This window comes from Eptesicus fuscus, chromosome 7 (assembly GCF_027574615.1).
Source record: "Eptesicus fuscus isolate TK198812 chromosome 7, DD_ASM_mEF_20220401, whole genome shotgun sequence".
Classification (NCBI taxonomy): Eukaryota; Metazoa; Chordata; class Mammalia; order Chiroptera; family Vespertilionidae; genus Eptesicus; species Eptesicus fuscus.
The window spans coordinates 25,568,160-25,712,338 of NC_072479.1; the positions used below are offsets into that span (position 1 = coordinate 25,568,160).

The 144,179-nt window shown below is 41.1% G+C and overlaps 1 protein-coding gene and 1 pseudogene across 2 annotated transcripts; one reads left to right on the forward strand and one right to left on the reverse strand.

Annotated features, from left to right (window-relative positions):
- Positions 1–6,914: 6,914 nt before the first annotated feature.
- On the reverse strand, positions 6,915–17,367 carry LOC129149630 (40S ribosomal protein SA-like; annotated as a pseudogene).
- Positions 17,368–23,425: 6,058 nt separating this feature from the next.
- On the forward strand, positions 23,426–112,895 carry KITLG (KIT ligand). Of its 2 annotated transcripts, none has more exons than XM_008143785.3 (10): positions 23,426–23,610; positions 61,302–61,415; positions 72,769–72,831; positions 86,326–86,496; positions 89,449–89,608; positions 90,328–90,411; positions 97,407–97,516; positions 98,220–98,287; positions 99,313–99,389; positions 108,359–112,895. In XM_008143785.3, exons 1-9 carry the CDS (start codon positions 23,596–23,598, stop codon positions 99,350–99,352), a joined length of 825 nt encoding a protein of 274 aa, XP_008142007.1. In that variant the 5' UTR covers positions 23,426–23,595; the 3' UTR covers positions 99,353–99,389; positions 108,359–112,895. The 2 variants fall into 2 exon arrangements, with proteins under 2 accessions (XP_008142007.1, XP_054574783.1); XM_054718808.1 differs by lacking the exon at positions 23,426–23,610 and adding an exon at positions 34,786–34,904.
- The last annotated feature ends 31,284 nt before the right edge of the window (positions 112,896–144,179 follow it).

A 144,179-nucleotide genomic window follows, 5' to 3' on the forward strand; every position in this document is an offset into this window, starting at 1 on the left:
ACAAGAGATAAGGAAGGGCACTTCATAATACTAAAGGGAGTAATTCGACAGGAAGATATAACTCTGGAAAACATATACACAGACAATACAGGAGGACTCAAATACATAAAAAAACTTCTGGAGGATATCAAGGGAGAGATTGACAGCAATATAGTCATAGTAGGGGACTTTAATATCCCACTAACACCACTGGACAAATCCTCTAAACAAAAAAATCAGCAAAGAAACATCAATCCTAAGTGACACACTAGATCAGATGGAATTAATTGACATCTTCAGAACATTTCACCCCAAAGCCACAGAATATACATTCTTCTCAAGTGCACATGGGCCATTTTCAAAGATAGACTATATATTGGGACACAGGCAAAGTCTTTTCAAATTCAAGAAGATAGAAATCATATCAAGCATCTTCTCAGATCACAATGGTATAAAACTAGAAATCAACTACAATAAAAACAATTTAAAAAAATCAAACACCTGGAGGCTAAAAAGCATGCTATTAAACAATGACTGGGTTAACAAAGAGATCAAAGAAGAAATAAAAGCATCATGGCAACAAACGACAATGAAAACACAACAATCCAAATTCGATGGGACCCAGTGAAAGCAGTCTTGAGAGGGAAGTTCATAGCTCTACAGGCCTACTTCAAAAAATAAGAAACAATGGTAATAAATTATCTAACCCTACAACTTAAAGAGTTAGAAGGAGAGCAACAAGAAAAGCCCAGCATAAGCAGAAGGAAGGAAATAATAAAGATTAGAGTGGAGATAAAGGACATTGAGACCAAAAAAAAAAAAAAAATACAAAAGATCAACAAAACCAAGAGCTGGTTCTTTGAAAGCATAAACAAGATTGATGAACCTCTAGCCAGGCTCACCAAGAAGCAAAAAGAGAGGACCCAAATAAACAAAATCAGAAATGAAAGAGGTAAAGTAACAACAGACCCCATAGAAATACAAATGATTATGAAAAAATACTATGAACAATTCTATTCCAACAAAATGGACAACCTAGATGAAATGGACATATTCTTAGAAAAATACAAGCTCTCAAAACTCAACCAAGAATAAAAAAAACCTGAATAGGCTGATAACTATGGAAGAAATTGAAACAGCGATCAAAAATCTTCCAGCAAACAAAAGCCCTGGTCCAGACAGCTTTACAGGGGAGTTCTAGCAAGCATTCAAAGAAGAACTAAAACCTATCCTCCTCAGACTATTTCAAAAATATCAAGAGAAAGGCACACTTCCAAGCTTTTTCTATGAAGCCAGCATTACCCTAATCCCAAAACCAGATAAAGACACCACAGAAAAAGAGAACCACAGGCCAATATCCTTGATGAACATAGATGCTAAAATCCTCAACAAAATTCTAGCAAATCAGATCCAGCAATACATTAGAAAGATCATACACCATAACCAAGTGGGATTTATTCCTGGGATACAAGGATGGTACAATATCCACAAATCAATAAATGTGATACATCGCATAAACAAACTGAGAGACAAAAATCACATAATCATATCAATAGATGCAGAAAAAGCATTTGACAAAATCCAGCACCCTTTCTTGATAAAAATTCTCAGCAAAGTGGGAATAGAGGGATCATACCTCAACATAAAAAAAGCCCTATATGACAAACCTACAGCCAATATCATACTCAATGGGCAAAAATTAAACCCATTTCCCCTAAGAACAGGAACAAGAAAAGGATGCCCACTTTCACCACTCCTGTTTGACATAGTACTAGAAGTACTAGCCATAGTGATCAGACAAGAAAAAGAAATAAAAGGCATCCAAATTGGAAAAGAAGAGGTAAAACTGTCCTTATTTGCAGATGACATGATACTATACATAGAAAACCCCAAAGACTCCATCAAAAAACTACTAGACCTAATAAATGAATTTGGCAATATAGTAGGATACAAAATTAACACCCAGAAATCTATGGCCTTTTTATACACTAATAATGAACTCACAGAAAGAGAAATGAAAAAAAGAATCCCACTTACCATTGCACCAAAAAAACTAAGATACCTAGGAATAAACTTAACTAAGTACATAAAAGACCTGTACTTGGAAAACTTCAGGACATTGAAAAAAGAAAAAGAGGAAGACGTAAACAAATGGGAAAACATACCATGTTCATGGATTGGTAGAATCAACATCATTAAAATGTCCATACTACCTAAAGTAATCTATAGATTCTATGCAATACCTATTAAAATACCAATGGCATATTTCAAAAGATCTAGAACAAACTCTCTAAAAATTCATCTGGAATAAAAAATAGACCCCGAATAGCCAGAGCTATCATAAGAAAGAAGAACAAAATTGGAGGGATCGTAATATGAGACATCAAGCAATATTACCAAGCCACAGTTCTCAAAACTGCCTGGTACTGGCACAAGAACAGACATATAGACCAATAGAACAGAATAGAGAACCCAGAAATTAATGCAAGCCATTATACTCAATTAATATTTGACAAAGAAGGCAAGAGCATACAATGGAGTTAAAACAGTCTCTTTAATAAATGGTGCTGTGAAATTTGGTCAGATACATGCAAAATAATAAAACTAGTTCACCAACTTACACCATACACAAAAACAAACTCAAAATGGCTAAAGGACTTCAATGTAAGACGGGAAACCATAAAAATTCTACAAGACTCCATAGGCAGCAAAATTGCAGACATATACCATAACAATATCTTTACAGTCACAGATCCTAGGGCAAGAGAGACTAAGGAGAAAATAAACAAATGGGACTACATCAAAATAAAAAGCTTCTGCACAGCAAAAGAAACCATCAACAAAACAACAAGAAAGCCCACTGCATGAGAGAACATATTTGCCAATGTTATCTCCAATAAGGGTTTAATCTCCAACATTTACAGAGAACTCATACAAACTTAACAAAAGGAAGATAAACAACCCAATAAAAAAATGGGCAAAGGTCCTAAATAGACACTTTTCGAAAGAGGACATTCATAAAGCCAAGAGACCTATGAAAACATGCTCAAAGTCACTGATCATCCTAGATGCAAATCAAAACAACAATGAGGTACCACCTCACACCTGTCAGAATGGCTATCATCAACAAATGACAAGTGCTGGAGAGGATGTGGAGAAAAAGGAACCCTCCTGCACTGCTGGTGGGAATGCAGACTGGTGCAGCCACTGTGGAAAACAGTATGGAGTTTCCTCAAAAATTTTAAAATGAAACTGCCATTTGACCCAGTAATACCACTCCTAGGACTATATCCCAAGAAAATGGAAACACCAATCAGAAAAGATATATGCACCCCTATGTTCATCGCAGCACAATTTTCAATAGCTAAGATTTGGAAACAGCCTAAATGCCCATCAGCAGATGAGAGGATTAGAAAACTATGGTACATCTACACCAGGGGTCCTCAAACTTTTTAAACAGGAGGCCAGTTCACTGTCCCTCAGACCATTGGAGGGCTGGACTATAATTTAAAAAAAAACTATGAACAAATTCCTATGCACACTGCACATATCTTATTTTGAAGTAAAAAAACAAAACGGCAAAAACACCCACATGTGGCCCACGGGCCGTAGTTTGAGGATGCCTGATCTACACAATGGAATACTACGCTGCTATGAAAAAGAATTAATTCTTACCATTTGCAGCATCATGGATGGAACTGGAGAGCATTATGCTAAGTGAAACAAGCCAGTCAGTGAAAGAAAAATACTACATGATCTCACTAATTTATGGATAATAAAGAACATTATAGCCTGATGAACAAAAAGGTAGATACAGAGGCAGAGAAACATCGAACAGACTGTCAAATTACAGCAGGAAGGCTGGGGAGGGTTGCGGGGTGAGGTAAGAGATCAACTGAAAGACTTGTATGCATGCACATAAGCATAACCAATGGATGCAAGACACTGGGGGGGGGGGGGTGTTGGGTGAGGGCATGTGCTGGGGTGTAGGGGAGACTGGGGGAAGGTCAATGGGGGAAAAAATGATACATATGTACTACTATTTGTAATACTTTAAACAATAAAAAAAAAGGAAAAGGAAACTATATTTCTTGAAAAGGTAGCCACCCTTCTAGGTAATTATCCTACAGTCTAGGCGAATCAAGCCTCCCTTCTTTTCCGTATCTATATTCTATCTCTTTCTGTTATCTATATTCTATCTCCCTCCTCCCTCCTGGTCTCAGGTCCTATCACTCTCCACACCCCACTAATTGCCCAAGCCCCTTTATGCTTTACAAGGTCACAGGGCAATATAACAATAGGCCATCTCTCATCATCAGCTTGAAACACCACAGTTAACCTAGAACTACCAAACGGCCATTGGTCCCAATGGGTTGACTACCAGGTCTCCCCAGAAGCCAATGGTTATTTCCTATAGTCAGCCCATTTTAGTTCTTTTCCAACCATCCAGGCCCCAGGCTTCAACTGCTCCTTTCCTTCCCTTTCGCTTTTCCCTTGGATAATTGCCCATTCTAGTGTTCCTGCCCACTTGCACTGCAATAGACTCTCAACCACTCACCCCTTATTGGTATCGCCATGGCGACTACCCCCTCATCTTGGAGCATGGAACTGGGTAAAGGAACCTTATACCCTATAGTCCACCTCTTCTCTCTATACCTTCCAGCTTGTCTCCATGATCAGGGATTTTTCTTCCTCTATGGGGAAAGCACATACATCTACCTCCCAACCAACTGGACAGGACCCTGTATTCTCATCTATCTATCACCCAATGTAGATGTAGCGCAAATAATCAGTTTTTACCTGTCCCTGTATCCCATCATATATGACACAAAAGGGCAATTCAGATCATCTGTCTCCTCATAACCCTCGGCATCACAGCCGGTGCTGGGGCTGGCATAGGGGAGCTTAACCACTGCTCTATCCTATTTTGAAATCTTATCTCAGAACCTACAAGAAAGCTCTGGATGTCTAGCAAGGGCCAAAACTGGGAAAACAGGAACCCCAGCCCCAGGGTAACCTATCCTCCCCTTTCATATCACTAGCCAGGCAACTTAGATCTCTGATCTTTTCCTCCCTAAAGATGACATCTAGGCCTCAGTTGTATTTTAGCTCCAGGCCCAGAAAAGCAGCTAAACCAGACAAGTGATGCTGTGGCAGCTTCAGGACCAGCTTTTACCTCCTGAGTCACTCAACAGGACTGCTTCTGAGTCTTCATCAGGCAGTCTCTCAGGAAATCATGCTGCTGCAACCCCTTGTTCCAACCATGAGAAATCTATACAGTGTTCCAGCCAACTATTATCAAAGTTCATCATCCCCCTATGATCTCAACATCCCATCTCAGCAAGAAGTAACTATGGAAGATATGGCCTTCGTCTCTATTCCATAAAACAAAAAGGCTGGAATGTTAGATCTGATCAAATAATTGAATCGATACCCCCTCCCCTGGGAACTGAACGTTAAGTCACTTCACAATGGACATTCCACTTGATTAGACCACATTTTCTCTCTCCTCTGATCTTTCCCAGAATTCAGAACTGCTCAGGGAATTCTCTGCCCAGAAAAAGCCCGCCTAGAGTACTTTAAAAACCTGTGACACCCTGTCTTTGGGGGCTGGTGCCATTTTGGGGTTCAGCCCATCTGGTATCCAGATGACCTAATAAATTTATAATCCCTTACCACTTTGGCCTCATGCGTTCCTCCTTCAGCGACCCTAACACTTTTTATGACCTATTATCAGAAGTCCCATAAGGTCCCTTCTGCTGTGTTCTATTTGTTGTGGCAGTCATAAAGGCCCACCAGGTTAGAGAAGGGGGAGGGAAGACATGGACTCCACCTCTTGACTGGGAAGTTTCAAGGGTCTGTGGGATTGAAAATGTTGTTGTAGCCATGTTTTGGAAAATACAACCCACAACAACAGAGCTGTTTTTTGAAAATATAATTTTATTGATTTTAGAGAGGAAGGGAGAGGGAGAGAGACAGAAGCATCAATGATGAGAGAGAATCGGCTGCCCCCTGCATGCCCCCTACTTGGGATCAAGGCCGCAACTCGGACATGTGCCCTTGACCGGAATCAAACCAGGACCCTTCAGTCTGCAGGCTGACATTCTATACACTGAGCCAAAATGGCTAGGGCCAACAGGGCTCTTTTTGAATGTACTTGGAATGACTTTTAACTCATAGTACACCTGCAGATATTTTAGTCTATATAAATGTATTTAAAAACCAGGTTGAATGCATTATGAAATTGTAGGTTCATCTAAAAGAGAAACTTAATTAAATGCATTTTAAAAATGATTTTAGCATGGTGAAAATGTGTGATTTTGGTTATTCATTTGGTCACATTTAATTGGTAAATAAATAAATACATACTTTTGGTTGTAAATGTGTGAGTGAATAAAAGGTAGATATAACCACAGCTGTCACTCTATCTATTACCCAAAAGCATCTATACTAATAAAAGAGAAAGATGAAAATTGACCGTACCTTCGAGACACCCACCAGCCAATCAGGAGTGAGTATGCAAATTAATCCAACAAAGATGGCAGGTTAATTTGCATATGCAGGCACCGAGTGGCTGGGGGGGGGGCGGGACACCTACGTCATTGCCATGGTGACGGCGCAGGCATTCTGCACCACCCCAGGCTCTCTGGGCCTCTGGGCAGTGTGGGAAGGTAGAAAGGTGGCTCCAGGCTGGAGCAAAGGCAGAAAGGCGGCTCCAGTAGGGAGCAAAGGCAGTGCCGGCAGCCAGGGGAAGGAAGGCCCATTCTTGCACGAATCTTCATGCATCGGGCCTCTAGTATAAATATATGTGTGCGTGTTTACAAACGTGCTCATGCGCGCACACACATACACACACACACACACACAATGTACTAATTCAGGAAGCTAATTCAGGAATGTCAATTTTTAAAGAAACTGTTTATTTTCCAGCAACTTTATTTCCCTTTTCTGTTCAAGACATTCAGTGTTGCTCCTACCCTTTCAGTGCTCTGAGCAGTGAAGGCTTCAGTCAAGTCTTTCACGGAGGGCTGAGTGCTCTTCTTCAGAAGGGAACTGCTGAATAGGCACCAGGGCACCCGCAGAGGAGTTTGACGCCTCGGTTAAGTGGCAGTGAACTCGGGAGCTGCAGCAGTCCATTCACCCTGAAATTCCTCCTTGGTTGCAGCCTTTTCGGCAGTGCTCTGCTCTTCCTTTTCAATCTCTGCAGAAGCAGAGGTCAGGCATGACCTCCCATGGGTGTCCACACATGCACAGAGCTTCCCAGCCCCGCGTGGATGGCATCAGGCCCACTGGGGAGCTCCCTATTGTTGCACAGGAGGGCAATGTGCACACAGTGCAGAGGGGTCTGAGTTACACAGAGTGATGGCTGGCAGGTTAATGTAAGGCATCTTGAGAGGCTGGTGCTCAGAGTCTCAGCTCCCAGGAGCTGCCTGGAACTGGTTTGTGAAGGTTCCAGGAGTGAGGCGTCAGCAGTGGGAGTGGCTCCAGTGGCAGCAGCAAACCTCAGCACAGCCCGCTGGCCCGTGTTCCTGGACGACATGGCACTGACATCAGTGTGGTTTTCAGGGGCAGCAATGGCAGGAGCTGGCGCAGAAGCTCCTCCCAGGTTTCTTCAGATTGATGATGTAGACGCCATCCCTCTTCCTGTTGCAGCTGTACTGCTCCATTTCCAAGTCAAGGTCGGTGCCACCTAAGAGTGCTCCTGCTGCAAGGAATTTGAGGACCGCCTCCTCCTTTATAGGACATCAAGGGCTCTGGGCATTGCGAAAGTGTCTCTATTAGTGACAAGGGAACCAGAACAAAATTCTATGATCCTTTCTTTTGGTACTACAGAAAAGCAGGAATGTCATTTGTAATAAATAAAGAAACGCATATCAGTAACCTAGATTGTGGCCAATTTATATACAGTGAAAAATTTGAAGAAGATGCACAAAATTCTAGATATGGAAGAACTCTCAGCTCCTTGCAGCTAAAGGTCACTGCTATAGGCTGAATTGTGTCCCCTCAAAATTCATGCTGAAGCTCTAGTCCCCAGCACCTGCCATCTGACTGCATTTGGAGAGAGGGCCTTTAAAGACATCATTTAGTTAAAATGAGGCTAATAGGATGAGCCCTAATTCAATCTCACTGCTGTCCTAGTAAGAAATTCGAACACACAAAAAGACACCCAGGGCACACGTGCACAGAGGGACAACCATGTCAGGACACAGCAAGAAGGGGCCCATCCGCAAGCCAGGGAGAGAGATCTCAGAGGAAACCAACCCAGCTGACACTGTGATCTTAGACTTCCAGCCTCCAGAACTGTGAGAAAAGAAAGTTCTGTTGTTTGAGCCACCTAGTCAGTGGCAGTTTTGTTCGGCAACTTAGAAAACTAATACAGTCAGTCAATCTACTATTAAAATGCATGAATTATCTCTAATATTTTTCTAATTCCATCAAGAGTTTTCTACCTAAAACTTCAATTAGAATTGGCAAAGAAAGTCTAGTCTTCTTAAAGCCTCATGTTTCCCCTGAAATTCCCTCCTATACTTGTGCTCCTCTTACAGGACCTCATACATAAGGTCCTAGTGTGCTTGGGATCCTTTTATTTATTTGTTTGTTTGTTTTTTATTTATTTATTTATTTATTTATTTTTTAAAATCTATTTAATTGATTATTCTACAGAGAGGAAGGGAGAGGGATAGAGAGTCAGAAACATCGATGGGAGAGAAACATCGATCAGCTGCTTCCTGCACACCCCCTACTGGGGATGTGCCCACAACCAAGGAACATGCCCTTGGCCATAATCGAACCTGGGACCCCTCAGTCTGCAGGCCAATGCTCTATCCACTGAGCCAAACCAGTTAGGGTGGGATCCTTTTATAATAAACAGTTCTGAATATCTTCAAAGCATGTTTTAACACGATTTCCTAGAAAGAACACAAATATGGTTGAAAATCAGGCATTTTATTATGAAGACAACCTAAAGTTTAAATATCACTTAGGCAATAATTTATCTTTAAAAAAAAAATGAACAAACTGTAGTGTTAGGGGCAGAGCACTTGAGAATTAATTTAATAGCTAGGAAAGACTTTTGCCCTCCTTTGTGATTGTGAATGCTTTGCCCTTTCTGCACAATGATGATACTACTATCACTAATCCTTATTTAAGCATAAGCTGGCAGGAGAAACAACAATAGCAACAAACACCTTTCTCTCAATTATAGAAGAAAAAATATATTCATATTTTAAAAAATAAAAGTTGCAAGTATGCCCTGGCCGGTTTGGCTCAGTGGATAGAGCGTCGGCCTGCGGACTGAAGGGTCCCAGGTTCGATTCCAGGTCAAGGGCATGTACCTTGGTTGCAGGCACATCCCCAGTAGGGGGCGTGCAGGAGGCAGCTGATCGATGTTTCTCTCTCATGGATGTTTCTAACTCTATCCCTCTCCCTTCCTCTCTGTGAAAAATCAATAAAATATATATTTTTTAAAAAGTTGCAAGTATTTGTGTTTACTTATGTAAGTAGTTTTGTTTCGGTATGTATATCCATGTTAGCATATCAAGTGGATTATTAATTAAACCACTTCTGAGCCATGTGTCTGTGGATAAATTTCTTAATCTAAGGTACTGTTCCCTCATCTAAAAAATGGGGCTAATAAAATGCTATGTCCCAAGGATTTAGGTGGAGGTATTAAATAAAACATATTGCAAAACTCTTGGCAATGTGGCTGATACACAGCAAAATATCAGTAAAAGTTAGCAACTATAAGCTTTTATTTCCATAAAGCTCATACAGTGAATTCCTCAAAGGCAGACACCTTAGTTATCTTAGGGCCAGCGCCATGCCCTGGAGAGCAGTCTCTCTATGAGCATCATAGGCTGACTTAAATTATCGTAGGTTAGACTGAACTGGAATAGATAGTAAGTACATACACTTACACAATGCTTTATGTTTCTGTTACTTTTAAAAAGTATTTTAATATTGCAAAGGAAAAGGTGTTAAATCATAAAATATTTAGCTGGGTAAAATAAGCTATATTAAGGAATCTAAGTCAGTTAGGGCTTGACTCTTATAAGTGAAATGCTTCTAAATAATATCATCTACACTAATAAAAGAGAAACATGCAAATTAATGTCACTCCGCTACACCCAACAGCCAATCAGAGTGAGTATGCAAATTAACCTGAAAAGATGGGGGCAACCCCGCCCCCCAGCCACTCCGGGCCTGTGGGAGTGGGAGAAGTTGGACGCCAGCACCTGAGGCTGGCTGCAGCCAGGGAGACCAAGAAGCCACCTGCCCCATGACCCCAGGCCTCAGAAAGCAGCAGAAGCCTCACATCCGCCTGCCCCACATCCTGGGGGAGACAGAGAAACTGGGCCCCAGTGCCTGAGACTGGGTGCAGCCCAGGAGAAGTAGAAGCTGCCTACCCAGTGATCCCAGGCTGCAGCCAGCTGGAGAAGCCGCCTGCCCCATGTCCACATGCCCCATGTCCTGGGGGAGACAGAGAAACCAGGCCCCAGCACTTAAGGCTGGCTGCAGCCCAGGAGACGAAGAAGCATCCTGCCCCGTGATCCCAGGCTGCAGCCAGCAGCAGAAGCCTCACGTCTGCCTGCCCCACATCCTGGGGGAAACGGAGAAACTGGGCCCCAGCACCTGAGGCTGGGTGAGGCCCGGGAGACGAAGAAGCTGCCTGCCCCATGATCTCAGGCTGCAGCCAGCGGGAGAAGTCACCCACACTGCATCCCAGGGAAGATGGAGAAGCTACCTGCCTGCAGTCCAGGCACCAGCACCTGCGGCTGGCTACAGCCTGGTAGACAGAGAAGCCACCCACCCCACAGTCCCGGGCACCAGCACCTGTGGCTGGCTGTGGCCCAGGAGACAGAGAAGCTGCCCACCCTGCAGTCCTGGGTGCCAGCACTTGCAGCTGCAGCCCAGGCAAGCCACCTGCCCACCATCCCCTGTGGCTGCAGCTGGCCTGGGCGCCTATGGCTGACCAGAGGGAGGGAAGCCCAGATCCCAGGTGCCTGTGGTCGGCTGGAGGAGGGAATCCTGGGTCCCAGATGCGGGGCCGAGGCAGAGGTGGTTAGGGGCAATCAGGCAGGCAGGCAGAAGCAGTTAGGGGCAATCAGGCAGGCATGCAAGCGGTTAGGAGCCAGCAGTTCTGGATTGTGAGAGGGATGTCCGACTGCTGGTTATCCCCTAAGGGGTCCCAGATTGGAGAGGGTGCAGGCTGGGCTGAGGGACACCCTTCCCCCTCCCCCCGTGCATGAATTTCATGCACCGGGCCACTAGTCCTATCTAATAAAAGAGTAATATGCAAATTGACCATCATTCCAACACACAAGATGGTTGCCCCCATGTGGTCAAAGATCCTGCCCCCATGTGGACACAAGATGGCCACCACAAGATGGCCTGCAGGGGAGGGCAGTTAGGGGTGATCAGGCAAGCAGGGGGGGAAGTTAGGGGTGACAGGGCTGGCAGAGGAGGGCAGTTGGGGGAGACCAGACCTGAAGGGGAGGGAAGTTAGGGGTGACCAGGCCTGCAGAGGAGGACAGTTGGGGGTGACCAGGCCTTCAGGGAGGGAAGTTGGGGGGGAGCAGGCCTGTAAGGGAGGGAAGTTGGGGTGACCACGCCAGCAGGGGAGGGAAGTTAGGGGTGACCAGGCCTGCAGAAGAGGACAGTTGGGGGGGGGGGACCAGGCCTGTAGGGGAGTGCAGTTAGGGGTGACCAGGCCTGCAGGGGAGGACAGTTAGGGGTGACCAGGCTGGCAGAGGAGGGCAGTTAAGGGCAATCGGGCCAGCAGGGGAGCAGTTAGGTGTCAATCAGGCTGGCAGGGGAATGGTAAGAGGGTGATCAGGCTGGCAGGCAGAAGCAGTTAAGGGCAATCAGGCAGGCAAGCAGGCAAGCGGTTGGGAGCCAGCAGTCCTGGATTGTGAGAGGGATGTCCCAGATTGGAGAGGGTACAGGCTGGGCTGAGGGACCCTCCCCCACCCAACATGCATGAATTTTGTGCACCAGGCCTCTAGTATACTATAAGTAGACATGTTTCAAAGAAAATTTAATAATTTTGTTGATATTTCAATTTTCATTATTTTAATCAAACTATTTTTCTTTAGCTATTTAGAGTTGATAAATTTGATTTGTGCTATTAAAAACTTCAATTTTTCTTTCCGAAAAATGACAAAACATTTTGCTAATTTTCAACTTTCAAGAACTTAAAATTTGTTCAAAGCTCAAAACTGATAGAGGCCTAGCAGGTGTGGGTCAGTCGTTGAGCATGGACCCGTGAACCAGGAGATCACAGTTTGATTCTGGTCAGGCTCCTCCCCAGTAGGAGGCATGCAGGGGGCAGCTGATGGATGATTGTCTTTCATCATGGATGTTTCTATTTCTCTCTCCTTCTCCCTTCCTCCCTGAAATCAACAAAAACGTATTTTTAAAACACCTGATAGCTGCAATAGGTCACTCAATTTAGCAAAAGTGTGTACTCTCTGTTTCTAAGTGTAACAGAGAACTCATTATCTTTTTTTACATATAAAGAATGACACAATAAGCCAAGGATATCAACATATCATGAACTCTTATTTTGAGGATTTATTTCTTGCTCTTACAGTTTACCCTAAGAGAGGATTTCTAGAAAGGTATGCCAGGCCAATTGGACAGTGTCAGTGTGGTATAATGGAGAGATCATGAGAACAGAGTTCAGGAATCCAGATTCCAGGCCTGACTCCCCTATGTAAAAACATATCATTTCTAGTCAATATCACTAACTTTCTCTGGATCTCAGCCTTATTTTCTGGAACATAGGAAGTATGCTGTATGTGTGTCTTTCTCTGTGAGGATATGATTATGCTTTAGGAAATGGAGAACAATTTAAAGATGAAACATTTTTGCCTCACATATTGTCTTCTCTGGCGTATAGTTTTCTCTACAAAAGCAAGTCCTAAGTAAGCCAATGTCACCATCAGATCTTGAGTGAATTTCATATGTAGTTCTAATATTTACTGCATGCTTTTTGTGCCATTTATTGCCTGGCTACTATGAGATAGGACTTGAAATACATTACTGCCTAATCTTTAGATTAGGTAGTCACTACAGAACAAAAAACACCAAAAGTGTCAGTCCTTTATGTTTTGTGCACACATGCAGGGAAAAGTTCTAGATTTGAGCCATGGAGGTCTTCTTCTGGTGCCCAGAGAGGTTGAGTTGCCCAAAGTTAAATGCAAGGTTCATGACAGATATAGGCTGCAACACTACTGGGAACTCCACTTAACCCTATGGGAACTGAGGCTCAGAGAGGTTAAATAATCTGTCTTAAATTTCCCAGGCAGAAAGTGATAGAGCCAGGATGTAAACCCAGGTCTGTTGACTGACTGCAAAGGTAATGTTCTTTACATTACGACACAGCATAAAAGGAAAGCATGTTAGATAAGCGCAATGCACCTCCTTCTTTCATTTAATTAACAGTTGTAAAATAAATCATCTAGGGTTTTACAACTTCCTTGTTCTCTCCTCCCTCCTTGGCTGTGCAGCCTCTCTGCTCTTGTACTTGAGTTAGCTGGTCTCCCAAAATCAAACTTGTTCTCTTCCCTTTGAGGTAGGAAGGTTATGGAGCAATATGCTCTCTTTTCTTTTCTCTCTTGTTTTCTTTCTTTCTCTTCTTTTCTTTTCCTTTCTTCTCTCTCTTTCTTTCTTTTTTTTTTTTTTTTGCGAGCTTTCCTTTATATAATGCTAAAAGTTCAAGGATTATCTTCCTTAACAATGCCAGATCTTTGATACGATTGATTTAGGAGAACAGTTTCAGCATAAGGATGAATTGACAAAAACTCTTATTGAAGCAGGGAAACTTTGTTCCACTGCAAATAATCAAGATTATAGAAAACCCTCTTTGTTCGCAGTGTCCTATGGTGTCGCTATTCTTTGGTGAACCTTCTCCCTAGGAAGGCTTCCTTCTTCAAATGCCTTCTTTAGGTTCACTATCAGTGCTTTAATACCTTGACTACTTTATTTCTGCTCAATGAAAACTTTTTAGCTTCCTTTTTTTTTTTTTTCTAGTTAGCACCATTGGAAACCAGATGAAAGGCGGCTTCTCACTTTGCACTGATAGTTGATCAAGATAAACCTACAAACACAAAGGTTACAGAGATGATATTGTACAAGCTATCCTAAGGTCGAGTAACGAGAAACCCAATAACGGGATTAGGGGGAAATCAGCACAGATAATCTTCAGCATCCAATGTTCATGCTGAAAAGACTCAGTGCTAGCCTAACGATTTCCTTTGGTCTTCATAAAAGAACCTTGTTCAGCTTTCTGAGCCTTTCATTGTCATGAAATCAGTCATTTGAATCAAAGTCCTTAAGGACATTTTCCACGCTGAGAGTACTGCTTTGAAAGGTGTCTAATTATCCTGTAGCTACCCAGCATGCCCTATGACTTGACAGGTTATTTTCTACCTTTCAAGCACATAAGAAAACTCAGCAACATAAATACTCTTTATAAGGAATATTTAACTCACTTCTTAGCCATAAATTCCTCTATTTAACAAGAATCATTAAGGGATGCAGTAAAGCATCGTGGTTAGAAGGAAGGGCTTTCAGAGTCATGCAGGCACTTTCTAGTTCTGTGACCTTGAGTAGTCACTTAACTACCCTGTGGCTTAGTTTCTTCATCTATAATACAAGGTGACTGTACCCACCACATAGGTGGATGTGATGATCTTATTTCTCTTTCTCTAAATAATGATAATGATTAGCACCACCCTATGCGTGGATGGTTTACTAAAAACCATAACAAACAATAACAGTTGTGTAAAGAGCATTGTGAGGATTGTTGTATAGGTTATCATAAAGATTAAATAATATATGCAAAGTACTTAGCACTTTGTAAGTGCTCCATAAACAATTATGAACTGACCTTAAGCCAATTTAACATGTCAACTTGGGTTCTTTATGATAGACCAGGGGCCTGGTGCACGAAATTTGTGCACAGGGAGGGGTTCCCTCAGCCCAGCCTGCACACTCTCCAATCGGGAACCCCTTGGGGGATGTCTGACCGCAGGTTTAGGCCTGATCCCTCTTGCAATCTGGGACTGCTGCCTTCTAACTGCTCACCTGCCTGCTTGATTGCCCCTAACTGCCCTCATCTGCCAGTCTGATCTCACCCCCAAGTGCCCTCCCCTGCCTGCCTGGTTGCCCCCAACTGCCCTCCCCTGCTGGCCTGATCTCTCCCCCAACGGCCCTCCCCTGCTGGCCTGATGTCGCCCCTAACTGCCCACCCCTGCAAGCCTGATTGCCCCTAACTGCCCTCCCCTGCCGGCCTGATCTTGCCCCAAACTGCCCTCCCCTGCCAGCCTGACCTCACCCCCGACTGCCCTCCCCTGCTGGCCTGATTGCCCCTAACCCCCTGCCGGCCTGATTTTGCCCCCAACTTCCTTCTCTTGCCAGCCTGATCGCCCCTAAGTGCCTCTTCCTCGGCACCCACCACCATGGCTTTGTCTGAAAGGAAGTCAGATGTCCAGAAGATGGCCAGTAGACCCGGTCTAATTAGCATATTACCCTTTTAATAGCATAGATAGATTATATAGGATAGGATTGCTTAAATTGGGGAGGGGGATGCCTTTTTCCTTTTTCAGCAGGAGGAGATGCTATTGGCAGACAAAACACATAATCCCTATATCTGGACTGATAGCTAGCTATATGCACTATACTGCCAAACCAGTTATTAAAAAATTGAACCACTCTCTCACATCTTACACCAAACAGCTGTTGCCTTTAAAACCCCTCTTTAGCCCCCACCTTAGGTTCTGCCTTCGAAGTTCACCCAGATTAGGTTCTGATTGGTCAGTTTCTATGCCAGTCAGCATCAAAAGCTCTGCCATTGGCTCCTGGCACTTCACCCAGACTTGGTTCTGATTGGTCGGTTTCTATGCCAGTCAGCGTCTCTGGGCCTATCTCTGGGCCTGATCAAAGAGGCAGGGCTGATCAGCAGTCCCGAGGAGGCCCAGAGAGAAACAGAGGTGGGGCTGCTGGCAAAGCCGGGAGAGAAAGAGAGAAGCAAGTGCTGATCAACAGCTGCCATGGAGGCTGGGGATCAGACCCTGCCTCTCTCTTTGCAGGCCTCTCTCTGGGCCTGATCCATAGCCCCCTCAGCAGTCAGTGCTGGGTTGCTACACTGGCACCGGCTGCAGTCAGTGCTGGGTCGCCACAGCAACCCAGCACTGACTTCCAGTGTTCAGTTGAGCCTTGGTCATTACAGACCCTGGCTCTTTATATATATAAATTATTTAGCTTCAGATCATAATGAAAGCCAATCATAAACCAAATTCTGCAACACATATAGAACAATATACTGACACATTTCAGTTCATACAAACTATTCCTTAAAGTTTGATAAATTTCTAGCTCTTGGTACAGTTACCAATAAATGCTCCCATTAACATCTTGCATGAAATATTTACTCAAAACAAACTCATAATAAGAAATCTTCCCACACCAATGGCTGAAATCAATCTGTTTAGGGCTCAAGTTCAAGCATCATTCCTACTGCTAAAGGCTTCAGGTCTCCTTGAATTCTTACGCTATGTTCATGTCTATGTCTCTAAAACAATTTTAGCCAATGCACATATTCTGAAAAACTTCAGTTTTACCAAGGAGAGCTTTCTTACATTAAGGATGTTGCTCAGTAAGTCACTTTTTTTCTCCTCTAAAAAAAGTATTTTGCCATAGAGCAGTGATGGGCAACCTTTTGAGCTTGGTATATCAAACTTCGCCAAAAAACTGAGCATAACTCGGGTAGTGTGTCACTTTGAGGAAAAAACATTATTTCGCAAATGTTTCATCCTCAGGAGCAGCAAATGTTTCATCCTCAGCACGCGGCCGCTTTAGCGGCCGCGTGTCATCAGAAATGGCTACGCGTGTCAGTGCTGACACGCGTGTCATAGGTTCGCCATCACTGCCATAGAGTATGCTATTAATGGGTAATACCTAACACTCTTATTTCTAACCTATTTCCAACGTCTATGAATGAGCTAGATTTGGACGGCATAGAGATGAATGATAGAAGTGCTTGCATTAGTACCCTCTCGAGCATGGAACCTCTACTGAGGAAGCTAGCTGGCAGCCCTGGCCTAAAATTCTTGAGCAGAATTCTAACAGCAGCTGGATGCACCCTCAATCAAATATCACACACCGAATGCCATGCTGCATATTTTAAGGCCAATGAAGAATATCATAGCAATAATCCCATTTAAATATGTATCATTTACAAATGACAAAGAAAACACATATTTAAAAACCAATGGTTATGACAATGATTGTTTTATTTTCATATCGCACCTTGGGTGTGTCTTCAGGATGAGAAAGCTGGTCTCTGGGATTTGCCAGGGGAGCCTCCACAGCATGGAAAGGCATCTTTGAGTGAAATTGGAATAAAACAAAGGAAAGTGGGTAAGAGTGGCTGATGTATGTGGCTGATGATAGCAATGTCTAGGATTTACTAGCCATTCTAAGTTTGGATCTCTAAATTTTGAAAACCAACTCTTCCCTCAAGGCCATCCCTCAAGAGTAGGTTAAAAACTGGTCAAGATCCTCATAACCTCCGAAGATGGCGTCACAGCAAACAGTTCCTAGCTGAGGGAAAACATTGACAATGAGGTACATTGTGAACAAATGTCTTTTATCTAAACTTGATAAGTGGTCTGATGACACTGAAGGGAGACACGCAAGCACAAAAAAATCTGCTCCTTGTCTAAACTAGTTGCACATGCAGTAGAAAAAAAAAAGTAGCTTATTTTAGACTGTGGAACACACAATATGAAGTTATTTGGTCCCTAGCTACCTTAATGTCAAATCTATTCTTTATCACCCACTACTCCCGAGGAAAGAAGAAAGAAAGAAAGAAAGAAAGAAAGAAAGAAAGAAAGAAAGAAAGAAAGAAAGAAAGAAAGAAAGAAAAAAGTCCCAAATATGTGACAACTGCTGTGCTGTCCTGTTTATAATTGCTGTAGAAGAGATTGTCAGGGGAGTCGCATTACCTCTGTGACAGAGCTTTACAAAATAGCATATTTGTCTGTTTCTGCACTCTTTATTAACTGTGCCATCCAAGAGTTGTACAGAACAAACATGTCAATTAGGAAATAAGCCATGCTGTAGAAATTTCTCATTTAAATGATTCATTAGAGAGCATGCATTTCAAAAGTAGAATATAAAAAAGAACATTGCCACAGTTGAGGCCACAAATCTCTTTTAAAATCAGATAACTAAAGAGAATAACATCACTGCTGAAAACATCAACCTGAATTAATCTATTTAATACACATAAAGGTTATGAGCTATATATGAAAGCTATAATCAGGAAAAATACGCAAAATGTACAATTAGGTAACATATTTTTTAAATGTCATGGAGAAGAGGGAACGTTGGTCAAATATATAAAAGTTGTGTTATTTCATGTTATTTGAGCATCTAAGCTATAAATCAATAAGCCAATACCTTCTTGATTATTTGATAAACATGGAATTTAATTATCTATTTGCATTATAATTATATCCACAGAACACTAATTCTTTTTCTTGCAATCAAATTCTATATGATGTGTGATCAATATTTATTTATTACACTAAATAGAACCTTCTGAATTAATATTATGAACATTTTTAGAATTTCACAAAAAAGTAAAAAAGTATCTCTGATTAGGTATTATGCAGGTTCAACTTTCTTCATGAATGGAATTATTTATTGTCGATTTTTAAATTGGACCTGTGATTAATTTTTAGGCACAGTATAAATGCAAAGGAAGGCTGACTACCAATAATTTAAGTATTCACTATTGTTGGCAATATTTGCTTATCTTTATTCTGTAATTTAAAAACAAGTGAGCTAAACAAATGGGCTTGATAGAAAATTTGAATACTAGAAAATTTGGGTTATTCAAAAAAAATTCTGTGAACTGATGTCTTTCATTATTTTTAGGGATGATAAAGCCACACACCTATAGGATAAAGGAAGCTTCACATTTTTGTAGCTTGGCACACCATAGGGAAGAGGTTAACTTTCCAATTAACTTCAGCAGATGAGTCCCACAGTGGATTCTGACTGGCACACATCAGGTGATGTATCCACACATCACCAATCAGACAACTGGCTGGACCCAGATCCAGTTGTGAGGGGAACAGAACCTTGTGAATGACAAACCCTCCTGAAAGGCATGGAATCCAGTGTGAATTCTACAAAAGAAAGTGGGGTCCTGGTAGCAGAAGAAGAAGAGGAAATTGTACTGGGCAGATAAAGAGTCCTAACCATAGCCCATATGCCTGCATTAGATCATGATTTTTCCACTTAATGATGGAAGAATCTTAAATAAAAAACCTTACCTTGTTGGTCCTCAGTTTTCTTATTTATCAAATAGAATAATTATCTCACTGACATAATTGTTGAGAGAAGTTAGTGACATAATATAGGCTAAGGGCCTAACCCAATTCCTGACTCATGTCTGGTATCAGTAACGTAATTAGAACAATATTTAAGAGATTCACTATGTTCTGTTCACTATACAAGACACCGAAGGTAAAATTATAAGTGATAAACGTCATAGTCAATGACTTTAATCAAATTATCACACAAAGAAATGTCAAATTAGCAAATACTACAAATGAGAGGGAATTCCTACTTGTCCTATATAATAAAAGCCTAATATGCTAAGTGTCTGACTGTTCATTCAACCGGTCGACCAGTTGCTATGACACGCGCTGACCACCAGGGGGCAGATGCTCCAACCATTAGGTTAGCTTGCTGCTGGGGTCCGGTTGATTAGGACTAGGTCAGACAGGTCGGACACACCCTGGAGCCCTCCCGCGGTTCCTCCTCAGCCCCGACTGTGCACTGGTAGGGTCCCTCAACCTGGCCTGCACCCTTTTGCAATCCGGTACCCCTCGGGGGATGTTAGTGAACTGGTTTAGGCCCCATTCCCACAGGCCAGGCCAAGGGACCCCACGGGTGCATGAATCCATGCACTGGGCCTCTAGTGTTTATAATAAGGAGTTGACAAAATCAGAGTGTTAGAGAAAGCCTGCCTGAGGAACGGAGGGAATATTGAGTTGAGATCTAAAGAATGAGAAAGTATTTACTAGGCAAAGAGCAGAGGGTTGAACAAAGTGGTCTAAGCAGAGGCAGAAGGAAGGGTATATGCAAAGGTTCTGAAATGAGAGGGAATTGTGAGGAACAGAAAGAAGGCCCTTGTCTCTTGAGCAGGGAGGCACAGCATGAGTTGACTTTGAAGAGGCAGCGAGGGGCCAGACCCTGGAACTCTTGAAGCCTTTGCTAAGGTATTTACTTCTTTATCCCAAGAGCAATGGCAAGTTACCAGTTTTCGGCAGAGGAGTTAATACTCAACGTGTGATTTTTCTCCTTCTCTTTTTTCACCTTCCCCAAAGGTGAGAATGGATGGCCTCCCTCTGGTCTGGTCTGGCCTTGGCAGAAATACGGGCTTTAGTTTGGGGTGCCACTTTTTTAAAGAAGGGTACTGAAAACAACCTGTGTTTCTAACAGGGGCAGCCACAAAGTGGTGAAGAAAAAAGATGTCTCATGTGCACAAAACAAGACTGGGAAGATTTAGTTACTAAACGAAACCTGTTTTTTAACAAGAACAAACGTTAAAGCTTTTTTTAAAAAGCTATTCAACAATTAGATTGGTTAAAAAAACACCCCACTAGCATGGTAGACCAACTAGCATTGAAAGTATGCAAGGAAAGACTAGATAATCATGGAGAGACTTTCTTTCTAATGTATCAAATGTTGAACTCTCTGTACCCATTGTGAGTGTCTACTATTTCTAAAGGAAAAAATTCCCCATGCCTCTTATCCACTTGGGCCATAGCTATGCCACTTGTTCACTTTTAAGTACCTCCTGCTTTTGTTTCTGCTAGGGAACTGGATTCTGGCCCGTGTCTCCTCTCCAAGGCACACTTTAAAGAGAAATCTCAGTCTTCCTGACCCACTTCTGACCTTGCCTACTATGGTTGATTTGCATACTAACTCTTTTTAATCCCTTTGATATGTTTTCTTTATTCTCTTGACTAGATTTCAAGTAACATGATCATATAGCAACTGTAGCACAGCACTATGAAAGAAACAAAAGATACAGAGTTATGGCTGGGCTGGTGTGGCTCAGTGGTTGAGCATCAACCTATGAACCAGGAGGTCATAGGTTTGATTCTTGGTCAGGGCACATGCCCGGGGTTATAGGCTTGATCCCCAGTGGGGGGCATGCAGGAGGCAGCCAATCAATGATTCTCTCTTATCATTGATGTTTCTATCTCTCCCTCTCTCTTACCTCTGAAATAATATATATACATAGAAACATCAATGATAAGAGAGAATCATTGATTGGCTGCCTCCTGCATGCCCCCCACTGGGGATCAAGCCTATAACCCCGGGCATGTGCCCTGACCAAGAATCAAACCTATGACCTCCTGGTTCATAGGTTTGAGTGTGTGTGTGTGTGAGAGAGAGAGAGAGAGAGAGCAATTACTTTAAACTTTTCTTGTGGTCCTTTTTTCAAACACTGATTTTCCTAACCTTGGAGGTAGTCTTCTAGCTGGGAGCTGCAGAGCCACTTGGAGTGAAGTCCTGGAAGGGTGCACAGTGACATAACTAGACCGCATTTCCACTCCGTGTTCTCCCCAAACTTATGCTGTTAAGTGTGGTAGACTGAGTAGGGGCCCTCCGAAGATGTCAACATCCTAATCCCTGGAACGTGTGAATATGTTATGTTGTTATGTTATGTTATGTTATGTTATGTTATGTTATGTTATGTGGCAAAGACGGAATTAATATTGCTAGTTAGTCAGCTGACTAAAATAGGGAGGTCATCCTGGATTACCCAGGTGGGCCCAATGTACTCACAAGGTGCTTAGAAAAGTAGGAGAGAGAGGCAGAAGGGAGGGTCAAAATGGTTTGAAGTGAGGAGGATTGAACTCACCATTACTGACTTTGACAATGAAGGAGGTTATGAGCCAAAGAAGCAGACAGCTTCTGGAAGCCAGGAAAGGCAAGAAAAGGGATTTTCTCCAATATTTAGCCCAGTGAGATTTATGGCTCCAAACGGTAAGATGATAAGTTTGTGCTGTGTTAAGCCATTATGTTTATGGTTATTTGGCACAGCAGCAATAGAAAACTAACACAGTGAGCTTCAAATTTTGCCTAGTTTCTTGTTCTCTCATGTTTATACTAGTTCGTTCATTTTTAACAAAGGCACACTCAACTGATGAAGGCAAACTTGGAATCCTACTCTCCTATTAAAATACCTAATTCCTACATTTATCCATTATTCTTGTTCTAACCCATTATTGATTTTAATGTCTAGTTAACATTTTCTTTTAAAAAAATTAAAATGCCTTTTTAATGGTCTCCAGTTATAACAAACATACAAAAGGGTTTTGGAGAATCAATAAAACATTTATTTTATGTAATTTTTAAAGGTTGTATAGCCAGAGCACTGGATTCAAATGAAGGTCTGCTATTTACTAGCTGTGCTTTGGGAAAACTGACCTCTGTGAGCCTCCCTTTCACCATCTATAAAATGGGAATAAAAATGAGAGGATCTATACAATAGCTTGAGGAAAAGATTTAATTATATAATCTATGTAAAGTCCTTGGCATGACGCCTAGTATGTAATTAAGTGCGTCACATAATGGTGTTTGCTAATATTATCCTTACATTATCTTTCCGATTTCAAAAACTTCTCTAACAAAAAGCTGTTTCCAGAACACTTGCTGTGTCTGCAACCTGCATAGTGAATAATCTACACTTCCTTTCGATCTTAATTTCTAAAGAAGCAGCAGTGAACCCTTGTGAATTTAGCACCTCCCTTAGCAATACTTAACCCTGAATGAACAATTCGTTTGATTATTAAATATTTTTTTCACTAAAGTAATTGTCAAAAAAAAAAAAATTAGAGGGGTAAGACAATGGTCTAAATCCTAATTGAGCCCCTGAGGGGGACAGGGTGAATTATTTGCTAGGCTCCTGAGTCCTCTCCCCAAACACCCCGGACCTTCGCCAACCGGCGAAGTATTTCGCTTGTCCCGGCGGTGCCAGGTGAGCCCCCAGCCGCTGAGAGGCCGCGCTGGAACTGGCCGCGTCTGGCGCGCAGCGGCAGCCGCGGCTGCAGGTTGTTAAGCTTCGCCCTTGGAGCCCGTGCGCCCTCGTGGCCTCCTGCCGATGCGCGTCCGGGGCCCGCAGGCAACGGGACGCGCTTAACCCGATCTGCCCAACTTCTGGGCCATTCCCGCGGCTCTGAAGCCCTCCCGATCTCCCCACCCTCCACTCCCCCCCTACACCGCGCCAGGGCCCGGACTCGCTTCTCCGGGGCTCCGGAAGGGAAGGAGGCGTGTCCGGAGCAGGCGGGCGGGAGCAATATAAAAGTGCTGGCGGCGCGCCGGCCGGGGTTTCATTCGCCGCCTTGCGCCGGGACCGGGAGCGCCGCGGGAAGCACGGGCCGTGGAGAGGGCGCTGCGCTCGGGCTACCCAATGCGTGGACTATCTGCAGCCGCTGCTCGTGCAATATGCTGGAGCTCCAGAACAGCTAAACGGAGTCGCCACACCGCTGCCTGGGCTGGATCACAGCGCTGCCTTTCCTTATGAAGAAGACACAAGTGAGTAGGGCGCACCCGGGAGCTCGCCGGCTCTCCAAGATAATCGCGCCCGGAGGCCGGCGCGTCCCGGCACTAGCTGCCTGGGCGTACCGGGCTGTGCCCGCTGGACCCGCCGAGGAGGTGCGGGGGAGGCGGGCGTGGCGTGCGAGCCCGAGCCGCCCGGGCCGGGTGAGCCCGGGAGAGGAGGAGTGGGAGTGATGAGAGGGAGCCGGTGCCAAGTTCGCAGCCTCAGCCGCTAAGTTTGGAGCTGTCAGTACGGACCGCAGTTCCTGTAAGGAGGAAGGATCTGCTCTTTGGTCGGAGAGTTTTAAGTTATCACGGAAAGGCATGTCTTTGCACGGGAGACATTTTCCCTCGGATTCCGGGAGATTACAAAACAGCTCCCCGTATGCCACACTCGCTCGCTCGCCCTCGCACCCAGATTTCTGTGCAGCCCCCAAGTGGGCTCGGGGCTCGGGGGGATGCGGGTGCCACCGCGGGAGCGAAGCCGACCTCGAGTTCCTTAGCAGCGCTCCGCGGGGCAAAGAACCTGCCTGGCCCACCGCGGAAACTTGGTTCCCCGCAGCATTGGCGGGGTGTGCAGCTATGGGGGAGCTCTCCAGAGAGCTCTAGATGAGGCGATACCTCCACATTGCGCCCACCTTCTTTCATTGCAGAATAGAAAGTTTCTTTTTCTTTTTCTTGTTTTTTAAATGGGCACCTCTAATTATAGTTGTTGAGGGAATTCTCGGTGCTGCTAAATTGTGATTATACACTTAAACACTGGGTACAACACCGCCCAGGGGTACAATTAGATCCCGCCCCCCCCCCCCGGCCCCCCAACCCCGTTGAAGCAGATATGTGGCTTGTCTTTTAGAAAGGACCCCCACGGTGCTCCTATCCACAGTTCTTTTCACCCCTGCAGATCTTCCTTACCCCTTCTCACTTCTCCCCTTTGGAATTGTGTGTGTCTGTCCCGGGTTGGGTAAGGCTGCCCTTTCACCCCCCAGAGGTTCTGTCTGAGATTGCAATTCCTGAAATGTGTCGAAGGGGTAGACGTGTTGGGGGATAAGGGAAACCGTCCGTTAAGAATGAAGGCATCAGTGTGGGGGAAATGCTGTATTAAAGGATGCGCTTCGTATCATAGTTTAAATAGATGTCTAGGCTTGGGGGATGTACACATTCGAAAGGAATCGGGAAGAATCAAGGTCGTTGCGCCCGTGTGGAAAAGAGCAGGGGGAAGGGGCATCGCCTGGCAGAAAGGTTCCTAAGGTTTCTGGGGCAGAGGCCTAGGAGGAGTGGAAGGGATGGAGTCCCTTCTTGCAAGCAGGCTGGTCTGTAGGCAGAGCATTGAAGGCCACACCTGGGGTCTCCGCGGTGTGCTGCTGTCATGTGCTGCTGTCATGCAGGTGGTAAAGGCTGGCGAGGAAAGAGAGGTTACAATGTAATTACTTGATTTGTACAAGTTTTCTGCTTTGCAGGAATAATATGCACGAGAGCATAGAACCCACTCCCTGTTATAGTCGCATCTGCTCACAGGAATGGTAGTGGTGAGATCTGGGTGGAGAAATCTCTATCTACCAGTTCAGAAAAAGAGCCTAAACCTTCCTATTTAAACAAGAGCACTGGAGACAGATCAGGTTAATGACCAACACTCCAAAGGAGGGCGACATACTATCATGTCACTCTGAGTGTCAGTAGGATGGATGATCCTTGCACCCTTGCTTTGCGAAACACATGTGAGCTCTGTACGCTTCTTTCTCACTCTGATTAAATGGCTGTGTAAATCTGATTACATGGAATAATTCCATTGAAAACTAGAAAGAGGTCAATCTGGCCCGAAACGCCATGGTGCTGCCGACCAGTGCTGCCGACCAGGGTCCTCTGAGATAGCTAAATATTTTAGAAATGTGACCTGCTCAGACCAAGTTAAAGTGCAAGCCCTTTGGGGGAACTTGCTGATGTTAAAGGACTCGCAGGCATAGGAAGGCAGCGCCCTTGTTGAATGAAGGCATTCATTGCCTGGGATCTGATGACCTTCAAGGTTTCCTTTAAGGATACTTCTAGCAATTCCACATTCTTGCCACTGAAAAGGGGGACACTAGAAAGTAGTATGAAATCAATAACATAATCTGTGAAAATGAGGGGGAGAGGGATTAGATCCTCGTCAATATCACTAAATTGTCTAATCCAAAAGGTACAAGAAATTTCCTGTGCAACTCCCTATGGATGGAGAGTAGCATGAGCAAATCAAATATTAAGAATTTAGATGAACTGCCAGCAAGGGATATCTATTAAATCAGTAGTTTCAATGGGCATTTATAAAGATAGCCTCAGTAAGAGAGTTCTATTTTAAGGCAAACAGTTTTTTTTCTCTCTTAGTATATATTACCCAAGATATAAAATTAGAACTTAATAAAAGTAATAATAATAGTCAACTTTAATTGCAATTATGTAGCTCTCCAAGAATCACAGGTCCACCAGATGTTCTGGCCTTTCAGTTAAGCTAAACAAGTGTGAAAATACCATCAAGAAACAATTGGGGTTCAATAAATGATTCTTTCATTTATTTAACATTTGAATGGACTTTAGCATTAAGAAAATAATTACATGGACAATAGCTATGAGGAGCAATTATAATAAATTTAACCACAAGTCTACAGAAATGAATGCATTTTTCAGATTTCTGATTGCATTTTATTTATATTGTACGGTTTTGCAGTTTGAAGGAAATTGTGGCTTAGGTTCAGAAAGAACATCTATTTCGATCAATAATCATTTATTTTAATGTAACACTGTATATTAAATAACAATTGGACAATATATTTTGCAAGACCATTTTAAAAAGTGCTATCAACTTAATGGGCCTGATGCCCGATTTATTGATATACTCACATTTTAGTTTTGAGATGGTTTGTGAGAGTTTTTGCTACTGCTGTCAGTTTTAAAAATATTAAGAAAAAAATTCCATCTTGCTAACAGTGTAAAAAAGGCCATTTTAGGCATACATTAGTTCTCAGAGAAGCAAATAGACTGCTTTTTAGCTTTTGTCGTTCCAAGAAAACATCCCTCTTTTGTCTGTATGAGGATGTCATTTGGGTGATAATGCAAGTTTGTAGGAAAAAAAAATTATGAAAAGAGCATTTTCTCGTCTTATCCTTAAAGTCACTCCATTTGGAATGTGTGCTTTGAATAATTCTATTTTGTGTAGCCTTTAATTGATACATTCTGCCAAGATTTTAAAACTCAAGTGCTAAGTCAATTACATTTAACATAAAAACAAGGAAATAACCATATGGAAATCTGAAGGCCTGAGCCAAACCAATTAAAATTGCTAAATTTTATTTATGTCTAACTGCTGATTTGAACATAGCAAATTGTGAATCACATTTGTTCTTTAATGGTAGGTGATTGACATCTTCCCATCACCAGGGGGGAAAAAATCCCTGCCCAAATGGCTAGTCTGAATATTGGAGGTTTTATGCACGGTCTGCACGCCACGTGCCCTTCCCACCCATGTCCAGGGAGCGCCTCAGATGTAGTGGACACACAATGTGTGCCATGTAGCTCTAGCTTTTGAAGACTTAGATTCTAATTCCTGGTTCACCACCGGTGAGACAAACGACCTTAGGCAAATGGTTCAACTCCTTGGGAATCCCATTTTGTTAACTGTAGGATGGTTATAAAATAGCCATAAAGAGTTTTCTCACCTGGTGGTTGTAAGGATTAAAGGAGATTTTATATATATATCTTTATCCCAGCACAGTGGCTTACTGTAGTTACAGTCTGAATGTATTGTTCCTGAGAATAGGATTGCCTGCTGGTTAACTTAACAACCAGAGAAAAACGGACTATTGCAGGTAAATGGTGCTTCACCAGCAAAACAGACAGACAAATCTGAATCTGTGGATTCAGTGCTGCCCGTTCCAGGCGGATGTCTGTTTATAGACTGTAACGAACACTGAGCAAACTAGGAATGTATGAAAACAAAGGTTATATGTGGCATCAAGGATGTTAAATCCTTTAAAAGTAAAAATGAATGAGAGAATTAGAATTGAAAATGGAAATAGAAAATGGAAATATCACCGCCATCTCTGATTCACTTCCATATTTCCACACTCTTGCTTTCTGAGTTCCCCTGGTAGGATGCTGAGGGTTTATTTTGTTTGAGACTGGAGACTTAGCTTCCTATCCCTGGTGTTCCCGCACTTGCTCTTCTGAGTGAGGCCATGCATTCATTTCTGCATGGTGTCCTTTTTGTCTTTCCCAGGCAACATGCAGTGACATTTTTATCCATTATGCAAGTTTGGGAGATTTTTGTTTTCCTTTTCTTGATTACCTTAATGTTCCCTTTTGTAAATTAGGGTAAGGCATTTGGATGTAAATCAATCTTAGGAGTGATCTTTTATCTCTTTTTCTAGTCCATGAATCCAACAGCTGCAGGGGACTGCTGTTGGGTGTAAGTCACCTGTGTAGTCAGAACATTTATGAAACAAATTGAGGCAACACCAGGATGCTTTTGTAATGTATGCTGTTTTCAAGGTTAGTTTGTATAGACTTTGTCTCATAGAAACCATTGACTGTATCCTTACTGATTTTTAGATGCAGCAGAATGTGTTCTTCCTTTTTACTTGACTATGGGCACAGGAAGAACTGTTTACAGGGGCTGGGAGTTTGAGGGAATTGTTATTATCACATCTCTATCTATTTCCTCTGTCCAGAAAAAAAAAAAAAAAGGAGGTAGTGGGGTGTGTTTTTCTTATAATTAGGCCTCATGGTTGTTTTTTTTGAGATCTCAATGTGTGCCATCTAAAGAAAGACTGTTCTTTTTTTATTTTTTATTTTTTATTGATTTCTTACAGAGAGGAAGAGAAAGGGATAGAGAGTTAGAAACATCGATGAGAGAGAAACATCGATCAGCTGCCTCTTGCGCACCCCCTACTGGCGATGTACCTGCAACCAAGGTACATGCCCTTGACCAGAATCGAACCTGGGACCCTTGAGTCCACAGGCCGATGCTCTATCCACTGAGCCAAACCGGTTTCGGCGGAAGACTGTTCTTTATGTTGCTTACATTTTACTGTTTTCCTAGGCAGCCACATTGCTTTGGATATTAGGGGATGGAGTTCTTTTATTAGGCTGGATACTAAGTTGTGTGACTCTGGAAAGAGATTTGAATCTCTTCCAACCTCAATTTCCTCAACTGTAAAACGAGAAAGTAGGACTAGGTGATTTCCAAGTGCCTTGCAGTTCTAAAATTTTGAAGGTACTAGTGAAATAGAGGCTGGAACCAGATGGCATTTAAGCATCCCTTGGTTCTGAGATTTATGTAGCCATTGCTTTGGTGTGAATACAAATGATAACCATTGTTTTATGATTATGACCCAGCCAATGGGGAGAAAGAGATTTAAATTTAGACTGTTCTGCTTTTAGCCATTCCACCTGCTCCTTGGCATTTCTCTCTAACAAGAATGGTATTTACACTTTGCTATATTAGCAGTATCCATTGTTGAAGAAGATCGTTACCTTCTCCCCTATGATCTTTAAATCCTCTAAGTAAGGAAGGATCCTAAGGCAAAGTCAGGCGACCAGAGGACATAGGCTAACAAAGGTAATGAGTGCCTCCCTGGGCCTGCTTGTCTCTTCTGCTCCTGCGGGCTCCAGTGTCTGGGTGCATGCAGTAGGCATGGAGAGAATCTGATCATGTAGCAGAAAGGCATTGGTGGGGAGCATCAGGGGAATGGGTCCTATGCTTGGCTCTTGCTCCAGCGCCAGCAGTCACTGAGGCTTAGGCAAGTCTTGGACAAGTCCTGGGCGAGTCACTGATCTTAGTAGTATCTCTGGCCCACTCCCTAGCAGGAACCCTCAGAAGCCAGGGAACACGGGCTGGAGAAGGAGGGAGCAGGCCTGCTGCCTCAGGGAAAGATTTTCCTTGTGGAAGGCACTTGGCTGAGGATTTTCACAGGTTCAGTACCTTCTCGGGGACACCTCTCACCTACCTCCTCTCCTGAGCTTCTCTCTAGAACTGACAGCTGAGAGTTGGGGCAAGCCCAGTAACCAGCAGCTGGTTTTCCTTAGCAGTCAGGAGCCATGACAGTCCTTTCCTCATTATGGACAGGAGGCTGTTTGAATGTCAGCTGGACCCCTCCGCCAGCCAAGAGAGCAGGGATTCTTCAGAAAACTGAGCAGTGGCAGTGACAGAAATGCTGTTCTCCTCTAAGCACAGGCAGCGTCTAGAGAGCTGCCCACTGAAACCACGTTCAGCATCGAGGCAGTGATCCAGACCCTTACAAAGGCAGCGGCAGCTCTCCTCCGGGTATCCGGGCGCAGGAATTCAGCACTTGACTCTGCAGGTGCAGCTGTTGCCTTGGTGCTCTGAGTGCTGTAGGTTAGACTGTGGGCATGAGGGGGCATCCAGGGTGCCTTTTCTGTGTTCTGGGTGCACAGAGAGTCACTCAAAACGGGCAGTTGCCCTTCAAAGAATGCCTTTGCTCTCTAGGGTGACAATGCAAAAGGGCACAAAAGAGCAGGAGTAAACCCATCCTCAGCTCCTCAGCGTTCACTTGAAAAAGCAAGACTCAGCCTCCTTCACCTTTGCAGAACCCGCCCCCCCCCCAAAAAAAAAAACACAAAACGCATAGTGTGGCAGGCTGCAGACCCGGGAGGACCCAGCACAGTATGGTGGGGGCCTTGTTTACACATACTCTGTTGCCCTTTCAGGAGCAGGATTTCATCTTCTGAACAAAAGCACTGTGGGTGCTTAGAACTTTTGCCTCTTTTTCAACTTGACATAAAATCTCTGAAGCCAACAGTCTTTCCATTTTTCTCACAACTGGCGTAGAATGTGGTCCTAAAGGTTAGTTGAGTGTGTTGAGTAAGCCGGGTCACCTCTGAGAATTACAATGTAATAGGGGCTGTCTTTTGTGAGGGACCCCTAATGCCGAGTTTTCTGCTGTTTCCTGGGAGTCCCTTTCTCAAGGCCTTTCGAGACAGCTGCCTTGTGAAAGCACTCGGATTCCTCGATTCCCCAGCAGAGTGCTGCAGAGAAATGGGTTGTGTTGTAAATTTCTGGCTCCTCTCCTGGCATGTGTTGTCCGTATGGATGGCTGTTCAGATTTACATTAACTGCTGAACTTGAGATGAAGAGGAGGGAGGGAGGGTAAAAGTGTTTCGTATAAAGTGATTTCTAATGTCATCTAGAGAACCCAAGGATTGCAAAACAAACCTCAGCAGTCACACATCATTATTTACGGTTCTATGTAAACCTACAATTTAATGCTTCTGATATAGTCAACACGTTAGGGATTTCCATTTATGATGACCAAGTAAAACCTCTGTGATTGCTTTAGTTTGGATCTCCGGCGATTTAGAAAGCTGCTCTGTTCAGCCAGGCCTACCCAGAGGTCTCTGATGCGTTCTGTGAAGCTGAGGACTGACTCTACCATGTAATTCTACTTGTTAGAGAGGGCGCATGGCTTGTGCTTTCTACCTCCAGGTGGTCCAAAACGGGCATTGAAATGCAGAGATAATAAAGGCATTCGTTAGAAAACATTCTCGAAAAATGAAAGAGAGGTTATTAGCATGTTTTTAATATTGTATGACATTAATTTTATGAACAAAAGCACTACAAAATAGGGTTTATGTTATTCCTTCATTATTTTGCAACAAATTATAACATCAAAACAATATTCTTAACCCCTGCCCAGTAAAGTATTTTTAAAACTTTAGTACATGTATTTTTTTTTTTTATAATGTGCCATGGCTATTGTACTCTATACTTTAATAATACTTAGAAAATAGTGGATTGCCTTTTTCTCCCCTTTTGAAACTTGAATCTTTTTTATTCTTAAACAACTTTAATAGGCTTTTAAATTCAAAACCGATTTGACCATTTATTGTTCCACTTCTGTACAAATGTCGCACATAAATGATTCGGCATGAAGGAAAGGATTTACTGTAGTGTGTGTCAAAATTTTGACATTTAAATGTGTAGCCATTTTAAAGAGTTTCCATCATTGTTTTATAAAATCAAATCTCCCTGCTAATAAGATCAACCAGAGTGGCACTCAGTAGAAAACAGTTCCAAGATTAATTAATTGGGAGAACTTTTCTTCTGGGAGGTAGGTCTGATTTTTTTTTAAAATCCCATTTCACAGATGAGGAAACTCAGATAAGGTCCTTCCCCTGCCAACTCCACGTGTTTATTGCCAAGAATAACACCCAACAAGATTTAGCTGGCACAGCACAGTGCGTTAGTGTGGCTTGTTCAGTGCCTCAGAGATACAGATTCTGTTTACAGGAACATGGAATCAAAAGCAAATGCAAGTCAGATATTAGAAACAGCTGCCAGTGATAGAATTTGGACCAAAAATTTTTTCGTAATTCCAATTGCCTAGCAGAGTGGCTCATATCAGGTACTCCTCGTGTTGTGGAAGGAGTAAATGCCTGATTCAGGTTGTTAGGTGCTGATATACTTTTTTGAGGCTTTTTCCCTTTCTTTTCTTTTTTTAAACAAGGCAAATTTTTAAAATGTTTAAGTTGATTTTAGAGAGAGGAAGAGAGGGGGGAGAGAGAAAGAGAAACATTGATGTGAGAAACATCATCAATTGGCTACCACCAGTAGGTGCCCTGACTGGAGTTCCAACCCACAACCTAGGTATGTGCCCTGACTGGTAATCGAACCCTCCACTTTTTGATGTATGGGCTGACAATCCAACCAACTGAGCCACACCAGCCAGGGCAAAACAAGGTACATTTTTAACTACTGTGCTGGCTCTACTATATACACAAATATGTGTTTGGTTGATGATTATAAAGGCTACTTTGTTCACCACATATAGCATTATTTTCCATGAATATGCAATATCATTTACTAAGCAAACACTGGGTTGAATTATAGATCAAATATAGTATTGGTTCTGCCATGGACTAGCTATGTGACCTTCAGTAGGTATTTTTCTCTGACCTTTACTTGCCCAATCTTTAAAATGGGTGCAGAAATAACCACCTATTAGTAGTATTGATTGAGATAGACTATCTAAGGGTACAGTGACTTGCAGTTAGTACATAATCGTTTCCTTTTCTGCTAAAATAGTGAATCATGAAATATTATAGCAAATCCAAATGCTGTAAGAAATGCATTCATTGTTAGCCATCTCTGCTTTTGCATGAATAAATAAAATAATCCTTAGAGATTAATAGCATAACTTCCTTATGTTATCTGCCTTCTTGAATACTCATAAGTACTCTTAGCAAATTAAACAAAATTTTCCTTCAATTTTATCTCCTTTACCTTTCCCCCCTTCCTGTGAAAGGAAAGTTATACAAACCAATCCAAAAGACAAGCAGATTAAAAAGAGAAAGCGGTTCATTGAATAAGGAAATAATAAGAGTAGTTGATAAGTTAATATATACTTGTTGATTACGCACCATGATGAGGTACAAACTGCACAGGTACATCTCATTTGATTCTAGCCCCCAGAAAGTTATGAAGTAAATACTGTTGTTGATATCACTTTTTTAAATAAATAAGGAACCTAAAGTTCAGAGAGTTTAAGAAAACATGCCCTTACAAAGAAAAAAAAAAAGAAAGAAAACATGCCCAAAATTAAAAGAAGAATAAAATGCAAGTAAGCGTAAAAGCTTGGATGTGAAGCGAAGGCTGTTGAGTTGTAAAGACTCAATTCCACTTAGCCATGTTTAGGTATACATGCATATACGTGCAGTCTGTACAGTGTGAGCTTTTTTTGTTTTAATTTGTTTGGAGATGATAGCTTTTAGTTGTACCTGGTATAGGGAGAAGACTGAGGCAGGAAAGCTGAGCTTCTGGGTGAGGGACAGGTAGCTTCTGACCCAGCTCCTCAGTCCCACCAGGAGATAAATGGTTGTGGGAGCAACGACACTCACACAGTCGGGGCATCTGCCTCTCCCTCCTCAGTCTCCTCAGCTGTCAAATGGGTGCGTCATCTGACTGCTGTGAGGGGGGCCCTTATAAACTGTAAAAGGGCCATTTCACTTTATGGAATTGAGAATTACTGTCTAAACCTTGGTGTCTTTAAAATAAAATTGTACTTTTGTCTGCAGGTCTTAAAATATTTTAAAATGGTGTTTCAAAATACACTTTTAGTAAAAAAGATGCTCAGGAATCACTTTATTCAATCGGTCCTGATGCTATTTTCACGCGGTTTTCAAAAGCAACTCTCTAAGTGTCTGTGAGCATATTAGAAAACTCTTTGATAATGATATCTTTATGCTTCTGCCTGTTTTTCAAAACTACCAGCCACTTAAGTTAGGACCTTTGCTCTGTCATTCATTTTCTGCTTTGACACTACGATTTTTTAAACAAATCACTAGGGCAGTGATGGGCAACCTTTTGAGCTTGGTGTGTCAAACTTCGCCAAAAGACTGAGCATAACTCGGGTAGTGTGTCACTTTGAGGAAAAAACATTATTTCGCAAATGTTTCATCCTCAGGAGCAGCAAATGTTTCATCCTCGGCATGCGGCCGCCTCAGCGGCCATGTGTCATCAGAAATGGCTACGCGTGTCAGTGCTGACACGCGTGTCATAGGTTCGCCATCACTGGACTAGGGGAACACCCTGGTCAGCAGCATCGTTATGGGACTTACTCATCCGCTTAGTGGAAACAAAAACGTTAGCTGAAAGGTCCCGGCACCATCCGAACACAGATGGTGGAGACAGCACGGCAGAGGTATGATGGACTGAGCAGCGCGCAGCTGGACAGCCTGCTGTGGTCGGCTCAGCACGAGATCTCTGAGCCTCAGTTTCCACAGCTACAAAACATGGACAGCAAGAGTACACTTCTCAAAGATGGTCATGAAGATTCAATGAAATAATCCACCGAAAGCCTTCCGCCCAGCACTTGCACGTAGGAAATACTAAATAAACGCTTACTGTTGTCCTTAGCCTTCAGCAAGTGGTAAGCTTACCAGGGTGGTGACTCCTTTCCTAAGGAAAGTGCCTTTCCAAGTCTCCTCGGTCTGAATGGAAGGGAAAGCTGGAGCCATTTATCCAAATAACACGGGCTTTAAATTCACTGTAGTCCTGAATAATTTGATTGTTTTCATTCCCTACTATAACAAAACCAGAAAAAGAGCTAAATGTGTATAATTATATCTCAAGATAGTTTACCTAGAGCGAAGTTACTTCTTTCTATCATGCGCCAAGGTCACCGAGCGAATCCACACAGAGGAGCTGGCTTCCGAGCCAGGCGGCCAGCAACCAGAGCCTGCATTCCCGAACTCTGTGCTGTCCCTAGAATTGGGGGGGCCCGAACATGAGTCCTTCCCATGAATTGGTGAGTGATCTCCTACTTTTCCCTATCCAGGAGGAGAAGTCATTTTTCGCATTAACGGAAATATAGCCTCTTGTCAAGGGATAATAGAAGGAGCATGGCTTTTGGGTCAAAAGCACCTAAGTTTTACCTCTGGCTCTTGACCCCAGCTTGCCAAGAGATCGTTTGCAAATTACTTAACTCTGCTTCACTTTTTCTTAACTGAATTTCCTCTTCTGTAGGATGTCCTAATAATACTTTGCACCTCTCCTCTGTCCTTTCCTCCCTATTCCTATCATCCCTCCCTCTTATTCTGGTCCCCTTCCTTCTTTACCCTTTTAACCTAGAAATAGAATGTTATATACCTGCCTGTGACTGTCCCTCACAGATTTTTACTATAATAAAAAAGGATTTCCCAGACCTAATCCATGTTTCCCAACGATACCGTGAATTGTGTTTGCGCAAAGTGTTTGGCCCATTGATCGCACAGACACTTGAAGGAGCATGGACTTTGGAGTCAGACCGAAGGCGGCCTACGTCCCAGCTCTGTTATTCACCGAGACCGTGCGCCTGCTATTTACTTTCTTTCTCTAGGCCCCAGTGCCCTCATATGTCTAATGGGGCAATAGTACATAGAAGAATACAAAGATTAAATGAGATAATATATGGACATTGACCCAGAACTGATGTTCAGTAAGTGGCGTCTCTAATCTTTAGGGACTGGATTATGCCAGCAGACACATCAGACTGTCTACTCTGTCTGTTTGCTGCTTTTGTGTGATGGCTGTAGTAATGAAAAACCCGCGGCCAATGAAAAGCCCAGAGAGATTAGGGCTGATCATGGGAAATGAGATTGTGTAACTGTGAACTGAGATTAGTGAAGGGTCTGGATCTTGGTCTGCGTGGATCTTTGGAACTAAGGATGCTCACACACGCCTTGGCTGCCTCACAAGTTGTAAGAGGCAAAGAGGTGATTGATAGAGCAGTTCTCTACAGACCAGGAGGTTCCATTCATAGGCCTAGGGTCATATTATCCTTCTAAGCCTTGAGTGACGAAAAAATCTAAACTTTCTAAATTCACGAAAGCTTTGTGTTTATTAATGTCTTCCAAAAGGAGCCTCAAAGTATTTTATGTATAGTATGTATTAATAACTTTGCAGACTCAGATCTGGAGTCACCTCTTTTGGATGACTCTAAGTCACTTAATTCTGCTAACATTCTGATTTTCTCATTTGTAAAATGAGGTTTATAATGGTGTCTAACTCCTTAGGTGTTTGTGAGGATGAAATGAGCCAATACGTGAGAAGGGCTAGTATTGTGCCAGATACCCCGAAAGCCTCGGTAAATGTTAGCTGCTGTCAAGCAAAATTCACTTTTACATTTACAGTCCCTTTCTTGGGGGGAGGGAGGGGTGGGGTGGTATGTGTTGAATTTAGTAAGTGTGTATGATCAACAGTTTGGGATTGTTTTCATTACGAATTCAGGGTTTATTTTCTTATGGGTGATTGTGTTTAGAGTTTAAGGGATTGATTGTCCAGGTTAATCTTTGAGTAAGTTTTGTATCCATCAAGACAGACTCGAGTTCCTTTTATCAGGCCATTACTTCAGGTAAACACACATTCCATTCTCTGACAGAACATTAAACTGTTATATTCCTTTTGATGGAGTGCTGACTTGTCCAAGCATTTGTGACAGAAAACAGCTTCTGTTTTCTGACATTGTACAACTTAAGGCTTTTTCTAGAGGTTTCTTGACTGAATCTTTGACTGTCGCTACCTCAGCAATCAAGCTACCAACCCAGAAATGTGGAAATGTGTGAGTTCAGAGTAGGATCTCAGACAAAAACTTGAATCAAGACTGTAAAATCAAGAATTGAAAAATCTCTTTAAATCAGAAAAAGGAAAAAAAAAGTTAAAAGTCCATTCTTTTAAGGACTAAAGTAGAATGAGACAGAGTCATTGGCCTGAATTATTTTTAAAAATTGCTTAGAAGAGCTGGATTACAAAGGGGCCTAATTTTGCATCTTTCCCTGAAAATGCATGTCCTGGCATTTGAGAGGTAATACAGGAAAGACAAGAATGTGCTGACAACACAGATCCAGCCGTGTGGTGTCGGTATATAGCTTAGTCCCTCCCAGGGTATTCATTTCATTATCCAACAAAATGAGTGGTGAATTCTGTCATTTTAAAGATTCTCTCACACATACAATCTAGAGATATGATCAAAGTCTGACCATGCATCTACCTTGGTTCAAATCCTCCAATGACGCTGCATTACCTGAAGGGTGAAGTCCAAACCCTCAACAATTATACAGGTTCTCTGGGACTTGGCTGGTGCTTATCTCTGCCACTCCCCAGATGGTAAATTTCATTCCTGTGTCACCTACCTGTGAACAGTGGTACAGCTGCGTACTCGCCACTTAGTCTCAGAGGCCCTGACAGCCTCTCCCGTTGTCTAGCTGAGATGGTTCCTCCTCACACAAACCCTTCCTAATGTCTGTTTGCCCTTCTTCCCTGCCCCCATCCCCACTGTGTTTAGTGATCTTACCCTGTGCCCCTGTAGCATTAAGAAAAAGTGTGTGCTTAAAGCATACACGAGTCATCGTTTTACTTACCTGTCTACCTGCCTAAATTGCCCCATGTGGGTACCCCTAGCTGGTGGCACAGCACCAAAATCTTGGTAAAGATTTTCTGAACCAAACTATGAGTTAGTGAATCCTGCCAGGTGTATGTGTGACTGAACCATTTACTGTCAGCATTCCGAATGTGTCTCAGCATTCTACGGATGGACTTGGGTATTTAGCAACTTGGCGCTTACTGACCTCGTTGACACGCGGTTGATAGTGAGGCGGTGACTTGTAAAGTGGGAGGAACATTAGAACCGCTGGTAGGCACTGATGACAATAGGAGGCAAACCCAACTGTGCATGCAACACTGCTCTGCACAAACACACATTCTTCAAATACAATTCTGCTCCGAGGAAGAAGTAATAAATGGGCCAGTTGGGTTGTAGAAGAGAGTGGAGACCAGGATTTAAAAAAAGATGAAGCTGAGGCAAGTTGCTTGGCATCTTTGAGGAAATAACACAGTAGTTGAATGGCAAGTACCAGCCGGTGCTTGCTAATTTCAGATGTTTAAAGGGTTGATGAGCCAGAAAAGATTTTAAGACATAGTGCTGTTGATGATGAAGAAGGAGAGGTTGATTTTGATGCTCATTCGGTGTGTGAGGTTCCGAGCTAAGTGTGTGGGTTACACGTTTTAACTCCCCTAATTCTCTCCACCTGTGAGGGTGGTAGTGTGATTATTCCATTTTATAGAAGGGGAAGGTGGGCTTAGAGAGGTTGAGCAAGTTGCATAGTGTCTCACAACCAGACATCATTAAATCTGATCTCTGTGCTCCTCCTAATCCCTTGCTTGGTGCTGCTGCATCTTCCCTTTTTTGCCTAGATAAGATATTTTTGATAGATAATAATAAGACTGATACCTACAGTAAATGGATTCTTCTTCCCAAACTACCACCCCCCCTTCAAAATGCTTCCTTTCATATATTTTTCCACAGTTTGTGCTGGTTAATAGTTAGCCAGTGCAATAGACAAGAATGGTATGTTGTGTAGTTTTGCATACTGTTGTGTATTATCTCTGTCTAGAAAGTCATGAAAGACAGAAAAAGTGACAATATGAGAATTTTTAGATGGTTCCATCTGAATGGTATTTATGGATATAAAACAGATGTGGTTAAGCAATTCCAACAAAATAATGTTTTAGTACTTAAGATCAAAGATATATTTAAATGTGGAGGAAGGAAGTTGGAGGATTAACAAGAAATGATGTTTTCAAATTTCACTTGTGGTTAGAAGACACCCATTTAATCTGTGATCAGAAGTTACCAAGGCAATCACAGTACTGCCTTAAAACACAGTGCTCTATACAGTGATTTTATGTCCTTAATAGATTAATTTGCAGGATACTCTTTGGATGCCAAGTTTTCAAAGTTCTGACATTTTAAAAAAGTTACACAAACCTGTACCATGGCCTATTTTCATTTGTATGTGTGTGTTTTTAAACTTAACTCCAATGAGGTTTGTTTTGTTTTAAATATACGTTTTTATTGATTTCACAGAGAAAGGAAGAGAGAGAGAGAGAGAGAGAGAGAGAGAGAGAGAGAGAGAGAGAGAGAGAGAGAGATCAATGATGAGAGTGAATCATTGATCGACTGCCTCCTGTATGTCCCCCACTGGGGATTGAGCCCACAACCCTGGCATGTGCCCTTGACTGGAATCGAACCCAGGAACCTTTAGTCCGCAGGCCTACGCTCTATCCAATGAGCCAAACTGACTAGGACTATTTGTATGTTTTTGTTAATCAGGTAATCTTGGTTTGGGGTGTAGAACTGAAAAGTTAATATTCCTGGCACCCATACAGCTTTTAAAGTCTTAAATAATATCCTATCCCAGAGAGCAAAGTCTCCCTCCTGCCTCAGTTTACAAATAGAAGCTCCAAAGAGTACCATAAATGAGAAGAGGAGCTAACATACCAGAATTAAGCAATGAAGTAGATGTGCAAAATGGTTTGTGCAGATTTGGCTCCTAAATCTTCCAGCAGCTGCAATATATCTTTGAAATTTCATTGAGCTGGATCCACAGCTCACAGGGTCCTCTCTCCATTTCCTGGGAAGTAAGTCCCCATTCTCTCCCATGTGGTGGGAGACTCTGCTTTCCAAGCAGTGCTCCTGTTTACTGTTTACATTTATGCTTCCATCTCCGTTTGATTCCTCAGCAAAGCAGCTGCTTTGAGGAGCCCACAGGATTGTGATGGTTATTTCCTACTCAACCCTCTTTTCTGCCCAAAGAGCAAAGTTCCTTTTCTTTTTCTTTTTTTCCAACATGATTGAAAGGACTTGAGGGTTTAAAGTATATTCTTCATTTGATTTTTACACTAGGGAGCTCAGTTGATAATATTCCTGACTCTTCTTCAAGAAAGAATTTCAGAACATAAAATTGTTTACATTTACTTTGAAGGCTGTTAATTTGGAACTTTTTAAAAATAATAAAAGGTGTGATGCCAGTACTCACATCCTGATAGATTATAAAAAGCCTTCTTTTGTTTCTGTTATATATCTTCTTTTCTCTACTGAATTTGGAGTCTCCTCCTAAATACTGGAATCGTGGAGAATGGTAAGCATAACTGCCTGGATATCATGGTGGAAAAGCAGAATAAAAGAAAACAAGTCATGTGAGAGGAGAGCAGAAATCCTATGCCCATATTACTCTGAAGAAAAGGTAGCTGATTTTATTCTTTAGTCAAACTAGGAATGGGTCTGGATGACATAAAGGATTCAGTTCTCTGGGGTTTTTTTGGGGGGGGTTGTTTTGTGTTTTGTTTTAGTTTTTTGTTTGTTTTTTTGCCTGCTGTAGTAAGGATGACAGATAGAAGACAGTTAGCCAATGCTTTGGGAAGAGATAAGATTAGCATTTAAAAGCTCAACCAGTGTTATCACTTATGAACATGTTAGCTTTCAAATGAAATCATATTCCTTGTGTATTTCCAGTGCCAAATCACCATGATTAATTTTTTTATGAATGGTTGTTTAAGAAATTTTGAGGGATTACAGCTCATTAGGGAAACAGGGAGAAATTTATAGTTGCATTTTGTACTGAACTAGAGGCCCAGTGCACGAAATTTGTGCACTGGGGTGGGGGGAGGCCCTCAGCCTGGCCTGTGCCCTCTCGCAGTCTGGGAGCCCTCGGGGGATGTCCAACAGACGGTGCTGCCACAGAGGTGGGAGAGGCTCCCGCCACCGCCACTGTGCTCACCAGCCATTAGCCTGGCTTCTGGCTGAGCGGCACCCCCCCTGTTGGAGCGCACTGACCACCAAGGGGCAGCTCCTATGTTGAGTGGGACTGGGCCTAAACAGGCTCTTTGACATACCCCAAGGGACCCCAGATTGTGAAAGGGCACAGGTCAGGCCGAGGGACCCCACCAGTGCATGATCGCCGGGCTGGGATAGGGACGCAGGAGGTTGACCAGCCAGGGAGGGATCATGGGAGGACTCCAAGGTGTGTCCGGCTCATCTCGCTCAGTCCCGATCAGCCAGACCCCAGCAGCAAACTAACCTACAGGTCGGAGTGTCTGCCCCCTGGTGGTCAGTGCACTCATAGTGATTAGTTGACCAGTCAACTGTCTGCCCCCTGGTGGTCAGTGCATGTCATAGCAAGTGGTTGAGTGGCCTTAGCATGTCATTAGCATATTATGCTTTGATTGGTTGAATGGACGACTGGACACTTAGCATATTAGGCTTTTATTATATAGGATTCTAAGTAAACTACAGAATTGTAGACTTTTCACAGACTTTCACTGAACTTACTATAGGAAAGTACCTACATTTAAAAATAATATGTCCCTGCTGCCTTGGCCAGCGTGGCTCAGTTGCTTGGTTGGGCATCATCCTGCGCATGGAAAGGTTGCCAGTTTGATTCCAGGTTGGGGCATGCCTGGGTTGTAGGCTCAATCACCAGCAAGGTGTGTGCAGGAGGCAGCCGATGTCTGCTCTCCCATCAGTGTTTCTCTCTCTTCCTCTCCTTATCTCTCTAAAAAAAATGCAGTTAAATAAATAAATAAATAAATAAATAAATAAATAAATAAAACTATGCCCCTGTTGGGTCAACTAAGGAACGCAACTTCATATTATACTTACCTTTAGAAAGGGAGCTCTGGGGATTTTAAAGGCAGTTCAGCATTTTGGCTTATTGTCACAGTTTCTTGCCACATCTACAAGGAAAGGCATTTTCCACTGGTTGTTTACTTACTAAAAATTGTTTATTGATCTGTTTACTACCAGAAAAGCACTGCCTAGAGGCTAGAGATACAATAGTGAGCAAAACAGTTACATTGTTCCTGCTCCTCAAGGAGTTTACAGTCTATCCCTGGTTTTATATCCTAATTTTTCATTTCTCATGGAGCTAGAGAAGTATTTAAAGGTACAAAGACACACACACACAAAATAAAGGTACAAAGAAAATGGTTAAAAAGTTCAAACTGAGACCCATTTAGCCAATGTCATGTTTTGGATAATTAAAAGAATATTGTGACGTTACACTTGTCATCATTAGAATTTTGCAGTACTTTTAAAATTAAATCTTTATTGTTGAAAGTATTACAGCAATACTTTCTCCTCCCCTCCCTCCCCAGGCACCCATTGACCCCCCAATGTCTCCTTTTTCTCCCCATTGACCCTTTCTAGCCCACCCCCTGCCCCTTCCCCAGGACAAAACTCTTATGTTTATCCTTCGCTCACTCATTTAAAAAATATATTTGAGAGGCTTCTCTGTGCCCAGCACTGTTGTATGAACGAAACAGAAACTGAAAGAATCTGCCTTATGGTGCTCAAACTCAAGTGCAGGAGACGGATAATAAGCAAAACTGGTGGGTGATGTTGCAATGCTGTTGTGTGAATATGGACACCATCTGCTGAGGATTGAATCCTGCATTATCCAGACTTGTCTGTGCCCCATTTCACATACTGAGTATATTCGCTTTTTAAACAGTTTGGATCTTGCTACCACCGGGGTCTGCACTACATAAAAGAGATTTTGATCAGAGGAGCACTTTTGCGGCTATTTTAGAAGCAGTTTGCAATGCATGCAATCCACAGAAGTGAAGGATCATTGTATATGAATAGGGGTCAGTCTAAGGCGCTAGAGCTAAGGAGGAAGAACAAGACTAATAGAATCCTCACCCTCACGCCATTTACGTTCTTGTCAGAGGGACAAGCCATAAATGAATAAACTCATTGGGGTATGAAGATAATTTCTGATGAAAATTTTATTGCAGTTGAAATAAAACAGTGATATGAAAGTTGAAGCTGCCAGTACTTAGGTTACCTGGAAAGGCTTATCTGAGAAGGTGGTATTTGAACTGAATCCTGAATGAAAAGGACTTGCCCCTTGCAGAGCCCAAGAGGGGAAAAGCTTACAGCACCAAGTGCAAAGGGCGTAAAGCAGTAATACATTTCAAGTGTTTGAGGAATGGAAAGGAGGCCAGTGTGGCTGGAATATGGTGCGGGGAGAGGGCCTGGTAAGGTATGGGCATGGAGGCGGGCAAGTCTGCGTTACTTACCACCCTGTAGGCCTGGTCAGGAGTTCACACTTGATTGTAAATGTAATGGGAAGGCATTCAGAGATTTTAAGCAGACAGCGGTGTTTTATATTCCCAGCAGACCACACTATTGGAAGTAAAAGTATACAAGCAAAGAAGGCTATTTAGAGGGTGCTGTCAGTCTTCCAGGCAGGAGTTGATAGAGAGGAGGGAATGTTTCAGGATACATTTTACTGCTAGAACTGAGAGGACTTGACAGACTGCATGTAGAAACAGAGTAATGGAGAAAGTCGAGGCTGGCACCCTGATTTTTGGCTTGAACCACCATCCACAAATGACATTGCTGGGGATGATGGTTCTAGATATGGTTGAAAAGACACCAGTGATGATAACTGTAGTGGACATCTATGAAGGTGTGCTATTTTCAGGTACTATACTAAGTGCTTTAACACACGTAGCTCCATTTAATCCTCGACAAGGCTGTGAGGTGGGTTCTGTATTATGCACGTGTTACAGGTGGTGGGCCAACTAAAGCACAGGACAAGGAAATAATTTTGCAAAGGCCACAAGGCTAGTCAGTGGCAGGAGATTAAAAAATTGGCAGCCTAATTCTAGAATCACTGCCGCCCAGCCCCTTACTCTCTACTGTTCTTTTTTTCCCCATGCATGGGTTAAACACACTGTTTTCTAAAACTGTCTTGGATTCCTGCTGAAGCTAAAGTTGACTTTTGAAACTCTGCAGTTTAGGTTAACATTCACCCATTGCCCAAACAACTGGGCCTCCCTTTTGTACCAGGTGGAGAGGAGCCTGCCTGCTTTGGGGGAGTTGATCCAATCCAAGCGCAGGGGGCAGTTTCACAACCTCTTTTTATCACTTTCCTGTGCTGATCTTTACTCTATGGGGAGGCAGAGCATAAGTGGGATTGGGACATTCACTGTTAGTATAGCTTTAATTCTGAAGTCAACACTGAAAGCATTAGTAAGAAAGATAAAATAATAACTATAGCATTAACAAGTCATGTCATGATCTGCATTGTGCTGTTCCTGTTGTGAGTGCTTTACATAACTGTCTTATTTAATCTTTCAAAAAGTCAAAGAAGTGTGATCATCCCAAAAAAAAAAAAAATGAGCTTAGGAGAGTTTCCATAATCTCTTTAGGTAACAGCATGCAAGTTATGGAACCCTGATTTGCATCTAGGTTCCATAACTTTGCTGATGTTGCTCTATTCTGAACATCACCTCTTTCGTAAGCAGTGAACTTGCAATTTACTGTGCTTCAGGTGGCAGATAGATATCCAGAGGAACATGTCCTGGGCGTATCAGAGGTAAATTGCTTTGTGGTGCTTCTAGTGGTAGAATTGCATTAACATTCTCATGGATTGCCAATCAAAAAGGGCTCTTCATAAAAAATTTTTTTATATGACTCTTATTTTACAATTTGAATTTTGAAATGCGAATGGAAAATTCCCAAGGAACATCTAGACTAGCCTTTATGAGACATAAATGCTTAATAACTTGGGTTCTTTACTCCTCGTATTGCTTAAGGTTTAGTTGCAGACAGTGTAATCCACTCTAATTAGTCAAAAAGAGATGCATTGAAATGTATTTGGTGGCTTATAAAACCACCAGCAGGCCTAGCAGAGCAGGCCTAGGAGAGTATGCTTCCAGAATACTGCAGCACCGAGAACCCAGTTAAGTCCACTGCTCTGTGTAGCTGCTACAGCCAGTGCCGGAAGCTGTTACTGCTTCAGATTGCATGGTCTAGTTGCCCCAACACCACACAAGTCAGCAAAATGCATGTCTAGCCCCCAACTTCTCATGTCAAGGATTTTCTTCCTATATCAAACCCTGCAGTGTGGTGCCTGATGGGCAAAATCTAACCTCATCTGCAGCTAGAGCTAAATGCAAAGGAGTCCAAGAAATACAGATTTCAGTTTTGCAACCACTACAGTGTAGAAGGATATGCTAGGAGAGAGCTGGAATGGGAATTGAAAGAACCATCCACAGTATCCACCATACTCGCTACATTTAACTTTTCTTTTTGAGATTACTCTAAATCGGGAGCATCTGCTATGTAGCCCTTGAACCCTAGTGCCACCTTATATATATACTTTTGAGACTTTTTGTTTGTTTTTCTTAATAATATAGCATCCAGAACAAGTACAGCCTAAATAGCCTGACTCAGACCTGAGAGAGTACCCAAGAATTGCATGAAGGGCTAGTTAAAAGTGCACATTCCTGAGATACACCTTCAGAAAATTGGATACCTCACTACGCCCAGGATTCTGCATCCTAAGTAAATACCCTAATAATAGCACTTGGATCTAAACCTAAGGTGGTCATCTTCCCTTGTTCCATGAAAGGGGGGACATGTCAACATTTTATTCCGTTCAACCAAAGGCAATTGGTGCATCCAGCATACATTGCGTAATTGGGAAAACTCATGCCGGGACCTTTGCAGATTGGACTTGTTTGATGTGATAAAGAAAATGATCAAGATTGTGGGTGTTTTTGAACTCATGGCCTTTAGCCCCATTGGTTTTCATGCTGTTTAGAGGTAGTTAAAGCAGGGTACAAAGATTTGATTCATTTTAATGTAGTCAGAAACCCAGGTGGGGAACAACACCTTATTGGCAGTTTCCTGAGCTGCTTCCTGACAGTGTTTTCTTCTAATTTAAAGGCCCTATGCGACCAGACTTGTCAGACTACCAGTAGCTGATCTGACGAGACATCTGAACACGTTTAATTTCAACTGTAGGGTAAATACATGAGACGTTCGAGAGAGTTCAGGCATTCAGTCCAAATTCAACACATAGGATCAGATAGCAACTGGAGCTCTGCACTTATTTTTTAGCTCTCAGTTGTTTGGAGATCAAAAGATTCTACAGATTTTGAAGAATTGCAGGGTTTTTTATTTTCCTGAGATTACAATTTCAGAAGTGAGTCACAGACTTGGAAGAGTGTGAATTATGGTTTATGTTTTTGTAGCTGTTTTTGGAAAGCTTATCATGGTGGTTCAATGTTAAGAGCAACTATTTGACATGACAGTGAGCAATGCCATCCAACAAGAACAGGTGCCCATGGAGTGCTGAAAGTCAGTATGCGGATTTAAGAACTGTCGTGAATGTTTTTATTTATTATTTTTTTGTTGTGTTCCTATACCTTGGCCAATGTTGGGGGTCTGTCTCTCTTATTTCTTTGAATAGAGAATCTGAGTGGCCAGATTATTATGATCTCTGAACACATAATAATCTGGCCACTCAGTGTATATCCTATATAATAAAAGGCTAATATACAAATTGTCCCCTCGACCACGAGTTCGACCAGCAGGCAGGCTGGCCAACCGCCCATGTCCCCTCCCTCTGGCCAGGCTGGCCAGACCCCACCCATGCACAAATTCATGCACCGGGCCTCTGATATATATATATATAGTTGCCAGATTATTATGCATTCAGAGATCATAATAATCTGGCCACTCAGTGAATATTCATATAGCAAAAATATTTTCAATGGATATGTTCATCTAGGTTCAACATTGAGCTAGCATCCACCAGTTTTCTAGACTTGTTTGGTTTGTTGCATATCATCATCCTCATAAAATTGATTAGAATTAGTCCTTGTCTAGCATCTCCCTAAAATCCAGTGGGTTTATACTGTTTAAGGGGATTTTTCCCCTCTGCTTTTATTTAACTGCTAAGGACCTATATATTACTGTTGTTTCTAATGGAATCTCCACTGGTGGCACAAATCCTTATTCTATCACATGTATCTCTATCAAAAATAATAGCAAAACTTGAACACCTAGGCCCTAGATGCTAGTCTGAGCTAGAAGTCATTCGCAGTGATTGTCATGCAATGGCAAAGCCTCTGAGCTCACCTGGCTGTCATTAACCACAGAAGAGTTGTTCCTCCTGAAAGACCATGTAAGAAAGAGGAAGGCTTAGTTGATCTTTTTAGCCCCACTCTTTTAGAGCTATCTTCCCTTCTACAGACTGAAGTTAACTTTCTAGCCCTTCCAGATATTACCCACTGTCTTCCTCACTCTCTAGGCAAGCTGGTGTAGTATATCCTTGAAATTCCCCACACTCATTTATCACTGTGGTCCTGACTACAGCCTGACTCACTATGGAAACTGTCTTCATCAAGGTCAACTCCACTAGGTACCCCTCAGCAACCATCAGGTTGACATCTTGAAGTGCTTGCTTTATTGATCGTTCCCTCTGTTTTGTACGTTCTTTTCCATCGGCCCCAGTGCCCCACAATCAACCGATCGGTCTCTCATGTATTTGCTTCTCACCCTCTCATCTCCCACAAAGATAGTTCTTTCTCCTTATACCAGTACAGTGCTATTCTTCAGGGGTTTTGGTGATAACTTGCAGTTGCCAGCTGCCACCTCTCCTCCTAAATATCCTGGCTCAGTGAAAAGCACCACTTTTTCCTGTCACCCAAACTGGTACCTGGAAGTCATTTGAGACTCCTCTCCTTTTAACCCCCCTCTCTTTCTGTAAGCCACCAAGTCCCTTCCATTCCACTTTCATATCCTATTGAACTTGTCTCTCTCCATTCCCACGGCCACTCACATAGGTGGGGCTCCCCTGACTTCAACTCTGGATGACTCCAGCGACCTCCTAACTGGCCTCCTATCCCCCAGGCTTGTTGCCTCCCCCAGGCTATCCTTTATTCTGATGTCTGATAAGCCTTTCAAAAATAAATTCGATTTTTAAAAAAATATATTTTCATTGACTTCAGAGAGGAATGGAGAGATAGAAACATCAGTGATGAGAAAGAATCAGCTGCTTCCTGCACACCCCACACTGGGGATCGAGCCCGAAACCCAGCATGTGCCCTGACTGGGAATCGAACCATGACCTCCTGGTCTATCGGTTGATGCCCAACCACTGAGACACGCGGGCCAGGCAATAAATCAGATTTTGATATTCCCCTGCTTAAAGTCCTTCAAGAGCTCCCAAGCAGTGCCTTTAAGATAGAAAAACAACTCGATTAGCAAAATTGGGAGGGCCTCTGCACATTTCCCTAGCCTCTTCTATTGATGCTTATACCTTGAAACTTATTTTTCAATAGTATCATAAACCTGAAGTTCTGTGAAAATGTACCTTCACTTCTCTGGGCACCTGCCACTTCTCTATCAGGGGTCTTCACCCAGTTGCCTTTGCTCTATCTGGCTCCTTCCTACTTCCCTTTGAACAGTGTGTCACCTCCTCCCAGGAGCTATCACTGAGCCCCTCCCTCAATTTCCACCCCCAGCCCCAAAGTCAGGTTTATCTGTCCCTCCTGGGCCCTTCCCCCTCACAGTCTATGGCACTGCTGTGGTCCCTACCAGTTTGAACTTTCAGAGGCCAAAATCCATATCTTGTATGTCTTTATCTTATGTACTTATCAGGTACTTAGACAAGTTTGTTGAATGAATAAGTAGCTCTTCTTAAACATCTGAAAGCACTTGATTTTGTATTTATCAGCAGGAACAACTTAACACTGTATTTCTTGGGTTTCTCCCCTCCCTCTAGCTATGTGATTTTCTTTAAGCTACAGCAAAGTGTAACTTGATTTACTTGTTTACCCAGCCTAATAGTAACTTGGGACTGCGGTTTCAATTAGAAACTGATTTAGATTAAGGGGCCTATGTGCCTTCCAAGGCATAGGCATTTTAAATAAAACTAAATAGTTCATTAAATGTAGATGAAATCAGCTTTATGTCTGACTGGCCCGGCAGTTTTATTTCCAGTGCTGTGTAGGTCTTCCTTTAAACTCAGTTTGGGGATTTACTAGCAGAGTGGCATGAGAAAGTTACTCAGTCTCATTGAATCCTATTTTACTCACCAGCAAAATAGGATAATAACATCCACATGGTCAATGGGAGGTTATCCTAATATATAAAAACCTAGGGTTTGTAACGACCGACCGAAGGCTTGACCAAACACTGGAAGTCAGTCCTGCAATCAGTGCTGGGTTGCCGTGGAGACCCAGCACTGACTGCCACCAATGTGAGTGCAGCGACCTAGCACTGACTGCCGAGGGGGCTGCGGATCAGGCCCAGAGAGAGGCCTGAAGAGAGAGGCAGGGTCTGATCCGCAGCCTCTATGGCAGCTGTTGATCAGCCATTGCCTCTCTCTTTCTCTCCGGGCTTCACCGGCAGCCATGCCTCTGTTTCTCTCCAGGCCTCCTCGGGGGCTGCTGATCAGTCCTGCCTCTCTGATAAGGCCTGGAGATAGACCTGAAGACACTAACTGGCATAGAAACTGACCAATCAGAACCAAATCTGGGTGAACTGTGAGGAGCCAATGGCTGCCTAGGAGGCGGAGCTTTTGATGCTGACTGGCATTGAAACTGACCAATCAGAACCAAATTGGCTGGCAAGGGAGGGTAGTTGGGGGTGAGATCAGGCTGGCAGGGGAGGGCAGTTGGGGGCAAGATTAGGCCAGCAGGGGAGGGCAGTTGGGGGTAACCAGGCTGGCAGGGGAGGGTAGTTGGGGACAACCAGGCCAGCAGGGGAGGGCAGTTGGGGGCAAGATCAGGCCAGCAGGGGAGGGCAGTTGGGGGCAAGATCAGGCCAGCAGGGGAGGGCAGTTGGGGGTAAGATCAGGCCAGCAGGGGAGGGCAGTTAGGGGTGATCAGGCAGGCAGAGGCAGTTGAGGGCTTGATGAGGCCAGCAGGGGAGAGCAGTTTGGGGGAGATCAGGCCAGCAGGGGAGGGCAGTTGGGGGAAAGATCAGGCCAGAAGGGGAGGGCAGTTGGGGGCGAGATCAGGCCGGCAGGGGAGAGCAGTTAGGGGTGATCAGGCAGGCAGAGGCAGCTGAGGGCTTGATCAGGCCAGCAGGGGAGAGCAGTTTGGGGGAGATCAGGCCAGCAGGGGAGGGCAGTTAGGGGCGATCAGGCAGGCAGGCAGAGGCAGTTAGGGGCAGGCAGGCAGGTGAGTGGTAAGGAGCCAGCAGTCCCAGATTGTGAGAGGGATGTCCGATTGGAAAGGGTGCAGGCTGTGCTAAGGGAACCCCCGCTCCGTGCACAAGTTTCGTGCACTGGGCCACTAGTATGAAATAATATCAGCAAACTGCTCATCCTATGTGTGGCCCTTAGTTGGAATCAATATATGCAAGTGATTTACACTTCAATACCATTTACATTTAGAGTGAGTACTGACTATCATAGAGTGATTTTCCTGTAGATGGAATATCTTGAAATCCTTAAATTCTTCTTTCACATTAAAGCCACTTCCTGTCTGCCTTTTTATGTTAAGCGATTCCTTTCTAGGATGTTTTGTTCTTGTTATAGGGCCTACGCACCACATATTTTATTGATCACCGATATTTTAAAATATTTTTATTTAACTTCCTCACACAATGACCTACATGGAAAGAGGGTGAAGAGTATGTTCACAAGATTTCTGTGTTCCAATTTGGATTTCCAGCTGGTTTGGATTTTCACTCAGCTCTACTGTCAGCATCAGCTTCCCTGATAGCAATAATGTTTAAAAAAGACACAAAGCTACTAAGTGTTCCTTTGCCCCTTTGGGATTACTGGACAGTCACGAGAGAAGAATCTGTGTGGGATGATTAGGTATTTTCTCTTGGTGTTTAATGGTAAGTTTACAAAAAAAATAAGAAAACTTGAAGGACAAGGTCACATGGAATTGAATGGTTATTCACTGAACAGGAATCTGCCGTGAGTTTCCCTCAAGATCATTTCTGAAGGGTATGGTTCTATGAACTCAGAAGACCTGAACTCGGGACTGATTACTCTACCTGTGTCTTGGTAACTTGCTTTCCTGGCTCTGGGTAGCCGAGCCAGTTGGCTCTCCTCCAAAGCACATTTGGGCCGCAAGGCAACTGCCTGCTTCACTAGCTGGCATTTGAGATTAAAGAGAAGATGGATGTTGTTTTTGGCAGCAGCTGCTGTTTTGTTCAGGGCCGTCTTAATACCATTTTGTGAGTCTGTGCCTACAGAAAACGGGCTACACGGACTCCTCACTACCTTTTTGACTCGGAGGAGTCTGTAATGTGGACGCTAGCAGTGCATATTGGAAAACCGCTTCTCGCACTTATAGAAAAGTCTGGGTTTTTTTCCAAGTTTAGGAGATTGGAATCTTCTGGTTTCTTGAACAGCATATGTTCCCCCAATGTTCTTGGGCTGCACACATGTTCATTTCTACCAGAGGAAAGAAGTCTGCAAAGTCACCTCTGTGTTCTAACACATGTTCAGATCAAGTAAATAGTCGGCTTTAGGGACACTGCAGCTCCTTTTCCTGGCAGGCGGCGTTTTACTGTAAGGAAGGCTCTTAGGTTCAGGAAGAAGCGATAATTGAGTGAATATTCCACTGGGGTCTGATTCTCAACAAAAATGAGATTTAGGCAAGACCTTTGCCTTCAGGGTCTCCGGCCTCATCTTCCTGTAACTTTTCCCCCAGGCCCCTTTGAAGTACCTTTCCAGTACGATCTGCCAGTGTTGAAACCTGCTCCCCCCCCGGCAGACCTGCTATCTCTGTCATTCACAATTGAGTATGAATTTTAGTCACTATTGCTTCCCTTCCCCAGGACTGTTTCTGTTGCAGTCCTAACAATGCATACAGATTTCTCATTAGTTTTTTTTTTTCATCAAGTAAATAACTTGAAGGCAAATTTTAGCAATGAAAAGGTTATTGGAATTTTTGTGTGCCATGGGGAGTATATGGGAGGACACTTAACAGATGTCTCTAAATAAAAAATAAAATCTAGAACGGTCGACAATAAGATTAGTTTACTATGTCTGTGTAACGAAAGGTTATCGTGAAATGAAAGGTTATCACACAATGAGCGTGACCTACAGAAAAAAAGTTGTACGATGCTAAACAAAGTAGCCAAAGAAAAATTAATGCGCAGAAGCAGAGACTGTTAGAGAGAAAAAACAACAGTGCGATGATTACGCAAACTGAAAAGATACATTTGAGAGAAGTCACAAACCCAGGGACATTTAGTTTCATCCTCCTATCTCCAAGGGTGTGTGTGCGCACACGCCCACATGTTTAGACAACCTGTATGCCTTGTTGGAGTTTCCAGAACTTAGAGAAAGTGGAAGAGAAAGAAAACAGACATAATTACTTTTTCTGATATATTGGAACACCTCACTTAATTGGGAATCGGTAGTCTATTAACCGAAGCTACTCTACCCACAGAACCAATAAATAAGTTGAGAAAAAAAAAATGCATCTGAACCCAAAATGAGTGTCAAAACACCCTGCAGTAAAGGTCACACTCTTTGTTCATGGATTGACTTACCAAGTCCTTTCTCTGACTGTTTCATTCCAATGGTTTTGAAGCACTTGTTTCCCTGGTTTCCTAGCACTCCCAAACCCAGAAACCACACAACAAATAATTGCACAGCACCTGTAGTTCGAAAAGTTTTGATTTGATTCCTATCAGCACTCCATGAGGTGGGTGAGGGGAGAGTTACCCTTATTCTCATTGGAGAGGCTGATAAACAGCTACTCAGAGGGATTAACTGGCTTGTTTGAGGTCCCACGATAAGCGACTGGGAGGCTTTCCTGGATACATGTTCTGTACTCTCCCATCACACCAGCGGTTTTCAAAAGCCTGTGTTTTTGTGTGTTTTTTCTTCCCTTTCTTGCCCTTGGAAACCTTTGTTCAAACAAAATCTTACCCAGAAGCATGAACAAATAAAACAGAAAAAAGGCTGAGCTGCTTTGCTTGAAGCAGGGGCGGGGGGCCCGGAACACAGACGTGGGCAGTTTATTTTTCTTACGAGGAACAGCTTGGACATTGGGCAACTACTCCGCTCATTCATTAATTCATTCAGAAAATAAGTTTATTGACCTCTGACTTATTTTTCTGTTGCTGCTGTAAAAAAACCATCACAAATTTAGTGACTTAAAATAATACAAATTTATTATATTACAGTTTTGGAGATTCGGAAATCCAAAGTGGGGTTTACTGAGCTAAAATTGAGGTGTCGGTGGGACTGTGTTCCTTTGCTGAAGGCTCTTAGGGAGACCGGCCGGTTCCTTGCCCCTTTTCAGCTTCTAGAAGCCGCTTGCATTCCTGGGCTCCTGGCCCCGCCTTTCTGCTCAGTGCCAGCAACGTCAAGTCCTTATGCCACAGCTTCCGGACCCTTCTCCCGTCCCTGCTGCTCTCTGGCCAGAGCTGAGAAAAGTTCTGCGTCTGTAAGGACCTGGCTGATTCGATGGATGGGGCTTAGAGAACTCGGGGTAATTTCTTTATCTCAAGATCCTTGATCTAATCTCATCTGCAAAGTCCATTTTGCCAGAAAAGGCCATATATTCATAAATTCCCAGAATTAGGACAGGGCCATCCTTTTGCCCTTATTCCGCCTACCACAAAACACCCACCATACGTGGGCCATGTGCCGTGTTTGCCATCAAGACTCTGTCGGCTAGAAATAGGCATTGTTAACAGGTAAACTGAGAAACAAATTGACCAAAACTAAAATAAAAATGTTAAAACAGTCACTTAAACCAGCAGTCATTTAGAGCCGCTTGGAGGATGACAGGCACAGCTTTGTAACTGGGATGCTCCCGCCCCGCTTTATGGAGGTGTGATTGACAAGTAGAAGTTATAGATACTTAAGGTGTACAATATAATGTTTTAATGTATGCATACATTGTGAAATGATTACCCCAATTTAATTAGCATATCATATCCATTACCTCACAGAGCTACCGAGTACACCTGAGATCTACTCTCTTAGTGAATCAATTACAGTCGCCATGCTGTACATTAGTCTCCAGAACTTACTCGTCTTATAACGGAAAGTTTGTGCCCTTTGATCAATATTTTCCCTTTCCTCTCATCCCTTCGCCTCTGGTAACCACTGTTCTTTTCTGCTGTCTGTTACTGTGAGTTCAACTTTTTTTTTTTTTAGGTTCCACATATAAATGAGATCATGTGATATTTGTCTTTCTGTATCTGGCTTATTTCACTTAGCCTTCCCTTTATATGATGAACTTGACTAGTCAAAGAAAAGCAGTTTAATATTTCTACCCACTGTTTAAGAAATCAGGGAAGTGTTTGTACTATATATTAGAAAGATCTCTGTATAGAATAAGTAATACTGAAAAATTACTTTTCCATATAAAGAAGTAAGCTCCGCATTTTAGCCCTCTCCCAGGAATTCTGACAAAAGAAGTAAGTTACTATGGCTCTGCAGAGTTCTGCATATATTTCTGCCTTCACTGCTTCTCCTTCCTAATGTTTACTTATGCCAGAGTGAGTTATTGAATTTTACAAAAGGTGAATATTCCTTATTGGTAGCAAAGTATATACAGAATTAAATTACAATTTGAGTTTATTTAATGCTTTAAAATAATGTGCTTCAAGAAATATAGGTTTGTCTGGGATATTTGAGTGTATTAAGTTACCAAGTACATTGTATACAGTGAGCTAAATCCTGTCTTTACAGATGTCTGTATATAGCTGCTGCAAAAAACAATATTGAAGCTGCCCTCTACTTGAGACCTAGATCTCACCCCTTCTTGCCTTCCTAAGGACATTGCTCAACCAGTCCCCTCCTCTGACCTGCATTTCCAATTGCACCCTCCTCTGGGGTCATCCCCATAGACATAGGGACATCCTGGTATTTCTTGCCAACTGTCACCCCACTTTGTTTTCGTTTGTTTGCTGTCCTTTGAAGGACACCCTTTAAAAGACCTGTCTATATTCACTGCGTGTAGTTACTCTCCTCTCATGTTCTCTTAAATCCACTCCACACTGGCTTTTTCCCATAACTACTTCAATAAAAATGTTCTTGTTAATGTCACCAATGATGTCTGTTCTGCTAAATCCAAGTGGTCAGTTCTCAGCCCTCATCTTACTTGACCTGTTGTATTTAACAAAGTTTGACAGTTTGGCTTTCGGTTCTTTATTTTTCCCCCACTTGGCCTCCTCCTACTTTTTGGTTTCTTTTTCAGGCTCCTTTGTAAGTTCTCAATCTTTTGCCAGACCTCTTAAGGATACAGCACTTGGGACTCCATCCTTAGTTCTTTTTTCTATTCGTACTTAATACTTGATCTCATCTACTCTTTTGCTTAAAATTCTATTTCTATATATCCAGCCCAACCTTCCCTCCTCCTGAACCAGTAACATCAGTGGGATATCTCAAAGACATTTCAAACTTAACACACCCAAAACTCAACTTCTGATCTGCCCTCCAAACCCTCTCTATCCTCAGCCTTTTCCATATCAGCTGATGGAAACACCACCCTTTTCAGTTGGTCAGGCCAGAATCATTGCAGTCATCTTTGTCTCTGTCAAATCATATTCCATCTGTCAGGAAATGCTACTGGCTCAGCCTTGATGAGACATCCAGAATCTAACCACTTCTGGTCAACAAATGCACTGCTATAGTCCTTTCTTGCTTGGATGAGAGCAGCGATTTTCAATGGTATGCCTCAAGAATTTTTAAAACATGTAATGCCCAACTATTTAATCAGGAGTACTGACCTCTTTTCCCTTAAATTGTCAAATAAAAAAAGAACAACAACCAACACAACAATAGCTGTCCGGTGTGAACAAATCAAAATTATACCTAATTATTGTCAGATTGGCAAAAATATATAGATTTTTTTTTTTTTTGGTGTGCTGCAGAATTTTAGTAATTAGTTATGTGTGCCATGAGAGAAAAAGGGTTGAAAATTGCTGGATTAGAGCAATAACCGCTAACTAGTTTCTTTGTTTCTACTTTGTTAACCTAAATGCTCTTGTCACAGTAAGCAAAGTAATCTTTTTTTTAAGACTTTATTGTTTTTTAGAGTAGATTTAGGTTCACAGCAAAATTGGGAGGAAGGTAGAGACACTTTCTATATGCCCCCTGTCCCCACACATGCATAGCTCTCCCTTTTATCAATAGTCTCCAACAAGGTGATACATTTGTTACAATTGATGAGCCTACATTGGCCCATCTTAGTCACCCAAAGTTAGTTTAGGTTAGTCTTTACTCTTGGTGTACATTCTGTGATTTGGACAAATGGGGAATGACATGTATCTACTAATACAGAGCATATTTACTACCCTGAAGTTCTCTGTGTTCTGCTATTCATCACTGCCCCCTCCAAACCCTGGCAACCTCTGATCTTTCTACTGTCTCCATAATTGTGCCTTGTTCATAAAGTCATTGTCGTTGGAATCACAAGTATGTGGCATATTTCACTGAGTAATATGTGTTTAAGGTTACTCCATGTCTTTCATGTCTTGATAGCTCTTTTTGTTTTATCACTGAATAGTAATTCCTTGTCTGGATGTACTGCACCTGAATGGTTTATTTAGCCATTCACCTGCTGAAGGACATCATGGTTGCTTTCAAGTTTTAGCAACTATGAATAAGCTGCTACAAAGTCACCGTGCAGGTTTTTGTGTGGACACAAGTGTTCAGCATCTTGGGGTCGATACCAAGGAGTGTGATTGCTGGATCGTATGGTACAAACATGTTTAATTTTGTCAGAAACTGCCAGTCTTTTTTACATATGTATATTTACATACATATAGATACATATACATAAATATGCATGTGCATGTATATGTGAGAGGGCTAAGTTTTGTTTTGCACAGAGGTTTACACATGACGGGAGGGTCGGAGGTATGACAGAAGTGGACACAGTGGGGTACCAGACGCTGTATGATCTGGCCTCTCCGTTCTCTCGGACAGTGTCTCCCACTGCCCCTGTTTTCTGTTGCTGCTCCTTAAACACAGCAGACACTGCTAATAGACCTTGGGGCCTTCGCACCACTTTCCTCTCTGCGGCACTCTTCCCACAGACACCCGCCTGGGTCACTCCCTCAGCTGCAGCCAAGCTGTGACAAAGCAGAGCCCTCTCAGTGAGGCACCCCGGGTATCATCCTGCTTACAATTTCAAGCCGTATCCCCACATTCTGCAGTCCTGGAAAGAAATGGGGCCTTTTCTCTAGACTCAGGGATGCCTGGGGATTTGGCCCTCTCTATCATCCTCCTTACAACAAGAACTCAAGCAATGCATAGGAATCGGGCTATACTTGAGGAGAATCCTGCTGGCATCTCTAGGTCGCAGAACAAACACCTGTATGTGCTTTATTGTTGAGATTTACTAGTGGGAGGTAGCTGTAATGGAGAATGAAGGGTAGTTCATCACATGCCCCTGATGGGGCTGCTCAACTAGCAAGGTATAAGCCCCCAAAGTGGCCCTGCCCACCCGATATCATCTGTCGTTGGCCTACACGGCCCAAGTACAGTGCTATGCGGACATTAGAGACTGCCTGCCAGGGTCCTGAGACTGGGCTCTGCTGGGGCTGGGCATGCTCCTGTTGTCTGCCCTGCTTCATTTTTAAAGCTTGGTGCTGAGGGAAGCCTCTGATGCCTCATGAGTGTGATTGTCAACTTGAACCTAAGACTGCTGGTGCCAGTAGAGCAGAGTAGGCATTTTAATCCCAATTTTGTTTACCTTGATCTAATTTTTATTTTTCCATGGCATGAAACACCTTTTGACATTCTGTATAAGCTTATTATATTTTTTGGTTATTGTCTGCCTTCTCTCACTAGAAGATAAGCCTCATGAGGGCAGGGATTTTTGCCCCCTCTCCCCCCAAATTTTACTAATATGTCCCAAGCATCTAGAACAGTGCTTGGTACCCACAAGGTGCTCAGTAAATATTTTCTGAATGAATAAGTGAACAAACAAATGTTTGTTTAGTGTTTCTTCAATGCCAGGAATAGGGCATGGTGAAGAGAAGAAACAGAGTAACAGAATTTTATTTCTTAGAGCCTAGACTATGAATATGATCATTAGTGAGCCTGGCCATTTACAGAGACCCTTTGGGGGGTTTCCCAAGTCATATCACAGATGAGATATATTATATATTATATATTATATATTATATATTATATATTATATATTATATATTATATATTATATATTATATATTATATATTATATATTATATATTATATATTACACTAGCTTTCCCGTTGCAGGAAAAAATCCTGCAATAGGATTTCCTGCTGCACTCTACCCTGCCTCCGTTCCTCCCTTGTTCGCCCGCCTCGCCTTCTCCTCCAGCCTGCCCGCGTTTCCCTTCGCCCCCGGCCCCACCTCCGCTCCGCCCGCCCCGCCTTCTCTTCCAGCCCTCCCTTGTTTTCCTTCACCCCCGGCCCCGCCTCCGCCCCGCCTTCTCTTCCAGCCCTCCCTTGTTTTCCTTCACCCCCGGCCCCGCCTCCGCCCCGCCCTTGTCACCCGCCCCGCCTTCTCCTCCAGCCCACCCGCGTTTCCCTTCACCCCTGGCCCCGCCTCCGCCCCGCCCTTCTCCTTCCCCCGGCCCCGCCTCCGCCCCGCCCTTCTCCCCCGGCCCCGCCTCCGCTCCCCCCCCCCCCTGCTTGCTTCTTCGAAGCTTTACTCCCTTCTGCAGCTGTTGGCTTCTTTGGACGCTGTCTTGATATGCAAATTAGCCGCCATCTTTGTTGGGGCAATTTGCATACTCATCCTGATTGGTTAGTGGGCGTGGCTTGGCTGGTGGGCGTGGCTTAGGTGTAGCGAAGGTGCGGTCAATTTGCATATTTGTCTATTATTAGATTAGATATTACATATTACACATTACACATTACACATTACACATTATATATTATATATTATATATTATATTACATATTACATATTATATATATTACATATTATATATTATATATTATATATTACATATTATATATTATATATTATATATTACATATTACATATTATATATTATATATTATATATTATATATTATATATTATATATTATATATTATATATTATATATTATATATTATATATTATATATTATATATATACTAGGGGCCCAGTGCACGAATTCATGCACCTTGAAAGAAACTGTAGGCTGCGAGGCTGCAGTGGGCACAGGGACAGGTCTCGGCCCATCCTCTGCGTGCCTGCCAGGCCCCTCCCACCATGGCCCCTGGTCCCCTCTCTGCTGGCAGCCCCACTCCTGCCGCCACCGCTGACAGCGCTGGCCCTGCTTGCACCCACTGACAGCGCGGAGCAATTGGGGTCGGCACTGTCAACTGGTGCGAGAGGCGGCTGCTGCCCTGATTGCCTCTCAGGAGCAGGGGGAGGTGGAGAAACCCTCAGGAGCAATTGGGGCCAGCAGCCGCCGCTTGCACCCACTGATGATGCTGAGCGATCGGGACTGGCACCAGGCGGCTCTGGCACTGGCAGCGGGTGCGAGAGGCGGCTGCTGGTCCCAATTGTCCCTCAGGAGCAGGGGGAGGTGGAGAAGCCCTGAAGGGTGATTGGGGCCAGCAGCCACCACTCACACCTGCTGATGGTGCCAGGCACTAGCAGTGGGTGTGAGTGGTGGCTCCAGTGCCGGCAGCGGGTGCGGGCAGGTCTGGTGCCGGCAGCGGGTGCGAGCACTGGGCAGGACTGCAGTGCATGCAGGAGCAAAGAGTTTTCAGTAACCACCAGAGGATTGCCCCGATGATGGCAGTCGGTGCCCGCCTTGGGCTGGTGCCCCCGCTCACCTGCTCTACCATCCCGCTGCAGCCAATGGCCGCCATGTTCTGCGTGCACCCTCTGGTGGTCAGTGCACATAGCGACTGGTTGTTCAGTTGTTCCGCCATTTGGTCTATTTGCATATTAGGGTTTTTATACACATATATATATATTAGAAGGGTTGGGTCTTAGCAATTATAATGTAAAAGAAAGCTTGAGTTTCACCAATTATACTTACATATACAAAGGAAGGCTAAGTTATTAGAAGAGATTTTATATGTTGGCATTGCCCAGTAGTAGAATCCCCCAAACAGAAATCACTTACACAACTTCCTCTTCATTTTGTTCCAAAAGGAGATGGTGCTATGAAGAGTGTGACTCCATATTGCTTTAAAATAGCCTTAGACAAAATTAAGTAGGATTACTGCTAAAAGATCACAATAGTAAAACAATAAAAGCATTTTAATTTTTTTTACAAGCCACCATTATTTATGTAGGTAGCATTGTAGTCTTAGAAATTTTAGTAATGATAATCATCATTTGGTCCAGTGTAATAGTGTAATATCTAGTTAGCTTGCAGATGTTAATTAAAAATAACAATCTAGTTCCTTTTAACACCTGGCTAGCTACATAAAATAGGAAGGATTTCTAGCCATGTGCAGATGGGTTTTTGTGCAATTTTAAGACATCATATCTTCACATCTCCATGCCTTCACTCATGCTGTTTATTTTTCCTGGAATTATCCTCCCTTCCTTGTCAAACCCCTCCTGGTCCTCCAGAATCCAGCCAGAGTCATATTTCCTCTCTGGCTTTTCTTGGCGCTGTTTTCCTGCACAGGTTCTCCCCTTAAAATTGATGGATTAATTGTTTCCTCTTTTGTTTTCCCAAAGCCTCTGAGTTTCAAGGGCGTCTCTGTCACCTTTATTTCTCTAGTGACTGGCACAGTCCCAGTCTCCGAATACATGTTCAATAAGTAAATATTCAGTTGGAAGCATTAGATGATGTTTACCTTGGTCACTGATTCATCCAACAAAATACGTATTAAGAATTTTTTATAGGCAAGGTGCTGTGTCTTATGTTGTAAAGGTACTGAAAAAAAAAAAATCAGATGCCCAATTTCTTAGAAACTTAAAATATAGTGTAGTAAGGAAAAAAATAAGTCATGTGTAAAAGTAACTGCAATGCATGGTTTGAAGTGTTATTTTCAAAGAGAGTTGTGTGTGATTGCTTCCTGCTGGGGTTCAAGAATGTCTTCTTATTGACTAGGAAAATAGTCTTCCTTATTAAATAGCTCAAAAGCTGTGATTCAAAACTATGTTTCTTTTGATGTGTCACAAATTAGGTTAAATTTTATTCTAGATCCAAAAAATGTCTCTCTCCTTCGCTTTAACTTGGAGTATTATTGTGGACTATGAGATTAAAACACGGCTCAGGGTTATGCTGCTACTTGCCAAACAGTCCACCTTTAAAGTACAGAAAGTTTCATTTGGTGCCTTAAGGTATGAATTTAATGCATTCCCTGGTTTTTAGAGAACACCTTAAGTGATAAATCCTTTACATGTTGCTACAAGTTATTCCTAATTGCCATTAGCAATAGGCTGTAGAAAGCTTTTGACAAAAGTTAACAATAATGTCATTGAAATGAAAAATCCAAACGGCATTTAACTGAAAATTTTTAAAAACTTCAGCCAGCATAGTTTGAAAGATCAGCGCTTAATTGTAGTATTTAGGCCAATAGTATTTAAAAAATCAGCAGATTGCATTTTTCCACATTAAGGGGTAAAATGTTAATAGTGTAAGTGGTTACAGATGTTAACTGATGGTCACCAGCAGTTTTTCTCTTTTTGTTTAGACTTGGATTATCACTTGCATTTATCTTCAACTGCTCCTCTTTAATCCTCTCGTCAGAACTACAGGGATCTGCACGAACCGTGTCACTGATGATGTGAAAGACGTTACAAAATTGGTGAGTAAAGAATGCTTTCAAAAGCTGTGACCCTTTTGCTTGTGCTTTTTGAAAAATATTTCATTTTTCCTTGCTCCAAATAGGCATTTTTCTAAGACAAGGAAGTCATTGAGTTATCTAAAGGGCTTATAGGGAGAGCAGGTGGGAAGACACTCAAGGTCATAGAGAATCTGTTGATAAGATGGGCCCACGGCACACTGCTGTATTGACTTTGTTTTTTTGCTGGTCTTTTCATCTCATTCACAGGCTGTGAAGCGAGGTCCCTCCCTGTGTGCTGACGTGCCAGCCCTGGCTACTTCCCCATTAGCTCTTTAGTGGGTTCCTCAGCATGTCTTATTTCCCTCCACATGCCTTCCTACCTTTCTCTGTCAAGCCTACCCAATGGAGATCTGAGATGGCCATTCTCCCCTTTCCAACACCTGGGAGACCCTGTCCCATATGGGTGTGTATTTGTTCCCTCAGTGAACATACTTGGAGGAGTGGCTAGTTGCCCAGATGTTGACCAGACTCACTTACATTTGTCAGTGGAACTCTTCCCTCAGCAAAAGCCATTTCACACTCATGCTGTTAGGCAATGCCAGCTTCATGCCATGCTTCTCTTAAAATGCAGACCACAGAGCCAGGGGGCATAATACCACATCTGGAATGCATTTTTCCAAGCTCTGACGATCTAGGGGAGATTGTACATGCTCATTTGAGTTATGGAGTGTGATTTCAGGATGAACAGCATTTGAAAGGCATTTTTGTAAATTTCTGGTTCAAAATAGTTGAGGACAGTTATTTGACTGTTGTCCAGAGAACAGAAATATGTGAAATGAAAAAAGAAATGAGAGTTGTTGTAATATGTACAAAAGAAAGAAAAGTACATTTGTGGAGATATTTATCTTTCCTACTCTAGATATACATTTTCTTGTTTATATGATTTTGGGTTCATTAAAACAGAAGCTTAATGCTATGATCAGAGTTTTGCTAGCTTAGCCTCAGTGCAGAATTAGCAACACACACCCACACCCACACCCACAGGCACACACACAAAGTGTATGAAGATAGGCTGAGCATATCCAAGATTAATATAGTATTTAAGAGGGTACAGGTTTAAAAGTATTCTTGATGCAGTACCTGAAGATGTAGTAACATGTGTTATTTGAGGGGATGGTGACCAAAGCAATGCATCATTTTCCTACCATATACCCAGCTAGGTACTGAGTATAGTGGTGGGATAAGGGTGAAGTACATTATTTTTAGTATAGTGGTGGGATAAGGGTGGAGTACATTAATTTTGTATTAGTAGAAGACACTCACTAAATGTTTGTTGTTGAAAGAATTAAGGATGTACTCCACTGAGGTGAGAATTATAGTCACCTGTGATGCTTATTAAAGTTACAGCTGTCACGGTTCTACTGATTCGTAGGTCTGAAGGAGGGCTCAGGGTATTTACATTTTTAGGACATTTATGAAAGTAGATTTACTGCTCTAGATGGTCTGTTCTGTCAAACTTTAAAGACCAAAATGTCTTAACTTTTATTTAATCTCAGTTTTTTTTATGGCTAGTTTTATCGTTGTTATTTAGATTTATATGGATGTCAGATAAATATGTGTCCCCAATATATGCTAAAGGTGGTAATTCAAGGGGCTGCTGGTAGAGCTGTGAAGCTGAGAATGAGCTCGGGCGATCTGCAGGGGTCCTGGGGAGCAATTTTCAAATATGTGGGCAATGAATCATAGTTGGGAGATGATGGTGTATCTGACCACAGGCCAAGCATATCCAAGATTAACATGGTATTTAAGAAAAATTACCTGTCCAAGTTGTTTGTGTGTGTGTGTGTGTGTGTGTGTGTGTGTGTGTGTATTAATCCTTACCCGAGATATTTTTTTCATTGACTTGTAGAGGGGGTAAAAGAGAGGGAGAGAAGCGGGGAGAGAGAGAGAGAAACATCAATGTGAGAGACACATCCATTGGTTGCCTCCTGCATGTGCCCCAACTGAGCAGGGGATTGAACCTGCAACCCAGGTTATATGCCCTTGACGGGAGTCGAACCTGGGACCCTTCAGTCTGGGAACTGATGCAACCATGGCCAGGGTCATTTACATTATTTTTTGCTAAGTGTTTGAGGATACTACTTAGTGACCACCACTTCCTGTAAAATGTCAAATCGGTGTTTTCAAATGGCATACATTTCTATACTAATAAAAGGGTAATATGCTAATTAGACTGGGAAACCTTCTGGATGTCCTTCTGGACAAAGCCCATGGTGGTGGGGCCGAGGCAGAGGCGGTTAGGGGCGATCAGGCCATGAGGGGAGGGCAGTTGGGAGTGATCAGGCCAGCGGGGGCTGGGGGGAGGGCAGTTGGGGGCGAGCAGTTGGGGGTGATCAGGCAGGGAGGGCAGTTGGGGGCGATCAGCCTGGCAGGGGGCATCAGTTGGGAGTGAGCAGGCCAGCAGGGGGGGCAGTTGGGGGCGATCAGGCTGGCAGAAGGGTGCAGTTGGGGGTGAGCAGGCCAGCAGGCAGAGTGGTTAGGGGTGATCATGCAGGCAGGCAGATGAGCAGTTAGGAGCCAGCGGTCCCGGATTGAGAGAGGGATGTCCACAGGGTTCAGGCCTAAACCGGCAGTTGAACATCTCCTGAGGAGTCCCAGATTGGAGAGGGTGCAGGCCGGGCTGAGGGACCCCCCCCCACATGCACGAATTTCATGCTCTGGGCCACTAGTATAATAATAAAAGCATAATATGCTAATTAGACTGGACGACCTTCCAGACGAAGCCAGGGCTACAAGGAAAGCCTGGGTCCCGGGTGTCAGAGGGAAGTCTGGGTCCCGGATGTCAGAGGGAAGTCTGTGCCGGCAGCTGGGGGAAGGAAGGCCTATTCTTGCATGAATTTCATGCTTCGGGCCTCTAGTAGGTATTATAAGAACCTTCCAAGATTTTCCAGTCTTGTCTTTAACCATTCGCTTATTTTCAACCTGTTACCTATCTGTTGATAAAATGGAAAATGGTAAGAAGCTAAAAAGAAAGAAGTGCCAGAAAGGGATAGTTATTAATATACACATTAAAATATAATTCCTCCCCTCAAGGACAAGTGTGAAATCATTAAACTGGAAAGGGTTTTATCTCCCTTCTAGCAACTGACTCATGAAGAAATTTTTAATTTCAAGTATTGATGTAGTGAAATTAGCAAGTTTATTTCAGATTACTTAAAAAAATCAAGTTAATAAAAAATAGAACTCAGAAGATCACTTCTAATTGAATAAAGACCTCCATAATGCACAGCCTGTATTTTATAGAGTAGAAAACATAAAAATATAAAATAATTTCTGATATCAAAGTGGAAGATAAGCCATCTCTATGAATATATGAATGCATATCACTTACATCACAGAAGCAACACACAAATGGATGCCATTTAAAAGATTTTATGGTATAACATGGGAACCAACCTGAGTGAATACAGGGTGTCCCAAAAAATGTATACACACACTTTAACAGCTTATAGCTCAATTTTGAAAATGAAATATATTTTAATGAACACTGCCTTTATAATTATTCAAAGTGTGTACACACTTTTGGGGTACACTCTATATATTGGTTAAGAGAATGGATTTTGGAATCCAGAAAACCTGAATTTTAAATATTAGTTCTTTGACCTTGAACCAATTTTGTGGGTTAGATTAAATAAGAGAATGTATATACAGTAGATCCTTGGGTTACGTCGGAGATCCATTCCTACAGTGTGATGTAATGCGATTTTCGCTGTAAGTCGGAACCCACCTACATAAGCACCTATGTCACTCACATGGAGCACATACACAGCAGTAATGACGTGAAACAGTAAAAAAAATTTAAAAGAAAGATAACAATTCCTGACCTTTACTTGTGGTAAATAAATAATAAAAAACATAAAGCACATATGTATATACATCAAAATGACGGAATAAATGGGAGATGGTGACGTAACCACAAAATGATGTACATTGAGTCTGATGTAACCTGAGGACTGTCTGTATAAATCTTTACCCCAGTATTATCCCATAACCTCTTTGTGCCTCAGTTTCCTCATCAGTATAATCTATATATATAAAAGCCTAAGCGACCCTTACGACGGAACAACCAGAACTACTGGAATGACCGGTCGCTATGATGCGCACTGACTACCAGGGACCAGCATGCCAGGTGATAGTTATTTGCATAGAAGTACCAGGACTGCTTAGGTCATAATACTGATAATGTTGTTGTTTTTTTCATGTTTGAAAAGCTGTGTTTCCCATCCTTAAACTAAAATTCATTAATTTCACTAATTCAAACAGCAACATGAGTGACTTGAGCTTTCTGAACATAGATCATCGAAACCTCTCTCTAAAGAACTGTGGGGCTAAGCACCTTGATCCCAGTTACCAAGGCTGCTATCACCTAGCTGTGTGACCTGGGACAAATAATCTTAATCTAGGATTCATCCACTTCAAACCTTTGCAAAATGGAACTCCAAATGACGCCTCTGCAGGCCCTATGTGAATTTCCAAGAAAAGGGTGCCTAGCATTCATCTGCTTCCCTGGGAAGTTCCTGACCCCTCAAAAAGATAAGAACTACTCAATTAGATAAACGTGGAGGCCCTTTTTAGCTTTGAAGTCCTTTTAGTACATAAGGATACTTCCTCAGAATGCATCTTTTGGAGAAATTCAGTAATATCTTACCTAAAGGAAGTTGTATAGAATGAGAGAAATCGTTTTTTCAGGTATAACCTTGTTAAGTCCTATTTGAGGGAAAGTGAGTTGACAGTACATTTTTGCCCTGTGCCTCACAATCACTTCAACTGGAATCATTCCTTTGCAGTCTCTGCCAGTTCTGCCTTTACATTAGGTGGCAACTTGTACTGTGCCCACAAACCTCAGGTTTCTTTGCTTGGGTCATTCTCATGTCAGAGAAGCACATGACTTATGACTTGACTGTCTTTTTTTTCTCTTCAGATTTCTTCTTGGACACTTTGTTCTACCCCTACAGTCCCCAAGGTTTTCATTTGAAATCCTTCTGGCATGTTTACTCGGGATAATAGTTCATCTATTTACAGAACGTTTTGCTTTGTTTCTAAAAAATGTTGCAAGACTTGTTTTAAATGGCACACTCAGACCTACCTAAGGAAAGGGTCAAGTATCTGGGAAGAGGATGAATGGAACTTTAAAAGCTTACATCTAGAGGACAGTTAGGCTCCAGCTTTTAGTGGCTGTGTTAATGGGAGGAATCCAAATATTGAAATAGTTCAAATTAGTTTCCATCTTACTTCTTCCTACTGTTGCCTTCATTCATGATGTTTTTCCTTCATCTGGGGAATTTAATTAAATGTGACTTTGCTCTTTTAAAAACCCTTTTTATCTTTAAATATCTATTGAGTGGTTATTTGTCTTTCTCAAAATGCTTTAAGGCAGGTGGCTATCCCATCTGCATCTTGTAGACGTGAAATTACTCTGCCTTTTCAAGGTCAGGGTACAAATCAGTAGAAAGAATTAAAACTCAAGAATGCATGGTTTTTCTGGTCTTGTAGTAGCCACTTATTTTAAGTAGGTTACATTAATATTATGTAACTCTTGGAGTTTTACATAGTGGGAAATTATAAAAATTTCCTCAGATAACAAATTTTCACACTTTGAATGGACAGTTTTGGATAATTCTGGGTTTTATTCTTCTTCAAATACAATTTATTTCAAATAGAATTACCACTGCATTAAAATGGAGGATTGGAATCTCTTGAGTCTTTCCCTTTCTAGGTAAATTCTAAGCTTTTCTAAGCATATGTTCTCTTTAAAAGCAGAGGTCTCACATACTGTTTGACCCTTGTAAAACAATGATTCTGTAGCTGGAGTGTTTTTAAAGTTTATTTTTATTAGTTAGCAATACTTAGCATTAATTTATGTTCCTGTGGTCAGTAGAAATGTCTTTATTTAAAAATAAAGTTAGGACTTTTAGTACTCAAAGAAAGGACAGAAGTGTACTGGAAATAATATTTGTGATGGCTTGCTATATTGCCAAGCATGTCAGTTTTATGATGAAGAAAACATTGTGAGTTCTTTCTTTATGGAATAAACCACTTACATTCTATGTCTCCCACTCCTTGACTTGTTAAAGCAATAGTTCTTGTCTGAGTACCCAGACACCATGCAAAGCACCCGGTATGGATTCTTTCCTTTAATTTTCTCGACCCTAGGAGGTCATTTTTTTAGCACCAGTTTATTGGTTAGGAAGCTGAGGCCTACTGATAGTAAGTTGACTATCCTCTCTTGTAAAGAGGAAGCTGAGTAGAGATTTGAACCCATCATTTCCTGTCTCTGTCTCTGGTCTGAAGCACAAGAACCCAGTTCTTAATTTACAAGGTCTTAATTTAAGATGTAAATGTCAACTGTACTGTAAGAATTATCATTGTAACCTATTGAGTTTTATTTCCTAGGTAGTAGTCACCTATTTTATGATTAGGAAGCCGTCATATTGTAGAAGTGCAATTAGTACTACCTAACTGAAGTCATAAGGTGTGTCTGTGAAACAGAATTTGTTATCTCTTCTGTTTGAAAGAAGACAAGGGTCACCTAACTTTTTCTGTAATTTTCACTGAGAAAATATGATCCAGAAAAGTCTCGTGAAGTTGTCATCTAATTTTTTAAATAATTAATTAAGGTATTATTAAAAAATAATCTGAATACCTTTGAAAACTAAAGGTAATTGACCTGGTTACTTAGATTTTTTATCCATATTAATAGAAGATGACTTATAAGGAGAATTTTAAAAAGCAAAAAGCTTTCTCCTATGTTATTTCTGACGACTCAACAGCCAACATCACTCTAAGCTGTTGTACATGAGTGAACTATGACATTTAATTACAGGAGTACAGTTTGCTTGTTTTCCCTCTACAGCAGTGATTTGGATCTGATGAGACTCTGAAAATTGTGGACCCTTCCCCATAAAAGGGCCGCATCTGCACCACATTTTATGTACAATGTCAAGGGGGTCAGGAGCTACTACTATTGCATTTTCATTCTTACCTAGAACTTGGGAGAAACAACTGAGATAAATAAGTGTCTTGACAAGGATGTCTAAGCAAACACTGATTTAGGGACATTTGGGGACCTCAGTGACATTTGAAGATCCAAAGGTTTTCAGATCCATGACATACAGAGGGAGTTAAATATTCTGAGTTGAATATTTCTACTGAGTCCAGATACCTGCAGGGCATGGTATGCAGCCAGTGTCTATCTGGCTTGCAATGATTTTTTTTTTTTTTTTTGGCTCAGTATCCAGCAGTTTTGCATGCTGTTCCCTTATACTCTACCCTCCCCCAGTGTCACTGAGTATGATCAATTCTTAACACATTTCAAAAAAGATAGTAAATGAGCCCACATAGTAAAGCCAGCCCATTATCAAGTGACTTGTTTTTGCAGTTTTATGCATTTTACAGTCTGGTATAGTATTGACATCTTGGGACACCAAACTACAAAGTTCATTGGGATAATCTGGCCTTTGGTAAAATTTTCCATCAATTAGGCTCGACTTTATTTAATTTTGCCCTGAGCTTATTTTACTACAATATATTTATTTTCAAAATCTGTAGCCTTGGTTACTTATCCACTTAACCTACCAACAGGATACTTCCCTGGAGTCTAAACCACATTTCTGCTTTTTCAGCTCCCAGTCTCTATATAAATATTGAACACATGCTCAGCACTTGCCCAGTGGTCTTCTAAACTGTTTCCCATCTCTGTTCTCTCCTTGCTCCAATCCATCCTTCCAGACTGATCTTCCTAAGTTTACTATCCTGTTCCCTCTTAAACATTCAGTGCAATACTCCTGCTTACATGAGAGTTAAATCAGACTGATTTTTAGTAATTATCTAGTTCACCCTCTTCCTTTTACAGACGAGAAGTAGGAGTTCCCCAGAGAGGAAGTGATGTCCCTCAGGCAGAAGTGACTTGCTGTGGGCTCTGGTGGCAGACCTGGTCTCACTGAAACTTCACGGCCTCCCATTGGGCCTCCTCAGCCCAACATTCAGGGGCTCTCTAAGGTGGCTTCCGGTGTATTTCCTGCCCTCTCATCTGCAGAAGCCTGATTTTTCTGTCTCTGGTCTCCCAAAGACACTACGTGCTTTCCCATCGCTTTGTCTTTACCTGTGACCCTTCCTCTGTCTAGTCTAATGCCCCATTCCCTTGTGTCGTACTCATTCGCATGCCATGCTAGAGCACTCACTATTTAAAATGTGGTCTTTAATTCTAAATTAGTCTTTATAAATCCACTAGTAAGAGTCTATTATGATTTCCATTTTACACATGTGGAAATTAAAACTAAAGTAGATTACTTGCCAAAGAGTTAGCATGTGGCCCAACCCAGGCCATGTGTCCCCAACAAACTAACTGCTTCTAAGGAACATCTTCCAGTTCCAGGCCATAGGCTCCCTCTGCTCAGAGAAGCTGAATTTATCACAGGGTTCTCTGTGCTTTTTGAATGCTGCTCAACATACCTTAATGCTTAGAAAGTAATATAATAATTCATGAACTGACCATAAAAATCTACAACTTGACTTCCTAAATTCTCTTCCAAATGTAATTGGAAAGGAATCGGTGCACACCAAGAAAGTCACGAAGGAGAGAGAGAACTGTGCTGAGAGCAGCACACAGAGCCAGGATTTGCATCCCATCCCCACTAGGAACTCCTGGTGCCTGTGACCTCCAGGTGCCACTTAACTTCCCTGAGCCTCCAGGCCTTCATCTGTAAACTAGGTTTAATGATATACACCTCATGGGGCTGTGGTAGAGACCGTGTATAAAAACTTTTTATTAGTTGTATAGCATTTTTCAAAAGTATCATTACTTTTAAGCCCCATCAGAAATTAAATATTAAATCAGTTTAATGGAGAATTTTTTTTATTATTATCCATCCTTCAGGTGGTAAGGTATAGAGATTTTAGTGTGTTGGCCAGATAACTTTTTATGAGGTTTCTTTAACTTTCTTAAACAATTTTTTAATAGATAAATTACTAATAAAATGGAATTGGCCAGCATATTTCTTCCATTTTCTCTGCACTTTAGGTGTGTATACTCAGATCCTGAGTTTCTGAATACTGACTTGACCAGTTCTATATATTTGGTTTTGTAGGTTATATATAAAGAAGGGCCAGATTGTCAAGCAACTTGTGTTCAGAGCAGCTTGCCATGTCTCTCCATCTGGAATGGCTTTAATGTACATGGTTGGTTCATGATGAAAAAAATGTTGCTGCTCAGTCTGATTCCAGCTTTTATACCTGCAAAGGCGTCAGCTGTGTCAGGGCTGACAGAACACGACTAAGTCACTTTGCTTTCCAAAGATGGGGATGAAGATCCTAAAGACAAAAGAAGTTACGGAAGCATGGTGGGAGAGGAAGAAAATTAAGTGTAAAAGGCAAGAGTGTAACTCCTAAATTAACAATTAAAAATACTGCCTCTGTGGCAGCCCCGATGCTTTTTCAACAAGCAGCAGGGTGCCCATTATATTATTAATTTGGTGGGGATGGCATGAGGAGAGATGACGGTGGCCTCATGAGTGGAAAATGCCCAGGACAAACAGGCAGAAAGTAGATGAAAACGTGCAGTGGAGCCAAGAGGCAAGGGAGGCCTTGCTGTCAGAGAGCTGAGTTCCAGTGCAGACTTAACACTGAATAGTGTGACCTTAGTCAGGTTCCTTCACCTCTCTGAGCCTCAAGTTGTTCATTTGTGAAATACAGATAATATGTCACAGGGATCTGGGGATTGGATACAATCATGCAGCGTAAGTCCTTAATGAGCACAGTGCCTGACACCCAGTAAATATGTGGTAAATGTTAAGCTGGAGGCTGAGATGGGAGTGTGAGGAGGTGCCACTGGAGGTAGAATTGTAGTGAGCACAGTGGCTCCCCCTCGACTGCGTATTTTCTATCTGCAGTTGGGAATCTATGTATTTGGAAGGCTGACCTGTAGTTAAACATGGATCTTCAACTTCATGGGGGTCAATGCCCCTAACCCTTGCATTGTTCCAGGGTCACCTGTACTTACTAGTATGCCTTTGCCTGGATTATTTTCTCACCAAATTGTTCTCAGATTCTAGAAGCTATTGGCAAGGCCAAGAAGAAACATGGGTTGTGTTATAGGACACCCTGACTAGGTCATCACCTGTCAGAGATGACATAGTCCAGCAAATATGTACAAGGTCCCAGCTTACTTTGGGGAACAGTAAAGATTTTAGAGACGGGATGAGAGGAAGATAAGTCTGCAAAAGCAGGGTGGATCCATGGAAGTTGTAACAGTGCAAAACCACATTTTCACATTATATATTGTTTTAAGAGCCAGTGGGCTAAATCAATTGTTGGCTGTATTATTCAGATGGAAATTTTAACAAAGCTAGAAGGGTGGGGAGGCAGAGCTGGTTCTGTATGTAAGAAAGGATATGAGAGAACCCAGAACTGTGTGCTTGGAAGTCAGTTGCCAGTATAGCTTTCAATATAGATTGAGTGTTTATGATGTGTTTGACACATTCCCTTACCTCAGTTCATGACTGCTTGGCCTGAGTATCTTTACCTCCATTTTATATGTGAGAGACACCAAAGTACAGAATTTAGATTTGTTTCAAATTCCCTGGTTCCAAATCAGGTGCTTGTTCAATTTATGCCACAATGACTGATGGCAATGTGTTAGATCTATTTTTAAAGCCTTTAAAAGAAATTGGGGAAATATTTGAGGCATCTCAGATGTTCAGCCCTAGGAAAGTGGATGAATTGGACTTTTCTAAATTATTTAAGTTATAAAGCATCTCCATCCCATAGTTAGCATCCTTTTGAGGTTTTGCTGACGTTTTTCCTAAGAACAACATAGAACAGTAGTTCTCAGACTTGAGCACCCATCAGAATGGCCTGGGACTTGTGGAGTGAGAGTCTGCAGGTCTGGTGTGACCGGGAACTTGCATTCCTACCAGGTGCCCTAGTGATGTTGACATATTACTTTGTGAACTACTGATAAGGAAAACATGTTGTATTCCTGATTATAGGGAGGAATCGTAGGAGAATAATCCCAGAAGGGAATTTCCAAGACCACAGAAGGAAATTGCAGTTCAGATCATGTTTCCATAAGTGAATTTATAGTCCAAAGGATTTGTATTATGACTTTATTTTTTTGGAGATTGTCTTTCATTACAAAGGGAAATCAAGAATGAAAGTCATTTTATGTGTAAATATTGAAATTCTGTGTAACTTAAAAACATAACAGGTTTGTATGTGTGTTTCTCCAAACTACTAAAAATAGCATATTAATTGTTATGTATGGATTTTCTTACAGTGTTTTTTCTTTCTTTCTTTTCTTTTTTTTTTGTCTCTGTAGGTGGCAAATCTTCCAAAAGACTATAAGATAGGCCTCAAGTATGTCCCCGGAATGGACGTTTTGGTATGTAAACTGTAGTTTTCAGAGTTTCATTTTGGTAGCTGAAAAATGAGATGGTATCACCTTATTAAGATAGAAAATTATCTGACATTTAGAAGTTTGCAAGTTGTCTCCTAAACCTCTACTCCCAAATTTGGAACTAACCACAAATTTCTCTTTTTCCTTTAGCCTCTCCCCAAAAAGGCTTCAGTGTAAAATTATGTAAATTTTTTCTATACTTAAAAAGGTCCTATATAAGTCTCTTTTCTATTTAATTTGAGAACACAACATATTTTATCTTAGAATTTATTAGAACCTTACAATAGATTCTTAGAACCTTATAATAAAAATATGAGGTTATGATTATAAATACTCCTTCGTTACTGCAACCAAGAAATTTTAATGATTTTTCATTGGGAAGAAATATTTGAAGAATTCATATTTGAAGAAATATTTCAAGCATAGGAAATGTAATGCCCATGTATCCATCACATAGCTTGTCAAACCTTGCACTGTGCAATATTTGCTTCAAATATGTTTTTTAATAATGAGGCATTATACATATACTAAGTCCCCTGTATTCCCTTTCCCTATCTCCATTAGTTCCCACTTTGTCTCTTAGGGACAATTGTCTCTTATGAACAAGTATTCTGAACTGGAATATTTTATTCCAAGGCATGTTTTTAAGACTTGGCGTGAGGTAAGCCTCCCCTGGAGTTGTGTTGAACACAATAGAACACAGTAGCCCTTGTGCTCTTAGAGTTTTACTACTGCAAACTCTGCATCCATACATAATATATTGGTTTTTTTTTGCATGTTTTCATACTTATGTTAATGCCATTATACTGCATGTACCACTATGCAGGTTGCTTATGATTGCAACGTGCCTTTGAGATATAACGTGTTGCTTCATATTGATTCATTCTAACTAACATCTTGTGTTGAGTTCATGTGAAACCATTTGGGGTACTCTACTCTGCAAGTAGACATCTTCCCTTAAATTACCAAATACTATACACCCACCTCGTGCAAATTGTCTGAGGCTTTGATCCAATCAAAATCATTACCGGTTTAAGTGTGTTAAGTACATCACTAAGTGCTTGTGCTTAAAACGTGTTTCAAAGACTATAAGGTTATCATTACAAGAGAAGGTCAAAGGCACATTTCTTTTCCTTAGTAAACCTTTTAACATGAACTGTCTAATGTTCCTTAGAACACCTTTGAACATGTACCTTCATGCAGAACCAGTTACCCTTGAGTCTAGGTCAAAGCCTATTGGATTAGGGGGAGTTCTCTAGAGACAGGAATGTAAAACCACAGCATCCCAAAAGTTAATTAATGTCATCATTCAGTCACTCAGGCAGCAAGTATTTGTTTAGGAAAAACTATGGAAACAGCACTTCACCAGACACTTTAAGAAACAAATACATGTCGATTTAGTCTTATGTTCAAAAACTGGGGAGAAATTACCTGGCCTTTTTCAAAATGAATTCACATATTTGTCTCCGTGGATGGTTACGGAAAAAAACCTGTGAGGGCAGCAGGATAGCTAAGGTGACTCCTCTTTTACAAATGACACACTGTGGTTTGCAACCCAGAAGTATTTTGCCCAGGGTTGCACAACTAGAGAGTGACCCATCTTAAAAAGAATCCTGGGGTCACGTGACTTACCCCTGGGTTACAGAATGCGGTTATCTAAATAATTACACCGGTGAGGGAAAGTGTTCTAAGTGAAGCACCTACGTAGTAAAGACACACCCTGCTCTGGGCTGGAGAAGCACTCTGGGCCTCTGATTGCCGAACTCACTCAAAGACATCAGGCGGCTCTTTGAAAAGCAAGGTTACGCTGAAAATAACGGGAATAGATTATTGTGTACGGTATAATCATAGATTACTCTCAATCACACATTTTGGTACTGGCTGGTGACAGCGAGAGCCAAACTTGTGAAAATAAAGCCAGCTCTTTGCCACATGTTTTCTTTCTGTTTCTGTAATTGAGAAAAGTCCACTATTATTTGATCTTGGCACTCCATCCTGGCATAGCTGGGGAGTAACTCTGTTTTTGGCTACCACAGTTGGCAAGGAAAACAAGCCCACACATAGGGCTGTGCGCAGAAACCGGTCTTAAGCGCTCTTTTTACCTTCCTTTTAAAACCGTAGTTGCTGCCAAGATCAGAGGAGTTTCCCAGTGGACAGGCCCCTGATTATTTGTCAGTGGTCAGAGTCCCAGCTGCCTTATCTTTTGTGTTTAAACAATAAAGGGTGGAGTGGGAATCAAAATGGGCACCAAAAACTTCTCTGGGGCCAAAGCAATAAAATTCTGCCTGCAGCACCGGGCAGAAGAAAGCTCTAGAATAGAATACACATCATCATCATTATTATTATTATTATTATTATTATTATTTGCTTTTGTTTTAAAAATCAGATAAATACACCTGAAAAGGAGAGCTTGCTTTTCTAAGGGCCTTCCTAGAAAATTGCCTAGTAGGTTCTCTCTCACAAATAGCAGGGTGTGGTCAACAGTTTGATATTTAAATCTAAGGATAGTTACCTATTCTATTTTAAACTTCCTAAAGCTGTAATACTGCCAGGCTTAAGATGTCCTTTAAGTTCCTAACCTTAAAAGTCTTAAACATTTCCCAGCCTTTCCATTTACTAGTAATTTACTATAGAAAGAACAAATATTAAGTCGCTGACTCTGTGCCACACATCTTGTCATTTTCATGTTTATAAAATGATATAGACTGTGAGTTGCTTATGGTATTTAAGTTAAAAACTCTTTATCTGTTTTCAATAAAAGTAAATTATGTATTCATCAGTTTTCTTTTAACTTTTTATTTGGGGATCACTTCAAATTTACAGAAAAGTTTGCAAGACTATTACTCAAAGAACACCCATAGACTCTTTAATCCAGATTCATCAACTTTTAATATTTTCCATTATTTAATTTCCTAAATGCTTGCTTTCTTTGCACACATGTGTGGTTTATTATTTTTCTAAACCTGCTGAGTAAGTTGTATACATAATGTCTGTTTACCCCTACACACTTCAGTGTATACTTCCTAAAGTAAATTATTTTCTCTTACATAACAACATTGTAAGCTGTCAACTTCAATAAGTTTAGGAATAAGTAGAATATTTCAATCTGTATTTCAATTTTAACAACTTTTTTGGGGGGCATTTCTTTTTCCCCAATACAAGAAGCGATCTAGGATTATAATTTATATTTTTATATCAAGTGTGATAGGCAGAATAATGGCTCCCCATGCATGTCTCCTGCTGTGAATCTAGTATTGCCTGACAAGGCAAAAAGGACTTTGCAGATTAACTAAGTTAAGGATTTTGAGATGGGGAGAGTATTCTGGATTACCGAGGCGGGCCAAATCTAATGACTTGCATCATTATAAGAGGGAGGCAGGAGTGTCAGAGCCAAAGAGAGTGATTTGAAGATATTACATTGCTGGCTTTGAAGATGGAGGAAGGGGCCATAAGCCAAGGAATGCAGACATCCTCTATAGCTGGAAAGGGCAAGGAAAGGGGTTATCCTGTAGAGCCTTTAAAAGAAACAGCCCCATCAAACACCTTGATTTGCACCTACTAAGACCTATTTGGACTCCTGACCTCAGGGACTATAAACTAATAAATTTTTTCAAGTGCACTAAGTTTATGGAAACGAATACATCATGTCTCATTAGTCTCCTTTAAGAGCTCCTAGCTCTTTGTATTTATGAGAGTGAAAGTTTTCAGTATTACAGCCCTCCCCAGTAGTACAGTTTCTGAATGGCTATCTTCAGATTAGGCATGGCCAGCCTCTATGTGACATAAGTGATGATGCCTCAGGTTATCACATCTAGAGGCACATATTGTCCATCTCCCCTTCCTGGTCCTCGTTGTGTGATCACCTGGTGCAGGTGTTCCACTGTTTCTGTGTATTTACTCATTAGCGACTGATAAGTAATCTTTGGGGAGACACTTTCAGATGATGTCCAATTCCTCATCAAAGTTCCTCCTGTAAGTTTAGCAGCTATTGATGATTCTTACCTGAACCAGTCTTAACTATCACGTCAATTTTTAATTAAGTTAAATTAAGCAGGGTTGAACAAGTTATTGGCAATATGTAACGTTACTCTAACCATATGCCTCCCAGCCATCTTCCCTCTGCAACACCCTTCCTCAGGTATGCATGATTTCACTTCTGGACTAGTCTCCCCTTCTTCGGCTGCTTCTGGGCTCCTCCAATCTCCCTGGCCATTTCAGAATTCATCATTGAAGGTTTCCATTTTTTTAGTCGATACTGATTAAAAAAGAAAAATTTCAAGCGATCATTTAACTCCTCCTTCATGTACTTTGAACGGCTCTTAATTGCTCTTGGGAAACAGGAAAAGGAGCTCCTTAAACAAGGCCTCCAAGAGCTGTTTGATCTGGCACCTTTCCATATCCTGCTCCGGCCCTCATCCGCACATGTTCCCGCTGCAAGGCACCTCTGCACATGGCTTTCTCTGTACCTAGAATCTGGTCTGTCCTCTTGTGTAGGTAACCGCTGACTCTCTCAGAGTCAATCTCACTTCTTTAAGGAAGCCTTCCCTCTCCTTGATGACACCAAATCATCCTATTAGAAAGTTTTTCCCCAGCATGCCTCAGAGTAGCAGTTTTCCATTTATTTGTGGAATTATTTTATCGATAATTGTCCACTTGTAAACTTCATGCGGGCAGGAATTGTATGTTTGCTTTTTAATATCCTCACTGCCTAATGGGTGATAGGCACTTAATAAATATCTGCTGAAAGAAAGTGAAGACGGAAGGAAGGAGGAAAGTTCCCCAACGTGTAATCACTTGTAATTTCCCTGAGGTACAAATTTGACCTGAATAGACTCCACACGATTAATATGATGAGGTGAGGTGAATGCCTATAACAACACATAATATCTGCTCTGCAATATTACTCTTGTCTTTTTTTAGGTAGGTGTTCATTTTGTAAAAGATCTTCAGTGTGAGAGTTATATTATGCAAATTTTGAGGAATCATGGTTTCCTTGAGCCTTCTATTATACTACTTATTATTGAGTCATTTCCATATTCAAGAACTTTCTCTTTGTTCCCAGTGACTGAAGGCTGAAAGCCAAATTCCTGAATCTGACGCTTGCTCAGGACTCTCCACAATCTTGCCCCACCCTAACACAAACTCACCACCCCAGCCAGATGATTCCCTGCCTTCTAAAATTGCTGTGCTTATTCTAAACTTCAAGACTATTGAGTGCTACTTCCCTTTGCCAGGGATGCCTTTCTCCCTCCCGTCTACCCATTCAAATTCTCCCCATAGAATCATGCAGTTATCCTGGGGCTGAAAGCATCTTAATGGTCATTTCCTCCAAGGGCAGCCTAAGATCCTTCTTTCTCACCAGGCCTTCTCACCAGGCCATTCCCTACTGTTCATATCATGCTCTTTCTTCCCTGTATCACTTGGACATCATACCTACTGTGCTTTTGCTTGGTGCTGCTACATAATACTGACATGGTTTCTCTGAATTTCTATAGAATTTGTCCAGAAACTCTTCATTTTGGGAACCTGATCATATATTGCTTACCCAACTGTTTAAAATTGCATGTGTTATATATTTGCCTCAAAGTATTGTGAAAAAAACAATGAAGACACAAAAACTGGATTTTCCTTTCTCCATTTCTGCATCTCTGCCTCGTTCTATTCTGTCTGACAGAACTTGTCTCCTCTGTCCCAGTCACCTGGTAGATTGTAACTTCCCCAGCGCTCCCAAATTTTCATGTCACAGTTTCAGCCCTGCAGAGACTGGTTATCAGTTCCTATCACCACTACTAGTTTGGGGGAGAGACTTTTTGATTGGCCCATCAAGCTCAGGGTCCACCACTGTCCAATCAGCTGTGGCCACAGAGCAAGTTCACTAATTGTAAGTACAGCTCCTGAGGGTTGACCCTCAGATTTGGAGTACTTACTATAGAAAGAGAAGTCAGCCAAGTAGACACGGTCATTATCTACCTCTACCTCTCATATAATAAGTATTTTTTAAATGATTAAGTATAAATGTTAGTTAAATGAATAAAATACAACATCAAATAGTATTTTTAAATGGCTCTTTTGTGTATTTAATCTACAGGGTCCATCTTAATAAATAAGTGATTATACTAAGGCACTGCTCAGAACACCTATCCCATTACTGTCTGAAAGAAATATAATAGAAGCCACATATGTAATCTTAAATTGTCCAGTCATTACATTAAAAAAAAGTTACAAGGGAAAGGTGTAACTATAATAATAAATTTCATGTGGTCCAAAATATCATTTTACCTTACAATCTATATAAAATTATTAATGGAATGTTTTACATTGTTTTATATTATTCAGAACCCACCTACAGCACATTCTAGTTCAGACACTAAGTTTTCATCAGAAATATTTAGTCCATATTTAGATTTTCATGAAAATATAGGTTCACATACCTAGCTTTTCCAAACATACTTAAAAGCTTTCTAGTCACTGAATCAGGTACTGATTTTTAAATTTAAAAAACTAAAATTAAGTGAACTTAAGATTGTAGTCACACTGGCCACATATTGAGTATTGGCCCCATTTTGGCTACCACAGATTAGACAGACCCTTTTTTCAAAGACAGAGAAACTGAAGCTCTGAATAGACTTTTCTAAAATCCCAAACTGTGTCAGCAGAGTTGGGACTGGAGTTGAGCCCGTGGGTCATCCTTGCTGCCCTCCCCTCCCCTCCTCATGCTGTTCCCTCCTCACTGTGCTATTTTGTGTCTGCCTTGGGAGCCATTTATAGACCTGCTCTGGGAAACAACACATATTTATAGTGTTTGGGCTGATTACCATCTTAATCAGATTGAGGTTTCTACATCACTCTAACTCAAACAAGAAAATGCAAAGGTACAAAGTCTAAAGTGAACTCTGAAGACCCAAATTAATTGTTTAGGGAGAGGACTAAAATAAATCCGGACAAAACCCAGCTCATCCAAAAGGGAATTAAGATTTTGGAGACTCTACACTAGAAATGGGAGCACACAGTATTTTGTAAAGTATTTTTATAGGAGTGTTCTCACTTTGCCTATCCATGGGATGTTTGAGAGCGGCAGGAGGGTGTCTTGTCTGCTTTCTAGCCCTAAGAATAAAAACCAGAAGGAGAGGAAAGAAGGTTGACTCATGGCAATTGACATCTGCTATTTGGTTGTGACAGTTGCTCAGAGAAAGTTTCTTTCATCAGAATGACACTGGATTCATTGGAATGAGACAGAATGAGCCATGCCATTACCCAGAGATCTCTTAATTGAGCCTAAGGACCAGTGTACCTGATCCAGATATGCGAGCAGAGTCCTGGTAAACCTGGCAGAAAAATAGTTTATATGCTTTGACTGTACTCATTGATGAAAGAACTAGCAGGTGTTCTAGTCTTGGTTTCTCATATTTCTGTTTAAGTTCTTGGTGTAACCTTGGACAAACCACATCACTGGCTTTCTCATTTATGATATTGGAACAACTGGGCCACATGGTCTTCAGTATTCCTTCCAGATTTAAACTATTGTGCTTCTAATGGCATGGCTCTAGATCCGATGGATTGCTCAATTAGGGGGTAAATGCTGGAAGCATGAGAGGAAAGAAAGGGAATGCTTTGTGCCCTGGGCACTCATACCTCTAATTCTGGCAAGACTGAGGTTTGACACATATTAAAGAAAAGGAGACAAAAGCACTCAAACTGGACGGTAATGCTGGTAATTCGATTAGTTGGATTAGAAGACTGGGTGAACACCACTGTTTCTCAGAAGCCTCACAGCGTGTGAGCCAGGGCTTTTCTCCCTCAGAATCTCTAATGGGGATTTTACCTCAACTCCTTTGCGGAGGAGTCTCACCGTGTAGACACCTACCTTAGACCCACTAAGGAAGCACACAGATATCTGTAGGAATAGCTACCAAATCAGAAGTGGTGCCAGGGGCATCCACAAAGAAGTGTTATCGAGCAGGTCCTTGAATAATGTCATTTCATTTTATTCTGTTTCGTTACTAAAATATTGATGAGATGCCATAGGAACTTAACTCTTGTTAAATATAAATAGGTAAATCAATTAGCCTGTCATAAAATTGGCTTCATTATATGTCATTTTGCTTAAAGTTATAGAACCTATGGACAAAGTTGAGGACTTACTGTTAGCATGTCTTGCCCACTTTCAGCTCCTATTTCCATAAAGCTGTGGTGACTCTGCATCTGAGCCTGGTGCTTAGTGTCATAAAGTGTCAGATTCTTTCAACTAATAAACCAGGACAGTTTCTTGAAAGAAGCAGGAAGGTGGGAAGGAGAAAGCATGCCCAAATCAGCAAGTTCCCACGATGTTTTCAAAGCACACACTGTATTTCAACTAGTTCTGAGACTGCAGAAGTGTTATATCACATGTCTTTTAAAATTCATATAATATCTATTTTAAATTTATGTGTATTTTTAGAATGTGCATGAATATTTTCTTTTTTATAAATATATTTTTATCGATTTCAGAGAGGAAGAGAGAGGGAGAGAGAGATAGAAACATCAATGAGAGAGAATCATTGATTGCCTGTTTCCTGCATGCCCCTACTGGGGATTGAGCCAACAACCCAGGAATGTGCTCTTGGCCAGAAGATGTTTCTCTCTTTCTCCTCCTTTCTCCCCACTCCCCTCCAAATAAATAAATATGCATTTTTTAATTCCTTAGGAAATTCACAGTTTTTAACCAAATCTTCAGTGGTAGGGGCATGCTAGCAGTTCAAAGATATTGATTCAGTAAGCATTCTAGAATGATACATGTTATATATATATATATATAAAGGATATGTTATTTTAGTAGTCCTAGCTAGAACTGCTATAATTAACCCAGAAAATGTAAGACAGAAACCACGAAGAAAGAAGGTAAGAAATTAGGGAAAATCCAGACATGTTTTCCCTTTCAAAGCAAAGATTATATTTCTTTTTGTATATATGGCTGAATAAAACTCAGTTATATGTACTTCAGGGATTTGAAGGGTAGTCTTTACATCACTGCTATGACATCCTACATGGCTTTATCAACTTTCCTAAGCCTTCACATTCCTCTACTTGTGAAAGAATGGTATTTATATCATACATTCTTCTAATGAATGCTGTGAGTTCATATTTATAAAGAACTATTTACATTTAAAATTGTCTCTGAAATATAAGAAATAGTTACCATGATGTCTGTGGTTAAGGCAAAGAAAAAATTACATCTGTGAACTTCACAACCTTTAATTACCCATTTCTTAATCATAATCTTGAAAGAGTTGAAAAATAGAAAGACCTATTTCCTCACAAATGAAATATTCAGTTGGCCATGTTTTGTTCTCTTTGCAAATCATTGACTATATTTAATTAAAAAGAAAACACGAAACTGCTTGACATTCTAGTAAAAACTGGTTACCTCTCCTGCAGGCAGACAGGTCAAAACTGGCTGATATTTAATATTATTTATTTGTCTCAGTTTTAGTTTTAATAAATCCAAGAATCTTGAAAAGCTAAAATGTAACTATTTAAACAAATCAAGGGAAAGATACAACTTTTACAACCTTTATTATTATACAACCTTTCCAATGAAATTGTGGCAAGAATGAATAATGAATGAAATACAATTGCAAAACTTTTAGAAATATATTTTTCAGCAGTATAGTCCAGAAGTTCATATCTTATCAGCTAGCAACGAATTGTTCATTACTTTAAAAGGACGGATACTGGGGTAGGAGTAGGTAGTGGGCGTTTCATGATTGAACTGCAAAAAATTACAGCTTTAGAATTGAACATTTTACTGGAAAAAGTTGATTGTTTGGACTGTTGATTAGGTATGTGAAAAATGGGAAGTGTAGTTATAGATAAATGAGAACTTGAATACAGAATGTAAACATGGAGTTCAGATGAAAAGAGAGATAAACAGAAGTGTCAGTAAGCACTGGCATTCCCCAGTGTAAAAATAAGATTCATAGATACAAAATATTTTTTACTTTAACCACTAAAACAAAACAAAAAAGACCACAGTAACAAAAGGAGGCCCTTAGGTCAATTCAAAACAAGGGAACTTAATTTTGGTTCCTACATGTCAGAAGATCCAAGAGAAGGATAGGCAGAGTGTATTCAGACAGTAGAGCAAAGGAGTTTAAGATATTAATATGTGGATTTTGCTTGCCAAAAAAAAAAAAATTTGCACAATTACAATGGAGTGAACTAATTGGTAAAGGCTGTTCTGCCATGTAAATACCATTCAAACTGTACTCATAGTATGTGCTGTATTCCATATGTTAGGAATTCCAACCCTTGCTGATAGGGCTGACTATATAAAGGTAGTTGTCACTGCCTACATGGAGAGAAACTTGGAGAGCAGTTCAGCCCCAAAGGAAAGACTGACAGCTTGGAAAGTGACTTGGTGCAAATATGAACTTGCAGTTGCTTGAGATAAGCATAAGCATTGATTCAACAAAACAAAGAATCCATTCTGAACATTCTTGGAAACACATAGTCTTTAAGAACTTGGTTGATGAGTTGAATGAAATGGCCTAATTGAATTAATGCACACTGGTGGTTTGTTTATTCTACTTAAATGAAGCCAGAGCCAACGATCTTAAGCTTTTATTTGTTTGTTTGTTTTGTGACAGGGGTAAGAAAGGAAAGGAGGTTGTAATCTAGCCCTAAAGCAGGCAGAACAAGGCATAGATCTGGGAGACTTTAAAATGGTAGAGCTGACAGGATTTGGAAACTGATTGCGATTAGGCTGAGATGTGATGTAGAAGAGGAAGAGTAGAGTCAGGACATGTTAAATGTGAGATGTTTTGTGTGTTTTTTCTTTTTTATTGATTTTATTGGGGTGACGCTGGTTAACAAAATCATACAGGTTTCAGGTGCACAACCCCACAACACATCTTCTGTACACTGAATTGTGTGTTCACCACCCCAGTCAAGTCTCTGTCCATCACCATTTATACCCCCTATACCCTACTCCACCTCCCCCAAATCCCCACCCCTGCAATAACCACACTGTTATCCAAATCCATGAGCTTTTTCTCATTTTTTCTTTTTCTAATTCAATTCCTCCATCCCCCTGGCCCCCCAACTCTCAACCCCCAAACTTTTAAATGACATTTAATGCTTCCAGGAATTGGAGCTTAACTATCTATAAATAAACCAGTTTCTTTTTTGTCTGCATTATATTAATTGAAATTGTTCTGTTAAGTAAGTCTAAAATGGCCCCAATATCTAATTTAGAATAAATAAATTACTTGACTTTCCTCCACAGAGATACTTTTCTGGTAAATAGAAAAATAAAGGTTAGTGGTTTTATTTATTTTACATGGCTTCAGTTACTCTATATCATTCCAATACAATAGGTTCTAGAAGATATAGTAAATTATTTAGGATCTTAATAAGCCAAGTCAGTTTTAGCTATCTCCAATCATTACCTTATTCGCCTCACTGTAATATTTTAGCAGAATTAAAAAAAGAAATCAGAGCCTCTACTTACAGAAAATGTAATCTTAAAATATGTGAAATACCTGAACTTATGATCAATTACTAATTTTAAATAACACCACATTAATTTAAGAACTATAAAAATCCATTCTAATATACTAAGAAGTTTTTCCTAATAATCTAAACCTCTAATGATCCCCAGCCATTTACAGCAACTATACCATGTAGCCCAGATCCCGTCTGCTGCTTGATTCTGCATACATAGCCAGCCAGCTGAGATTGGTTTTTATAGATGAACACTTGTGGTCTATATGATGATAGAGAATGCTGACTTTTGATCCCCAAATAAGCAAAATGTTGACCACAAATAGAGAATCCTATTCTTCTTGTTGGTACACCTGTATTACACAGAAAATTAAATTCAATTATTATGCAAAAGAAGTCATATTCAATTATTGCATTTTTAATTTTGTGATAAATTTTTGTGGAAATTTGTTTCCTATTGTATAAACATACCTGATAATAGCCTTGATTTTTGCCTCTTGACATGCAGAGTCTAAAATATTAACTATCTAGCCCTTTGCAGAAGGTGTGGCCCCCCTGATCCATTTTTTTCTCTTTCATTTATTTTTTTAGTCATTCATGCATCAAATCAGCAAATAGTTTCTGAGCAACTCCCATATGCCAGACACTGTTCTATGCCCTTGAGACACAGTTGGGAACAAGATTTGATAAAAATCCTGCCCTCATGAAACTTATATTCAAATTACATACGTTATCACCTCACTACTGCCCTGTTCCATTATTCCCATTCCATATATAGGCAAATTGAGGTTCAGAAAATTTGTGTAGCTTACCTGGAGTCTCTCGGCTGAATTGAACCCAGTTATGCCTGACTCCAAGGCTTGAGCCTTTGACCAGTGGGTTGGGATGGCTTCACGGGTGGGGCTCCATGCTTGGTGTAATGTTCTTCTGTCACCATCTTGAAATTCTTAATCATTTTTTAGACAAGTTTTTGAATAATAAATAAATTTTCATTTTGCCCTTGGCCCTCAAAATTATGTAGTTGGCCCTTCCACTAAGGCAAAAGTGCTTCTCTCTCAGATCACATTTCTACCAAACTGCTTTTCTTTTCTAAAAAAGGAACTCATCTATGAAGGAGGCTTGAAATCTATCACTCTAGGAAAATCAGCTCTTATTAGTCTACTAGAGGCCCAGTGCACGAATTCGTAAATAGGGGGGTCCCCTCAGCCCAGCTTGCACCCTCTCGCAATCCAAGACCCCTCAAGGGATGTCCAACTGCCGGTTTAGGCCCAATCCCTGGGATCGGGCCTAAACCGGCAGTTGGACATCCCTCTCGCAATCTGGGACTGCTGGCTCCTAAACGCTGGCCTGCCTGCCTTTCTCATCATCCTGAACCACTCGCCTGCCTGCCTCATTGCCTCTAACCACTCACCTGCCTGCCTGATCGCCCCTAACCGCCTCTGCCTCGGCCCCCGCCGCCGCAGCTTTGTCCAGAATGACGTCTGAAAGGTCGTCCAGCTGTCCGGTCTAATTAGCATATTATGTTTTTATTATTATAGGTTGTTTTATCTTTCAGCTCACCAAAAGACTAGAAATTCCTTAAGGACTAGGACTTTCTCACACAATAGTGTTTTGTTAAGTCCCGCTGTACCTAAAGCTCTTTTAAGAACACATTGACTACAGAATAAATATTTTTCAGTGGGGCTTCATGCTTGGTGTAATCTTAATTCCATTACTATCTGAATTTTGTCAAGGGTAAGAGTTGGCTCTGTCTCATTTTAATTCCATGAAAGAGAAAAATTTTTACCATCAACACTTTCCTCTAATCTATATACGTTTATAAATTTTGAAATAGATTTTAGATCTAAATTAAATAGAACACAAGAACTGACCTGTTCTAATATAAGGAAATCTTTTATCTGGCAGTCAATGACTGCAGCATTTATGTCTTTGAAGGATACTCCTAGTTGACTGTATTTAAACAGATGCTTTATCTTCCTCTCTTTCAATTTCTTGCAGCCAAGTCATTGCTGGATAAGTGAAATGGTGGAGCAATTGTCAGTCAGCTTGACTGATCTTCTGGACAAGTTTTCAAATATTTCTGAAGGCTTGAGTAATTATTCTATCATAGACAAACTTGTGAAAATAGTAGATGATCTTGTGGAGTGCATGGAAGGACACACATTGGAGGTAACCTTATATTCATTGGGATTGGTTTCTACTACTCTTCTCTAAAGCCTATATTGTTGGGAGGGAGGGGGGCACGGGCGACATCTTTGTTTGTGTGATTCTTAATGTATAAATTTGTAATTTAAAAATATTTTGAAACATGAGTATAGATATACATGTTTGTAGTTATACTGCAGTGTTGAAATGTACATTAAAACTTAAAAGTTGTCATTTAATGTAAAAGTTGATTTACACTACAATGTAAGACCAGCCCTAATTTTATCTTTTTTTCATAAGTGAATGAAATTATCATAACTTTTCTATTAGGTTACTAATGTTCATTTACCTTTAAATGGGAAATTGTCTCTAATGAACACTTAAACTTGACCTCTTATCCATAGTAATCATGTCATTTCAAAGAAGTACATTTTAGTATCTCCAAGTCATTTTCTGACTAGTTGTTGTCAACTTTAGAATATGGGCATGTCAGTGATTTGGGATCTAAGCATATTGAAGAGACACTAGGATTAAGTACAGTACAAGGTGTTGGAGTTCAGATCCTGACTTGGTCACTAATTAGCTCTGTGAACTTTAGTAGAGTTGACATGAGATGGTTTGTGATGAGCGCTTTAGCACTGTATCTGGCAAAATAAAGATTAATAAATATTTTTATGATGATGATATTATAACTTTGGATCTATAATAGAATAGGATTTGGGAGACATGCTTGGGCATAGAGTTCACTAGCCCAGGTTTAGCCTACAGGCCTTTTAGAAGTTTAAACCTAAGATTTTAAATATGATTTTGTACCACAATGTTCAAATACTTCCTCCTCATCGAAATTCCAGTTACACTGTAAGGCCCAATATCAGTCCTATTTGTATTCTCCAATCTCAGAATTCTTGTCATGCTAGTAAACCTAATCACTATATTTATTCACTTCTCATTTCTGAGCCAGAATGTATTTATATATATATAAAAGCATAAGTGACCGCTCAGCTGTTCTTCTGGTTGCTATGATGCACACTGACCACTAGGGGGGCAGACACTCAATGCAGGAGCTGCCCCCTGGTGGTCAGTGTGCTCCCACAGTGGGAGTGCTGCTCAGGTGACCGATGGGCACCAGATGCCGGGCTCATAGCTAGCAAGCACAGCTGCGGTGGCATGAGCCTCTCCCGCAGACACTCCCCCTGCATTTCCCTCCCTCATCCGGACTGGATCAGGATCAGGATCGGCATTGGGACTGACTGGGCACAAGACCGCAGCCTGTTGTCGGTCATGGGTGCGCTGGTATCACCCTAGGTCGGGCACGCAGAGACCGCAGTGGAGTGGCAGCGAGCCTACTGAGCAACAGCAATGGCAGGCGCAGAGGGGCCAGGATGAGCAGGAGTGGCAAGGCACCCGGCCTGGGCTCAGGCTCCTCCCTGGCCGCCTGCCACTTTGCGCACTACTACATCCCTCGGGGGATGTCGGACTGCCGGTTTCAGCCCAATCCCTTAGGCCACGCTGAGGGATCCCACTGGTGCACAAATCCATGTATCAGCCTCTATTCCCATATAATAAAAGGCTAATATGCAAATTGTCCCCTCAACTGGTAGTTTGACCAGGAGGTGGGGCTGGCCAGCCAACTGCCTGTGGCCCCTCCCCCCAACTAGCCCCGCCCCCAATTGGGCCCCCCCAACCCAATGGCGGGGAGGACTGGACAGCCAACCTCCTGTGTCCCCTTCTCCCTGCTGGCCTGGCCTGATTTGCCCCAATCGGGGCAGGCCAGCCGGACCCTACCCGTGCAAGTGTTCGTGCACCGGGCCTCTAGTCTTATATGATATCTTAGAGTTAACATCTCTTTTTACATCATGTTAGTATCGTGTGCTGATGGCATTGATAAAAAGTAGAGTATATCAGACAAGGTGTCATAAAAAATAATATATGCAGTGGAGCTTGAAAGATGAGTTAGGTGTTCAGTAAATGGTGATGTCAGGAAGAACATTCCAAATACCAAAGAATGTGCCTTTAATGATCATGATGCTTTGGCTGGAACCCAGGAGATTCGTACCAGGTGGTACTTCTCAGTTGTTTTGGAGATTGAGTAAACATATATAAAGCATTTAGAGAGGTACATAGTAAGTGCACATAAGTGTTAACTCGTATTATTGCCTGGTTTTCTTTATAGATAATCATGCATTTCTGAATTCCTAAAATATAGCTTTGATTTGCTTTTAGCGGGACTTTAGAACTTACTCATATTCTTTATTCTTTTGTGACTTCTTTCACTGAGCATCATGCTTAAAAGATTTACACACTTTGATGTATATAGCTGTGGTTACATTTTTACTGCTTATATAATATCACTATTGATTAAACCACTCTCCTGTTGATTGATGTACATATTTATAGACACTGCTGATAAGAACTTTCCTGTATGTCTCATGGTACAGAAATGCAAAAGCTTCATTAGAGGCCTTACCTAGGAGTGGAATTTCTGGGTCACAGGATTGGCACATATCCAACTTTATCAGCTAGTATCAAACATGCCAATTTACATCATTCCATCAATGTGTAAGAGTCCCTTAGCTTCATCCATGTCCTTGCCAATATTTAGCATCAACTGTGTTATAGAGGTCTGTTATTTTTTTAGTAAGGAATAATGATTTCCATGCCTTAAACTTATGCCTCAAACTGAAGGAATAATGATTTTAATGAGCATCTTAAAAGAGCAATATCTCTCATTTGTTGTTAGGATTGTTTTATTGTTATGATGTTGAATTCACCTGCCCACCCTATTCCTTTTATCTGGAGTTGAGCCTCAGACTAAACTGGACAGGATCACTATCATGCTGTACCTATGTGAATTATGTATATTAACAGAATTGTCTAAGAGAGTTCATTTTCCTTGAATCATTGAAGGACATAGTGCTATCAGTTAAAATCTGTAGACTCTTTGAAAAATATAATCCTGTTTTTGTCTTCTTCTAGAATGTAAAAAAGTCATCTAACAGCCTAGAACCCAAGATGTTTACTCCTGAAGAATTCTTTAGAATTTTTAATAGATCCATCAATGCCTTCAAGGACTTGGAGATGGTGTCATCTAAAACGAGCGAATGTGTGTTTTCTTCAACATTAAGTCCTGGCAATGGTAAGGCATATAAGAATTTCTAATTTAACTATAAAAACAAGCTTGATTCTCGTATGTGTAGGTAAGAATCTACCTCTGAATCAAATATATGTGTAGTTAGAGAAAGATGTATGTGTGTTTTGTCTAATATTAAAGCAAATGTCAAGCATAAAAGAAATGGTTATAGATTTGTTTTTCAATCCAAAACAACTAATGATCGGCACATTAAAGAATTATGTGTGAGTAAACAATGAATGAGATCATCACTCATATTTTTCTTACCTGCTATTTGCCAGTAATTTACAATTCTGTTATTCTTCACCTCCCATCTTCTTATGTCCCCTTCTCAAATCTTTTCTAAAGGATCTAACTCTGAGGCATGAATTCTGGTCTTCACTAGTTACTCTGTCTTGAAACTCTTTCTCCCCCACCCCCTTCCCTGGGGTTCCTATAATACAAAATCTTAATTACAGTGCTTTTCTTTTAAATGGCCAATTATGAACAATTTGTAATTTTACATTTATCGGCCTGTATAGGCAATGAATTTTTGTTCTATAAGGTGACTGGTGAATTTCTTAATAAAAATAGAACAGCAAGACCCAGGATGAAATAAATAGGATATGAATCATCGAGATTTGTAAATCTGAAAAAATACTCTGGTATTGCACTCGACCTTTTGGGGACTCTGTAATTTATGTAAATCACCGTGCAACACTGACCCATTATTGCTTTCTATTTAGATTCCAGAGTCAGTGTCACAAAACCATTTATGTTACCCCCTGTTGCAGCCAACTCCCTTAGGAATGACAGCAGTAGCAGTAATAGTAAGTACATATATCTGATTTAATGCATGCATGGCTCCAATTAGCACCTCTGGGAGTATTGCATGGGCTTTAAAGGAAATTCTGCAATTATTGCTGTGAATACTGTTCCATTACTGTTCTTCCTATTATGGTCTTCCTGAGAATTAAGGATTAGGCTTATAGAATTGGGTTTCCCTACAGTTTGAGATGACAATGAGAGAATTGAGCCAATAATTTTTTTGCTAAGATTATTTTAAATAAGGCATGAAATTACTTTTATAAATATGATTTAAGCTTTTTTCATTGTTGACATAAAATATATTCCATGTAGAATTTGCCTGAGTTTTACAACAGAAAGTACAAATGCTAGTGTTGTGGAATTCCAAGGGTATTTTCAGTTTTGTATATATCACTATTTACTATTGTGTGTTTGGAAATTTGATGATTTTGTTATTTCACTATAAAATTATATGTTAGAAGAGAATATGCTTTTCCCCCTGCAATTCCTGTCCTCTTTGACCAAGAGCTTAGTTTCCTGGAAGTCTAATATCCTCTTTTTAAATCTAGTCAAAGATTATTAGATTTACTAAATATTTTGACCCTCAAGTCTCATGTAAGAGGAAAAACATCATCCTATGATTTTAGCTAAGTCATTCCTTAAAATTTATTAATAGCACTGTCATATGTGTAGGGACATAGAAGACCTATCTGTAAAAATAAGTAATCTATTAATTACAAATCCACAATAGCAATTCTACATTTCATAAATTTTTAAAAAGACCCTCTAATATCCAGTTTGTTTTGGATTTTTTGACACCAAAACCTGACCTAAGTTGAGATGAGGCTATTTATAGTCTTTATTCTTCTTAAAGTGACTATGCATTTCACTGTAGAAATATTAATGTGTTTGGTTGCAGGTTGCTATCCAGACCTCTCTGAGGAAGTCATATAATACACAATATATGCAGGACAGAACCTTCTAAAACCTAAAATTCTGAATTACAGGATACTTCAGATCTGGAAAGTTTTGTAAAGGGATTGTATGTGTGTTAGTCAATTAAGGCCTTTCCTACTAATTATGGATTTTATTCATCTTTTCAAAGAAGCAACTTTTGGCATCTTAAATTATATTTTATATTTCATTGATTTCTAATCCTTATTATTTCCTTCATTCTGCTATGGGTTTAATTTGCTCCAGTTGTTCTAGCTTCTTAACGTCTCAAGGTGGAAAAATTAGATCGCTGATATTAAAATCATTCTTTTCTAATAGAAGCACCTTAAAGATATAAATGTCTTGTAAGCAGCTTTAGCTGTACCCCACACATTTTGATATGCTGTTTCCACTGTCATTTCTTTAACAATATTTTAATTTCTCCTTGTGATTTCCTCTTTTATTCACGTGTTGTTTGAAGTCTAAAAATGGATTTTCTCTAGATGTCTTATTGTTACTGGTTTCTAAATTAATTCTATTATTGTTGGAGAAAATACATTGTAATATTTTGAAATTTGACTTATTTTATGTCTGTTATTCAGATATGATGTTTAGCACTCTCAGATTTAATCAGAGTGGTTGATTCAGATTCAGATTAGTGTTATTCAGATTTTTTATATCATATTTTTAATCTAACTTTTTATCATTTACTGAGAGAGGGGAATTAAAAAATCTTTCCTTTCATTGTAGATTTGACTTTTTTTTTTTTTTTAAAAAGCATTATCTCTGGTAGACAGGATTTGGTTGGGCCTTGCTATTGTATCTAGTTTTTCTGACTTTTAATTAGAGTTTTTTTCAATAATTTATATTTGATACAATTATTGGTATGGTTGGATAGGGGTTTACCATTTTGTTATTTGTTTCCTGTTTGCCCTGTTTATTGATCCACTGTCCTTCCTTTCCAGCTCTCTTTTAGGTTAAAGCATGTGTATATATATATGTTCATTGTATTTTAATTAGTCTGTTCTGAGTAGCATTATAAAGTCTCTCACTGTCCTTCTTCATCCCACTGAGACATCCTGTGTCCATTCTATACATACTACCTGCCTTTTAAGTCACTTAGTAGCCAGAAAATCTCTCCATTCTTGCTCATTAGAACTCCGTTGTATGTGAGTGACTGTTAGGGTCTCTGATAAAGTCATAGCTTCCCAGGCATCATTCAGTGTATCAGCAGGCTCTGTGAAGTCTCTCCCTGTGCACGTGCAGTCTATTATTTGACCGATGACTTAAGCAGACTCTCCTGGAGATTTCTAGCACTCCTCTGCTCAGCTCCTTTCCTGCAACTCACCCTGCTCCACAAACTCTAGCCACATCAGCAACCCTGAACTTCAGTCTGAGTCCCTGCCTCAGTGAGAATTCTGAGTCCTACTTGGGTCCTGTCTTCCATGTCTCAATCTAAAGGTGCCTCCCAGCCAGAAAATCAGGACCATTTGGGGTTTCACTGTGTGTGATTTTGATCTTTCTTGTGTGGCCTGTTGGCTAATGTCTGAAACAGTTGCCTGAGATAATTTGTCCAGTATAGTAATTCTTTAGCTTGGGAAGGCTAATCTGCTACCATCATGGTTGAAAGCAAAAGTCTTTTCTACTTACTTTAAAAGACAAACAATGCAAAACACCCATTCAGTCCTATGCTTCTGAGTTTGAAGGTGCTTTTTAAATTGCAAAAGGAATGGCCAGTCTTTTTGTTTGTTTGTTTTGCTTTCTTTTTTCTTCCTTTTTGTAAAAAGTATGGGTCTTACATAATAAGCAGCTTTTGGCTAGATGATGTCACTCACAAATGTGGCACTTAGATCCCCATGCACAAGACCAGCTCTTAGGGAGCTTGCATTCTCATAAGAAAAACAGACATAAATGAAATACTTAGAATTTTGTCATACATATAAAATACTCAGTTGACCCTTGAACAACATGGATTTGAAGTGTGTGCAGATCCACATACAGTATACATGGATTTTTTTTTTCAATAAATACTTGTACTATTTTTGATCTGCAGTTGGGAGTTCATGGATGGGAAGGTAAACTGTATGAATTGATCTGTGCCATTTTACAAAGGGGACTTGAGCATCCCCAGATTTTTGTATCCACAGGGAGTCCTAGAACCCCTCCCTGTCGACCTGTCCCCCTTGGATACCAAGGATAGTTAAGTTTTGGGGGAGTCAAAAGTTATACTCGGATTTTCGACTGCATGGGGGGTTGGTTCCCCTAATCCCTGCATTTAAGGGCAAACTTTATATTATAATATATATATAATAATAGACATATGTAACTCTTTTAGTCATAGCATAAAGGAGGGAAGACTGTTTTTGGAAACAGGGTCAGGGAAATATGAAGAAAGCTCGCTAGTTTTCAGGGATAACAACCAAAATGTGACCGTGTTAAGCAGAGGACTGGGCCATGTGAAGGAGTAGTCCAGAGATGTGCGTGTCCTCTCTGTAGCTTGTAAAGGCGATCCAAGTTATCCAAAGGAGTTGTATTTTCAAAGTCATAGTAACATCTTTGTACCAGGCTAAAGGGATATCTAAAAATGTTTGAGATCCTTGCAGACAGTATTTAAGTGATGTAGAGAGATATCCTTACTTTGACATTACCGTATACATCTTCAAGAAATATAGTCTTAAGTCAGACTGCCTTGGGGTTATATCCCAGCCCCTGCCTAGCTGTGTGACCTTGAGCAAGGTACTTAATCCCTCTGGTCTCCCCAGTCAAATGGAGCATAATGCATCCTTCATAGGGTTTCTGTGAATTTCAAATGTTAGCACACATATACTTGGAGCCATGTCTGATGTGTAGTATGTGTTCATCATTAATTATCAAAACAACTGGATGCACTGAGGCTGTGGGTCAGTAATTGGGTGAGCTTTAGGACTGAACCAAGAAGCAGCACCGAGTAGCATGTTTGCTAAGCAACAAGAGATCCCTGTTCACAGGCGTGGTACTTACAGACTCACTCTAAAAAGGAGCTCCACAAATTGGAAGCATAGTTTTTGTGTTCTGTATTTGTACAGATGTTGGGTATTATTAGTCAAACCAAACAAGTCAGTTCCCACGAATTTTGGACAGTGGAAAGTTTTTGTAATACTGAGATACAGTTAATATGTTAACAACCCAAGAATTTGGGATTACTCAAATCCTATCCAGATGAGCTCCCTGGCTCCATAAAGTTTCTTGGAGCAACCTTTACTTGAAAGCAAAGCTTTGTTACTGGCTTGGGCTTTGGCCCCAAACACCCTTATGTAGGCCTTGAGGCGCCTGATTCAAATCTTATTGATCCTTGGAAAGCACCAGGAGCAAGTGTTGGGAGTCAGGCCCTAGAAGTGCAAGCAAGCCTTTCCTGATAACATTTTTTCTCTCCCTGCAAGAGATATGGCAGTGTCATTAGACAGAACCAAAGGCTTGGATATTAAGCTGCTTGAATTACCAAAAGCAATAACAAAATTCAGGAAACCTTGACCTCTAGACCTATGGGAGGTGAAGTTCAGTTCCCGTGGTCCCATTCCCTCCCAGTCTTCACCAGGCTGCTGCTGGAGGGATAGGCAGTTTTCGGGGCTTTGCTTGGGGCCAGAGTCCTGGGGTGGGACTTGCCAAGTGGTTAAAAAGCCACAGAACCCAGAGAGAGAAGTAAGATGTCCTTGTTAGGTTTCCTTGTTAGGGCTTTGTTTGGAACACCTCCTTTAGGGGCTTGTCCTTCTACCTGAGAAAGATTTTAAGTGGGGAATCCCAGAAGACCTCACTCTCTAGTAAGTTCCTTATGCTTTTTGGCTAGTGGGTGTGGTCTCTGCTCTGGTCTGAATGGTGCAGTTCAAGATTTGGCCTTTGGGTAAAACAGGGCAAACAGGGCATTCGGCTGCCTTGATTCCAGGGCATGTGGCTGCCCAAACGTAGCTCATGGGATTCTACATAGCACCATCCTAGCTCACTGGTTTTCCATGGGGGCTGGGGGACAAAAGTCAACAGCTTCCTTTAGACATTGGTCAGGGCTTCTCAAGGAGGTGACCTGGTCAAATTTATCAAAATTACACTCCAGCAATCCCAGTATCGAGTGTGGGTCACAGCAGGTTGACTACTAAGGAAAATTCAAACACGTTACTGGAGTACACACACAAAGAGTTTAATCATTTATAGACAGTAAAATAAAGTTCCTAAAATGGTAGGAATTGCATGTAAAATTCTGAACCCATTTTCTTTTAGGAAACACTTTTATAAAAATGGTGGTGAAATCCCAAATTAGTGCCCATAACCCTTAAAGTAGCTATTATTGTAACAATAGTAACATTTTGAATCCCTTTTTTTTAACTCAGACTTATTTTGGTGAGAGAATTCACATTGAGCTCCAATTTAAGATGCCTAAACTGTATTTCCCATGGGGATTGTAGGATGTGGGCTGGACCAGAAAAACTGCTAATCAAGTCTTAAGGAAGCGATTCATTGTTTTGTGAATGGAAGACCCCACTTCCCTACCCAGTCCCACTGTCCCTTACACTGCATACCCACCACCACTCACTGCCCCCCAACATGCGCGCGCACGCACATCCTATTACCGGAGCCTCTTTGGAAACAAGGATCATAAATTTGGCAAATTTTCTACTTTCACTTTCTAAATGATGGGAAAATAGGCAATTCCTGTTCTCACTAGAGTAGTTAAGATTTGTTTCTTGCCTCTCAGGTTAAATGTATGAGTTTATTCTTTCCTAAATGTTGCTACATCTACAGTGATTGAGTTCTTTTGTATTATGTTCTATATTTAGGTACTTTATATGTTAAATAGGTGAGTGTAGGCTGACAGTAACTCAGATAACATGGTCAAATATCGTAGCAAAAGCAGTTGCTTTATCTTGGATTAGTTTACATTTTGATCAATCATTGAAACTGTACACTTTCCAAACGTATTGCATCTTTAAAAGAAAACTGAGATTTTTAACTTCCAAAATGGCACATGTCAGTGTTTCCAAACAACAAAGCTGTTCCCTGTCAAGAAACTGAGAAAACTCTGTCAAAATGCTAAGCTTTGTGTTGGGAGGTAGAGACCCTTGTGGGAGAAGTGTTTTGTGTAAATTATGAATCATCCTGCTTCTATTGGAAGAGCAAAGCAGGAACAAGGAAGGTGTTCCATGCTAATGCAGGTCTTTTCTCTCACTAAGTTATTATTTAGAGTAAGCAAAGGGAGACACTGGTGCTTTCAGCCATTTGTTAATGTTCAATAGTCTCAGGCTTTTCAAAATAAAAAGTCTGAGAAATCAAGCCTTAGAGGCTAGAGGTGGGGGACACCCGGCCCAAGGGCCATATAAAACCTGCAAAATCATTGGGTCTGGCCCTGCCAAGGCATTAGGGGTGAGTTAATTAAAGGTTTGACCAAATATAGCAGGCTGATTTTTAAGTTAATAAATTTATATGATCTGTGAATCATGTTATAAATATCCAAATGGCCCTTGGCAGGAAAAAGGTTCCCCACCCCTGCTTTAGCCCGTAGCACAGTGCCAATTACTGCCTGGCATCCAGTAACTGTGTGTTGAAGATGCAATGAGGAGACACCATGATTCTAAGCATAAGGTACCGAAAAGTAATCTAACCACAATGCATGCAGAATGACAGTGCTTGCAGACCTTGATCTGGATTACAAAATGTCATCTTCACAAAATTGCTTGGGTAGATATCAAGAATGAGAAAGTGAAAGATATTAGAAGATAAAGCCACAGAAGATGGATTTGCTTGGTAGTATAAATCACCCTCCCACCCCCAAACCCAGGAATACATCCCGTCTGCATTCCCTATGCATCAACATTAACCAAGTCAAATTTCCTTTTGTCTGTGGGTTTTTTCTCTTTTTCAATATATTTACCTTTTGGAAACTACGTGGATTTATATTGCCATTCCCAAACAATACTCAGCAGAAAAATCAGTGGTTTAAATATTTTAAACAGAGATAGGTCAAGAGCGTGTTACAGAAACAGATGGGAGCTGCCAGAGCGATAGAGCAGAACCTCAGCATGGATATGCTGTGCTCACCACTGTACTATTTAAATTACAGGGAAGGCCTTGAATTCCATTGGCGACTCCAAGCTGCAGTGGGCAGCCATGACATTGCCAGCGTTCTTCTCTCTCTTAATTGGCTTTGGTTTTGGAGCCTTATACTGGAAGGTAAGTGTTGTTTTTATTTTCCTTGATCAGAAACTTTCTGAACTTTATATATTTATTTGTTCTTACTATATTTACATAAATGATTAACAAACAAACTGCCCTTTTCTGAGAAAGGATCTCACCAAGAAAATGATAAAATAAGTGAAGTTCAACCTTAACTTAGTTACAACAACATTAAAATCTTAGAAAGGTTTCTTCACATTACCTATTATGCTTAGGAGACCACTCCTCTGGCCGAGAATGCAGACTGAAGAAATGCAACTGGTTTTAATAGCTTTAACTAAATATAAAATGGAAGGAGAATGTGCTGAAAATCTTATAAAGCCAAACGGAAATGTCATCTGTATTATCTGCTAATTTGGATTTCTACTCCTTTGTTCTCTTCTTATTGAAGCCTGTCTAAAAGTTTAAAATGTGCTAAATCATTGTGACTCAGCTTTTTGAAATGTCTTTTGAATTTGATTACTATTTAAATCTTTCAGTTTCTTTATTACGTTTTTGCCTCCACTATTCTAAAAATGTTGAGTCGATAATACCGTGCATTTCTTATCATTTCTTAATGGAAAAATATCTTACATGCTGCATGCTGAAGACAACTGTTGTTGGAGTTATTGACAAAAGATAAAGGTAGAGACCGCTAACCTCTGAAATAGAATATTATGCACTGATAATTTTATGATATGTATCACTGTTCTTTTTCCAGAAGAAACAACCAAATCTTACAAGGGCAGTTGAAAATATACAGATTAATGAAGAGGATAATGAGATAAGGTATTTTGTTTTACTAAGTATGTGCACAAGTAAGCTTGACATTGGCATTTCATGTACCATACACATGCTCAGAATACCTATAAGAAGTGGTTCGCTCTTATAATAGCATCCCCCAACCAGGGCCCTCCAAGTCTTTGTCCACACCTCTAACCCCTCCTCCTTCTTCAAGCCTACATCTCCATTCAGCTGTCGAATACCTTCACAGCCCTTGGGTGTCCGCAGTGGTCCTCTCTACTTTATTTCTTGCTCAGACTCCTGGTCATGGAGCTCGGTAGGCACGTTTACTTATTCTTCTTCTTGTTGCCAAGACATACTGATTCCTCTCTCAAATCTCTCACAAGCTTAGCTTTTCGTTTGGCCATAGGGATTATCTTCATCCAAATCTTTATTATGTTTTGGCCGAGTTGCTGCCACAGAATGTTTCTTTTTCTTAGTCCCTCTAAACTCTACATTTGTCTCATTCTTCCTTAAACTTTGGCTCATAATATCATTTCCAAGTCAAGATACTTTGTTACTTTTCTCTTGCGTACTTAATATGTTTGCCATCATTCTAGTTTTCAGAGCCCTTAACTTTTCCCAACCTATTATTTTCTCCAAAGCCAAATATAAAAATTATTTTAAGATACCTTTCCATTTACTGTAGCTGACCCTGATCACTTGTTTATCTTATACCATATTGCCCAGTACTGATACTTTGATTTTATGTTCAGGTTTGATTTTCATTTGTCATGTTACTTTCTCTCAGATCATGCCTGTATATACAGATTCACATGTTAAATACATATAAGCATTTTTAGTATGTGTATATGCATAGAGAATTTAAAAATCTACTTGGGGAAACTATATTGAGTCATAAATTCTTCCCTCATCCTTATAGTTGTACTTATGAAGGTAAGCTTCCTACTCAACTTTGCCACCTTTTGTTACTGTATTTACAGGGGGAAAAAATCTGCCTTTTAAAATGCTTAGATCATTTCAGAATTTCTGTCCAAAAGCAAATAAGCATTTTTCTTGTCGTTTTTCAGTATGCTGCAAGAAAAAGAGAGAGAGTTTCAAGAAGTCTAATTGTGGCTTGTATCTACACTGTTACTTTCGTATATTGGTAAGTTTTTCAAATTCAAGCTGAAATATTTAACAAAAATTACACAGCCAAAATTTAGAAACAGAATGTATTGTCTTCTATTAAGCTGATATCAGTATGTTAACTGAAAAGCTCTGTTATATTTGAACTGTACATTTCAAATCCATTGTCATTCTGAAGCTTTGAAAGGCAGAGCAGTGCTAGCCCTGACCAGTGGATTCATCTGATATGGGAGATATGTAAAAAATCAACAGATAAGTGTTTACTGTTTTTGAGGCCAGAAAATAAATTATACAAGGGAATAGAGTAAATTAGGACTAAAATAAAATATTATTAATAGAGGAAGAAAAAATAAAATCAATTTCAATTAGGTGTAACTACTGTAACGATATGCTGAAAAGAGCAAAAACTAAAAACACTTCCTTGCCATTTTAAGGAGAAGGAGAAAAGGTCAAAATATCTTAGAGTCAGGAGAGGGAAACTGTCAAGGTAAAGTGTCACCTGTCATATGACTGGTAATCATTGTGCCTCATCACAGTACAGAGTCCAGGAGGCACTGAATATAAGCCAGTGACAGGTACCTGCTGTGGCTGTGTAGGTCTGCAGAGGGCTTGGAGGATGGGGAAGTGAGAAAACACGTCCAGGAGGCACGGGTGTTCCAACTCCAGACACTATTGGGGGTGCACCCTAATGGCACTAACCTGGTCCAGCATGGACGGATTCATGCTCTTTTCACTTTCACTTCTGCTGACTGGCTCTTAATCTTGTTACGCCCATGGAGTCCTGAGTGCATTTATGACCGTGGGGTCTGAGGGTTCTCTCATGTCCCTTAGTTCTTCCCATACTCTCCCATGATCACTAACTCTCCTGGATGGCGAACCTATGACACGCGTTTCAGCACTGACACGCGTAGCCATTTCTGATGACACACGGCCGCTGAGGCGGCCGCATGCCGAGGATGAAACATTTGCTGCTCCTGAGGATGAAACATTTGCGAAATAATGTTTTTTCCTCAAAGTGACACACTACCCGAGTTATGCTCAGTTTTTTGGCGAAGTTTGACACACCAAGCTCAAAAGGTTGCCCATCCCTGGTATAGACAGTCAGTGGTGACCCTGGCCTTTTCCTTACAGGTCACTGTCCTTCCAACTTGCACTTCTGTCCCAGATTCCGACATTTAGCTCTAGATTGAAACCTCACCAGGAAAACTGGGTCACATTTGCCTCCTCCAGGTGCTCTCACTTTTATAGGTATAGAACATCATTTTCAACAATCCAAAATCACATGATACAATAATAATGATGCCCCACATTTCTCTTAACACTTTAACCTTCTACTGCACAGACTTCATCTTGGCCTATAAACATGCTCTTGATCACTGTGTCCAAAGCATGAATCCTAGCTTCTTTCTAGGCTCATTTTTCCTGTGATATGATGTAAATGAATACAACCTTAGTGCAACTCTTTTTATTTTCCAGAGTCATATTCCCCAAGATGAAATCATTGTCTTTGCCTAGAAATCTATTTCTCTGTCCCTCAACCCCAACACAAGACTCACTGTATCTTCCCTGTCTGCCATTTCAGTCCCCTAAGCCAGACATCCCAAATCACACATTAAACAGTTAATTGAGTCGTAAAAGCGCAAGCAATGTCCTCTGCTATTTGGCTTTGGATTGCACTGCTGGGACCCTGTTCTGGCACACGGGTCTTTAATCATGTGTTTTTAATTGTAGCCTTTGTCCTGTGACATTTGGAGAGTTGACTATGTGATAGGAAAACCCAGGGCACTTGTTTAAGAGAAAAAAAACATGGCATTTTAAAGCAATTGTAGTCAAGCAACTTTTGCATCAGTCTACTAGCCGGGGAGCATTAAGGACAGGAACAAGTCTGTCCGGTTCTCGCTGTAGCTCCTCACTTGTTGCCAGTACATTGTAGACACTCAGTAAGTGTTTGCTGAATGAACAACTGAGTGAATGAATAAACCCCGAGTGAAAGTTTACCAAGTAAGGAGAAGACCATGAGATCTGCTGCACATTATATCTGCAGTTAACAATGCTATAGTGTGTACATAAAATAAAAGTGTGTTAAGGGGAGATCCCACATTAGGTGTTCTTGCCTCAATAAGATAAAAAATTTTAATTGTTGACTTTGGTCACTAGAACAGTAAAATGTGCAATACTTATATGGGAAATTACTAATTTATGTTTCCTAAAATATAAACTATTATCCATGTATAAAACAAATTAAAGTAGACAGGTTAAAAACTAAGCCCTGGATTTTTTAGAAATAAACTTATTGCATATCCAGTAGTCAGTATAAAATGAAGGAGTGGCATAATCCTTCATAAGGTACCTTCCTCCTCATCTCTGCAAAACTCCCTTAAGACTCAGCTCAGATACCACAAGCTCCAAAACGCTGACTACCTTCATGAAAGTAATCCCTCATGATGTCCCTCTGTGTTTTGTTACTTTCCATATGACCTTTAATACTGATATATTAGCAGTTACTTACACAGACATTTTGTGTTCTCTTCCAAAATGACAAGCTTTTAGAAGGCAGGATTTTTTTCTAAATTTCATTTTGGAATCCCACCAAACTCTCTGGGCATGTAAGTGATGAGTAAGAATTTGTTCAGTAAATAAATGGAGATATGAATGAGTGTCTCAGGGTATTGCAATAATATGAGAATAAAATTGATGGAAATAAGCCCTAGACTGTGTTGCTAAGGGGTTAGAGTGTCGGCCCAATCGCCGAAGGGTTGCGGGTTCGATTTCCAGTCAAGGGCATGTGCCCTGAGTTGCAGGTTGAACCCCGGCCCTGGTAGGGGAGGCAACCAATTGATGTGTCTCTCTATTTGTCTCACCTCTCTCTCTCTCTCTCTCCTCTCTTCTCTCTCCCTCTCTCTCCCTCTCTCTCTCTCTCTCTCCCTCCCTCTCTCCCCCCTCCTTCCCTTCCCCTCTCTCCCTCCCTCCCTTTCTCCCTTTTTCTCCCTCTCCCCCTCCTTTCCTCTCTTCCACCCTCTCTAAAAAGAAAAAAAAATCAATAGAAAAAATGTACTTGGTGAGGATTAACATAAAAAAAAATTCTGGAAATAGGAACAAAAATAGACTTTTATATGTCAAAGTAAGTAAGTCAAATGCTGAAGATAGGAAAAAGGAAGAAAAAAGGGGCAGCTCATTATCATGAATCTGCATACTCCAAAGTCAAAATGTGTACCATTTGTAATCATTTATTGAGTACCCACTTTATAGAGGAAAGCCTTTTGCTTGCCCCTATATCAACACAAGTTTAAAACTTCCGAGGAACTTTGAGTATAATTTGGGGAAAAGGATGTGATGCAGGGAAAGGTTTGGAAGAGCAGACTATGACATGGGAGAAGAAATCTGCTGTAAACTTAGAATAACAGTAGTAAAAAATACCAAGATAGAAATTAAATTTAAGGGGAGTTATAATTATACTAGAGGCCCAGTGCACAAAATTCGTGCACGGAGGGGGGGTTCCCTCAGCCCAGCCTGCACCCTCCCCAATTGGGGACCCCACAGGGATCAGGCCTAAACTGGCAGTTGGACATCCCTCTCACAATCTGGGACTGCTGGCTCCTAACTGCTCCCTGCCTGCCTGCCTGACCGCCCCTAACTGCCTCTGCCTGCCAACATGATCACCCCTAACTGCCCTCCCCTGCCAGCCTGGTTGCCCCTAACTGCCTCTGCCTGCCTGCCTGATCACCCCTAACTGCCCTCCCCTGCCAACCTGGTTGCCCCCAATGGCCCTCCCCTGCCAGCCTGATCTCACCCACAACTGCCCTTCCCTCCTGGCCTGGTTGCCCCCAACTGCCCTCCCCTGCTGGCCTGTTCTCACCCCCAACTGCCCTCCTCTGTTGGCCAATTTGGTTCTGATTGGTCGGTTTCTATGCCAGGCAGTGTCAAAAGCTCTGCCTCCTAAGCAACCATTGGTTTTTCACAGCACCCACATTTGGTTCTGATTGGTCAGTTCCTATGCCAATCAACGTCAAAAGCTCTGCCTCCTAAGCAGCCATTGGTTCTTCACAGCACCCACATTTGGTTCTGATTGGTCAGTTCCTATGCCAGTCAGTGCCTCTGGGCCTATCAACGGGGCCTGATCAGAAAGGTGGGGATGATCAGCAGCCCCAGTGGAGGCTTGGAGAGAAATGGAGGTGCAGCTGCTGGCAAGACTGGGAGAGAAAGAGAGAGGCAAATGCTGATCAAAAGCTGCCATAGAGGCAACGGATTAGTCCCTGCTTCTCTCTTCAGGCCTCTCTCTGGCCCTGATTTGCAGCCCCCTCAGCTGTCAGTGCTGGGGAACCACGTCTGCAGCAGAAGCAGTCAACACTGGATATTTTTCCATTGACTTTTTTTCCTTTTTTTTAGAGAGAGAGAGAGGAAGGGAGTAGGAAAGACAGAGAGAGAGAAACATCCATCAATATGAGAGAGACACATCGATTGGTTGCCTTCTGCAGAGGGACTGGGATTGAGCCTGCAACCCCAGGCTCAGGGTAATATGGAGCCTTTGGGACTAACCAGATAGTGGTGCCCTTACATGGAATTGAACCGGGGCCCCTTCAGTCTGTGGGCCAGTGCTCTACCCAGTGAGCCAAACCATCTAGGGCAGTGGTCGGCAAACTCATTAGTCAACCGAGCAAAATATCAACAGTACAATGATTGAAATTTCCTTTGAGAGCCGAAAACCGACTTCTGTGCATGGGCCATGAAGTTTCAATTGCACTGTACGTGCACACCCGCACGTGGTATTTTGTGGAAGAGCCACACTCAAGGGGCCAAAGAGCCGCATGTGGCTCGCTAGCCGCGGTTTGCCGACCACTGATCTAGGGCAAGAGTTTGAGATTTTAAATACAAGAAAAGGAATATAAAATAATGAACTAGAAACAGGAAGTGCCTCTAAGAGAAAATATACTAAAACTGTGTTTATTTGACATCAGACATGAAAAATTAAAGAAAAAATAAAAATCCACTCAGTCAATTAGCTGATGCCAAGTATCCATATATAACACTCCTGTATAATTTTTCATTTATTGGTTTATGTACAGCACAGTTTAAGAGAGAGAAATGGAATACATTATAGGAAGATTTTGCTCTTTGTTCTTCACTCTTTGCATTCTTCAATGCAAAGCTTAATATAACCTAGTTGTATCCTCAAATTGCTTATAGCCTACAAAAGGAAATAGGACATATGCATAATAACCTATTAGAAAAAAGTTTAAAAAGTAACTAAAGGAGCTTACAAGGAAAATGCAATAAGAGACCCGAGGTAAGGCCATTGCAAATGGTTATATAGGCTGTGCCTGCATCATAGCTCTAGATATTGGTCTGGGTGGAATCCCTTAGAATTGTACCATGCAAACCCATAGACAGTTGCTTTATTTGAAGGGAGAGAAAAATCACCAGCAATTGGAGAAAAGCTTCATTGTGCAGGTAATGGAGGTAGCATTGGTACTGAGTTAGATGTTAAATGATTGGTAAAATTTTCTTAGCACTAGGTGAGGGGTAATCTGGATGCTCCAAATGGATTCCAAGAGACCAAAAGTATAGGCTGTGTTCTAGGGTCAGTTTGTCCAATCGAGCTCCAGTGGAGGTCACACATAAAGCGTTAAAGGGCCGAAACCGGTTTGGCTCAGTGGATAGAGCGTCGGCCTGCGGACTCAAGGGTCCCAGGTTCGATTCTGGTCAAGGGCATGTACCTTGGTTGCGGGCACATCCCCAGTAGGGGGTGTGCAAGAGGCAGCTGATCGATGTTTCTCTCTCATCAATGTTTCTAACTCTCTATCCCTCTCTCTTCCTCTCTGTAAAAAATCAATAAAATATATTTATAAAAAATAAATAAATAAATAAATAAATAAAGCGTTAAAGGACAGGAGAAAGTGTGGGGACCAGTTTGAAAAACTCCAAGCATGGGCCTTACACTCTATTGAGTAACATCAGGAGCTGTTGGAGGGCTCAGAAGAGATGTGAGTGATACAATCAAAGCAGAGTTTTAGGAAAGGAATCAGATGTAGTGAGGCCAGATAACCACGAGTGGTGAACTGGAGTCCGGGGGTCCACTTAGGAGGCCCATCTTCTAAACAGATGTGAGAGAATGATGACCTGAACTAGGGTTGGGGCCATGGAAACAGGAAAGCCTGGGCCATTTTGGAGACATTGCAGTAAAGGAATCAACAATTCCTAGTTACTGAGGCTCGACATTACAGGGAGGACTTTAGGGTGATATGGAGCCTTTGGGACAAACCAGATAGTGGTGCTGTGAAAAGAAAATAGAAGGAGCTGACTTGTGGCCAAATACGTGAGACTGGAATTCAGAGAACAGTCAGGGCTGCATTTGCGAGTCATCTACAAAGAATTTTAATTGAGACCTTGGTAGAAGGACTGCATAGTCACCCAGAAGGCCCAGGGTGGTTGACAGTAAATAGCACAAGTTTGTAGACGAGGGGTTAGCAGTGCTTATTGACTTCCCCCAGCATGGTAAGAGCAGAAAATAGTTCTTATTATAATGAGGCAGGTAGAGAGATTTCCTAAAAGAAACCCAATCTGGAAGTTTCCTATAGATCTAAGCCAGATCCTAGAATTGGAATACAAATGGACATGAGTTAAGCAAGCAGGGCCATTGAGCGAACAGGACCTGGGAATGTTTGGTTACCAAATGGCAAGCATAGGACTCTTCACCAGGTATTTCCTCAGAATTTCTGGAGCTTTGGAGTTTTTGTTTTTGAGCTCTCTGTCTACAGACACATTGTAATGCAGAGGATTAGAAGGGATTAGACTTGGGTTCAAGCCTTGACTCTGAAAATTTAACTAGCTGTAAGTTCCTGAATGAGTCAGTTGTCTTTTAAGCCCTAGTTTTTCACATATAACAAGGGGATAATAATACTCACCCTGCTTATTTCATGAGGTTGTTGTAAAAAGCCAGAGTATTATTATAAAAATTGTATTTTTATTCTCTGGGAAAACAGTTGCCAGCTTTCAAGTTTCTTTTCTTTGCTAAGTAATCCAGGGACAAAATAAGAAATAGATTTGTAATCTTGCTTTTATATATTTAAATTTATAATTTTAAATTATTTATAGCTTTTATATATATCTATATACATATATATATTCAGATATATAGATTATAGATATAGATGTAGATGTAGATATAGATATCTTTGCTCTTCCCTATTGCTTTTCTAACTAAACTTTGTTTTTAAAATATCTGCTGTGTATTTGGGATTTCTGAAGTTTTCTCTTAATGCCTCTTAATTTTCCTTCAGGATTTAATTCTGCATTCCTAAACACAGGTTCTCTAGTTCCTAAATTTCTCTGTTTGATAAATTGTCATATAATATAGTTTTTAGTATACTGCATTTAGGAAGACTGGGAAAAATACTGCACTTCTTATCACTCGTACTATTGAATTTCATACATAGCTTAAAACCAGTGATCTGATTCTGGGATTGATAAATAAGTACAGAGATAAGGGGAAAAGTAGTGATTAGAGAAGAAAAGAAATGCACAAATGCACATTTATTTAGGGTTGTGGTTGATGATACTGTCTATAATAAAAATAAATAAACAAAGAAGTACAAATATTTCACTCGAAAGTTGCAAAATCTGAAAGCTATGTCCAAAGCTCAGTGGTCTAACACCAGCACAGAAGAACTAAAACAAAGCCTGGCTTTCATGCTTGGACAAGTACAGTAAGCTGTGCCCAGGCAAATGAACCTCCCAGAGGTTTTGTCAGGATGTGGTGCCAGGGTTTCTGTCTTTCTGTTTTCTGTTTGACAGGATTGAGTGAGATCTTGCTGCTGCTGTTTCCTCCATTGGGAGAAGCCATTGCTAGAACCTGGCGGGCAGTCCAGATACTGGCACTGCACAGTGACCAGGAGGCTGTTACTGCCTGCGCCTCTGACCAGCTTCTCCACCTGTCCCAGCTATCTCTTTCATGCTACTCCATCTCAGTCCACTTCATCTCTCTCTAAACATTGCCTTTGTCCTTCATGCCCTCTCCCCTCACCACCTGTCTGCTACCTTTCCATAGCCTTGTCTGAGAAATTCAAGGCTACATAGATTAAGAACCCTCTTACCACAAATAATAGAGATAAACTATGGGATGCTTTGGGTATGAAAGCCACAGGATATCCATTCATCCTTTCTTACGTGCAAGAAATAGTTATTGAGTATTATTTTACGTGAGGCACTGTACTAGGTATTGAAATACGGCAGTAAGTAAAAAAGATAGACAAAGCTCCGTATATTCAATAGGAGCAGACAAGCAATCCTATCTAATAATAGAGTAACATGTAAATTACCATCACTCCGCTACGCCCACGATTGGGCGGCGGGAGGCTGGGGGGAGGGACTCGGGGTGGCCTATCCGGCCATTGAGAGGCACGGATCCGCTGCCACTGAGGGGGGCTACCCTGCTGTTGAGAGGCACAGGGGGCGGGACTCCCGCCCCCTGTGCCTCTCAACGGCCAGATCCGCGGCCGCTGAGGGGGCCTGCCGCGGACACCCAGCTGCGCCCCCTGCGCCTCTCAACAGCAGGGTAGCCCCCCTCAGCGGCTGGACCATCAAAAGTGGGGGAGCTGGGTGCCTGTCTGCTCCGGCACCAGGCCTTTCAGAAGCCTCCCCCGAGCCGGAGGCTTCTGAAAGGCCTGGTGCACCAGCAGACAGGCACCCAGCTCCACCGCAAAAAGCAAAAGTGTGTAGGGGACCCTACACGTGCATGATTCAATCATGCACTGGGCCTCTAGTAAACAATAAAATCATTTCAGATAATGTTCAATATTACCAGGGAGAGCATAGAGAGTGACTGATCACTGCATCTAGGAAAACATTTGTCAAGTCATTTTAGGCTGTGTAAGTGAAACATACATTGTAATCTGAAACTAATTCTCTAGTCACGTGAGTTCATGTATTGAGAATGAAAAGGAGGCAGAAAGCAGATTTACCATAATCTCTCTTTTTGTCTTTTCTCTCTAGGTGGGTAACAGTTCATGTTTGCTTCATAAATGAAGCCGCTTTAAACAAATTCATATTCTGTCTGGAGTGACAGACCACGTCTTTTCCTGTTCTTGCTACCCATGACTCTATATGGATGATTCAGAAATTGGAACAAAGTGTTTTACTGTGAAACTGGCACTGAATTAATCATCTATAAAGAAGAACTTGCATGGAGCAGGACTCTATTTTAAGGACCTGGGGGACTTGTAGTGTCATTTTAGAACCTGCAACTGATGTTGGGAGAGAAAGCACGTGTCCCAGACTGCACGCCCATTTTGCATGCCTCCAGAAATGTCTAATTGCTGAAAAGCCACCTAGCTTTATTTTTAGTTACAACCTGCAGTTTGTAGTTATCTTGGTCCCTTCAAGTAGCGTTCAAGCTGGATAGTTGCGGTAATAATTTTTCTCAAAGGGATCTAGAAGAATTTTTAAGGACAAAAACTCGATAGCATCAGCCACTGCACATATTCAAAGCAGTGGAGGAAAAAGTGGTTGGAGTAGGTATCATGTCAGCTTCTTAGCCGCTAATGATATGGGTCTGATCCCGGTCTCTTCCTGGTATAAACCATGCTCACCCACATCGCACGAGACAAAGGGGCATGGTTGGCTGGTACCGAATTGGAACAGTGATGCCTTCGCCGAGGGGAGACTCCCCCAAAGAGTCATCGCGCGAAGAAGCTATGAACACTGAACAGCAGGGCAGTCGCCAAGGAGGACATTTGTCACCCCTGGTGAGGGCGGCCTTTTCCCTTGACCACTGTCGGGTGTATAAATCATGCTTGCAAAATATATTACAAAATGTTTATATTCTAAAACTATTACAGAGTTAGGAGAAATTGCTGAATGTATGAAGGTCCTGTTTTCGATTTCCGCCATGGGAGAGAGTAAAAATAAATTATGATATTTAGTATCTAAGGTTAGAAAACCACAATACCCACATGCTGATATGGGTGTTGAAACTAGGTTACTTGGCTTTTATAAGAATGCAAGGAATCAGGAAACTATACTTATTTATAGTATAATCACCATTATCTGTTTTAAAGGATCCATTTATTTAAAATCAGGCACTCTATATCCATTAAGGTTTATGAATTAAATAAAAAGAGAGCTTTATGTAGTTATGCATGTCAGTTTGCTATTTAAAATGTATGACAGCATTTGTCATATTAAAAGTGAATTTGGCAGGAATTCCCAAGATGGACATTGCGCTTTTAAACTAGAACTTGTGAGACATCATGTGAATTTCCCTTGCCAATTTTTTTTTATGGTCAAAGAAACATCTGACTAAAGTGAAAGAATGATTTCTGATGACTTATTTTGAAGGAGGTTCTCTTACTATATCATGAACATGCACATAAAGGAATCTAAAGCTTGCCATTATAACTTACTTCTTATAACAACATTAATGCCATGTACTCCCACCATCAGATGACCATCTTCAATGTAGTGATACAAAAGGGCATGAAAAACTGCTACTTTCCTTTGATTTTTAAAGTCTAAGAATTTCTAGTGTAGTTGGATTTTAGCTTATGTTCAAAGCTAATCCAAATACAACTTCAATACGTGGCCTTTGATCTTTTTTTGTACCAAAGAGCCCAAATGATTTATATGATCCCTTCTTTAAAGTTCTGTGGGTCCTCAAACACTAGTCATTTTTTCTAAAATACAAGCCAGTGCTATGGGAAGCTGCATGACCTTATTTAGGCCCTCAGATATCCCGTGGTATAATCAATTAGTAATAGAACCAGAGATCAATTTAATTGCTGAAAGGACCTGTCTCAGGCATGTGACAATGATTGTTTTGAGGAAAATAGACATAGGTGGATATGAGTTGTGTGAGTAGATCATAAGTAGATGGAGAAAACTGATAAGTAATAGTTCGACTTGTTTCACCAATGGTTTCGATTTTCTTAGGCACGAGACACTGCTGTTTAATGAGCTTGAGAGTACAATAAGTGTACTTTTGTTCTCAGCCAGTAGCTGGATTTTAACACTCAAGGACAGGGTCCTAATCAATAGAGTTAAAAAAACAAATTCAGCAACTTATGAAATCTGGCATAGTTGTGAGGGGAGCTATATTCTGCCTAATTAAATGTATTGGTTCATTGAGAGGTACATGGATTACCAATTTTTAAAACACTGAAGTTTCATAAAATTTATGAACAATAGAAAAATGCTGAACATTATTTTTAGATGCTAGCTGCTTGGGCATTAACTGTGTCATATCTGCTTTAAGGTAAGAAAAAAATATATATTATCTATATTTTTGCTTTGTCTTATCTGGTATGTGTTTGAATATCCTTCTTCATAAATCAGTGGTTTCAAAATTGCCTTTTAAAATGATCTCCGAAGTCTGCTGATTCTAAATTATACCTAAAGCTTTGCACCATTTTGGTAGAACCCAAGTTTATAAAGAATTGGCTTGCCCAGCCAGCGTGGCCCGGTGGTTGAGTGTTGACCTATGAACCAGGAGGTCATGGTTCATTCTGGGTCAGGGCACATCCCCGGTTGCAGGCTCCATCCCCAGTGTGGGGTGTGCAGGAGGCAGCCAATCAATGATTCTCTCTCATCATTGATGTTTCTATGTCTGTCTCCCTCTCCTTTCCTCTCTGAAATCAATAAAAATATATTTTTTTTTTACAAAAAGAAAGAAACTGGCTCTGTGATAAACTGTTCCTGCCCAGTGATATCAAAGTATTCCTGGATTTTGTATTATTATCTAAGGTGCTCACCACACTGCCACTTTTTAAAGAGTCAGAGACAAATTTGTTGTTTTAAAATACAATAGTAGAATAAGCAGCCTACCCTCTTTAGAAAGGATTAAGCATGTGCAAAACGAAAATGTCTGAAAAAGTATGTGTCCATAATGAAGTGTTTGTTTTTAGTGACAAACACCTTTCGTTGAGCATTAAGATACTTTGGAGAAATTTTGTGGCATATTTTGAAACTCTAGTTCAATTAAAGTTAAATTAACAACAAAAAAAATTATTCAGAATTCATGGATATTTCTTAATGTTTTTCGGAAGCTAGGTTTTGGTTTCAACATATAATTCCAATATAGGCTTTTAGCCATCCCATATCTATGCTTCTTTAACTAAAAATTATTTTTCCAAAAGGTAGCTTGGCATAACAGGATAAATGTTGGGAAAAACTGTAAGAAATCTCTGCTATTAACTGAAACAGGTCAATCACCTCCCTCATTGGGTCTCAGTTTTGTAATTATCTATATGACAAACTCGGAGGGCTCACATTAAGTAAGAAGCTTATAGATATATGACTGACAATGAAGTTAAAATAGAGCTGAAACTGTCCCATGAAAAATATCCCACTCTGATCTCCGTGAATAAGCAATTTGACCATAAAAAGTCATTGCTGTTCTTGTTTGTAATGTAAATAGGGTCCATTAGTAAAAGTGAAATTCAGTTTCATGTACAATGAATTGGATAACCATTTACACAAAAGATGGCATTTGCTTTGCTTAAACGAATGTTTTTGGATCACTTCTGAAGAATGAACAGCATTACTGCATTTTATTCAGGAAGAGATACTATAAGATGTGTGTAACATTTGGAAATGTACCAAATTAGTCATTTAAATATTCTCATTTTCTTAAAAGCTAACAGCAGAAAACGTAAGATGCTCATAGTTTTTTGAATGCCAAAAGGTAATTTAGAATCCATTTGGAAAGAGGAAATTCATAAATTTCATTTTAAATTGGAAAGTGGGAAAATAATTTTAAAATAAGCTAGCTTGTCTTTGAAACAATATTATTTTTAAATTGGCATTAAAATATAAACATTCAGATTGAAATTCTAACTAGTTCATATATAGTATCAGCTCACACAATGTGAGGTGTTGCTGCTTTCCATGAACAAGCCTGGAAATGCCCTTGTTTGTAAAGATAAAGTAATAGTACTTTCATTTCCTAACAAGCTGTTGTTTTAGAAATAATCCATATTAAAATGGTATTCATGATCCTAAAATGTTCGCTAAGCATTATAGACTGACAACTGCCGTCTCCAACTATATCCTTATGATTTTGTTTAAATAAAATTAAGATAACTGTTTAAACTAAAAACCATAGTATTTTCAGTTACCTGATTTCTGAGCTGTAAGACTCACTAAATAACATTTTCCAATCAAAATATCTTATTCTCCTGTGTTCTAAGGGTTAATGTGTGATTATAGTGTCCCACTTGCCACAATTTTTTAAATCAGTAGACGTGAAAAGTATTCAGACATGTAGATGGATGCACAGATATATTGCTAGTTCAGTCAGATTGGAGTTTGCATATTGTAATGTAAATGTATGTCAACACTATTCTAAATAGTTTTATTATGACTGAAGTTTAATTAAATAAAAAAGGTTGTAAAATGTGATGTGTATGTGTATATACTGTATGTGTACTTTTTAAAATAGGTATATGTCCTGACCTTTTTTATACAGGTTTGAATTTGAAATTACATTATATATACATATACTTTATTGTTCTAAATAAAGAATTTTATGCACTCTCATAAATTTGCCCTGTCATTTGCTATTTTAAGGTTACCACATATATTCACAGCATGGTTCAGTATTTAAGCTAAAATCAAAATTTTCTATGGAAACTGTCAGTAATTTAGATTTTAGTGTAATATGGACAGAAGAGAATAAGAAATCATTTTAATTCAATAATTATTTATTGGTCACTAAAATAGGTAAGTTAATCAGGGAAGATAAAGTTGAATTAACACACTGTTTGATCTCAAGAAGTTTCTAACTTAGTTCGAGAGAAGATATGAAAACCACTGTAGATATAAAGCCACATTGAAGTAACTCAATCCATCTCCATAATATGTTTGGAGGACTGCTAATTTGTTTTTCCCTTTAAGTAATAAATAACATGAGAGGTAGAACCAAGGATACACCTAAGTGTAAATGTGAGGTTCAATTAATATGCTTAGGGTATGCAGGAAAGACAAATGGTCATAGAAGAGGGAAGATCATGTAGAAGTTGGTGTCTAGGCTAACACAAGGATGAAACAAATTTTCATAGAGAAGGAGAATTATGCCCAGTATTCTTGAGAGCAGGAACTTCTAAAATTTCTCAGCTTATTTCCTGAAATCAAACCAATGTGTCCTGAGCCTATCCTATATAATAAAAGGCTAATATGCAAATTGTCCCCTCGGGAGTTCGACCAGGACACTGGGAGTTCGATCGCTAGCTCTGACGTGTGCTGACCACCAGGGGGTGGCACGGAACATGGTGGGTGACCAGCGGTGGTGGTGGGGCGCTGAGGGAGCAAGGGACAGAGTAGGTGGGGAGGCCAGGAGGTGTGGAACCTAATTGCCGGCCAGGCCTACGGACCCTACCCATGCACGAATTCCTCTAGTAGAGCATAATGAAACTTATAGAGAGATAAGACCAGAGCCTTGAATGCCATAACAAGGAGGGAAGAAATTTTTCTTAGGGGCAATGGGAAGCTGGTATATGTTTCTAAGAGGAATGGCAAGATCAAACACCATTATGGCTTATGTGATTTAGACAATAAATGGTCATCCTGCTTTATCTCAGGTTGGTATTTGACTCTTTGACACCACACTGAATTCACACATCATTTTTTACAATTTTTTTGCTGATGCCCCTCCTCAGCTCACCCTTTATATTAACTCCCACCAATGTAAGCCTAGCCAACTACAATAGCCTCCTAACTGATCACACGCCATGATTCAGACCTTCCTCAATCAGTTCCTCACATTAGAATGGTTGTACAGAGAGTGAATGGAAACATTTAATGATATTTGTCTCTGGTTAAAACACTTCATTGGTTTCTCATTCCTTTCAGGATAAAACACAAACTCATCCATATGGCTTCCAAAGCCCTCCTCAATCCATCTCCATAATATGTTTGGAGGACTGCTAATTTGTTTTTCCCTTTAAGTAATAAATAACATGAGAGGTAGAACCAAGGATACTTATACCACTGCATCCCCAAATTTCATACAAATATTAAGTATAGAACTGAAATAAAATTTGATTTGAATATTTTTTATTTATTTATTTATTTATTTATTTATTTATTTTTTTCTTTATTGATTAAGGTGTTACATATGTGTCCTTATCCCCCCATAGGCCCTCCATGCCCACCACTCATGCCCTCACCCCCCTGGTGTCTGTGTCCATTGGTTAGGCTTATATGCATGCATACAAGTCCTTTGGTTGATCTCTTCCCCCTTACCCTTCCCATCCCCTACCTTCCCTCTGAGGCTTGACAGTCTGATCGATGCTTCTCTCTATCTCTGGATCTGTTTTTGTTCATCAGTTATATTGTTCATTATATTCCACAAATGAGTGAGATCATGTGATATTTATCTTTCTCTGACTGGCTTATTTTGCTTAGTATAATGTTCTCCAGTTCCATCCATGCTGTTGCAAATGGTAAGAATTCCTTCTTTCTTACCACAGTGTAGTATTCCATTGTGTAGATGTACCATAGTTTTTAACCCACTCATCTGCTGATGGGCACTTAGGCTGTGAATAGATATTACCTATTGCAGCTTTTTATTATGGACATTTTGAAATACAGTTGACCCTTGAAGGACACAAGTTCACATATATATGTATTTTTTCCCATATATATACAGTCAGCCCATATTCCCAGGTTACACATCTATGGGTTCAACCAAACATGGATTCCACAGTTGGGATCGGTGGATGCTAAGGGCAGACTATATGCATTGTTCTATGCCATTTCATATAAGGGACTCAAGCATCCACAGATTTTGCTGGAACCAATCCCCTGAGGATTCCAAGGAACAACTGTTTATTGGGAGTTAAAGTTACATGCAGATTTTTGATTGAGTGGTGGGGGGTCAGTGTGCCTAACACCAGCATTATTCAAGGGTCACCTGTATATACCAAAGTAGACAGGGCAGTGTGATGAACCCCCATGTAACCATACCTAACCTATCTTCCACCTCACTCAACTCCTGAATGATCTTGTTTTACCTGTCTCCTATCTATACCCTTTACTCTCTATTTTATGACAAATACCTAAAAATATTTTGTCTGTAAATACAGTATTTATATGTTTCTCTAAGTGCTGAAAACAATTATATCTCCCTAGTCTATTCACTTGTTCATTCTCATACATTATTTTTTCTCACAAACTGCCCACCTCATTCTCCATTCTCACTCCTAGCTGATCAACTTGATTGCTATTTCACCTTGGAAACTGAAAAAATAAAAGATAACTTCTAAAGACTCCTAGCTCCCAGAGGCTGATTTTCTGTGAAGCTAAAGAAGCCAAAACCCTGGGCCCCTCACTTAGAGAGGTCCTTGATAGGCCCTAGGAGGGAGTCTGGCAATATGTTCACATAGTCATATGTTTTTTTTAAAAAATTCACAGCTACTTCCGTTTATCATTAAGGTATTAGTAGGTGTTCTGGTGTGGGAATAGCTTGCCTACTGTGTCAGCTCACTAGAACACCATGACCCAAAGGTGCTTAGCCAGAGGCTGTATCATGATGCAGGACCTATGGATCTGGCACCAGAAGTCTGTGGGTGATGGAGGAGAAACAAGGTTTGAAATAAGTGAGAATTTTGTGGAAAATTTTTAAAATCATCAGTAACCTAGTGTGCAAAATTGTAAGTGAAAGTGTCATGTATACCTGGCCAAAACAAAAAATATTTAGTAATACAGAGTTTATAATCATAAACAAACCTTATTTTTTCTCTTAATGTTAAGGAAACAATAGAATTTAACAAACTTGCTGTTTATAGAACAACAACAAAAAATCTATATGTGAGGACACATGTTTTAGGCTTCTCGATGTATTGGTCTTGCCAAATGCATAGTGTTGTATATCCACCATTGTAGTTACATACAGAATGGTTTCATTGTCCTAAAATAAAATCCATTGTGCCTTGTGTATTCAACATGCCTCTCTCCCCCACCTCCCCTGAACCTCTGGAAAACACAGATTTTGTAATTATCTTTACAGTTGTTATCTTTTCTAGAATTTCATATAATTTAAATCCTACAGTATATAGCCTGTTTAGGCTAGCTTCTTTCACTTAGCAATATGTATTTAAGGTTCATCTATGTCTCTCATGGCTTGATAGCTCATTTCTTTTTATCAATAACTAATAATTCCATTGTATGGATGTGTCAGTTTGTTTATCCATGCACCTATTAAGGACATATTGATTGCTTCCAGTTTGGGGTGATTATGAATAAAACTGCTATAAAACACTTATTTTTCTGTGACCATAAGTTTTCAAATCAGTTGGGTAAATACCTAGGAGCACTATTCCTGGACTCTATGGTAAGACTGTGCCAAGATTTATAAGAAACTGCTAATCTGCTTCGAAAGTGGATGTTCCATTTTGCATTCCCAGCAGCTCTGCGTAAGAGGTCTTGATGCTCCACATCCTTGCAGCAATTGTTATTGTCAGTTTTTTGGATTTTGGCCATTCTAATAGGCTGGTAATAGTATATCATTATTGCTTTAATTTGCAGTTTTCCTAATGACAAATGATGTTGAGCATCTTTTCATATGCTTATTTGCCATCTGTATATCTTCTTTCCTGAGATGTGGCTATTCAAATCTTTTGTCCTTTTGAATTGTGTTGTTTTCTTATTGATGAATTTTAAGAGTTCTTTGTATATTTTAGATACAAGTCCTCTGTCAGATCTGTGTTTTGGCTCTATAAATAGAACTGTCAATTCTGTTTTATCTGTCATTTTGTTTCTTTTCAAGCAAGAACCCTTTGACTTCCTGCAATCTTGAAAATTGTTTTTAGTTTTGTTTTACCAACTAATGGATCTTTAATTTGGGGAGGCATAAAATATCACTCTTTGAAACTATACTTTGAAAGTTAATTCCAACAAAACAACTTGGCAAGAATTAGAAATCACATTTTAAAGAGAACCCAAACAAAAGTTCTCCAAGAGACTTCTTTTTTTATCCATTCAGCTATCACCGGTCTAGGCATAGTGTGGACACAAAGAATTTCAATGAATCAGATACTTCCTAACACTGGAAACAGAACAGCATGAATGAACTTCTTACACAGGAAGTGCAGGAAAGACTAGTGACGACCAGATTTTCTGGATACAACCAGCAGCCTGGTCAGTCACCCTGTCACGATCTTTTAAACACAAGGACAGTGATGTCATGAATTGCTATCTTGCTCTCAGTGAATACTCCAAAACCGCACAATATGCAATTAAAAACACACATCCTACCTAATAATAGACAAATATGCAAATTGACCATACCTTCACTATGCCCACGATTGGCCAGGAGGCGCCGGGGGGGCGGGACTCGGGGTGGCCGGGGTGGCCGATTGGGCTAGCGTTTGCGCCATGGCTGTGCTGCGGCACAGAAGGGGCCTCTGAGGCAGCGAGCTCACATCCCGCCGCGGACCATCAAAAGCGGGGAGCTGGGTGCCTGTCTGCTCCAGCACCAGGCCTTTCAGAAGCCTCCGCCGTGCTGGAGGCTTCTGAAAGGCCTGGTGCACCAGCGGACAGGCACCCAGCTCCCCCACTAAACGTGCATGATTCAATCATGCACTGGGCCTCTAGTAGAAATATAAACAATCTCTTATTCTTTTAGTATTTTTGAATGGACTTTGCTCACATCAATATATTTGATATGAAATATCCCAACTAAAGCATGAAATATCAAAGCTAATGAGAACATTATCCCTTACAGACTCACGAAACCTGTAAGCATCCACGTAAATTCAAAGAAGACATGTATGCATATATATGTGCAAAGATTTCAAGGTAGTTTTTGGAAATTTGACATAAACTTTCAAAATGTTAAGAGTGGCTTTGAAAGGTCTCAATAATTTACATACCCAGCCTAAGTGCTCTTTGCCTGTCACTATACACACGCCCATTAAAAGCAGGCAAGACCTAAAAATACGAATTAGAGGTGTGTGTGTGTGTGTGTGTGTGTGTGTTTCCTTCAAAGAGTTAGGCTTTTTGCCAATGACAAATATGAGGACAATTTTCTCCATTTTTGGCAAACATCACATGTTTTCTTGAGCTGATGGAAAAATATTCCTTGGAAACCAACCACAACATTCCCTCTTATGTATAACTAAGTAGCAAACAGATTAAACATATAATAGTGCAAATGGACCAATTAAATTTAAGAGCATATGAACAGAAAGGCACTATGTGCAGCATTGATCAAATTTAAATAACTATATTTCAAATGCCATTTTTTTTAGCCCCCAATTTCAGAGGATTCTTACTTGTAACCATTTATTCTGTGGCATGAAGCTGTTTTATGCTGAAATATCTGGAGCACTCATGCTATTGAAAATATAATTCTGTCAGCACAGTTGGGTAGAAGCATTTTGAACTTCTATAGAAAATGGACAAAGCATGGATATTTCCTGTGCCAATTAGCAGTTTCACTGAGCAAGAAGGAAGTGCGTCTAAAGGTGCCTGAATGAGAACCCAGCAAGCTCAGTGTTTGAATTAGAACAACCCAGCAAGCTTTTGGCATCCACAGAGGCCACAGTTAAGAGTTCCCAGGAAGGTCATGCAATTCCAATGAGCCAGAAAGATTTTGTGGGAGGGGAACCGTTATGTGCTGTGTTCGCTTCAGCACAAATGTCCCGGAGGACATTTGCCAACGCCCGGCACCAAAGGGCTTATAAATATTTTCTAGCTAATCTCGTGAATACAGCTTTTCAAATGCCAGACAAATGATGCTGCAAAAGAATGAGCTTAGTGAAACCTGAGTTGTCTGACAAGTCAATAAAGTTGTGAATTTGTATTTTGAAGTAACACATGCCTCAGACATACAACTTGATTCAGATTCACGGGATGGGTTTATGGTGACGGGTTTATTTAACTCAGAATACTTATCTGATAACTTGTCTGTGCTACGGTTATATAACCATTTGAGAAATGACTACCTTTCCAATGTTTCAGCAAGATCTTAATTTTAATGGAGACATACAGCATTATAGCAAAGCTGGTGTCAATTTAGATGTTTAATTAATACCCTGGATTAAGCTAGAATTTTATACTCCCTGGGATCTTAATTTGTTTAGAAATCTAGGAACAAATTATGTTTTATTTTAAAACTGTACCCTATATTTATTTACCTATGTGTAAGTTTAATTTTTTTCTCTTTTTCCCTTTCTACATTCTACCGCCTTTATCAATTTAGTGTTGCTCTTCTATGAAATTAAGCTTGATGTCACCTTTTCAGGTTTGTTTGATACATACATTTCTCTTATGCCTGATGAAGGAAATGGAACTAACTCAAAAAAATATCTAATGATCCATTAAGTCTCTCAAACACTTGCAAGACACAAGCGTATTAAGAAAAAACAAGTTATAGCTTTTGAAATCACAGGAGGAAGAGATGCCAGAGATAAATAAAAAATAATAATAATTACATAATATGATCAGTTTCCCCAAAGTCGAATCTAAGTCCAATAACCAGAATGAGTTGTTAAGAAAAAAAGTCAGATACTATCGGTTCTCCTCAAATTCTTTATTCAATGGCTTATAAGATCTTGTATGATCTGACCTCAGTTTTTAATTTGACCCTTTTTCCTTCCATTTTCATCATCTCTCTCTCCTGTCCCATGACACTGGTATACTTGCTCTTCAATGATACATTAATATTGAACATGATATGTACTCTCCAGCTTTACTCCACCACCTCAGATATTCCCCTACTTTCTTTCCTCTTTTAAAACTTTGCTCAAATTCCACCTTTTTAGTGAGACTTTCCCTAACCACCATATTGTACATTGCAGTCTCTCCTTAGAACTCCCTGTCCCATTTTCCAAGGTTTATTTATCTCCATAGTACCTTTATCCTTCCAATTCTCACATTTTTTTTTTACAATGAGTTTCTCTTTCCCCATAGAATATAAGCTCTGTGAGGGCTGAGACTTTGGTCAACTTGCTTATTTCTATATTACCAGTAGCTATAAAAGAATCTGGCACATACAAAATACTCAACACATACATATGTTGAATGAATGAATAACGTCTGGAAGTAAAAAGCAATGGGAGAATAAAAGCCTACATAATCATGGGATAAAGAAAGCTTCATCAAGGTTGTGCCAATTTAGGTTGGTTTACAAAGAGTAGATATTTTCCAAGTAAAGACCTGCAGGGAGAGGGTATCCTAATCATAGAGAACAGTGTATCAGGATGCTTGGAACAACTAAGAATAAGAAGCTTCACTCAGAATGACTCAGTCCATGCATGACAAGATACATTGACTCACATAACTGGAGGTCATGAGTCAGGCAGGCTACAGGACTGGCTCCATCCAATGGCTCTCTCTCTCTCTCTCTCTCTCTCTCTCTCTCTCTCTCTCTCTCTTTTCTCTCTCTCTCTCTCTCTCTCTCTCTCTCTCTCTCTCTCTCTCTCTCTCTCTCTCTCTCTCTCATGCCTCATCTCTGGAATGGCTTTGTTTTCAGGCTGGCTTCCATCATCAGAGCAAAGCAGCTGTAAGGGGTTTCAAGATTCAAACCCTTACACTATAATATCCAGATGAAAGGAGAAAGTTCTCAGAAGAGTGGGTCCCTTTTAAATTAGTTACTTTGGCCCTGGATATGCCATAGACCAACTGTTTTAAGCCTGATTTATATGACTCAATCACAATGGCAAGTAGAGATGGATTGTCATGGTTGAGTAAAATAACCAGGGCCACCATTGGATGTGGGGGTGGGGCCATTTTCCCTCCAAATCCATGATTACTATCCAATGGGTGAAAGAGTTGTTGGAAAAACCATCATAATATCCCTAATAAATAGTAGGAGCAAACATAAAATATTGGGATGAGCACTGTGTGTTCTTAGAAGGATGCTTAAAGAAAAATGAAGAGAATTGATGCTGGAAAGGGGGTACTGCATAACAGTGAGGATTGAACTTTATCAAGGAGCTGTTAGAAATCCATTGAAGTTTTTTAAAGCAAGAAAATGTCATGATAAAATTATTTTTTTTTCTTTTAGGTATTTTGACTACTTTAGAAAAATGATTCTGGAAGCAATATCAAAAACTAAATTGGAAACATTTGTAGGAAAATATATCCTCTAAGATGTTATTGTAATATTCCATGACAGCATGACAGCTTGAAGTGAGGCAAAGAGAAATAAACTTAATTGAAGAAATATTTTTCATATAATGTCAATAAAATTTTCAAATCAGTTAATTAAGTGGTAGCAATAAATAAGAGGAAAGAGACAAAGATGACTCTGAAGTCTATAATGTAAAATGATTTTCCACTGGAGAAAAAAATTAAAAAAAAAGAAGACCCAGGATTAGGAGGAGTATATTAGAGAAGAAGGTTAAGAAGAAAAAAGTTAAAGGAATTCATCACCACCAAACCATTATTACATGAAATGTTGAAGGGTATTCAAGAGGAGGAAGAAGAAGAAAAAATATGAACAATAAAATGGCTACAAATACATATCTATCAACAATTCAATCTAAAAATCAAAATAAACGAATAAGAAATCTAATGAACAAAATAAACTGATGAATAAAATAGAATCAGAGGCATGGAAACATGGAACAGACTGACACATCTCAGAGGGAAAGAGGGTGGGGGCAGGAAGATATTAACCAAAGTTCCTATATACACATATGCATTACCTATGGACACAGACAATAGTGTGATGAAGGCCTGGGGTGGAGCAGGAACTGGGTGGAGGGGAGCAATGGTGGAGAAAGGGGAGCATCTCTAATACTCTCAATAAAGATTTTTTTAAAAAATAAAAATAAAAAAAAGAAATCTTTCAAGGATTCAATAAAGAACCTTGTGGGAGAATTAGAAAAATAAAAAAGTAGAACCAATTCTTTATTAGAGAGAAAATATGGTTGAATTCTTGTTGTGCTTTGATTGCATGACATTCATCTTCCCTTCTTCATACCACCCTGATTCTCTTTGGGGAACTATTGCTTCTCCATTGGTTACAGTCTGATGGGTGTGTACCTGGAAGCCCTGTTTCCACTTAGGCAAGAGGCAGGCTCTGTAAGCCAAGCTAAGTAACTTGGATGCTTTCTTCCTGAAGATCTAATAGTGGGCAGAGTGACAAAGGACTAGAAACAACTGGATTCATCCCAGAGGTCAGGCAGGCCTGGAACACCAAGTTGTTTTGCCATCAAAGAGACTTTTATAATTTCCTTTGAGGCCCCCTTGGTTCCTGTAAATTTCCAAGTCCACATCTCCAGGCTTCTTTTTGATACTATGATCTCATAATATCCTCCTTATAAATTCCATTCCCCCCCAGGATAATCCATTGTGTCATTCTAGCCAAAAATTTTAGATGAAGGGAGAAAGATGATGAAAGAAAGAGTAAATACTGAAATTGAGGGTATTCTTATAAGACATATAAAGTCTAGGTTTCATAAAAACTAGGTTATCATTTTTTTCTGTGTGAATCAGGAGCTTGAGAAGAACCATAAAGTTTTGAGTGGCTTTGGGGGGAGGGGGTACCTTTTTTAACTGTTACTGAAAAAAATGTGTGAGGGACTAAAAATAAGTGAAAGAATTGCTTATCTTATTGAGGATAATTAATGGAGCCCAACCAAAATAATTATGCACTTTTCTTTAAGAGTGTTTAGAAATCCTGGAATGGGATTAGAGAATATAAATCAGTAGGGTGATCCAGATTTAGGGATTAATGGAGTATACAGTACTCCACTAAGGAATCAATTGGATAAGAGAATGAAGTGGGTTGATGAGTATATAAATAACATATGAACCTGGTATTCTGCCTGGGTAGGAGCTATCTAGGTCTTATATATGGGGGTGAAGGTGAAATCTATAACAGCTTCACCTATAAGGGCTGTGGCAAGGATAGGATTCAGGATTGAACAATTCCAGAGAGAATATTTGCCCAGATGCCTATAGGCAGTACAGACCAAGGGAAAATCCAGCCCACAATTCAAGATATAAAATATGGTTAGAAACCTAAGTGCAGTGCTGAACTGCAAGCAGAGAGAGTAATAAAATACCATAAAATGTGAATATTAGTGATAATTTCAGAAATCTGAGGGAGTTGGAACAGATTGAGGAATGATCTGATTTAACAAATGTGGAAGGTATTTATAGCATTGAAAGTGGATCTGATAAGCAGAAAACAAAGCCTAGACTCTAATAAACTAAAAGCTAATCCTATATAAAAAAAGAGTAATATGCAAATTAACCCTAATGGTGGAATACCGGGGAATGACCAGTCACTATGATGTGCACTGACCACCAGGGGGCAGACACTCAATACACAAGCTGCCCCCTGGTGGTCAGTGCACTTCCACAGCGGGAGCACTGCTCAGCCAGAAGCCAGCTCATGGCTGGCCAGCACAGCAGACATGGTGGGAGCCTCTCCTGCCTCCGAGGCAGCGCTAAGGATGTCTGACTAACTGCGTAAGCCATTAGTCAGACATCCCCCGAGGGCTCCCAGGCTGCCAAAGGGATGTCTGACTGCCAGCTTAGGCCTGATCCCCGGGGGGAGCAGGCCTAAGCTGTCAGTCGGACACGCCCTCCTTGCCCCACCCCCCACCCCCCGCCCCGAGGACTCCTGGACTACAAGAGAGCGCAGGCTGGGCTGAGGGACACCCCTGAGTGCACGAATTTTTGTGCACTGGGCCTCTAGTAATAAATAAATTGGGAAAAAGAAAATCCTGTAATGAAAGCAAAAACCAAACTTATGCAAATTGAGGAAACAGAAGAGATAGGAAGCTCACTGAGAGAGAGAAACCACAGGATTCAAGATGTAAGTGTAGATAGCCATGTGAATGGTTATAGGTGAAGGTTATTAATGTAAGTAAAGCAAGGAAATGGACCTAGAGTCATACACATAGAAATTAAATATGGTTGTTGGAAAACAATTAGAAGGAAGGGTGAAAAAAAAGTGTCAACATCCTCAGTGAAAAAGTTACTGACAGATGAGTCAATGGTGTTGGGACAAACTGGAAGACGCCAGCCAAGAGGGAAATGTTTGAAACTGGACAGCATCTAGATTAACAGTGTAACAGAACTGTGCCAAGAAGAATCCTGCTTCTGTAGTAACTGTGCCTATCCTCATTCTGCCTTTACTTTCTTTGACTGGGTCTTCAGGTTACCTTAATTTCTTGAAATGAAATGATATCCCGCTCATATAAGACCCACATTATCACCTTTGTCAAACACACTTTTTTTTTAAACCAACAGGTTTCTTCTGAAGGGTTAGTTTAATCATAAAAAGTTTTCCTCAAGGGATTAGGAGACATTGGGGGAAGTCATTGAGTTTCCTGGCCTGAGAAGTGGCCAAAGAGGAAGGTGATAAATCCCTTGTAGTAGAGGCACAAAGGTGCTGGGCACAGAGCTTCAGGAAAGGGACAAGAGCCTTGGGTGTGATGTCTGCAGTGAGGACAACTAGCATCTTGAAGGCATAACTCAGATGCTTCATGGGGAAAAGATGCATTGTAAGAATCAATTTTTGATGATTCATAGTAATAAAGAACAACATGAACTTTTGAATCTGACAAATCTTGATTAAAATATACTGTCACTTAATTGTGTAACTTTGATCAAGTTCTTTACCTCTCTGAACCTGCTTTATTATATTTATAATTGCTAATACTCTTTCACTACATACATTAATCTGAGTATATAAAATAAAACAATAATTCTTTTCTCACCAGGTATGTTCAGAATATGTGCAGAATGTTGAGCACATAGTGTCTACTCATGAAATAGTAGCTGAAAGCAAAGATCTAGCCAAGACAATCTAGGTAGCTTTGTGTTTTCAATTCCTATTTCTTTTCTATCTTATCCTTATATTTTTCAAAATATCATCTAATTTACTTTCACTCATTCTTTTTTTTTAACCTGACCCATTCAACCTATGGTCATATTTTCAATTGAAAATGTGCCCTTCATCTGGCCTTGACTATCTCTAATGTAATTCCCTCCAGTCCACTCTATCCTACCCAGCCCATATACCTGCCCTAGCTCACCCTGTTCAAGCCCCTTGCTGTTTCTGGAACATAGCAAATACTTTCTCTTTTCAGACTATTTGATCCTGCTCTTCCCTTCTCCTGGAATGTTCTTTCTAAGATCCTTGGATGTCCAGCTTCCTCATTTCAAGTGTGATCCTCCTGAAATGTCATATCCTCCCCATAAAGGCTTCTCTTCTCAGCCTGTCTAAAGGAGCAAACCTCATTCACTTCCCTTTCCTTCTTTTTTCCTTTCAGAACACTTATACCAGACAATGCAGGTTTATTTATATGTTATCTATTGTCTCCAATAGTAGGAAAGCACCATGAAGGTAGAGAATTTACCTATTTTTATGGATGTATTCCCTAGTGCCTAATACAACACTGTACATATAAGTAGACACTCCATAAACATTAGTTCTAATTTATGATTCTTTTCTTAATTAGTCTAGGTCAGGGGTCCTCAAACTTTTTAAATAGGGGGCCAGTTCACTGTCCCTCAGACCGTTGGAGGGCTGGACTGTACTTTTAAAAAAACTATGAACAAATTCCTATGCACACTGCACATATCTTATTTTGAAGTAAAAAAACAAAATGGCAAAAACACCCGCATGTGGCCCGCGGGCCGTAGTTTGAGGATGCCTAGTCTAGGTGGATCAGATCAATTTCCAAATGGAAACTAACCTCCTGGGACTGATAATTACAACAAAGTTATAGGATACAAGGTGTATTAGTCTGTTAGGGCTGGTATAGCAAAATACCATAGACTGAGCGACTTATATACAAGAGAAATTTATTTCTCATAGTTCTAGAGGCTGGGCAGTTGAAGATGAAAGCACCAGCAGGTTGATTGTCAGGTGAGTGCCCACTTCCTGGTTTGTAGATGGTTGTCTTCCTCTTGTGTTCACAAAAGGACCAAGGGAGCTCTCTGGGATCTCTTTAATAAGGGCACTAATCTCATACATGGAAGCTCTGCTCTCTGGACCTAATCATCTCCCCAACGCCCTGCCTCCTAATCCCATGACATTGAGAATTAGCTTTCAATATGTGAATCTTGAGGAGCACAAACATTCAGTCTATACCATAAGGTTAATGTACAAAAGTCATCCACTTTTCTATGTACTAACAATGAATAAATGGAATTTAAAAATAAAAACACATTAAAAATAAAAATAACATTTACATTAGCACCCCCAAAAATTAAATACTTAGGTATAAACCTAACAAAATATGTACAAGATGTACATGAGGAAATACTATAAAACTCTGATAGAAAAAATTTAAAAAGAACTCAATAAATGGAGAGATATTCTGTGTTCACATTTAGAAAGACTCAATATTGTCAAGATGTCAGTTCTTCCCAACTTGATCTATAGATTCAATGAAATACCAATCAAAATCCCAAAAAAATATTTTGTGGATATTGATAAACTGATTCTAAAATTTATATGAAGAGAGAAAGAACCCAAATTAGCCAACTTGAAGGAGAATAATAAAGTATGAAGACTGACAGTACTTGATTGCAAGACTTTCTATAGCTTGAGAAACATATATAGTTTGACAACAAATGGTGCTAGAACAACTGGATACTCACATGCAGGAAATGAATCTAGACATAGATCATACACCCTTCACAAATGTTAATTCAAAATAGATCACAGACCTCAATGTAAAGTGCAAAACTATAAAACTCATAGAAGATAACACAGATTAAAAACCTAGGTGTTCTAGCTGATTTGGTTCAGTAGATAGAGAGTCAGCCTGTGGATTGATTTTGGTCAAGGGCTCCTTGGTTTCAGGCTCCTCCCCGGCCCGGGCTCTGGTCAGGGTGTGTGAAGGAGGCAACCAGTCGATGTTTCTCTCATTGATATTTCTCTCTGTCTTTTGTCTCCCTCTCTCTTCTATTCTCTCTAAAAATTCAATGGAAAAATATCCTCAGGTGAGGATTAAAAAAAAAACTAGGTGATCTTGGGCATTGCAATAATTTTTTTTAAATATATATTTTATTGATTTTTGACAGAGAGGAAGGGAGAGGGATAGAGAGTTAGAAACATCGAACATCGATCAGCTGCCTCCTGCACGCCCCCCACTGGGGATGTGCCCGCAACCCAGGTACATGCCCTTGACCGGAATCGAACCCAGGACCCTTCAGTCTGCAGGCCGACACTCTATCCACTGAGCCAAACCAGTTAGGGCTGCAATAATTTTTTAAATCCAACACCAAAGACATAATCCATGAACAAAATAATTAATAAGCTCAGCTTTATTAAAATTAACTTCTGATATGTGAAGGACAATGTCAAGAGAATAAAAAGACAAGCCATAGACTTGGAGAAAATATTTGCAAAAGACATATATGATAAAGGATTTTTATTCAAAATATTCAAAGAACTCTTAAAATTCAACAATAAGGAAATGTACTAGATTAAAAAAAAAAAAAGCCAAGACATTAACAGACACTTTACCAAATAATATATATAAAAGGCAAATAGGCATATGGAAAGATGTCCCAATCATAGTTATCTGTGACATAAAAAGTAAAACAACAATGAGATACCCCTCTATACTTATTAGAATGATCAAAATCCAGAACACTCACACCACCAAATACTGGAGAGGATGTGAAGCAATAAGATCTCCCATTCATTGCTGGTGGGAATGCAAAAAAGGTACAACCACTTTGGAAGATAGTTTGACAGCTTCTTATGAAACTAAACATACGTTTACCATACGATACAGCAATCACACTTCTTGGTATCTACCCAAAGGAACTGAAAACATATGTCCACACAAAAACCTGTACATGGATGTTTATAGCAGCTTATTCATAACTGCCAAATCTTAGAAGCAGCCAAGATGTCCTTTGGTAGGTGACTGGATAAACTGGGTACAACCAGACAATGGTGTATTATTCAGCACTAAAAAGACATAAGCTGCCAAGCCAGAAAAAAAGTTGTAGGGAAGAGTTAAATGCATATTACTAAGTGAAAGAAGCCAATCTGAAAAGGCTATCTAACTGTATCATTATAACTATACTAGCTTTCCCGTTGCAGGAAAAATCCTGCAATAGGATTTCCTGCTGCACTCTACCCCGCCTCCGCCCCGCCCTTCTCCTCCCCCCACCCCCCCCGGCTTGCTTGCTTCTTCGAAGCTTTACTCCCTTCTGCAGCTCTTGGCTTCTTTGGATGCTGTCTTGATATGCAAATTAGCCGCAATCTTTGTTGGGGGTAATTTGCATACTCGTCCTGATTGGCTGGTGGGCGTGGCTTGGCTGGTGGGCGTGGCTTAGGTGTAGCGAAGGTGCGGTCAATTTGCATATTTGTCTATTATTAGATTATATGATATTATGGAAAAAGAAAAAACTATAGAGACAGTGAGAAGATCAGTGCCTGCCATGGATAAGTGGGAAGGGAGTGATGAATACGCAGAACACAGAGGGCTTTTAGGGCAATGAAACTACTCTTTATGATGCTATCATTATATATACATGTTATTATAAATTTATCTAAACACATAGAGTGTAAAACACCAAGAGTGAATCCCAATGTAAACTATAGACTTTAGATGATATCGGTGTGTCAATCAGTTGTAACGAATGTACTACTCTGGTGGGGAATGTTTACAATAAGGGATATTGCATGTGTGGGGGCAGTGAGTATACAGAAAATCTCTCTGCCATTTGTTCAATATTGCTGTAAACTGAAACTGCTCTAAAAATAAGGTCTATTAAAAATCAACAAAAAAGCAGGCCAAAATATTTAGGAAATATTTTTTTATTTAATAAGAAATTGGATCTTGGAGATCAGAATGACTCTCTAACCTTATAACAGTGACTAAAAACTCACTAGAGAAATTGAAAATAGTTGTACACTTTCTAAAGATCAAATTTAAGTGACCTATTTCCAAATGCTCACATTTTTGATACATGACTTGGACATTTCCAATCCTTATGATTGTGCAATACTTGGCATACTGGTACTCCTCAGAGAGTTCTTGCTAACGTACAAGAGTTTTCCACTGCAAAGTTTTAGGAGTAATCAAAGTTATTCAGCTGGATGGATATCATAGACTGGAAAATACAATTGGTACAATTCTCATATGCTAGTTGACAAAACACGATCATTACAAGAAAGAAGTGAACTCAATAATTCTCAAAACTACTACTAGCACACATTTATTCATCAATTACTTTGTGCCAAATAGTATGCTGAGTATTCTATATGTTTTATTTAAATATCATAACAATTTAGGTGATAAATATTATTATCATCTCCATTTTACAGATGAGGAATAACAAAGTTAAGTTTTTGTTTACACTCCTGTGATTAGTAAGTGAGTACACTGGGCTGAAGAGTGTTCCTCCATATTTCATGTCTGCTCAGTTTCTCAGAATATGACCTAATTGTAAATAGGATCTTTGCAGATATAATTATAGAAGAAGATCATGCAAATACACAGGGACACACAGGGAAGAAAGCCATATGACAGACAACAGAGGTGGAGATGGGAGCAATGCATTGTCTACAAGCCGAGGAACATCGAGGATTGCCGGAGCCATCAGAAACTAGGAAAGATTCTCCCTCAGAACCTCCAGAGGGAACCGACTCTGCTAACAGTTTGAAATTAAATTTATGTCCCCTAGAATTGTGAAAATATAAATTTCTGAGTTTTAAGCCACCTACTTTGTGGTAAGTTGTTACAGCAGCCCTAGGATAATAATACACTGAAGAACTACCTTAAACCGGGTCACTCTTTAAAGGCTAAGCATTTATTCATTTTATTGTGTTACTTTCAGAAGGTCCTGACAAGTGTCTGTTATAGCACTAATCACTCTTTACAGCAGTTATCTGCAACTTAGGGTACAGAATACATCTTATTCATCTTTTTTACCCCCAGGCCTTGCGTAATGCCTAACACATAGTACATATAACTGGCTGTAAAGAAATAAGAAGAATATCCATTCCTATAAACAGACACATTCTTCCTATGTAGTTTGTCCTTTCCTTACAAATTAGAGGCAAATGTTTTGGTTACTATCATCTACAATGAAGAATATAGTAAGTATAATTATGTTGTTACATATATTTCTATAGTTTATGAGTTTATTATTTTTAAGTTAATTCTTCATTCTCAAAGTCTTGTTTTGACTGAATGATCTTATGCTTGGATTTTTATTTTATTCTTTAGATCACTTCTTAGCCTTGGTATAGTAAGAATTTAAAGCAGGTACTTCATAACAATGCAATGAAATAAACTAACATAAAATATTTGCATGCAAAAATGGGACAAAGCACACGAAAAAGTTAACATAAAAGCAGAAGCAGATTTGAATTAAAAAATCAATAGAGCAAATTTTCCACTTTGTTAGAGATGGACTACAAATTTGACTCTAAATATTGTAAGGGGAAAGCTAGAATAAGAAGATATGCTCATATATACAATGGAATATTACTCGGCCATAAAAATAATTAAATTTTATCATTGCAGCAGCATAAATGGACTTAAATGGATTATGCTCAGTAAAATCAGTCAGTCAGAGAAAGACAAATACTATATGATTTCACTTATATGTGGAATCTAAAAAACAAAATAAATGAACAAACAAAATTGAAATAGACTCATTGATCGGGGATCGGGTCTAAACTGGAAGTTGGACATCCCCCAAGGGCTCCTGGATTGGAGAGGGTACAGGTCAGGCTGAGGGACCTTCCCCCTTCCCCCCACCCCGTGCACAAATTTCATGCACCGAGCCTCTAGTAGTCAATAATATCACAATAACTATATATGGTGCCAGGTGGGTACTGAATATATTGGGGGGAACATTTTGTAAAATATATGATTGTATAACCTCTACACTGTACACCTGAAACCAATCCATATATATAAAAGCCTAAGCGACCAAAGAACTGAACGACCTGAACAACCGGTCACTATGACCCTGAACGACCTGAATGACCAGTCACTATGACACACACTGACCACCAGGGGGCAGACGCTCAATGCAGGAGCTTCCCCCTGGTGGTCAGTGCACTCCCACAGTGGGAGCACCACTCAGATGATTGACCCATCCCGGGGGCCCACCAGCCCAGTGACAGCCACTGACTCCCTCAGTAGTCCTGCAGGTCCAATCTCTGGAGAATAGCCCAGGCACCAAAGGATCAGTGCCACCAGAACAGTCCTGACAGTGCTGCCAGCTGCCTGGAAGTTGACCTTGAGTGCCGCGACCGCTTCCCCTCCCTAGACATTCCGCATTTTTATATAGTTTCTACAATATAAAAGCGGCCTCCAGGTGGCTCCCAACAACCAGCGTGAATATCAGTGGAACAAATCTGGATCCTGGGCCAGCAAGGGAGTCCCACCACCCGCCTGGAGGGCTGATAGCGTCTCAGACAACCCCATCCCGCCTTGGGACCCCACCCATGCACGAATTCATGCACTGGGCCTCTAGTATAAAATAATATTGAAAGTAAAATATAAAAATAAAGACCACTGATGTGTGTTAACAACTTATATATATGTGTGTGTGTGTGTGTGTGTTTGTGTGTGTGTGTATGTACTAGTATGTATATATATGCATATATGTGTGTGTGTGTGTGTGTGTGTGTGTGAGTGTGTCTAGTATAGCCTATATAATAAGAGAGGAATACGCTAATTATCAGTTATACCCTGAGGCGTAATGACTGACCTCGTAACAGATCATGGATCTGCAGGAGGGTGGGGCAGCAAACTACAAGCAGGCAGCACAGAGCTACAGGAGGGGGCAGGGCAGCAAGCTCTGAGTGGGGGAGGGGACACAGGAGACGGGGAGGGGAGCAGGGTGAACCACAGGAGGGCAGGACAGCAGGCGGAGAGCTACAGGAGGGCGACAGTGACCTACTGGTAGATGGATTCATATATATATTAGAGGCCAATATATATATATATTAGAGGCCTGGTGCACAAAATTTGTGCACAGGGGTGGTATGTGTCCCTTAGCCCAGCCTGCACCCTCTCCGATCTGGGACCCCTCTCACAATCCAGGATTGCTGGCTCCCAACTGCTCACCAGCCTGACTGCCTGATTGCCCCTAACCGCTTCTGCCTGCCAGCCTGATCACCCCCTAACCACTCCCCTGCCAGCCTGATTGATGCCTAACTGCTCCCTTGCCAGCCCGATTGTCCCTAACTGTCCTCCCCTGCCAGCCTGGTCACCCCTAACTGCCCTCCCCTGCAGGCCTGGGTTCCCCCCAACTGTCCTCCCCTGCAGGCCTGTTCCCCCCCACAACTGTCCTCCCCTGAAGTCCCGGTCCCCCTGAACTGCCCTCCCCTGCAGGCTTGTGTCCCCCCCAACTGTCCTTCCCTGCAGGCCTGGTCGCCTCCAACTGCCCTCTTCTGCCAGCCCAGTCACTCCCAACTGCCCTCCCCTGCTGGCCTGATCTCCCACAACTGCCCTCCCCTGCTGGCCATCTTGTCGCAGCCATCTTGTGTCCACATGGGGGCAGCCATCTTGTGTGCTGAAGTGATGGTCAATTTGCATATTACCTCTTTATTATCTTGTGTGCTGAAGTGATGGTCAATTTGCATATTACCTCTTTATTTTATATATATATATATATATATACACACACACACACACACACAATCCAGGACTGCTGGCTCCCAACCACTCACCTGCCTGCCTGCCTGATTGCCGCTAACTGCTTCTACCTGCCAGCCTGATCACCCCCTAACCACTCCCCTCCCAGCCTGATCGACGCCTAACTGCTCCCTTACCGGCCCGATTGCCTCCCCTGCTGGCCTGGTAACCCCTAACTGCCCTCCCCTGCAGGCCTGGTTGCCCCTAACTGTCCTCCCCTGTAGGCCTGGTCCCTCCCAACTGCCCTCCCCTGCCAACCATCTTGTGGTGGCCATCTTGTGTCCACATGGGGGCAGCCATCTTTGACCACACGGGGGCGGCCATCTTGTGTGTTGGAGTAACAGTCAATTTGCATATTACTCTTTTATTAGATAGGATATATATATATATATATATATATATATATATATATATAGAGAGAGAGAGAGAGAGAGAGAGAGAGAGAGAGAGAGAAAGATAGAGAGAGAGAGAGAGAGAGAGAGAGAGAGAGAGAGAGAGTCTTCAAGTTAAAACACACCAATTTCTCAGAAGGTGTTTATAATAATAAGGGACTTCTGCCCTGGCCAGTGTTAATCAGTGGTTAGAGTATCGACCCACAATCCAAAGGTCTGTGGGTTCAATTCCAGTCAAGGGCATGTAACTGGGTTGCAGATTCCCTGCCCTGGTTGGGGTATATATGGGAAGCAACCAATTGATGTAGGTCTCTCACATCAATGTTTCTCTTTCTCTCTTCCTCTCTCCTCCTCCCTCCTCACTTCCACTTTCTCAGAAATCAATGGAAACAATATCCTCCAGTGAGGGTTAACAAAATAATTTAATTAATTTAAATTTTTTTAAAATAATTGACTCCTGGCTGGAGGCCAGGAAGGAGGTTTCTCCTATGCCTCTACATTTAAAAGGAAATTTCAATCATTGGATCTTGAGTTGTTTTGTCTTATTGGGGAATAGGATGCTGTCATCTCAAGTACACAAATTTCAAAGTCACAAAACTGGGCTCGAATTCTGGCTCTACCACTTACCAACTGTATGATCTTGGGGAAGTTCTTGAATTGGTTCTATTTTTATTAACTAGGGCAATTTAAGTTATGGGACTTAAAAGTAGATATGTAAAACATTTGGCAGGGAGGAGATGCTCCTCACTAGTTAGTTCTCTTTTCCTAATAAATTATCATCTTTCACAACTGACCTCAAAGCAATTCTTTATTTGGAAATTGCTTCTCAACCTTTCCTGCTACAGATCTAAATCAATATTCATTTTTAGCAATGCACAAGCTACTGAGTTGTAATTTTAAATTTACACTATAGGCCCAGTGCAAGATTTCATGCACAGGTGGGGTCCCTCAGCCTGGCTGGTGATCAGGGCCTATTGGGACATCTTGCCCAGTCCCTATGGGAGCCGGCTGGGCAGGGGGAGGGACAACGGGAGGTTGGCTGGCCATGGGAGATTGGCTGTGTGAGCGCACTGACCACCAGGGCGCAGCTCCTGTGTTGAGTGTATTCCCCCTGGTGGTCAGTGCGCATCATAGCGACTGGTCAACTGGGCTTTTAGGATCACTTAGGCTTTTATATATATAGACTAGAGGCCCCGTGCACGAAATTCGTGCACGGAGGTCCCTGAGCCCAACCTGCACCCTCTACAATCCAGGAGCTCTCAGAGGATATCCTACTGATGGCTTAGGCCCACTCCCCATGGTTCTATGCTCTCTGCGGGGCCTGGAGGTTTCCCTGCAGCCATGGAGATGAAGCCCCCATGCCCTGCTGTCGCTCTCTGCCTGCTGCCGCCATGTGCCATGTGAAGGAAGCCCCAATGCCCTGCAGTGTGCTCTGTCTGCCGGGCCTGGGGGCTTCCCAGACATGGACACACTAAGGAAGCCCCCATGCCCTGTTGTCCAGGCTCTGTCTTCGGGGCCTGGGGGTGTTCCCACCGCCACTGCCCACTAAGGAAGCCCCCAAGCCCTGCTGTCTGGGCTCTGTCTGCCATGTCTGGGGACTTCCCTGCTACTGCCCCACTAAGAGGAAGCCACCATGCCTGGCTTTGCAGGGCCTGGCAGCTTCCCGGCTGCCGAGATCAGGAAGCCACCATGCCCTGCTCTGCTGGCACTGGAGTCTTCCTGATCGCCTCGGCGACCATCGGGAAGATGCCATGCCCTGCTCCTCCACCGGCTCCGTATGTGCAGGGCCTGGCGTCTTCCCAATCGCCACGGCGACCATCAGGAAGACGCCATGCCCTGCTCCTCCACCAGCTCCATGTGTGCAGGGCCTTGCATCTTCCCAATCACCACGGCGACAGGCCCTGCTCCTCCGCTGGCTCCGTGTGTGCAGGGCCTGGCATCTTCCCGATCGCCACGGTGACCATCGGGAAGACGCCATGCCCTGCTCCTTCGCTGGCTCCGTGTGTGCAGGGCCTGGCGGCTTCCCGCTGCTGCAGCACTAAGGAAGCAACCATGCCCTGCTCTCAGTGCTCTGTTTGCTGGTGGGACAGGCCAGACACTCCAGCAGCGGGGCTGAGGGGACTGGGCGCCGCCATCTTGTGGGTATGGGGGCCACCATTTTGTCGCGGAGTGATGCCTAATTTGCATATTACTCTATTATTAGATAGGATTAGAGGCCCAGTGCACAAAATTCATGCATTCAGGGGGGTCCCTCAGCCCAGCCTGCACCCTCTCACAGTCCAGGACCCCTCGGGGGATGTCCGACTGATGGGCTTAAGCATGGGGAGTGGGCCTAAGCCCTCAGTCGGATATCCTCAGCGCTGCCACGGAGATGGGAGAAGCTCCTGCCACCGCCGCTGCACTCGCCAGCCATGAGCCCGACTTCTGGTTGAGTGGTATTCCCCCTGTGGGAGCACACTGACCACCAGGGGGCAGCTCCTGCATTGAGCATCTGCCCCCTGGTAGTTAGTGCATGTCATAGCGACCGGTTGTTCCACCATTCAGTCGATTTGCATATTACCCATTTTTTATATAGGATAGTCATATACACACTAGTTTATCTTTAGTAACGTGGCATGTATACACATTTAAGTTATAAGTATTCTACTTACTAGTAAAATAATTTAAAAAGAGGAAAGCCTCAAAAGTAGCATATTTCAAAAGTGTGAGCAACTGTGCTCTCCATTCTACTCAATAAACACAGGCCTCAGACTGAATTTGAGATGGGAGATTGGACGCTGCTGTTTAACCCTCAAAATCTGCCTTGATTTCCATCCGTACAAGTGTCTCATGATAATGAGTACGTAAAAATAGCATGTGTTAACAATCATGGCCCCTAAACCAAAGTCAACTATCTCATCTAGTGCTCATCTGGGAAGCCAGACATTCATTCTAATTTTGGAGGAAAAACTAGCTACATTGGACTATGGTGAGACAGCTGATTCTCAGAAAACTGTGAACTATAATTTTGATTCTTTGTGATCATATGTACAATCTAGAAGCAGATTTTAAAACCTAACTTGTACAGAAGGTAAGATTTCAATTTATATCCTACTAGAGGCTTGGTGCACAAAATTTGTGCATGGGTACAGTCCCTAAGCCTGGCCGGTGATAGAAGCATGAGCATCTGGCATGGAAGGGCAGGTCCCAGCTGACCTCTGGGTCCTGGGCAGCATCTGGGCCCAGGACCCCTGAGTCCCTATGTGCAGATGTGGTGAGCGCGGCCAGACACTGCTGGCCAGGGTGCAGTGTGGGCCTCTGGGCTGCCCAGTGGCACTGCATGGGAGCTGGGCAGGCAGCACGCTCTCTCCTAGCCGGCCTCACAGCCCGGCTCCTGTGTGAACCCACAGGGAGCCCGACCAGCCCCTGAGGTCCCAGCAGCTGCGGCCCAGCTCACCTGGAAGAGGCTGCGCAAGTGCAGGGCGGGCTCCTCACAGGCGACCAGCACCTGAGCATGGGGCCTTCCCCAGCATGCGGTGTCCAGGGAGAGGGTAGTAGGGGGAGTGAGAGCGAGCTCGGCAGACACCCCACATTCTCACCACACCTCCGTCCCTGTTACCCCCACCCCCAGGTAGCCAGTGAGAGGTCACAGCCCCCGTCTTGGGCACTGGGGAAGGTTGGTCACTGCCACCCACCCCCAGTTCCCCAGCCCAGCCCAGGGCCTGTCCCTGATCAAGCGATCAGGGCCTGCCAGCTGATGGTCGCTGTCTGCCATCTGCGGGGCAATTGGCAGGGCAATTGGGCCCCCATTTGCACCTGCCTTGGCCTGGCACCACCCACTCACCAGCTCCACCATCTCACTGTGGTCCTGCTCTCATCAGGGCTGGCAGCACCTCTACTGCCACTGCTGACAGCACCACGTTGCTGACAGCCGCCATGTTCCGCGCTGCCCCCTAGTGGTCAGCACACATCGTAGCAAGCAGTCAAACTCCTGATTAAACAATTTGCATGTTAGGCCTTTATATATATAGATTGTGCCAGGTAGAAAATAGGTGCTTATAAATATATGTTGAGAGAGAGAGAAAGAGAAGTGCAGGAGGAAGAGAATGAACAAGTCCAGGATTTTAGTAGGCTTGCTGGCCATGTAAAACCAAGCATTCATACCTATATTATTTCTCTCTGTGTTCATGATATAGGAATCATTCAGCTCTGGTCCTCCTTTTCTAGCCAGAAGTTAGACTCTTCAAAGAATTTTCCCTAGTTTCCTGTCTTCTCTCAACAGGAATTAAGAAAACTCACTACAAATTCCTTTCTCCAAATTGTTGGACCACCTCAGCCTTAGAGGACTACAGATAAAAGAACTCTAACTTGGGGTCAGGAGGTCTGAGACCTAGTTCTACCTCTTCTAGTAATTTTCCAGCCTCTGGAAACATGCTTCATCTTCTCTCTGTGGGCCTCAATCCTTTCATATCTGCAAAGCTGGACTAGATGATCTCTATAAGGTCATGTTGATGAAAAGTTTTTGGATTTATATTCCACTTATTTTATGCTTTTCCCAGATCATGAAGACAGAAACATGGTATCCTCTATCCCTTAAGGACTTTGGATTGGATTTCATCTCTTTCACATAATGAAAACGTTTCCTTCTTTCCAACATTGAAAGCTTTTAATCCCCAAATGGGACTAATTTAATAGTTCTAGCTCATCTTTGATTAAAAAGGATTCCTTGTGTTCCTATTTTATATTCATATCTGAAAAATATGCTAACAATATTTTTAAAAAACTCTGTCTCTCAATTGTTTAAATGGTAAACAACTCAGGAACACAATTTACTTGTAAATCTTAGGTTGATTTTTTTCCAAAAGGATCTGGTGATAAATTAATATATTTTAAAAGGCTGGGATTTCATTTCTGAAGATTGGCAAATCGTCATGACTAATTATGACAGAAATCATCCAGGGCTACACCCTTTCATTCCCATTCCTCCTTCCCTACTAATAAAATGATCAGTGGACATGCCAACGGTGGTCCTACTGAAAGTTGGTCCCTGTCCCACTTCCAGACAATAATATAAGCCACCTGAATTAATTACAGTAATGCCATCCCTCTTCCCCCTCCCTGACCCAACAGTGATTTTTCTCTGGGAAATCATGTGACCCAGTTCTAACCAAGGTGATATAAGGCAGGTCTGGTGGATAGAAGTTTCTGGGAAATTTTGTTCTCTTAGTTAAAAATAAATAAAAAGACAGCCTTAATTGGAGCCCTCTTTTATTTGTGCTCCTCTGGTCATGCCTGTAGAGTAGCTCTACAATCTCAGTGTACTGTAACCATCTTGTGACCCTAAGGCAATAAAGAACAGAAGCTAACATGCCCAGGATGGTCCTTGCTGACATCAGTGAACTGCCTCACCAGGCTTGAGCTACCTACTTCTTGACTTGACATCTTATGTGAGACAAATGAACCTCTACTGTATTTGTTTTAGCCACTCTAGATTTGGTTTATGTTTCTTTTTACTGAATGTACTCCTAAATGATACATAACCAACATAGACACTTACCTAACCATGAAATAAGGCTGTCTTCTGAGAATCCCCAGATCTCTGAATGATTACATTAAGACATTTAAAGGTCAAAACCCCACAAACTCAGTGCTTGACACAATTAGTTGCAATTATGAGAAGAAAGCAAGAACGTACGGTTTTGGTAACTAGGGTAGGAAGAAGAAGTCTTACTAGCCTGCTAAGTTGTGAAATTTTAAATCAGACTGCAAGCATATCTCTGACCTTCAGTTGTTGTATAAAAGTAAACATTAGATCATTTTAAGGATTTCGATGATATTAGTAATGATAATAATATTAACTAACTTTCATTAGCTGACTAAGCAGTTAGCATTTTGCTAAGCTCTTTACAATCATTGTTTCAATTCTCACACAAATCTATGAAATAAGTACGATTATGCCCATTTTGTAGACAAAGAAACTGAGGTTGAAATGGATTCAGTGACCCGTCAAAATTCACACAGTAAGGTAAGTGGTGGATCTCAATTCAACCTAAGGTCTGTTGAATTACTAGACTAATTCAACATAACTAGTCCTCTACTTTGTTCCTTTTTTTTCTAGTTTTGAAACAGCCTCAACTCATAAAAAATTTGTAAGTACAATACAAATATATATTTTTTCTAAACCATTTTAGAATAAGTTGTCAGCATGATGCCCTGAATAGTGAACTTTCAAAAAATACCTGTGAGTCCAGCTGGTGTGGTTCAGTGGTTGAGTGTAGTAGACCCATGAACCAGGAGATCACAGTTCAATTCCCTGTCAGGGTACATGCTCAGTTTTCAGGCTTGATCCTCAGTAGGGGACATGCAGGAGGCAGCTAATCAATGATTCACTCTCATCATTGGTTTCTGTCTCTCTCTCCCTCTCTCTTCCTTTCTCTGAAAATCAATAAACATATTTTTTAAAAAGATACCTATGAATGTGACTTTATTTAGAAAAAGGATCTTTATGAATATAATTGAGTGAAGAATCTTGAGATTATTTTGGATATAGGGTAAAGTCTAAACCCTTCCCTATATGGACAGCCTGCTCACCTGCCTGGATGCTGACACCCCTTGTCAAGGGAGCTTCCTCACCTTGCCCTCCTCACCTTGTTGTGAGGGGACACTTTCCTGCAAGGACATTCCCTCACCCTGCTTAGGTCCTACACCCCAGGTCAGCCTACCCTTGACACCCCACAAAGACACTCAGCATAGTCTCAACTGACTCAGATACCCCAGTCACCTCCATGTGTGGACATCCTTTTTCTCCATCCAAGCCCTGCCACCCTATATTGACTTGTCTCACCAGGTGGATGCCTTCCTTATCCCACCTGGCCTCTGACCACTTGCACCACAACTGACACTCACACTTAGGCGCTGGCATTCAATGCCCCGCACTGCCCGTGAGGACACCTCATCAAATGTTCCATGCTCTTGCTCCAGGCTGCTCTCCTGTGTGATGCCCTCCTCATCCTGCTGGGGCTCTGGACCTTGCATCAGGCTGACCCTCTATAGGGACACTGTCCTCGCCTACTTGCGCTCAGTGACACTGGGTCATCACAGCTCCCCTCACTCTGGCACAGACATCTACCTCAATCAACTCCACTTAATGGCTTCAGGGCTGAACTCTTCAGGAAGGGAAGGAATGGGAAGGAGAAAATAAGGAGGAAGGAGAGTTTACTTCTCCATGAAAGATTCAAACCTCACTAGAAATTCAATTTACAATACTGAGATAAGACTAATAAACTCAGAGCTGATCATTTTAATCCTTTGTTCCAGTACTGATCTGGGAAATGAGGGGAGCCAACTTGAGAATCCACACTCTTTGTTACCAGGATTGTAATGTAATTTTTAGCTTTCAACATATTCACAGCACCTTTAATTTTTATATTAAGAGAGAACAATAAGATTGAACTTTCTGATAAAGCTACTACTTCTGGCTACATTACATGGGGCTGCTATTTTAGACAGTACTACCATTTTCACTTTCTATTGCCACAGAGAAGCGCCTGATGGTTTGGGTCCCTGCCGTTTTCAGTGGTGTACCATGTTGAGCTTTCGCTTTATAGCCCTAAAGTTCACCTTTCCAGAGTCAGCCATTGTTGACCAAACCATAATCACTGCTCCAGAGTGACAGATCAAAGACATTTCCAGTTTTACTTTATGCTATACCAACTGGAATTCAGGGAAATTTGTAGGGGTGGACAAAGGCAATCAATCTTAAGTCAGGCCCAACTATGGCCTAAGGAAGAATAAAGATTATGGCCCCAGAAAATTAAAACATAAAAGCAACACACACACACACACACACACACACACACACACACAAACACCAAACACACACACACATACACACACACACACACACACACACACCACTTCAGGAAAGGATGAAGTAGACTGGACACACAAACCTATATAGTATTTCCAACCAAATAAATAAAACTTAAAGAAAACTAGAGGGTCTTCTCTAAATTAGTATTTTCTAGTATTTAATAAAGAACCTTTTTGGGGTTAAATTTAAGGATCTCAATTGCTCCTCAGTCTGTATTCATATTTCAAAATTTACAAGCATTTTTTTTCCAAAATATAAAATTAAGCTATATATTGAGTATAATTTTTTCTAATCTCATCAGTTTCCTGAAAAGTCAGAGACTTCTCCCCCTCCCTCTGTTCTCCCCAACCCCTATTGCTGTTTCTCCTTCCACCAAAAATCAATGCTCTGACTATCAGATGGAAAATAAAAGTATTGTTATTCTTCAGCAGCCCTAGCTATGTAGTAATGAGAGATAATGAGCATGATGACCATTTTAAAAAAAAAAAAGGTTAATTTATTTGTTGGGATCTTGTAAAGAGATCAGGAAAGGGAAAAAATGTCCCACTGTCACATTGAAGATACAGGTTCTTATCCCCAAATTAGGTTAGTTCCCAGATTTTTAGATCAAAAGTGCTAATTCATTAAAACCCATTTTAAAGGATACATCAAACGGCTATAATTCTGACAGTCTTATCTCAGAAATATATTTATTTAATTCTGTCAAATGAGCTTCCTACCAATGCCATCTCAAAGCTGTGATCACTGATATTCTAGTTACTGCCATTAAAACTGCTAGAGGGAAAAAATAGTGCTGGAACACTATGAACAAGGAGCATCTGAACTCGTCTGGCTATTTAGAATCCAGGTGTCTAATCCTGTCATTTTCTTCTTAAGTCAAATGCTACCACACTTAAGTCATATACAATTTTGTTTGCATTCTGCAAAAAAAGGGAGGCTGGGATGGGGTTAAGAATTCATGATGCAAATTATTCAAACACAAGTGAGTTCCCAAAGAAGAGCAAGTGTATATAATTTTGAATGAACAATGCTTTCTCAGATCAGCAAGTGTGTAATTACATAGCTCCTAGTGATACATGGCTTGCCGCCAAATGGTACCTCACCCTCAATCCCTTATCCCCAACACAAGGTCTTGTTTTGTTTTTAATAATTTCCGATTTACTCCTGTTCTTACTCCTCTCTCTAGCTATTCTGAATCTTAGTTCTTCCTTCAGAAGAACTTAGTTCTTCCTTCAATTACCCCCTGCCTACTTCACTCTCAACTAATGACCTAATCTCCAACTTTACCATGAAAATAGAAACCATCAGGCTTTAACACTGTGGGAGGCAGACCAATGGCTCTCTAAAGATGGCCATGCTCTTATTCCTGTAAACTTTGAGTGTGTTGTAGATGTAATGAAGAGTATAAATCTTGAGATAGAGGATTATCCTTAAATTGGGCCCAATCAAATCACTTGACTCCTTAAAAGTAGAGCATCTTTCATGGATGCAGGCAGAGAGACAGGACAATAGCAGATGCAGGAGAGGGCTGAGGCATGAGAAGGATGTGCTTTGCCATTTCTAACTGCAAAGATGGAAGAAGAGGGCCACCAGCCAGCAATGAGGCATCCTCTTGAAGGTGGGAATGGCCCTCAGCTAACAGCCAGTAAGAAAGCAGATATGTTAGTCCTATAAGTACAAGGACTGCATTCCCTCCTAGACCCTCCAGTAGGGAAAATAGCTCTGCCACAGCTTGATTTGGGGTTTGTGACACTGGAGCAGAGGAATCAGATGAGCCCATCAGACTACTGCCCCACTGTAAGATAATAAATTTGTATTGCTCAAGCCACGAAATTTGTCATGGCCGCAATACAAACACTCTGTTTCTTATGCGATCAGTTTCATGCTTGACTGTTTCCAGACAATGTTCAACGTGATCACTGTTAAATTATTTGATATCTACTACTTTGTAGTAAATATCCATTATAACATTATCTCTCCAATCTCTATTGACCCTTTTCAGCTCCTATGTTCTGGTTGAATAGTTTATTTGAGCTTTGAAGTTCAAAGAAGCTTTTTAAAGTTGATTTTCTTCATCTTAAAGATCTTTCTGATAAAGAATATTGCAATGTTTTAGAAACTAATTGTTTGTTTATAACCACAGCATTTCCAGTTCTATTCCCTCTAAATCCCTATGATTCTAACTAGTGTATTGAGTTGTACTCATTAGGGTTCAAGTTGAAGGCAAATTTCTTATTTTCTAACATTCCCCATTAAATTTACTCTGCTGGCTTATTTGTCTTCATTCCTGCTTAAAATTTCCAGAAGATGTCATAGCTTTAAGACACTATAGGGTGTGAAAACGTAATCTCATTGATTTCAACCCACCATTAACAGTCCAGTCCAACCCACAATTGAAACTTAAATTTCTCATTCTTATCCGCTTTAAGCCTGACCCTTTCCCCTACACTGGCTTACCCTGGGATGTAGAGAGGACAGTTATACTTTCTTTATTATTTCCCCACTTTGCTCTTGTACTCCTTTGTCCTAACTCTGGACCCTTCAGGGTTAGAGCAGGGCGAAGGAAAAGACATAAGGGGTAGACAAATTCTTATTAGATTTGATTGTATCAAGTGTTGATGCCTTCCAGGTGTCAGATGATCAGTTGCTTACTTCATAGGATGCTTTTGTGGGTCCATTGGAGTTTGTCTTGCTGGAATGTCCAATTGCTGCTCCCTGGATTAGTGATATTTCCTCTAGCCACCCAGATATAGTTGCTCGCAAGCCTCTGGCCTCAGTAATCCATTCTCTTGTGCTGGTGGTTAGCACTCCAGGTTGTTTTGTGGAGGGAAAATCTGTCAAGAGGGCTCACAGCAGCCCACCTACATAGGCCACCTCCGAGCCACAAAAAGACATGCCTTTGTTCTGTCAGTGCGTGGGGAAGTTCCTCTTGCTTCTTCTCAAATTTCCTCTCTTCTCTTGGCTTTTGGCAGATCTTTCAAGTC

What these genes read in the sequence shown, in the direction of transcription:
- KITLG (XM_054718808.1), top strand. Translation starts at nt 34,884, where the DNA reads ATGAGTCCTTCCCATGAATTG. An exon ending in TGACAGCAGTAGCAGTAATA is followed by an intron (nt 90,412 to 97,406) that starts GTAAGTACATAT and finishes TTTAAATTACAG; the next exon opens with GGAAGGCCTTGAATTCCATT. An exon ending in GAAGAGGATAATGAGATAAG is followed by an intron (nt 98,288 to 99,312) that starts GTATTTTGTTTT and finishes GTCGTTTTTCAG; the next exon opens with TATGCTGCAAGAAAAAGAGA.